The 121294-nt window shown below is 37.7% G+C and overlaps 2 protein-coding genes across 5 annotated transcripts; both read left to right on the top strand.

Moving 5' to 3' along the window:
* Positions 1 to 11153: 11153 nt before the first annotated feature.
* On the top strand, positions 11154 to 96629 carry IPO8 (importin 8). Of its 4 annotated transcripts, XM_045462498.1 has the most exons (25): positions 11154 to 11483; positions 17408 to 17489; positions 24155 to 24311; positions 27317 to 27475; positions 28475 to 28631; positions 32076 to 32165; positions 33701 to 33795; positions 34881 to 34965; positions 37256 to 37390; positions 39211 to 39310; positions 42320 to 42396; positions 42684 to 42800; positions 43232 to 43321; positions 44769 to 44934; positions 46592 to 46752; positions 47593 to 47718; positions 51151 to 51217; positions 54965 to 55090; positions 55765 to 55862; positions 58849 to 58944; positions 76845 to 77065; positions 81142 to 81347; positions 84207 to 84410; positions 84976 to 85092; positions 94673 to 96629. In XM_045462498.1, the coding sequence occupies exons 1-25, from the start codon at positions 11400 to 11402 to the stop codon at positions 94768 to 94770; spliced, it is 3114 nt and encodes a 1037-aa protein (XP_045318454.1). In that variant the 5' UTR covers positions 11154 to 11399; the 3' UTR covers positions 94771 to 96629. The 4 variants fall into 4 exon arrangements, with proteins under 4 accessions (XP_045318454.1, XP_045318457.1, XP_045318455.1 ...); XM_045462499.1 differs by lacking the exon at positions 27317 to 27475 and having other exon boundaries at positions 11173 to 11483; XM_045462501.1 differs by lacking the exons at positions 84207 to 84410; positions 84976 to 85092; positions 94673 to 96629 and adding an exon at positions 83859 to 83870 and having other exon boundaries at positions 11172 to 11483; positions 81142 to 81161.
* Positions 77077 to 81135, top strand: LOC123589906 (ribosome biogenesis protein BOP1-like). The gene has a single exon (XM_045462502.1). The coding sequence runs from the start codon at positions 79533 to 79535 to the stop codon at positions 79860 to 79862; it is 330 nt and encodes a 109-aa protein (XP_045318458.1). The 5' UTR covers positions 77077 to 79532; the 3' UTR covers positions 79863 to 81135.
* Positions 96630 to 121294: the final 24665 nt, after the last annotated feature.

Genomic DNA, 121294 nt, shown 5'->3' with positions numbered 1-121294 from the left:
TCAATTTGAGTAGGTAGAATGTTTAAAAGATTTCTGGTCAGGCAGTGCTGTGTTTGAGTCCTGATTTTGCCACTTAGTTACTGATCTTGGGCAAGTTATTTTACCTCTAAGATCCCCCCTACCTTCTCTTTCTTTCTATCTCTCTCTCTTTTTTTTAATAGACCATTTCCACGACCTCCTAGGGCAAATGTGAAGTTCAACTAAGAATATCTAAAAGACTTAACACAGTGCCTGGCACGTAAGCATTTAATAAATGTTAGGTGCTATGATTTTTTTTTCATTCCACATACTTACAGAATTGTGTGTGTGTGTGTGTGTGTGTGTGTGTGTGTGTGTGTGAGATGTAGTATTAGTATAGCAGGCATTGACAGAGTTTAGTAACCATTTTAGGCATATATTCTCACACTTCACAATTTAAGCTTATTTATGTTTGTCATGAATAAGAGCTTAATAATTTTATTAATTAAAGCATAGTGTTTTTTTAATTTTTTTTTTTTTTACATTTATTCATTTTTGAGAGAGATAGCACAAGCGGGGGAGGGGCAGAGAGCGGGAGACACAGAATCCCAAGCAGGCTCCAGGTTCCGAGCTGTCAGCACAGAGCCCAATGCGGGGCTTGAACTCATGATCTGTGAGATCATGACCTGAGCCAAAGTTGGACGCTCAACCGACTGAGCCACCTAGGCGCCCCTAAAGCATAGTTTTTAAAAGTAAGCATTTTTAGGGGCGCCTGGGTGGCTCAGTCGGTTAGGCTGCTGACTTCAGCCCAGGTTATGATCTTGTGGTCTGTGGGTTCGAGCCCTGCGTTGGGCTCTGTGCTGGCAGCTCAGAGCCTGGAGCCTGCTTCCGATTCTGTGTCTCCCTCTCTCTCTGCCCCTCCCCTGCTTGCTCTCTGTCTCTTTCTCAAATAATAAACATTAAAAAAAAATTAAAAAAAAATAAAAGTAAGCATTTTGTATTCTGGAATATAGGAAGGGTTGGAGAAGGGCATTGTTAACCTGCAACCAAGGCAAGTTACTAGCTAAGGCAGAAATTTCTTGTTTTGATCTTGTTTTGAAAGTTTTCTGTTAAACACCTCTCACTCTGAGGTGGTAAGTAATCTCATTCTGAGGTGGTAAGTAATCTCAAGGAGACGGTATAAGAGCATTAAATTATTATAGTCAATATATTAAAAATAATTTTTTATGTTTGTTTATTTTTGAGAGCGAAAGAGACAGAGCACAAGCGGGGGAGGGGCAGAGAGAGAGGGAGACACAGAATCCGAAGCAGGCTCCAGGCTCTGAGCTGTCAGCACAGAGCCCGATGTTGGGCTCAAACTAACGGACCACAAGATCATGACCTGAGCTGAAGTCAGCCACTTAACCGACTGAGCCACCCAGGCGCCCCTCTTATAGTCAATATATTTTATTTATTTGAGAGAGGGAGACAGTGTGAGTAAGGAAGGAGCAGAGAGAGAGGGAGAGAGAGAATCCCACCTAGGCTCCACATTATCAGTGTGGGGCTCAAAAATCATGAACCGTGAGATCATGACCTAAGCTGAAATCAAGAGTCAGACACTTAACTGACTGAGCCACCCAGGGGCCCCTGTAATCAGTATTTTTTATCTGGGCGTGGGTTCATCAATTAAACCCTTAGGCCACTTTTAACTCTCCATGTTAGTATAATGTTCTCAAGATGGAGAATGTAATGTCATTAACTATTTAACAGAATTTTTTAAACTCATGGTAGGTATTTTGTGGGTTAGGGATGTTAGTATTCCAGTTAAATAAATTAGTGGCTCTTATATACAGAATACAAACCAAGAAATATATGGAAAAACAAATATTATTAAATGACTAAGGGGAAAACGATGTGTTTTTGGTTTTTTTGGAAAACTTGATGTTTAAGAAGAGTTGTGGATCAAGTTCAACAAGGCCTTTCTCAGCTTTTTTTAGCCATTTTGTTTTCTACCACATTAGGATCTTTTTTTTTTTTTTTTTTCTCCAACATTTATTTTTGGGACAGAGAGAGACAGAGCATGAACGGGGGAGGGGCAGAGAGAGAGGGAGACACAGAATCGGAAACAGGCTCCAGGCTCCGAGCCATCAGCCCAGAGCCTGACGCGGGGCTCGAACTCACGGACCGCGAGATCGTGACCTGGCTGAAGTCGGACGCCCAACCGACTGCGCCACCCAGGCGCCCCTACCACATTAGGATCTTAAGCTTAGTCTTTTGTCCTGCACACAATCAGGACCATTTTTGTTTATTTAAAATATTGCGAGTAACTCCTTTTTTATATTTTTGAAAGTGACAAAGAGATTCATTAGGGTATCCCCTTATGATGATAGTCATGTTTTAGAGAGTATTCTAAATGGAATACTATTTTCCCCAAGTGTAAAGACAATGGATTAGAAATGGACAATTCTTAGACTTCTGAGAATGAATGGAAAAGATCTTTCATTCTGAAATAATATAACTTTCGGAAGATACCGTTCTTCTGGAAGGTTTTAGTAAAAGTCCAGATATCTTTATAGAAAGATATGTAAAGCCTATTTGTGGACCTCATGTAAAGAACTTATATTTTACTGGGAAACTCTTGTAGATACAACTGAAGAGGAAAAGCATTCCATATAGTTACCATGTAGTCCCTGAATATATATAGATTTTTAGCTCTCTTACTGTGGGAGAGAGAGTTTTTTTTTTTTTTTTTTTTTTTGATTTAATGTTTATTTATTGAGAGAGTGAGAGAGAATGTGAACAGGGGAGGGACAGAGAGAGAGGGAGACACAGAATCCAAAGCAGGTTCCAGGCTCTGAGCTGTCAGCACAGAGCCCAACACAGGGCTCGAACTCACAAACTGAGATCATGACCTGAGCCAGTCAGACACCCAACTGACTGAGCCACCCAGGGACTTTGAGAAAGTTTTTCTATGTACTGAATTCTCCCTGGAGTTTTCTTCTTTGACTTTAAATTTTTTAGTCTTTTGTGAATGAACTGTCCCCCAAGAATTGTGAGCTACTGTTATCTTCTCTATAATGGTTTAATGAATAAGTTCAGATATTTAAAGCAGGAAATGTTTTTTTGGCAGATTTGCATATTCGCTTCCTGTACCAATTATTTGTCAACCACCTGATTGTTTTAACTTTCTCAACTCCATAATCGCTATATTTTTACACTGCTTTGATATCACATACTGTGTTTTTATACTTTAATCTTTCCTGATTGCAAATTTTAATTCCATAGCTCTAATGGCTAATGTTCTATTGTGATTCTCGTGATAGGAAGAATGATAGTTTATGTATTTTATGAAGTGAAATAATTGCTGGCATATAGACATCAAAGTTTTTCCATGGGATTTCCACTCTGCTTCCCTGCCATACACTTCATTTTGATGAAAACCTTAGATTTGTCTCCCTAGGTCCTCTACTTGATAATTTATCTCAGGGTTATTCTTAATGACCACTTTAATGATTAGCCAATAGCTTTGTCCCCATTTTTCAGCTTTTGGGCAACTGTTGGCAACTGATAGGTATATCACAGTTGTGATCAGTGCAAGATGCTGAATGTCAGATTATAAACTGTTAACCCATTATCGATACCAGGAGGCCTTAGGCTCACTCATTCTAGATTTTCCAAACATTATTTCTTTATTCATTTTATTTCAGTGGCTTCTTTTTTTGAAATAAATGATTAATCTTTCAAGTATGTGGGTTATGTAATTTGTACCTGGCTCTGGGGCTACAAAGATGGATGACATTCTGATGTTCAGACACATCAGATATATCAATTTCATCCATTTCATTTGCTGAGAGCAAATCACTCTTTTGCATGATGCCGTGCTCATCACAAGTGTAGCTGCCATCTGCCACCATACGATGTTGTTAAAATACCATTGACTATTCCCTATGCTGTGCCTTTCATCTCATGACTTACTTATTTTGTAACTGGAAGCCGGTATCTCCCACTCTCTTTCACTCATTTCTTTGATCCTCTCACTCCCTCCCCTCAGGCAACCACCAGTTCTCTGTATTTATGGGTCTGTTTCTGTTTTCATTTTGTTTTTTAGATTCCACATATAATTGCAATCATATGGTATTTGTCTTTCTCTGACTTATGCCACTTAGCATAGTGCCTTCTAGGTTCATCCATGTTGTTGCAAATGGCAAGATTTCATCCTTTTTATGGCTGAGTAATATTCCATGGTATATATACACATCACTTATATGTCTATTACTCTATCAGTGGGTACTTAGATTGCTTCTGCATCTTGGCTATTATAAATATTGTCAAAGGAGAATCTCGAATTATTTCTTTGATTCTGTTACACTTTTTTTTTTTTTCCTGTTTTACATCTGGAACTCTTAACTATAGAAGCTAGACCTCCTTGGGGCACCTGGGTGGCTTAGTCAGTTGAGTGTCTGACTTCAGCTCAGATCATGATCTCGTGGTCTGTGAGTTCAAGCCACGCGTTGGGCTCTGTGCTGACAGCTCAGAACCTGGAGCTTGCTTTGGATTCTGTGTCTCCCTCTCTCTCTGCCCCTCCCCCGCTCATGCTCGCTCTCTCTCTCTCTCTCTCTTTCTCTGTCAAAAATATATAAACATTAAAAAAAAAAAAAAAACTAGACCTCCTTGGACCAGTTCTTTAATCTTCTCATCTTTTGTCTCTCAAGTTTCACTTTCTGGGAGATTTCCTTGATTTTATCTTCCTGTCCACAGAGTTTTAAATTTCTGCTACATTTAAAATTTATAAGTACACTTCTTTTATCTGGATGTTCCTTACATGTATGTATTCTGTTCTTGTTTCACGATTGCATTATTTTCTAACTCTAAGGATAAAGTTTTCTTCCCTGTGTAGTTTATTCCCTATGCTTTTTCTGTTGGTTCTAGTTTCTTATCTGTGTTGTTATATTTGCTTAGAACCTTGTGATAATTGGTTGACTGTTCATATTTAAGAGTGGGGCACCAAAAATTTAATTGGAAGCTTTGAATACAGTGGTGGGACTAGTTGACTTTGGGCTTCATGGTAGTGTGATTTGGAGCGGAGGATGGGGGCACTAATGTGGGAGAATGAAGAGCTTTCTAAATGGGACACAAAACCCAGAAGCCATAAGAGATGAACAAATTTCACACATAGAATTTATTCTCCAAAACTTCTGTTTGGTGGAAATAATGTCAAAAGACAAATGACCACCTGCAATCAGAGGAAATCAAGAAAAAGATGGCCCCCCAAAAAGGGCAACATGTGTGGAGAGGCAGTTTGTACAAACACACACAGAAAAATAAGCATACATAAAGCTTTGAAGGGCATATTTTGGCAAGCATTTGGGGAAATGGACGCTCACACTATAGATGGGAATAAAATTGGTATTTTGGGAGAGTAACTTGGCAATAGCTTTCAAGATAAGAAAGCATATACTTTTTGACCCAGAAATTCCACTGTTGGAATCTTACAGATAGTTTTGGAATTATGCCATGATACATGCCTATAGATATTCTGTATAGTATGAACGATTAAAGCAAAATCTGGAGAAACAACCTAGATGCCCGCCAGTAGGGAAGTTATGGAGTGCAATATTGTTCCTGTAAACATTTCCAAAAGAATGTATGTATGATTACTTGGATCAGTTTTTCTGGTAGTATGTACAAGAAATTTAATAATGTTGCCTCTAAGGAAAGGGGGTTGTAAGAGGGAAGAAGACTTTTACTTTTCATTCTGAACCTTGCTATAGAGTTTGAAATGTACATATCACTTGTTAAAAAATTTTTTTTAAAGTTTGAGAGAGTGTGAGTGGGAGAGGGGCAGAGAGAGACTAAGAAAGAGAATCCCAAGCAGGCTCCGCACTCTTAGCATGCAGAACCTGAAGTGGGGACTTTAACCCATGAGCCATGAAGTCATGACCTGAGCAGAAATTAAGAGTTGGATGCTTAACCGACTGAGCCATCCAGAAGCCCCTGTTAAAAAGTGGTAGGTTTCATGGTTCTTATACCACCTTGTCTTGGATAGAAGTTGAGGGTTTGTTTTTATATCATTAAGCCCGGGGCAGCACATGGAAGAGTTTTACTGTAAAAACCTAACTACCTTCACTTTCCACTAATATTTGCATTTACCTCATGTATGATATTATTGGATCCTCACAGTGGCCCTGGTGAGGTAGATACTGCTTTGGGATAAGAAGATTTGAGTCTTTTGGAGATTGACTTTCTAAGGCCACTAGCAGAAGTGCTGGGGCCAGACTTGGCTCTCTCAAGTCCAAATTCAGCCTAGCATTTTCTTTTTTCTTTTTTCAAAATGTTTATTTATTTTTGACTGTGAGAGAGAGAGAGAGAGAGAGAGAGAGAGAGGCAGAGTGCAAGCAGAAGAAGGGCAGAGAGAGAGGGAGACACAGAATCCAAAGCAGGCTCCAGGCTCTGAGCTGTCAGCACAGAGCCTGATGCAGGGCTCGAACTCACAGACTATGAGATCATGACCTGAGCTGAAGTTGGACACCTAGCTGGCTGAGCTACCCAGGCGCCCCAGCCTAGAATTTCTACAGTATTTTTTCCTCGTCTTCAGTTCTCAGGTGCTATTGCTTTTACCATATTTTACCCATCATTTTGAACTCACACGTTTTGGGTGCACTACTCAGTTTTGCTATAATTAATTAAACACTTTGTGAACCGGATAAACTGGACTCAGTTGAGACTGTCCTAAGTTGTAACTCCAGTAGGTTCTGAAGCTGAGACAGGATGACTCCTTTTCCAGTGTGAAATGTGGAAAGCCTGAGGAAATAAAGAAATGACATTTTGAGAAAAATGCCTGATTTGAAACTAAATATTTCTTCTTTAGTTCTAGTTAATACTACTACCTTTAGCCTTTATCCCTCCCCATACCACTACTGTTTCAGTCTCTTGGAGAAGGAAGTTTCTGGCTTCTTTCAGAAATTTCCTAATCCCTTATTGCTTTAGTTTATTTATCACTGATTTCTTATTTTTATTTTTAAAATTTATTTTTTATGTGTATTTATTTTGAGAGAGAGAAAGCAAGCGAGCAGGAGGAGGGGCAGAGAGAGAGAGAGAGAGAGAGAGAGAGAGAGAGAGAGAGAGAGAATCCTAAGCAGGCTCTCTGTGCTGTCAGTGCAAAGCCTGACAATGTGGGGCTTGATCTCACAAACTGTGAGATCATGACCTGAGCCGAAATCAAGAGTCAGATGCTTAACCGACTGAGCCAGGCTCCCCTGATTTTTTATTTTTAAAACTGAGAGGTCTGTCACATTCTTTTAGAAAAGTCCATTTAGGGCCTTTGGTTACATGTGACATTTTAAAGGAGACTCTCATTGACTTTTATTACCCAAATACTAAGGGTCTTATATCTAGAAAATGTGTGTATATACTCTTGCATATATTTCAGATGCTATGATGTAGAACCATGCCATTGTAGATACTTTTGGGGTAGAGGTATTCACTTACAGATTATCATGGTTTAAAAGATGTATTATTAAACTTACAGATCAGGATTTTTGTGTGTTGAGTTTTTACTCCCATTTTCTCTTTACAGTATGGACTAGATTCAAGCCTACTAACATAGACCAGCAGATGGGGAGGACAGCTGTGTGATATTCCATTTTGAGGACTAAACATATTAAATCTCAAAGGCTACAGTGGCAGTGCTTGGAGTAAAAACTACTTCCTGTAATTTGAGTTGTAATCATGCCAGTGATTCTCTATGCTGTATTTCTTGGGTAATGTCCATGTTTCTGTGCCAAGTAACCTATATAGACAGATGATTCCTAGTTCTCTAACAGCATCCCTGCATTCCTTCCTCTAATCCCTGCCATAGTTTCCTACCTCCTCACCCAGCTCTTTAGGGAGAGCTAGATGTGAATTTCCAGTTGTCACTGGAAACCTCTAGCTGTAGAACTCATAAGCGCTTCTAGTTCAACATGTTGAAAGGCAAACTGATCTTCTCTCCAAAACTTAATACTCCTGTTTTCCCTGGTTAATGACTTCCATAGGTCATCAAAGCTTGAAACTTCAGAATCACTCTTGACTTCCCATTGTTACTTTATATGTTGTGTAAGTCACAAATTCCTGTTGATTCAACCTGTGAAATGTCTCATATTTGTCTTACTTTCTTAATTTCTATTGTAGATATCCCATTTCAGAACCCTTACCTCTCTCACATGCATTTACTTATTCATTCAACCATTTATCGATTACTTTTTATGTACCATGCATAGTGTGAGACTAGGTTTCACTATGTCTCTTTCAACAAAGGTTGAACAAGGTCTCTCCTCTCTTTTAAATAGAATACAAAGATAGTTAATACTGAGCATGTACCATGGGCAACGTGCCTATTTCAACGTGCTTTCCAAGAGTCTTCACAACAGCTCTTGGAAGCAGATGAGGAAACAGAGGTACAAAGAGGAGAGGCATATGCAAACCATGATGGTACAAGACAATATAGCTGGCTCAAATTCTACCATAAATAATGTGAGTGTATCAAGAAATGAAGACATCCTCTCATGTAAAGTAATACAAAAAAGGGACTCATAAACAATGAGCCATATAGAATTTAAATATGAGTTATAGTTTAGGGAAAGCTATTTTAAAATACTTGCAAAGAAATCTGAGAGCAGAATCATATACTTATGTTTTTTTTTTTTTTCCTGTTGCCTTAGACACTGCTAATTTGACAACATTGTTTTTTAGTAATTTATCTTCACTGAGTGTTTCCAATGTCTGCAGAGGTTTAATGGGAGCATCAATTCTCTTTAATTATGTATTTTGTCAAATTTTTTATTTGAGATAATTGTAGATTCTCATGCAGTTATAAGAAATAATACAGATGGAGCCTGTGTACCCTTTAATTTCCTCCATGGTAACATCTTGCAAAACGATGATACAATATTACAACCAGGATATTGAGATTGGTACAGCGGAGATAAGAACATATCCATCACCAGAAGGATCCCTCATGTTGCCCTTTTATAATAATGCCCACTTCCCTTTTGTCCCCAGCCCCATTTAAGCCCTCACAACCACTGATCTGTTCTTTCTGTAATTTGTTATTTTAAGAATGTTATATTTAAAAAGTTATATAGATGGAATCAGATAGTATGTAACCTTTTGGAATTGGCTTTTTTCACTTCTCAGAAGGTCCATCCTGGTTGTTAAATGTATCATTCCTTTTTATTGCTCAGTAGTATTCCATGGCATAGGTGTGCCAGTTTGTTTGACCACTGTTTTCTGAGAGGTGGTATCCTTTTAAACACCCCCCCCCCAACAACATATGAGTGATCCAGTTTCTCTGCATCCTTGCCAGCATTTTTTAAAAGTCTTTTCTCTCTTCTTATGCTATTGAAATGACTGCATCAAGTCTCTCCCTACTCCAAACCATCTTCAGTGCTACCAGAGTTCAATTTTAGACATGTGCCTTAAAGGATTTGGGTATATCTGGGTAGAAACATGGTAGGTATTTGCAATATCTAGTTTAAGAAAAGAGATTTTGGTTAGGAGCAGTTTTGTGGATATAAGCATATAAGTGGATGAAATGACAAAAGCAGAATAGGTTGAAGACAAAGAGGGCTGAAGACAGAGTCCTGAGAAGCACCAGTGTTTAACAGTTGGGTGATCAAGTCAGTAATCAAAACATTACAAATATATTCTTTAAGAGAAAATAAGGAAACATATAAAAAAGAAGGGCACGTAATATAGTGCCAGATACCAAAGAAAGAGACGTTTTAGGAAAAGAACTGAAAATGTCTCTTGCATTTGGTATCTAAAGGATCAGTGTTGATTTTTGCTTGGCAGTTTCAGTGGGGGAAATGAGGTCAGAAGCCTGGGGATGGCTGATTGAAGCATAAGTGGAAAGTAAGGAAGTAGAGACAAGAAGTGAAGACCATTCTTTGGAATGAAAAGTGAAAAAGAATGAATAATAATTAGAGAGCATTACTGGAGAAAGATTGTCTTTTAACCTGGGGAGATATTTTTAGGCTGAGGTTGAATCCGTGGAGAGAAAGGCATTGAAAATATAGGAAAAAGTTTTACAAAATTGTCATGTGCAGGCATGTACTAATACTAAACGTTTATTTTAATGAAAAATCTATAGAAAAGAGAGAAACTTATGGAGCAAGTTCCCAGAAGAGATGGGAAAGGATTGGATTTGTATTGGAGGTAAGGATGTGAAGAGGGGTAAGCAGAGATTAATTTGTGTTTGAGTGAGTTGAGCCTGATGGCTTTGCTCATCTTTGCAGGGCTCTATGAGACAAGGTAGGGAATTTGAGAAGAGTCTTGAGGGTTGGAACAGTTGAAAGGCACTAGGTTTCCTAAGACCCTGGAGTGGTAAGGAGTTTGTATTTTATCTTGAAATTGATGGAAATCATCAAGGAAGGGACATGACAGTATTAATCTTTAAGAAATGCTCTGATGGCAGTGTGGAGAATGGATTAAAGAAGGGCAAAACTGGAAGCGGTTAGAGACATATCGCCACCCACTATGCCATTGAATTTATCAGGTCAAGTATGGCCACAGTGGGTGGAAATTGTATAACCCTTCTTGCCTTTTACTACTTTTCTGAGAAGGTAGGACATTTTTCAGAAACCCTCAGGCACATAGTTTCTCAGATCTCCTTATTTCCAATTACTTCAAATATTTGTATATCTGTCTCTTCTATCAGATTGTAATTTCCTTCATAATAACCTGCATCTCATTCATCTTGTTGTAATGTGGTACCTAAATATCTCAGTACTCTGGTTCAGAAACATCTGTTTCAGAAATGTTCAGTGAGTGAATGAATGAATGAATGAATGATGGTTTCTACAAACCAAGGGAACCCTGTCCTCGTGTGGGCTAGATGATCTTAAGGTCCCAACAAGTCTGCCCTGGAACAGGTTCAGTTGTGATGCCCAGTTTTCGTACTAAGAAAAAGTGCCATTCCATGTGTATATGCTTAATTACGAAGTAGCTGTAAAGAGACACCGAGCCCGCTGGTTTCCTCATCTGGGAAGCGGCAGACTGTTTTCCGTAAGGCAGCATGGCGGCCGCCTGCCGGAGCCAGTAAGTGCCGTTTCTCTCCCGGAGAGAAGCCACTACTGTTTTTTCGTACAGCAGCATGGAGGCCGCCTGTGGGAGCGGCCATAGAATCACGCCCTGGGGAAGAGGCCGCCGTAAAGGAAGAGCCGCTTCCTCTTCTCCTTTCTCCCGCCTCCCACCGGCTGTCGTAAAAGGGTGAATGGAGAGCGAGTTGTGGGGGGTAGAAAGGGAGGACAGGGGGCGCGGAGTCAGAGTGGCGCAGCAAGTGGCTGCAGGTGGCGACGGTGGCGGGGGGTGGGGAGTGAGGTAGTCCAGGGGTCGCGGAGGAGGAGGCTGAGTGGGTCAAAAGAAAAACTAAAGCTGCAGTCTGGCCTACTGGTCCGGGGGCCGCGGAGCCCCCACCCGGGGAGATGGACCTCAACCGAATCATCCAGGCGCTGAAGGGCACCATCGACCCGAAGCTGCGAATTGCAGCTGAGAATGAGCTCAACCAGGTGAGGAGCGGGCCTGCGGCGCCCCCCTGGCACCCCCCGCGGTCTCGCCCGGCTTTCCCTCCTCGGCGCCCCTGATCTCCACCCCAACGGGGGCTTCGGACCCTGGCGCTGGTCTCGGCCCGGCTCGCCCCCCGCCCCGGGGTCCAGTTTAGCGGCACTCCCTGGATCTTTTCTGAACAACTCGCGCACCTGTTGGCCACCTTTGCATCTTTTCGTGTCATTTTCCTTCCACGGTGCAGTTTGTTTAGCCCGTTTGGTCCGGAGAAAGAGGCTTTGGCAAGCTTTGCTAGAGTTTGCAGGGTGTGATTTCCCTAAGTTCGCTGATTTAGGGACACGGGTGGGAAAATTCACTCAAAATTCAAATCTGAGTTCGGCTTTACTCCAGACCAGCCCTTTTTAGGTGTTGCGGTGGGAAACCCTGCCCAGCGCCTGCTTCTGTGGGCTTGGTAGGACTGTTTTTGACACTGATTGGCAGAGTTTTGTTGGACTGCTGGGAAACGCTGCCGGGAGAGTGCTGGGGGAACAACAGGCAATTTTCATGGTGGTACTACTTTACAAAAGACACGTCGAGTAATTTGTGTTTGGAGGGATGTCTTATAAACGCTAAAATGTGTAAGACTTTCTTTTATCTTCTCTGTTCTTACTAGCTCTGATCTTGTTCCAGCGTTACCACTGACGTTTAGAAATTGTAATGATCCCAAAATCTACCTTATGTTTTCCCTCCTCACCTGTAAATAATGATAGACCTCTCACGAATTAAGAGTGACAGCTGGTTGATTTTGGGGGTACTCTTTAAAATGTAAAGGAATCAACATCACCTGGGAACTTGTTGGAAATGGAAGTTATGGGGCTTCACATTTAGATAATCAGAAACTCTGGGGTGGGGCCTAATTATGTTTTAATTAGCTGGCTAGGTGATTCTGTGCTTCCTGAAGTTTGAGAGCAACTTAAGTAAAAGTTTCTGTAGGAGTTCTCTCAAGTTTTCCCTGGTTGGAATTGACTTCAAAGTGTAGCTATGTGTTTTGAATCTTTGAAATCCAGTGGGAAATCTGAGTGGTGCTTGGAGTAAGTGTGAATTCAGGATTCTGAAGAGATAAAAGGGAGAGTGAAAACACTGGTTGAGTTAAACTGAAGCCTAAAAGAATGTGTTAGTACCTCAAAAAGAAAAGGACTCTTGCTCACTAGTGGAAAGTTAAAGTCAGTACCTGTCCCAGGCTTTGCAGAGTAGAGGTACTATATGTTGATTGGCCAGAAGAATAGCAATCCAGGGGTTGGTTAGAAGGAACAAAGCAAGAGCTGAACTTGCAGTCTACTAGTATGAACAGAGGAGTTGGCCTATTTGTGACCCCCTTCTCTTCACAATGAGGCCAGATGTTATTTTGATAGTGTCAGTAGGGATCGTATCTTTGATGTCATGTTATACCTTCCTGCCTCTGTTAGCCTATCCTTGCTTTGTTTCTGATTCATCAGTATTTAAGTGCAGACTGTATAGAAGGAGAAGGTTGGTGGGAAAGCCTGCAGAACTAGGAGAGACACTTGGGGCCCAGTTCTGCATTTTTCTTCATGGTATTTCAATCCAAAACCATTTCGTCCTGACTGTGCCCTGCCGCATATCCACCCATTTCATCACAGACCATAATTTCCTCTGCAACTTCTAAAACTAGCTTATTGCTGTGCCACTCGTTTAGTATTTATATTTTGTGTAATGCTTTGGATTGTAATATGCTCTGAGTTGTGTTTTGTTTTGAATTGTCTGTAAGTAGAAGACAAGTATAATGTTGCATAACCTTATAGTAAAATATGGTTATAATGTTGGGTTTTGTATGCTTATTCTTTATCGCCACTGTAACATCTTGCTTTGTTGGATAAATGGGTGGGTCATCTACCATAAGTGATTCGGGTCCAGTTCATTTATTTTAGTCTAGGTCCCCCCTCAGCAAATAGGCTGAGGAAATGGGAGCAGTGTATTGATGATTTGTCAATTATTAGGTAGAAGAGTAGGCAGTTTCAAAACAACAGCCTGTGTTCTGAAGGGTAAATTCTTGTTTGAAGCTATATTTTTCTGTAGCCAACATATATCTGTTACCAGTGACTGGTTTCTTGATTGCCGTGTATGATGTTGTATATATGGGAAAACGGATTTTCATTTTCTCTCATGATATTAAGAATGCATCCTGAATATATTCCTCCTTGTCTCTAGACCCAGAAGTCCCTTTAGCAGCAGCAAAGGAAAGTAGAAATGGGTAGATATCTTGCTCCAGTAACTCATATAGAAAAGTATCTTTTTCTAAAAAAGCATTCTCCACATGGCCTTACTAGGGAAATAAAGATAATTACTTTCATTGCCAAGCTTTGGAATCCCCGCTTTTCCGTGCATCTATCTATATCATTTCTGTTGCCCTTTAAGAGAGATTGCTTATATGAATAACATATTTATTGAGTTATAATGCAGGCACTAATACAAGGCTCTGCTTTCACGGAGGTTGCATTCTAGTGGGGTTTACAGACAAGTAAATAATATAATTTCAGGTCATTAGTGCTATAGATAATAAAGTCCTGGAGAGACAGTGTTGGGGTGTACAAATAGGGTGGTCATTCTCCTGAGTAGAGACCTAGATGTTGTGAAGGAGTGAAGCAACTGAAGGACTGGGAAGGCAATAGAGGGAAGAGCAAGTCCAGTAAAGGACTTCAACTTGGATGTTGGAGGACTAGAAAAGTTAATGTAGTGGGAACAGTGAGGCAGAGAATGGGAAACATCAGATCGTTGCTTTAAATGAGTTCTCATCAGATGCAGAATTTAGGTAAGTAAGCAAACTCTTATTTATTTATTTATTTATCTATCTATTTATATATCTATTTATTTAATTATTTAAATGCTTATTTATTTTTGAGAGAGAGAGCATGAACAGGGGAGGGGCGGGGGTGGGAGGGAGATAGAGGACCTGAAGCAGGCTCTGTGCTGACAGCAGAGAGCCGGATGCAGGGCTTGAACTCATGAACGATGAGATCATGACCTGACCTGAGATCAGGCTTAACTGACTGCACTACCCAGGTGCCCCAGTAAGCAAACTTTTGTTTTCAGAAAGCTTCACAGATACAAAGTAAATATCAAGAAATGTTTTTTTTTTTTTTTTCTTAGAAACTTGAAGCCCAAGGTGGAAAAAGAAATGGGAGAAATATTTGTGAGGAAAGTAGTATGAGACTCTATCTGAATTTACCCTTGAATGTTTTAGCTGGCCAGATTAACATAGGCTGAATCAGGGCTGAAATGAGAAGAGAAAAAGTTGTACAAATTCATTGAAATGGCAAGCATTTGCAAAAAGAGGAGTTCCAAAATGTGTATAAAGGCAATAGTGTTGAAATAAAAGCAATCTCCACAATAAGTCTTCTTAAATAGATACCATTAATCAAGTGTAAAGATTTTGTACTTTGTATATTAAGTATCTAACTGTATGGATTAGAACTATAGATGTTTGTTTTTTTGTATTCTTTTTATTCATTTTGAGAGAGAGACAGAGAGATGAGCGTACAAGTAGGGTAGGGGCAGAGAGAGAGGGTGAGAGAGAGAATCTCAAGCAGGCGCCACGTCGTCTGTGCAGAGCCCAGTGTGGAGCTCGCTCTCTTGAACTGTGAGATCACGACCTGAGCTGAAATTAAGAGTTGGCCACTTACACAACCAAGCCACCCAGGCATGTAAAACTGTAGAGTTTTTTTTTTTTTAATTTTTTATGTTTATTTTTGAAAGAGAGAGACAGAGTGTGAGTGGGGGAGGGGTAGAGAGAGAGGGAGACACAGAATCTGAAACAGGCTCTAGGCTGAGCTGTTAGCAACAGAGCATGATGCCAGGCTCAAACCCACAAACCGTGAGATCATGACCTGAGCTGAAGTCAGACACTTAACCAACTGAGCCACCCAGATGTCCCAAGTAGAGTTTTAATCTTGATTCACTAAAGGATCTTTCATTATCATAAACATGAGTTGTTTAATAAGAATGTAAACATAGGTTAGATTGGGTTAAATCTGTATTAATTTTGACTCCTGTAAACTGCTGTTAAAAGAAATCTGTTTTCTTTAAATTTTTTTTTTTTTAATGTTTATTTATTTTTGAGACAGAGAGAGACAGAGCATGAACGGGGGAGGGTCAGAGAGAGGGAGACACAGAATCCGAAACAGGCTCCAGGCACTGAGCTGTCAGCACAGAGCCTGACGCGGGGCTCGAACTCACGGACCGCAAGATCATGCCCTGAGCCGAAGTCGGCCGCTTAACCGACTGAGCCACCCAGGCGCCCCAAGAAATCTGTTTTCTTAAAAACTACTTTAAAATGGTGGTTTCAATGGTAAATGAAAGAGAATTTACTTTATATACAACAGATTGAAGATTCTGAGATTTATACAGGATAAAAAGGAGAACAATTATAAGATAATTCAAAATTTTATAGAAAGATTTGGAAAGCATAATGTTCTTGGATGGAAAGGATTGATATTTTAAAGATGCGGGTTTTCTCCAGATTTTTTTAGTCAAATGCTTATCTTAATAAATGCTATTATGAATAAATGAATAAGAAAGGTGATAAATTAATAAGTTGAGTGGCATACATAAACCTAACGGTATATTGAAAGGGATGCCACCATAGATCCAGGCTCCTGGGAGAAGGTAAACTGAACAGATTCTCTGCATCATTGTCAGCTTTAGTCTCACTGAGAATTTGAGTCCTTTCTGGGAATGTCTGTGGGCAAGGCCAGTTGTAAGCTCTGGGAATGTGGCACGGTGGTAACATGGTCCAGGTAGTAGACATCCGGAGGGAATATGGGCAGAAGGAATGGGCTGCTCTGTGCTTTTTAACTTTTTTTTAAAAAATTTTTTAATGCTTATTTATTTTTGAGAGAGAGAGCAAGCAGGGGAGGGGCAGGGAGAGAGGGAGACACAGAATCTGAAGCAGGCTCCATCCAGGCTCTGAGCTGTCAGCACAGAGCCCTATGTGGGGCTCACATTCATGAACTGTGAGATCATGACCTGAGATGAAGTTGGACGCTTAACCAATTGAGCCACCCAGGTGCCCCTGGGTGTCAAGTTTAAAAGATGCTCCACCAGCAGAGGGTAGATGGTGATGACACCTCTCAACACTGTCTTGTGAGGCACATTGTTCCAATCTGGACTGGTTCCTCTCCATAACCTCCATAATCTCCATCATCTCCATAACCTCCTCCTCTCCATAATTAACATTATCTTGTCTGTTTTTCTGCGTTGGAGCTCCTGTTTTCTGTAGCCCATGTTTTCCACGTTTCTGTTTGTCAAAAATAATACAAGCAAAATTGAAGCACAATTCTTCAAATGTGGGAAGAAACACTTGGAATGTATAGGTGCAATAAAAGGTTAAGATTTTAAATTCACAACTAGCTCTTAGGATTTTAAAAGAATAAAACAAATATTTTATTTAAAAAAGGATAAAGGGAATACTGAATTTGTAGAAGAAAACAAATAGCCAACCTTTTTGTTGATAAAATTTCAACCTAGCAGAAATGATATGAGAGTAAGGTTTTAAAGTTTTGAAAGAATGATAATGCTAATCCTTGTATTGGATAGATGGGGGTATTCTACTTTAGGGAGTGTAAATTGCTATATAGGTTCTAGAGAGCATTTTGACAATGTATGTTAAAAAAAAAACTCTGTAAATTGCTACATAGTTTCTAGAGAGCATTTTTGACAATGTATGTTAAAAAAACTGTAAAAAATTCTTACTCCTTTATTCATCAATTTGTTACAATTTTGATTTGAAGTATTTTGGTAATCTTAATTTTGCCGTGGAGAATTTCTCTCACTTTAAAAGTTTTCCTTTTATTTGCATAGTAATGTATTCAGTTACAGTGTTAACAGTTACTTGTTTGTATTGCCCTATTTTATAAATATTTCTTTGTAATTTCAGTCCTACAAGATTATCAATTTTGCCCCCAGTTTACTTCGGATTATAGTCTCTGACCATGTGGAATTCCCAGTACGCCAGGCAGGTGAGTAGGTTTTTTATCTTTTATAAAATTATTTATAGGTAAAAGTACAACTAGAGTTTTATTTTAATTCTCAGTATCTATGATTTCTTTAAAAAATGGAAGTACACACAAAGCATTTCTTTTTTTTTTATTAAAAAAATTTTTTTTTAATTTTCTGTATTTTTGAGAGGCAGAGAGAGACAGAGTATGTGTGGGGGAGGGGCAGAGAGAGAGAGGGAGGCATAGAATCGGAAGCAAGCTCCAGGCTCTGAGCTGTAAGCACAGAGCCAGATGTGGAGCCCAGACTCACAAACCTCGAGAACATGACCTGAGCCAAAGTCTGATGCTCAACCAACTGAGCCACCCAGGTGACCCACACATAAAGCATTTCTAATGGCTTAGAAACTCACTTTCTTTTTCCCTGGAAACTTAGAGGTAGATACTGAGCTCTTAACATCTCCCCTGCCTCTTCCTCTTCTTTCCTTTTTACCTGTGGATTCCTTGGTAACTTTGCCATTTTTTCCCTTGGCTTTCACAATTTTAATAGGTTAATGTCCATAATTTTTTTTTTTTTTTTTTTTTTTTTTTTTTATTTCTGGTGGCCCACTCTTTGGTCCCACAGTTTAAGACTATGAATTTATGCATGTGGGTTTGAGCTCCATTCATAAGTCAGATCATGGAGATAATATATGCACAGATGATCCTAAACACATGTTTGGGGAGCAGGACTTTTGTTTTAAACATGAAACTTAATTTGAAGTCCCTGGGACCTTATGGTAGTTCCATGATGCTGTGTATTCCTCTTTTTGCCTTTTTAATGAGCTGGTCATTAAAGCCCAGAAAGTAAAAACTGGTGAAAGCCTTGGAGTGTCATGAGTCCTGAAAAGATAGTAGTTTCAAGATAAAAGGAGTAAAATGACAAATGCTAAAAATCTGAAAAGACTTTTTTTATTATGTTATTGTTATATGCTCATTGTAAATAATTTGGGCAATACAGAAAAATACAAAGAGGAAAGTAAAAAAAAATTGCCCAGTATTTTCATTGCTCAGAAATGGCCATTGGTAATATTAGGTGAACATTAGTTTTTGCATATGTTCAGGTAGAAGTACAGATTAACAGTTTTATAGAGATGAGTTTATACTCCATATGCTGATGAAAGTATTTAATTTTCCTTGAACATAACAAAGAAAAAGGTAAAGAATCATTAGCTTTGGGAAAATACTTAACAGCAATATGTATTATTTCCTGTAGAGGGGAGCCTGGGTGGCTCAGTTCATTAAGTGTTTGACTTCAGCTCACGTCATGGTCCGTTTGTGGGTTTGAGCCCCACATCGGGCTCTGTGCTGACAGCTCAGAGCCTGGAGCCTGCTTCAGATTCTGTGTCTCCCTCTCTCTCTGCCCCTCCCCTGCTTGTGCTCTGTCTCTCTCTCTCTCAAAAAATAAATAAACATTAAAAAAAGAAAACAAAGGAAAACCTATAGAGAAACATACGTATTACAATTATTTGTTACTTTAATAAGGTTTATAAGACTTCTGTGTAGATTTTTTGAAACCATAACTCTCAGTTGTTTAATCTTTGTTTCATAAAATAGGGCTGTTCCGAAATAAAATTTTGCTAAATGGAACCTATTTTAATAACCTAAATAAGTATTTATTGGGCCATTGTGAAGTTCCTGGGAAGCTTTGTAGAAATCGTATTTTTAAAGCTCTTAAAGCATTTTGTTAATTTAATATGTCTTCTTTACATGATGTATAAACATTACAAAAACTCATTGGATTGCCCTTAATTCCACCCCCATTGATACCTATGATACCTAACTGTTGGTTTTTAAAAAAAATTTTTTTTTTTTTAAATGTTTATTTTTGAGAGAGACAGAGTGTGAGTAAGGGAGGGGCAGAGAGAGAGGGAGACACAGAATTGGAAGCAGGCTGCAGGCTCTGAGCTGTCAGCACAGAGCCCGACACGGGACTGGAACCCAGGAACTGTAAGATTATGACCTGAACTGAAGTCGGATGCTTAACTGACTGAGCCACCCAGGCACCCCACTACTATAGTTAATTTAAACAATTTGATATATATATATTTTTATGTTTATTCATATTTGAGAGAGAGTGTGAGCGGGGGAGTACTTCAGTTTAAATCTTTTTTTTTTTTTAATGTTTATTTTATTTTTTGAGAGAGAGACAGACAGAACATGAGGAGAGGAGGGACAGAGGGAGAGGGAGACACAGAATCTGAAGCAGGCTCCAGGCCCTGGGCTGACAGCAGCAAGCCCAGTGCTGTGCTCGAACTCACGAACCGTGAGATCATGACCTGAGCTGAAATCAAGAGTCAGATGTTCAACTGACTGAGCCACCCAGGCTCCTCAACATTTAGAATTTTGAATCTTCTCACCAAGTTGCTTTTGCTTACTTTTTGTATCAGTACTGCATTAAATGCTAGATTCCTCATATCCTCTATGCAACTTTGAATCTTAATAACTTAGGTAATTAAGTTTTGATATAAAATGTAAATGGCATTTGTAGGCAATTTTTCTTCATAATTTATGTAGATTTCAAATCTGTTAGTCACAGGACAGAGTTTATCTTGGTGGTTCATTTTTTAATTTATTAGGTAATTTTCTATCCTAGAGCATCCATTTTATCATAGAATCTGAAATACACAGTGTAAAATTCTACATTATAACTGTCCTAAATTTGAATGCCACTTATAAATTTTCTGTCCTATTTAATCTATGATTAAAATACAAGGATGCTCTAAGAACCTTATGGTGACACCCAGACAAGTAACTTGTTTTATCATGACATTTAAAAAAGAATGATGTGATCTTTGCTTTGAAAAAAAAAAAAAATAAGCCTGCATAAAACTGTAAAAAATTATGCTAGTGTTAACTGGAAAGACATAGTTCTGCAGAATATTCAGTTCTTGATTTTTTGGTTTGTGGGCAATACTAAAATATTCTTACTACCATCAATCAAGCTCATTAGTGAATGTCCCTTATATTACCTTACTGTGAAGAAATAGGAAAAAAAAAATGTAACATTTCGATATTGGTAAGCAAAATAAAATAAATTTGGATGTTGTCTTGTTTCCTTTTGAGGTATTGAGAGGCATAATAGCATTATTAATATTATCATGTAATATGCAGAGAAAGGAACCCATTTTAAATTTAGTACAGTTATGATTAAGAATCTCTCAAGTGACTTTGCTTCCAGTTTTTTACTCCTTGCCTGTGAGGAGACCCTCTAATATATGTAAACTTAGGTTAAGAAATGTCTTTTCTTTAGTACATTTTGGAGTTACTGTCAGCAGAAAAGTAGTTTGGATTTAAAATTTGTGACCCTTCATCTTGGGGTTGTGAATTCAAGCCCCATGTTTGGTGTGAAAATTAAAGTAAATAGATTAATCTTTATTAATAATCTTTATTAATAAGATTAAAAATAAAATCTTTAAAAAAAAGATTAAAAAAAAAAAAAGTGGTAGTTGAGGAGTGGGTGTTACATTAGACCCAAAGAAGCATTGTTAGTGCCTGGTGCGGGGACTGTCATTTAAAGAATAGCATGGTTTCTGTTTTCTGTCAGTTGCTTGCTTTTTGTTCTCCTGGCTTTTTGTATGTATTTCTAAAAGATGGATAGGGAGAGGATATAAAAATTCAGCTTATAGCTAAGCAATTCACAGGTGATTCTTTAAGTTTAACCTTAATGTTCTAAAATACAGAACCTATAAAAAACCAGGAATATGCCTCCGATCAGTCCAGAAGCATTACAAGAAACTCTTCCATTAAAATTCACGGGTCTTGTTTGTATGAAGTTCCTTGGTTCTTAGAATCTATTTGATTTTGTTTTGGATATAATTTACACACTTTATTTGATTTCTTAGCCATTAACAGATTCAACTGAGGGGGGGGGTGGCTACTAAATTACAATGAAAATAGAAAAGCTTAGAAACATCAACTCAAAAAGCACAGCATTTTGCTTCCATGAGTTCATAGTGGCATCCTTTCCCCTTTGACATTCTGGGACTGACTGACCTGTGTAGTTGTGGGTCTGGGTCCAGAGCATAGGGCGTAAGTGGTGATTCATTATGCTTGAGAAGGGAACTGTGTGTATGCTTTAGAAAGTTAATTTCAAACTTAAGATGCTTGGAATGGTAAGGAGATTTTGCAGAAAAATAAAGTTTAATAATTTCTTTATGACTGGATTAAGATGATATTTGTTTTGATTTTGTTTCTTAGGTCTGGCAGATGGTTAGATAACTTTAAATAATTAAAGGGAGGTTTTTAGGTTATTGATAGTTTGAATTATCTTTGGTACTTTTCCTTCATCATTCTTAGCCATCCATGATTATCCATAAGAGAAGTTAATATTCTTTTTTTTAAATTATTACATTAAGTTCAATTTTGTTTTAACTAATTGAAGATTTATGTTACGATTTTTAAAAATTTTTATTTGAGGGAGAGAGAGGGTGTGGGGAAGGGCAGAGAGAGAGAGAGAGAGAGAGAGAGAGAGAGAGAAAGAGAAACTTAAGCAGGCTCCATGCTCAGTGTGGTGCCCTGAGAAGGGGCTCAATCACATGAGCCTGGGATCATGACCTGACCCGAAATCGAGAGTTGGACAGTCAACCCACTGAGCCACCCAGGCGCCCCAAGATTTATTTTATTTATTTTATTTTATTTTTTTTTAATTTTTTTTTCAACGTTTATTTATTTTTGGGACAGAGATAGAGCATGAACGGGGGAGGGGCAGAGAGAGAGGGAGACACAGAATCGGAAACAGGCTCCAGGCTCTGAGCCATCAGCCCAGAGCCTGACGCAGGGCTCGAACTCACGGACCGCGAGATCGTGACCTGGCTGAAGTCGGACGCCCAACCGACTGCGCCACCCAGGCGCCCCCCCCAAGATTTATTTTAACATACATAAATTGGTGTGCCTTTTATGTAGGCCATCTTGTATGGAGCCCTATAATAAAAATATTTTTTTGTGGTAAAATTAATAGCACTAAAGACTAAATTATAGGTAAGTCCACTATTTAACTATGTCTGTATCTTTGCTGTCTGAAAGGTGCTATTTTCAAGGCTGGTTCTGTAGAGATTAAAATTTGGTCTTGTGTATAATATAGCTGATTTTTGGGGTGCCTGGGTGGCTAAGTGTCCGACTCTTGATTTTGGCTCAGGTCATGGTCTCATGGTTCATGGGTTTGAGCCCCATGTAGGGCTCTGTGCTGACAGTGCAGAGCCTGCTGGGGATTTTCTCTCTGTCTGTCTGCGCCCCTCCCCCTGCTTGCATTCTCTCTTTCTCTCTCTCTCAAAATAAGTAAATAAATGTTTAAAAATATATAGCTGATTTTCTTTTTGCAAAGATTAGTCTAATAAAATCATTCTGAACTACTGACAGGTTGGACCATATTCTTAGATCACTTACTCAGTTTTTCAACAGCCTATAAATTTTTATGGCTAATAATATAATAAATGACTGGGATAAAAGATGGTGCTTAGTCCAGAGCTTGTGTAACCTAATTAAAAACAAGTTAAGACAAAAACTCAAGGCATTACCCCCCCCCCCTTCTGTCTCTCTTTCTCAAGTAATTTTTGTTTTTATCAAAAAAAAAAAAAAAAAAAAAAAAGGAAATCCTAAGTGGAATTGTCTTTTTCAGACCTTTGTTGAATCAAAACTAATGAAAGAAGAGCTTATAGTATGTCAAGTTCATGGCTTCATTAAATTTCAATTGTATTATAGGCAGTGTAGAACATGTTGGTTTATTCTTTGTGTTATAATGCTTCTGTGAAACAATTTAGTTTTATGTTAAAACTGGGATGAAGCGAGGGTATGGTGGGGCAAAAAGGGAGAGGAGAAATTGAAGGGAAGAAAGTTGCACGTCTTTGTAGTTCGCATTTTTTTATTATATATTATGTATGTATAAGCATATGATATTATAAGTGAGTATTTACATTCAGTATTCAGCTGGGGTAATTAGAGAGCTTCACTTTCCCTATCAAAACCCTGTTGTAGTATGTCAACTTGTTTCTTTCAGAAGCGTTTTGCTAACTATTGAAGATGGCTGGAAAGAATAGGAACAAAATGATTAATTATGTATTTTGATAGAAATAAACAGCTGAGAAATTTCCTGAGGTTTTACAAAAATATTTGAAGGCTGATGTCCTTTTCCCTATTATTGTATTTATAAGTGGTAATTATTTTAGAAGGGTTAGACAAAAATTAGCAATATTTCAAATATGGTAGTATGTGCAGGATAGTAGCCAGTGAAAGAAAATAAACAGTAGAAGCAGTCTACCTGAAGGACAGTAGAATTTCACCTGTTGTAAACTCAGCATTAGGCATTATGAACTGTATGATTTTTATGATATTAAAGTACATTAAGATAGTTTCATTTAGACTACCTGGTATTTAGTCTAAGGATGCATACTTGATTCCTCGATCATTTTTCTGTCATATAAACTCGGAAGCTTGATTTAATGAAATGTTTTCTGCTTAAATTTGCTTTACGAGTTAAAGAAAAACTTACATTTCTTACACATTTTCCCTTCCCCAGTTTGCTATTTATAATTGTAAGATTTTCCATTTTTGCATGTTTAGCAGTGAAGGGCTTAGCCTTGCATGCTTTGTAAAGCTGAATTAAAGCCATCTTTTCAATACTGCTACATTAGCATTGTTTTCCTCTATCTTAGCTGCCATTTACTTGAAGAACATGGTGACACAGTACTGGCCTGACCGAGAACCTCCACCAGGGGAAGCGGTATTTCCATTCAACATTCATGAAAATGATCGCCAGCAAATACGTGATAACATTGTGGAAGGAATAATTCGGTCTCCAGATTTAGTGAGGTACATTATACTATATATGATTAGTAGCAGGCACAAAATACTTGGATGGGAGAGGTTGGATTTAATCATCAGCTTCAAGTTCGTATTTCTAAAGAGGTAAAGTAATGAAGGTGGGCACTCAAAAAATATTGTTTTACTTATTTGTCTTTGCATATGTAATTATTTGCCTCAGAATATTTTGGAAAAGATTTAGTTGCCATAATTAGCCACAAAGAGTTAAGGCAAAAATCATACTTAACTAAGATTATATAAATCCTTGCTATTTAAACAATCTGTGTTCTTAGTTATGGTTTCTTTACGTTTTACTATCTGTTTCTGCCACTTCCCCCACCCTGATACAGGGAAATTGACTTCTGGGAATTTTAACCTACCACTTTTCTTTATACTTTACCTATCTTTTTACTCATTTTTTATGAACTAAGTATCTTTTCCTTTGGAGAAGACAGGATAGAGTAGGTATAAGCTAGAAGATGGGCTCTGGTTTTTATTTTTTATTGTTTTTAAATTTATTTTATTTAAAAAATTTTTTTATTTGAGAGAGAACATGAGCAAGGGTGGGGCGGGGAGAGAGGAAGAATCCCAAGCAGGCTCCATGCTGTCAGTGCAGAGCCCGACGTGGGGCTCAAACTCATGAACCATGAGATCATGACCTGAGCTGAAATCAAGAGTCAGATGCTCAACTCACTGAGCCACCCAGGAGCCCCTGGTTTTTAAAATTCAGGTTAGAGGGGCAACTGGGTAGCTTAGTGGGTTGAGCGTCCAGCTCTTGATTTCTCAGCTCAGGTCATGACCTCGCAGTTTATGGGATTGAGCGCTTCATTGGGCTCCAGGTTGATGGCATGGAGCCTGCTTGGGATTCTCTCTCCCCCCCCCCCCCCCTGCCCCTCTGTGGTGTGTGCACTCTCTCTCTCAAAAGAATAAATAAACAAACAAACATAAAAAAAATAAAATTCAGATTGGATGCTATAGAGCAGCACTGTCCAAGAGACCTTTTTGTGATGATGGAAATCTATAGCCATGGCATGACTATTGAGTACTTGAAATGTGGCTACTGTAACTGAGGAATTGAATAGTGGCTTCCCCTATTGCACAGCAGAGCTCTTGAGTCATAAAAATTTTGCAATTTTAAAAAAGGAAAAATAGATTTTTTTCAATGTGAGCTTGTAATTAAGTTTCTGTTGAAAAGGGAGGAGGGAAATAGGTGAACCTGAGGTAGGGGAATGAAACTGTTTAATGTTAAGAGGTGAGATATACCTTTATCCCCGAGTGTCTCATGTACATTATGTCATAAGCAGTAGTAGGGGAAAAACGTGGGAGGAGAACAAAAGGAAGGAGAATTAACATTGAACTCCTCTTTGTGTAGTTATTTTGTTAGTTAAGAGGAGAAAGTAGGCATATTGATTAAAGACAATCACCATTATTCTCAGTGGGGTGCCCAAACGCCAGTCTGGCAGTGGTTCCCCTATGCTACTGTCATGTGTTTGTGTCTTGTCAGATCTTTACATTTCCTCTCTGAATTGTGTGATCCTTCCACACAGTAATGGAAGAAAGGATGGCTGCTCATTGCCATTCTTGGTGTGGTTGGAATAAGAAAGGGTTGACGGGGGAGGGTCACCTGAAGGTGAAATTTAGAAAAATGGAAAGTTTCAGTTTTATTGCACACAAATATGACCTATTTATTGTTTGGGAACAACTGCTGGTGGTGCAAGAGGAGACTTTTATCTTTGTTATGAGGCAGTTGCTTTATGTCCTTAAGGCTTAATTGTAATCACTTTTGAAGAACTGTTTTCAAAGTTTAAGAGTATTGCAAAGGAAATTTTTCAAATGGATTTTGTAACATAAAGTAAAGGTATTATTTTGTGGGTTTCATTTCAGAGAATCCTAGTTATTGGCTATTCAACTGAATACACGTTTTTTTTCCTAACCATTTGCAAATGACCACATAAGGACATATTGATTGTTTGTAGAAGAAAAATGTTTTCCTTATTTTTTTTTTCAATCTCAATACAGTAGGGATCCCATTGTAGAAATGATTACCGACTTAAACGTTATGAGGTCACATCTTTTATCACTTAACTTTGTGGTGTTATTAAAGAGAATTCTCTCGGGGCACGTGGGTGGCTCAGTGGGTTGAGCGTCCACCTTCGGCTCAGGTCATGATCTCACGGTTCGTGGGTTCAAACCCTGCATCAAGCTCTGTGTTGACAGCTCAGAGCCTGGATATTGCTTCAGATTCTGTGTCTCCCTCTCTCTGCCTCTCCTTCACTCACACTCTGTGTCTCTCTCTCTTAAAAATAAATAAAACATTAAAAAAAAATTAAAGAGAATTCTGTTTCATGACTTTCTTACTGCCTTTTTCTTCATTTCTTTGCAAATAACTCTTAGCTTTCATCTTCAAGAATTGCCTGCTAATAGTTTCTTATTCTTAAAGAAATTATTATCTCAGGAAGCTTTGATAGGAGCAGCATACTGTGTTGGCTATTAACTGATAATGGATGCTTCAAGGTTTTGGCTCACAGAGATGCTTCCCACGGTTATGACGGCCTCTGTTTTACCTACTTTGACTATGTTTAGACTTTTTCCAGTTGAAATTATACAATACTTTATTTGTTTTGTTTTGTTTTCCCCTTAGGATATAATAACCAAAAGCTGGAAAATTTTGCAGAGCTGAGGTGGATTTGTTGTCTGTTTTTTTTTTTGGCAAAAATTTAAATGAATTTTTATTTTTCATTTCTTGTTTTTCCCCAAAGCTGTATTTCGGATAATCCTGTTTGAAAGTTTTCATTCATTTTAGGAAATTACCTATTTTGTTTGTTTTTGTAAGTAAAGATACTGAGGAGGTTTTCCTTTATAGGACTGTTGTTTTTTTCCCCCTACCCCAGATATGTAACTATATAATATAGGTAAATAGGAGTTAGAGTATTGTTATGAAAATTATTAGAGGTGTTTGAAACCTGATATTTATAACTACTTAGATTTTGGACTTTTTTCCCCTCACCTTATAGAGTCCAGTTAACAATGTGTCTCCGTGCCATCATTAAATATGATTTCCCTGGTCACTGGCCAGCGGTAGTCGACAAGATAGACTATTACTTGCAATCACAGAGCAGTGGAAGCTGGCTTGGCAGTTTATTATGTCTGTATCAACTGGTGAAGACATATGAGTAAGTTGATTTCTGTTGGCTGAAGATACCCAGTCTTGTGTTACTTAGAAAGGATTAAATTGCATAGAGAGATCTGCTCTATGGGTGTTCTGCAGAATCAGGTTAGTTTGGGAAATGTTAGGTTAAGCACAAACATGTTTATTTACTACAGTTATTCAAAGAACCTTTAATCTGCTATTGTACATTGCTAATCTCTAAGGCAGTGATAAGATATGCAGTGTTTCTTGAATTTGTAAGTTTCAGAGGCCCATTTATTAACAGCTTTCCTTGGAAACTCTCATATAGAGGTACTTTAACATTTGTGTTCAGGTGAGTGCATTGTTAAGTAAACCAAACATTTAACTTTTTGGATGCAAGATGTTGAAGTTTCTTTGCTAGTAACCTTCTTTTCGATAAAAGTTGCTTGGGGAGATAGGAGACTAGTGTCACATTTAATAGCATTGCTTTCTGGTTTCTAAGAGGATTGCTTCCTTCTTAGGTATGCAGAGTCCTATAGTTAAAAACTAGTTAGTTCAGACTCTGTAGAGTCTTTAGAAGATATTTTAAATTGGGAGCAATTGAAATGATCTAAGAACACCTAAGTTTGCAAGCTATTTTAGCTTCTCAATTTAACGTATTATAAGAAGAAATGTTTTTTCCCCACATTATAATAGGATTGTCCATTTAAAAAGGCATATCAACTTGTATTTTATAGGAAGAGTTGTGGTATGATGAAAATTTAGTAGAAAAATTCATTTAGGAAATTTTCTAAATAGTCTAGAATGCTTTTAAATAAATTTAAATCTTTCTAGAAAGATTTTAGTTTCGCTGCCTAAAACAGGGATGTGCTCTTTCAAAGTTTCTTCCAAGTTTATTCTAACAGTCCAAACAAAATGTTAGCCAGTGTTTGGAATGTTTTGTTAGCTTTATCTAGTTTAAAAAATATTTTTTATTCATTATTTATAGCTCTTTTGTAGGGGGGGAAATGATTTTTTTGTCTTTTTGTCTTTGCTCATGTAGATATAAGAAAGCAGAGGAAAGAGAGCCTCTTATAGCAGCAATGCAAATATTTCTGCCTCGTATTCAGCAGCAAATCATGCAGCTCCTTCCTGATTCCTCACATTATTCTGTTTTACTACAGAAACAGATTCTGAAAATCTTTTATGCACTTGTTCAGGTAAGTTTCTACTGCAGAAGGAAAATACAGGGTCTTGTAAATATGACATATGGAAAGTGCTTAATAAGTGTCAGTTATTAAAAATTATTATATATTCTCACATGTATTTATTTATTTTTTAAAAATGTTTTGTTTATTGAGGTTGGGATGAGGGGAACAGAGAGGGGAGAGAGAGAATCCCAAGCAAGCTCTGCACTGTCAGCATGGAGCCTGACGCAGGGCTTGATCTCACAAAACTGGGATCATGACCTGATCCGAAATCAAGAGTTGGACCCTTAACTGACTGAGTCACCCTGGTGCCCCTCACATGTATTTCTTAAAAAAAAAACAAAAAACAAAAACAACCTCATGAGAGAATAGGCTCACAGAAATTAACTTAGTCATCCAAGGTTATCTTAGTGTCAGAGCTCAGAGTCACTGACTAGACCTTTCACTCCAGTGTCTGAAGTGCTGGGTAAGGAAGAACCAGGGTAATTAACTGCCCCTAAATTACTTGCTTAATCTGTCAGCATTCTGCCTACTGATAAATTAGGATTATGGGAGAAGAGGAAGGAAAAGAAGAGGGTCCCTCTTTTACTGGGAAATCATACTGGTGATAGTTTCTTTGCAATTTGACCCAATTTAAAGCTAACAAAAAAGATGTAGTACCTCATTTTTCTTCACTTAAACTACTTCCTTTTTCTTATCTGAAAGCTATAAAGAATATTAATATGAGAGTCTAAAACATAATTAGAAGGGGACAGAGATGGAATGTTTTAAATATAAAAATATTTTAAATTTAATCCTTGAAAGATTTAGATAAATTATTTAGATCTGGGTGGAGGAAGAATAATTGTCAGGCTCTAAAGTGTTTGAAGATGAATGAGTCATCTCTCTGTTAGCATGCCTTTTTTTTTTTTTTAAAGTTTATTTATTTTGAGAGAGTGAGCGTGGGGTGGAAAAGGGGCATAGAGAGAGAGAGAGAATCCTAAGCAGGCTCCACACTCAGCGTGGAGGCCAACACAGGGCTTGATCTCATGACTGAGATCATGACCTGAGCCAAAATCAAGAATCATATGCTTGACCAACTGAGCCACCTAGACTCCTCTAACATGACTTTTTAGTTAGTCATGGCAAGAGGGTAGTGTTGTTGAGCTAGAGAGCCAAGATAGTTGGTTTTGTTCTTGGCTCCATATGCCACTTAATTAAGTACTTTTGTAGTATTTCAGAATATTTCACTTTAATAACAATTTATATTTTTAGATGAATCTTTTAAACTTAAAAATTTTTTTTAATGTTTTTATTTATTTTTGAGAGACAGAGTGAGTGAGGGAGGGGCAGAGACAGAGAGGGAGACATAGAATCTGAAGCAGGCTCCAGGCTCTGAACTGTCAGCACAGAGCCCAACATGGGGCTTGAACTCACGAGCTGTGAGATCATGACCTGAGTCGCTTAACTGACTGAGCCACCCAGGCACTCCAGCATCTCTTAAACTTTTAATAGAGAATGATCTGATGTAGGGTTTTGGTTTTTGTTTTTGTTTTTTTTTCCAGCTTAGCCTTTTGTGGGGAGATGGAAGGGAGGAGGAAGTGTATCTGAAAAGAGAGAAGAAACTAGGATACTTGGAAACTATATTCTGCCCCCCCACCCCTGCCCTTTTTTAAAACTAATAGAGAAGGAAGATATATGGTACCTTTGGCTATTTATTAAAACACTGTTCAGAAATTTTCCTTGGGAGAAGCACTCTACTCTGAGGGAAATATTTTTTATTCTGTGAGATGTTCTGCTGTTAGATAGAGGAACATCCCATTTATACAGAGGCTGGACTTCCCTTTCCCATCTAAAGAAGCATAGTAGGAATCAGGAAGTAAGAGGCTGATGAAATGATTTTCCTAAAGCCTCCACCTCTGTTTGATTTGCTAAGAGGGCAAAGTCTAGAATGTTTTCTCTCAACATTTGCTGCTACAAACCTAAAAAAACCAATGCAAACCCTCAACATTTTTAATCACTTTGGTAATCTATTTTATGCTACTACAGTAATATGCTCCCTCTGGGAATCCTGGAAGCAAAAATTCAGGCAGCTTTAAGAGGTACCATACAAGGATAATGTATGGAGAAAGTTAATGTCTGATAATTTGGGAAGAGGCAGAAAAATTTATTTTAAGGAGTATGATACAATTAAGTTGACTTTGTCTAAGTAGCTTTTATTAAACATTGTGTACAGGGCATGTGGATATTCCATACATACTTCAGAATTCAGTTTGTCCAGAAGTGAACTCCTTGTCACTCTCCCACTAATGCTGAATCCGCTCCTCCTCTGCTCCCTATCTCAGGCCCAAACCATTCCCCATTGCACTTAAGCTGGGAACTTCCTAACATGGCTTATAAAACCCTTCTGGCTCCACCTTATCTTTTACCATTCTTACCTTTGTACTTTACACTCTAGCCATACCGAAATTCTTTCAGCTTCATGAGAACATCATGCCTTCAGCCTCTGAAATGCTGTACAAAAATACAGGAACACTCTTGTCCTTTATGCCCTGGGCAGTTTGTGCTCTTTCTCCAGGTCTCAGCTTGTGTATCACTTCTAGAAAGATGTCCCCGATCCCACCAGCCTGGATGAGGCGATCCTTCCATGTGTGCCTTTAACAATGTTGTACTGTTTTTTATCTGTATTATATATCATACCACATTGTAATTCCTTGTTTATATGTGTGTTTTCCCTAACTAGAGTGTAAGCATTGTGAGGACAGAGACTGCCTCTTACCTGTCACTGTGTTCTTAACGTGTAGAGGTTTCGAAAATGCGTGGATGCAGAGGCACTGTGCCTTGCCTCCTGTAACTCACAGTGTGGTTATAGAGTAGCTATGGTGTTATGCTGCAGCGTAGAGGAAAGTAATTGAACAAAGTGTGTCATGAGGGAAAGATTTTCATTTAAGTGGTTAAAATAAGTTCTCACCACAAAAAAGGTAATTGTGTGAGGTGATGGAGGTGTTAACCTTATTTTGGTAATCAATTGAAAAAAATATATATATGTGCATCAAATAATCACATTGTGTATCTTAAGCTTACACAATGGTATATGTCAATTATATCTCAATAAAGCTGGGGAAAAAAGTGGTTAAAAGGGAAAGCTTGATACACAAAGGGGCAAATGGTAAAAATCACTTATCTAGAATCTCATGCTGAATAAATGAGACCTTACTGTAATAAAGTTTTTTTTTTTCATTTAAAAAGGTTGCAGAGAAACAATTCATGGCATGTATACTTCTAGATTTTCAAAATTTTAGTTTATGTATATATGCTTATATCTAAGTTAAATTTACGTTGAACCATATGAAATTACCATTTTCATGGTCAAATGTTAACCATTGGATGTATTTCAGCCTTCCAATATAGGTGAAATTGTGGCTTTTTTCAGAAGGGAAGAATTATTGTTTGATGACATCGTTCTTTTGCTTTCAGTATGCATTGCCTCTTCAACTGGTGACTAACCAGACCATGACAGCGTGGATGGAGATCTTTCGAACTATTATTGACAGGACAGTTCCTCCTGTAAGGAAGGGCTTCTGTTCTTCAGAAAAATTGGGAAAACTTGGGTTTGGGATATTTGTGGTGGGCCAATTGATTATCTTAGCCTGCTATTTGTAAAAACAATTACTATTCTCATAAAAATAGTAATACTTATTTTTATAAAGTTCAGATAAGCAAAATTAATAAAATATATTTAATCCTACTAAAGATGATAAGAACCATTTTTTTTTTTAAATTTTTAAAATTAAGTTTATTTTGAAGGAGAGAAACCATTTTTAAAACTTGGTATTTATTTTTCTGGCCTTTTCTTCCCTCTGGATCTATATATGGCCACATTTTATTTATAAAAATGGCATAGGTAGGTACTGTTTTGAAATTCATTTTTCATTTAAAATCTCTTGTAAATATTTTTTATTATGAATGTTTTTATATTGTCATTTTTGTTGAATGCTTCATTTGCTGGACATTTAGGTGGCTTTAGGGTGTTGGTGTTTTAACTATAAGGATGTATGTAGTTAAATTTTTATGTACATACACTATTATTTTCTTTGGATGAACTCCTAGAAGTGTTGAAGACTTTGACAGATCTTACAAAATGCTCTCTAGAAACATTGTCCTGGATTATACTTTATTAAGTAGGGACTGAGAATGTCTGTCATGTTAAATTCTAAGGTTGCCAGTTTGGTAGATGAAAGATGGTGTCTCTTTTTTTTAAAATTTTTTTTAAACATTTATTTATTTATTTATTTATTTATTTTAACGTTTATTTATTTTTGAGACAGAGAGAGACAGAGCATGAATGGGGGAGGGTCAGAGAGAGGGAGACACAGAATCTGAAACAGGCTCCAGGCTCTGAGCTGTCAGCACAGAGCCCGATGCGGGGCTCGAACCCAGGAACTGTTGAGATCATGACCTGAGCTGAAGTCAGCTGCTTAACCAACTGAGCCACCCAGCCCCCACCCCCTTTTTTTCTTTATTTTAGTTCTTTTTTTTTTTTTTTTAACATTGACAGTGTATCATTTTTATCTGTAATAACAGTGATGCTGTATTTCACTAGTCAACCTAATAACTAGTCAAAATAACTAAATTAAATTGCACATTTTTAAACGTAAGCTTGTCTTCAAATATGCAATATTCTTTCTTTTATCCATATCTTGGGACAGATTATATTGAGGTTTAATTTATATACAAAATATACAAAATTTAGGTAACAGATCAGTGAATTTTGACAAACATTTACCTGCATCACTATTTCCCAGATCAAGATATAAAACCTGTCATCCCAGAGTTTCCTCAAGGGACATGATGTTGTGTATTTTGTTTTACATTTATTTGGGCCTTTTGAAGGTAGGAGATAAATGTGAACAATAGCATTAGTTAGTTGAAATTTGCTTTGCTTATTTAATTCCTACCTAGCAATCCGTAAGAATTTGCATTTGTATGGCAACCTTAACTCACTATAATATTAATTTATAATAAGATTTATTTTGCTTTTGTTATTTACATAAACCCCTTTACCATGCAGGAATTTAATCTGGGTGTTTTTGTCCCCTTAGGAGACTCTGCAGATTGATGAGGATGATAGACCAGAACTAGTCTGGTGGAAGTGTAAGAAATGGGCACTACATATTGTAGCTCGTCTCTTTGAACGGTAATTCTGTTTACTAGATTTGTGATCTTATGGTCAATACCTCAGTACTGAATATAATAAAGCTCGATAGGTCCCTTGATGCTTCACAGTATATCACTGTTAGCCTTGTTTTTTTTTTTTTTTAAATTTTTTTTTTTCAACGTTTATTTATTTTTGGGACAGAGAGAGACAGAGCATGAACGGGGGAGGGGCAGAGAGAGAGGGAGACACAGAATCGGAAACAGGCTCCAGGCTCTGAGCCATCAGCCCAGAGCCCGACGCGGGGCTCGAACTCACGGACTGCGAGATCGTGACCTGGCTGAAGTCGGACGCTTAACCGACTGCGCCACCCAGGCGTCCCGCCTTGTTTTTTATTTTTGAGAGAGCGGGAGAGCGAGCGAGTAGGGGGAGGGGCAAAGAGAGGGCAGGATACAGAATCTGAAGCAGGCTCCAGGCTCCAAGCTGTCAGCACAGAGCCCGACTCAGGGCTGAAACTCAAGAACCATGAGATCATGACCTGAGCCAAAGTCAGATGCTTAACCAACTGAGTCACCCAGGTGCCCCTCTCTGTTATTCCTTAAAGCCACAGTGGGCAAAAAGAAGTCACCCTTTGTTTGTTTTAAGGTAGGCCTAACTGTGATTATTGGCTTTGAGATTATAATGATGTGGACAGTCTTCTCTGGTCTTTCTGTTCTTCTGTAAAAAAAGAATGGGCATGACATTTTTTAGTTCATTGGAAATACCTAGGAATTGTACAAGAAGGTGCATGGCTACTTAGTTCCATAAGAAAGTTAGTGAAATTTAATTATTGATGCGTTTTTTGAAAAAGAAAAAAGAGTCATATGTAATATTTTTATTTGTAATATTTGCCCTTTAGGAACTCTTGGTTAAGTAGGTGGAAGCTTCTGTCTGAAATTTTAAGTATGGCCCAGAATCTAAGTACAAGCTTATTATGATTTCATCTTGGGGCTTGTGGAAAAGGGGCAAGTGTTAGTTTTCTGCCCACATAGCATAGATCTTTCAACAAGGGATGGTATTTATACCAGTGAGCATGCTCTTGTTTTAAAAATTTACAGCATTTAAACGTTTTCTCTTTGTGTTTTAAGATATGGAAGCCCAGGAAATGTCACAAAAGAATACTTTGAATTTTCTGAATTCTTTTTGAAAACCTATGCAGTGGGAATTCAGCAGGTAATAAACATATGCTTTTTAAATAGAAGGACAATTACTCCTGAAAATAGTTGTCATTTCTGTTCATTTAAAAGTAGATTATGAACATATTAATACATTATATATTTATAGGGGATAAAATGGCAGATCTGGGAATCTAATATAGTGCAATCAGTTTTAGAACCAAACGTCCTAGGGCAGCTTCCATGAGAAGTGTCCTTCCAAACTCCTAGATGCTAGATTCAAAGCTTTTAAGTTTATTGATACTGATGTCACAGTGACCAGTGCTTAGATTGGGTTCTTCTGTTAACTCTTGGACCTCTTATGGGGTTCTTATTCTCTGTTCGTTTGATCTCCCCTCTTTGTTCTAAACTTTTATATCAGAAGATTTATGTAATGAATTGATTTCATTTCAAGAGAGCTTGAGCTCAGAAATTAAGATCTTTGGTTGAGAACTTACACATTTTGTGGAAGTTGAGGAACCATTCTCTACAGTGCAAATTAGGAGTTCTTGAGAAATAATCCAAGTTGATATTAATATTTAAAACGTACACAGGACATTTGGGCATGAAGATTGGTTGATCTGTATTGCCATTTGAATCACATTTTTGTTTATATTTCAACAAGTAAAATTTAATAATATTCAAGCACTGGCTGTTTCAGGACTACAGTGAGGAAGCAAAGATTAATCAGACATAGTAAAAGGCTTTAATGATATAGAGGGTGTTTCTAGATTTTTATAAATCTATGCATATTAGTCTTCTTTATTGTCAGTGACATCAAGCTAACTGCCTCAAACCTGTCATCATAGATGGAATACTTCCTTTTATAGAAGATCGTTTTGTCTACTATCATTTTATAGATTATCATTTCTAAAAAGTACCTTGCAACAATTCAGGAAAGCTATGGCTGTAATTTTCTCACAAATTATTTTGTTGGCCCACAAGACAGTCTGTAGGGAATATTAGTGAATAATGAATAAAATTATCTGTTCAGCCGTTCAGTATGGAAACTAGGATAATCAGGAAGCCAGGCAGTTCTGTCTTCTATTATTTCCAATGCAGTTAAACTCATTAACCATCTTGAAGTTGATGCCTTCTTGAAGTGTGTTTGGCCGAGTTTTTCCAGTGTCATGTAAACGTGTGTATGTTTTGTATGTACATGCACATTCAGATTTGATGGCATTGCATCCATGTCATAAACTATTTGTACGTTGGTTATTTAAGATATATATTCCTAGTATTTAAAAATTATTTTCTTATTAAAAACTGTTGTCTCCTTTGCTGTTGTTTCTTTGGGTGAGCCAAACAATCTAGGAAGACCCATGTTCCATAGCATCCCCTTTTGGCCTGCATTGCAGAAAGGGCATCTAGGCGATGGTGGGACTTCTTACAATGCTTATAAACCTAATTTTACATAACTTGAGCTGAATTTATGTTCTGAGTTCATCAATTCTGTACATGTTTTGAAAGAACTCTATTTATTTAGCAGTTTAGGTTTAAGCTTGCTATCCTGAAGTGCTCTGGGACCAGGAATTGGAAGATTTGGATTTTGTCGTAGTGCTACCTCTGATGGGCAGGTCCTTGGGATAGTCATAAGCCACTTTGGGCATGGTTCCTTCCTTAGAAACAATTTAAAAAAAAAAACAAAAACTTTTCAGTTTTGTGTTATATTTACAAAGACTTTCTGTGTTGTGGGATTATAAAATAAAATTCTTCGGTATTTTCTTCTAGGCATTCTATGCTTTAGTTTTTGTTGTTGAAATAGTTCCCCATCTGGAATTAATTTTGGGATGGAGTGTAGTTAGGGAGCCAATTTATTTTTTTTTTCGTCGGGCTAATCAGTTGTCCTGATACTGTTTTCTGGATGACTTATTATTTTCTCTTCCAATTTGAAATGCAGCTTTATCAAATAATTAAAATCTGTTAATGGTATCTCTTGCTGTATACATGTTTTCAGTGTTCATTTTGTGAAGTCTGTTATTATTTCTCTTAACTGGAGTCTTAACTTATTTGAAGAGCTTAGTTACATGGAATAGAGCATAGACTTGTGACTTGTTCTGCGTTGTTCCACAGGTTAGAAGTAGGACAAAAGGCTGGAAATCCCAGTGAGATGTCCTTTAGTTCAGTATAACTTGGATCCATCTAATTAAAACTGCCCACAAGTTTTCTCACAAAATATTAGTTTCTCTAAAAATCAGTTTATTTTTATTTTTGTGGATTCTGGGTTTTATGTCATGCCTAAAATGCCCCTCCCTTTAACCTTAAAATTATTTATGTTCTCCTATACTTTCTTTCCCATTTACCTGTAGGTACTACTAAAAATTTTAGACCAATATAGACAGAAAGAGTATGTAGCCCCCCGTGTTCTTCAGCAAGCATTCAACTATCTCAATCAAGGGATTGTTCATTCTGTCACCTGGAAGCAGATGAAGCCACACATACAGGTCAGTGTCAGGGAATAGCTCTCCAAAATTATTCTCTGGTTAAGTTAGGTTTTCTAGACACTAATCCTGTATGTCATATTTAATATATTTTTATTTCTATTAATTTCAAATGTGTGCAGTCTTATATTTGATAGGAAGGGCTTGGAAATTTAAGTATTTGAGAAGAGTGAAGCTTTCAAGTTTAATAGAGTTGTAAGACCTGGATTCATTTGGTCTTTCTTGGAGTCTCATGTGGCCTCAGTTTCTCCTCTGTTCAGTTGGCTAGTGTTTTTCTATCCTTCTTATCTTCTTTTTTTGAATGTTTTTATTTATTTTTGAAAGAGAGACAGCATGAGTGGAGGAGGGGCAGAGAGAGAGAGAGGGAGACATAGAATCTGAAGCAGGCTCCAGGCTCTGAACTGTCAGCACAGAGCCCAACGCGGGGCTCGACCTCACGAACCATGAGATCGTGACCTGAGCCAAAGTCAGACACTCAACTGACTGAGCCACCCAGGCGCCCCTCTATCCCTCTCATCTAAAGGTCACTAGGATCAGATGTGGTATTGTATGCAATAGCATTTTGAAAAGAGTCACCAGGGCTGTACTAAGGTAGTATTATTTTGCAGTAGATGAAGCCTGAAGCATGATCATTTTCTTTTGTAGATAGTAGCTAATGAGGTTTTTATTTTTCTTTTTGGCTTAAGTTCTGTAGCAGAAGTTATAGTTTTCTGTTTTTATATCAATTGTTTACTTAAAGATAGAATTCAGCCTCATTATTTAAAGAACAAATGAGAATCAAAAATTATGAGCCATTAATGAATAAATTCTTATACGTATGTAGATAATTTTAGGTAATTCAGGGATGTTAGGAACTGAATTTTTTTTTTCTCTCAAACTGTGAATTCTTAAATTCTGTAATCTCTGTGATAGTTCCTAAAAAGGAAAACACATTTCTTTACTTTGCCTTTGGTGTCCAGGATGGAATTTGCTTAGTATTACCTTATTACTGGTTTTATAAATATAATATCTTTTGTTTTCTGTAGACCTCTTAATAATATTTGTCTAATCCTGTTGATCAAATAGTGATAATTTCTTTGCAGTTAATAATGGTACTGATTTCATTTTATATACTATGTTCTTATAAAGTAAGAGTGGATTTTTTTTCTTGATGCCTTTGGCCTTATTTTTACATAGCCATTGTATAGGAATAAGAAAAGTCCAGTCTCTTGGTTGAATTTTTTTCTCCCAGAATTTAATTTGGAATAAGTGAGAAGAGATGATCCTATTTCTACATATATAATTGTTAAATGGGTTTAGTAGAGCATTAGCAGCAGATATGATTTTTTTTCTGACTGAAACCTGCATTTCTAGAGTAGGAAATTAGGTTTTTGAAAGTGGAAGAGGAAAAGAAATTTTAATATTGCTGGCACATTGACATTTAGGACCAAAATGGAAATGTAAGAATGTTCACAATAAGAAATACAATAATAAATATAATCTTGGCTTGATAATTATCTCTCTTCCTTAAAGAATTAAGGTGTGTTTAATATTGATCTGTTAGTAAAACTTTATTATCCCTGCTTTTGCTTCCAAGAATAGCATTTCCATTCATCTCTTTATATTGTAATCAGTTGTTTAAAAACAATCTTAAGTTTAATTCTGTCTGCCCCACACCCCCAGGCTCTTGCTTTCCTGCTTTCCTCTCAGCCAATACAGGCTGAACACAAAGATTAACAGTTTGGAAAACGAACATCAGAAAGGCTATCAGTAAATACATTATTAATATTCCCCAAATTTGAATAGCCTATAGCCATTTGTTGTTTTGTTTTTTCTCTTCTTAGAATATCTCTGAAGATGTGATTTTTTCTGTGATGTGTTATAAAGATGAGGATGAAGAACTGTGGCAAGAAGATCCATATGAATATATAAGAATGAAATTTGGTAATCGAGATGATTTTATTCCTCATTAGTCCCTTGATATGTAGAGTAATGTAACTTAATTTATATTTTTAAGCAGATTTTATTGCTGTATTAAATTCCCAAAGTTCTGCTTTACATGATAAACTCTGAAGAGTTTAATGTTCTCTTGAGCCAGTGGACTTGAGGCCTTTGCATGTAGAAGATGGAAAGCTGTTTTGTTCACCCCTCTTAGGGGTGCTGAAGCAGTCATGGAGCCAGCTACAATGTTTTCTGTTTTGATGCTGATCTGGAGGGACCATCCCTATCTCTACCTTTGGGAATACCCATTTGTAGATTGGGTTGTTCTTAGTCTGGATCGTTTGGATTTCTGCATATTTTAGGAGCATTCCAATTTAGTATGCTTCTTTATCTTAGTGGCTAAGTATTCCAGAAGAGAGTGAGATTACCACTGTGTGGTCCCATTCTCTGGAGGTTCTTTTTGCTTGGATCTTTCTGGAAGTTATTCAGTTGTGTAGGTTGCCTGAGTTCATTCCCTTTTACCCTGGTTTAAATGAGTTGCTTCATGGAATACTGTCACTTAACATAGCAAAATGTTGTTTGAATACCTGTTTCTCCTGCAGCTTAGAGCCATTTGAGGGCAGGGACTTTATCTTGTTTATTTGCTTTATGTTGCATTCTCCATCCCTCCTACACCTCTCCATTCCTCTACTAGTATTTGGCTCTAGTCTACCTTCAGTAAATGTTGAAATAAATAATTGATAAAATTAGCCCTGCCCAAGTCATGATGAAGATAGTGACAACACGGTGCTTTTCCCTTGTTCGGCCAGGTGTCTCTGGCTACTTGAGTTCAGTCTGCTGGTATAGATGCTAAATTATTGGGTTATATTGTTTTTACAGTGCTTTGTACTTAGTATTGTTTGGTCTATTGAGTGAGGGAGTGCCTCTTGTCTTGGAGACAAAGTACGGGAAAAGCAAATGAATGAGAAACAGTATTTACCATCTGCTTTATCCCTCCATTCTACCATTTCCTTTTGAAAGTCATTTCACATATGCATGATTTATTTCTCCTTCCTAACGCTTTTGTTTTCTGGAACAGAGTGATTAGCCTTTCTTCTGTCTTCTTCAAGATATTCTTTTAGTGTTTAGTTTTTCTTTAATACCTGTGTGTTTTTCTAATGTGCAGAGTATTTGTTTAGTGTTCAGGAAGCTATCATTATTTCACTTTTCATGTTGAATGAGATAGTATCTCAGTTTTTAGAAATATAATACTTAAGAGCTGTGAGTGTTGATTGATAGAATTTACATTTTATTGATTAAAATAATATGGACAATTCAAGACTAACTGAAGTATTTTTTGAAAAATAATTTCTTTTTGTGTACTAGAACATAGTGCCTACTATTTTTTTACTTTTGGATATATTGGATGCATATATTTTGGATACATATATTTTACTTTTGGATAGCTATAGGAAAGAATAATTACAGAATCATGTAATTTTCTTTTTACATTTTTGTCATTTATAGTTATTTACATGAACAAATTATTCTTATCTAAATGCATTGACTGATACTAATAATGTTTTTAGATTTGGTAAAAACTATGAGAGCTCACAGGTTCTTGATGTTATGACAGTATGGGTGTGACGCTGGCTTGGTCACTTATTTCTAAATTTTATTAAAAATTTTTTTTAATGTTTATTTATTTTTGAGAGAAGGAGACAGAGGATGAGCAGGGGAGGGGCAGAGAGAGAGGGAGACACAGAATCTGAAGCATGCTCCAGGCTCTGAGCTGTCAGCACAGAGCCGGATGCCGGGCTGGAACTCATGAGCTGTGAGATCATGACCTGAGCCAAAGTCAGACGCTTAACCGACTGAGCCACCCAGGTGCCCCACTTGGCCACTTACTGTGTGACTGTGGGCAAGTTACTTACCCTCTCTGAGATGCAGTGTTTTTAGCTATAAAATCAGCAATGCTAATAGTGTTGGGAAGATTAAGCAGGATAATAGTTTATTAACTTATTTAACTGCTTAGAGTAGAATATTAGATGGTTGTAAAATCTTAGCATAGTGCCTGCCAAAGAAGTAAGTGCCTGGTACAGTAGGTAATCTCATTAGTATAGTGCCTGGCATTCAATAAGTGATAGTTATTAGTATTATTACATTTGTTTTTTTGTATTTTGGCAAAGACTTAGATTTTTTTTTTTTTATATATTGAAATATGGGCATATAAGATACTTTTCAAGTTTTCAGATTTTTATCTATAACTACCTATTCTGAAATTTGTGAAATTTTTCTTGACATTAAACTGTGTTTTAAATAGGTGTGTATTCAATAAATGCCCATTGAATACCTGCTAAATCTACCTGTTGACAGAGCTGAGCGCTGGCCTAGCAGTCCATCAAGGCTTTTACACTTGTGGTTCTTTGGCTTGGAGAGCTTTCTCTTTAGAATTCCATGTAGAGTTTTCTCCCTCATTCATTCAATTTCTGCTTAAATGTTGCCCTAACAGAATTAAAGATGGTTTCCCTGACACCCCATTTCCCTCACTCTCCATACTCCATCACTCTCTTTCTCCTTATCCTGTTGTAAATTTGTTCTGAGCCTGACTTATTATGTGTGTATGTGTGTATATGTGTATAATTGTTTTCTTTTTTTTTCCACCATGTGAGCTCTGTGAGGGCCTGTTTGTTTGATCTTTGTGTCCCCAGAGCCTAGAACAGTGCTGGCACATAGTAAGCACTAAATAAATTGTTGTTGTTTTTTGATAGAAAGCACTTTTCCTGTGAAACAGATATGCCAGCCATGTATTATCCTCTTTAATATGCTTGTTTAAAAGGACAGCCTACAGAGTTTGATAAATAATTGTTGTGCATGGGAGCACCGATACACCTTTAACTTTTTTATGCTATAAACCAGTGTCATATGTGGACTGTTTTATTTTTTTGTTTTGGAATAGTGGTCAGTCAGGTTTAAAATCTATAATAAGTAATTGTATTTTTACTAACGTGGTTTAACCTTTTAAAATCTTAGATATTTTTGAAGATTATGCTTCTCCCACCACAGCAGCCCAGACTCTCTTATATACTGCTGCAAAGAAAAGAAAAGAGGTATGCAGTAATTCTTTTTAAATCCAAGATGGAGAGGTGCACTGTGTGGGTTTGACACCCTGTTAGACCCCTAGTATTTGACAAATTATATTATTCATTATAACCTATCACTTTAGGAATATTTTTCTGTCCTAGTAAGGGAAAAGGGTTGTTTTCTTAATTATAATTGCTTGATAAAACACAGTAAAATGGCTTTAGTTTTGAAAATTTGTACATCCTATTTAATACTGTAGCAGTTGGGCAGTGAAAGCTCACGTAGACTAAAACAGATTCTTCTGTTTCTGTAGGTGTTACCAAAAATGATGGCATTCTGTTATCAAATCCTGACAGACCCGAACTTTGACCCTAGGAAGAAAGATGGAGCCCTGCATGTGATTGGTTCCCTTGCTGATATTTTATTGAAGGTTCAACTACTCAAAATATAATTTACTTGAGCATAGGCAAATGAGAGGATATGACAGTTATGAATAATTTAAAACTTGTGACTGCTTCTGCATAATTGATTTGACTGTAAACATCCTTTTCTCTGTCACCTGTTTCTTTGATTAAAACAAAAATTTTACTTTGTCAGTTTTTCAGCATGAAACTGTTGCTAAATTAAAAAAGGATGCAATATGACTTTAGTGTTATTGCTGCAAAAGTCAATCAGTATCAGATTATTTTGTAAGGTACTATTTCTTGTTTTAAAACATACAATATGTAGGTCAAATAATTTTATAAGATTACACATAGAAGTATACTAAGCATAAGTCATAATAAACACTTTATTTGGTTGTGATTTTTATATATGAAAAAGGCATTGATAAGTTAAAACTTCATATCTATCTCCTAACAGAAGAGTTTATTCAAGGACCAAATGGAGTTGTTGCTACAGAATCATGTATTTCCACTATTATTGTCTAACCTGGGATATCTTCGAGCTAGAGTAAGTTTTCCATATTTCCATTGTGTTTCTTAAAATGTTCATTTGTGGGGCACCTGGCTGGCTTAGTTAGAGGAGCATATGATTCTTGATCTTGGGGTTGTGAGATCGAGCTTCACGATGGGTATAGGGATTATTAAGAAAAATAAACTTTTCTTTTTTTTTTTTTTTAAGAAAAATAAACTTTAAAAAATGTTCATTTGTAAGATATTTTTTGAACTAAATGTTTTTGGATAAATTGACCTTTTACCATGTATTGGAACAAAATGAAGTCAGTCAGACTGTCCCTTATGGTCACATAAGCTGAATAAAGAACAAACTAATAAATAAAGGATTTATGGATTTTAATTCCAGCTGCTTTAAATTTTCACTCTAGCCCCACTTGCTGCATTCATAAAACATGGAGTGAGAGGGATAATGTTATAGCAATAGTACAATGTAAATTTGTAAACTGATTAATTTTCAGTGTCCAAAACAGCCTGAAATTCTAGTTTGGCTAAAACCTTAATTAGTACAGATAGTATATTAGGTCGATATGCCTTAGAAAAATGGGGAAGATAATAATTCACATAAACTTATTTGTGTTCTAAGTGTATGTGACTTCTAGAATCAATATCTTTTATGGAGAAATAAAAATAGAACTTTAATTCGAGAGCCTAGTGTTTATCTTTATCTTTATTACATCAACACAAAAAATGTCTTGCTATAAAGAACATATGTTAACAATGTCTTACACACTAAAGCCTTTTTATAAACAGATGGCAACATTCACTGGAGAAGTATTTGGGCACATGTAGATTAGAGGTATGGAGGGCATACAAGTGTTTTTATAGGTAGGCTGTAACCTTTGACAGGCTGTGTGAATTGTAATTCTCTTGCTAAAAGTCTTTTAGCAGTAAAACAAATTACCGTTAATTGTGTTTTATGTACATGGAGAATTAAAGTAATAATATGATTCTGTGGTCTAATAGTTTAAAGTTTGGTAATCTATATAAGATTTAAAATTCTTCATACCTTATATGAGCAAAAAAGTTTGCTAAGTCCTTACATGAGTAAGGGAAAATAATATTTCATTTGTTTGCTGGGAAGCCCAGCAAATGAAAGTTAAACATTGGTTTGTAGTAGCTCTTACATATAAATAACACATTAGTTATGACTCATAATATTTATTAAGCATAAACAGGATTTCTTTTTTCAGAGACGCTTCAGTTAGGCCCATTTTCTTTTCCCTGTGAAAAATTGCGTGTAGATAATTTAGAAGTAACAACTGCCTTTTTAAATAAAAAGAGTGGGAAGTCCAGAAGTTAAAAACTATGGGTAATATGCTACCCTCCAAAAACAAACAGTACTTGGTAGAGTTAATGATATTTTACTAAGAAGTTCTTATGTGCATGACTTTATTATAGAATGCCACAATCCTAACAGTTTCCTACTTAATTTCTTCTTATAGTCCTGTTGGGTACTTCATGCGTTTAGTTCTTTGAAGTTTCATAATGAGCTCAATCTGAGAAATGCAGTCGAACTGGCAAAGAAGAGCCTGATTGAAGATAAGGAGATGCCTGTCAAAGTTGAAGCTGCCCTTGCTCTTCAGTCATTAATTTCTAACCAGACACAAGGTAAAGCCAAAAATACCTTTTAAAGGGTTTATGTTATTTTATTTTTTGAAATCCTTTCTTCTTATCCTTAAGGATGATTTCTCTGAGTCTTCAGGTGCAAGGTTTAGATTTCTGAGCTTTTGTTCCCTCAGAATTTTATAGCAGTTTATCCTTGCCCTTTTCAGGAGTTCCTATTGACTGGTCTCCAGAAAAATTTTGGATTAGGAAATAAGTTGATAGTTATTGGCCGCTGGGCTAGGCTGGGAATCAGGAGACCTGGTGTCTAATTTTGATTGTGCTACTAGGTTGCTGTGTAAGCCTGTGTAGAGGCATACCATCTGTCAAGGGTTAGCTTTCCATATATTTAAATTCAGGGGATTGAACTAAATGGCCTCAAGAGACCTTTCAGCTCTAGGACTCTGATTCTACTAGTTCTGAAAGTGGCAAGTGGAATTTCTGGTGAGTGATAACACAGATAACTCGTTTGTTTGTTCAGAAGAATATTCTGTTCAAAGTTCAAGTAAACCTTGGGAAGTAAATTCAGTTTTATGAAGTACATGAATCTAATTTACTTCTGTTCAACAGTGTTTCAGTGGGAAGACTGAATATTGTACAAGGACGTATGGGAGGAGGTATTCAGCATAGTTTTTATGTACATGATTTTTTATACTTATATCTTGATATATACATGTTCTGTAAGTCATCCTGATGATAGAACATTTGTATAATTAGAATTTCTGAATGAAGGGTCTTGGCATTTTGGGCAGGACAGTTCTTTCCTCTGTAGGATTGATTACCTCTAATTAAGGGGAAGTGGATGTGTTAGTGAAGATTATTTTGGTATAGCTTTTAAAAAATTTTTTTTTGGGGCGCCTGGGTGGCGCAGTCGGTTAAGCGTCCGACTTCAGCCAGGTCACGATCTCCCGGTCCGGGAGTTCGAGCCCCGCGTCAGGCTCTGGGCTGATGGCTCAGAGCCTGGAGCCTGTTTCCGATTCTGTGTCTCCCTCTCTCTCTGCCCCTCCCCCGTTCATGCTTTGTCTCTCTCTGTCCCAAAAATAAATAAACGTTGAAAAAAAAAAAAAATTAAAATTTTTTTTTTTTATTTTGGGGCGCCTGGGTGGCGCAGTCGGTTAAGCGTCCGACTTCAGCCAGGTCACGATCTCGCGGTCCGTGAGTTCGAGCCCCGCGTCAGGCTCTGGGCTGATGGCTCAGAGCCTGGAGCCTGTTTCCGATTCTGTGTCTCCCTCTCTCTCTGACCCTCCCCCGTTCATGCTCTGTCTCTCTCTGTCCCCAAAAAAATAAATAAACGTTGAAAAAAAAAAAATTAAAAAAAAAAATTTTTTTTATTTTGAGAGAAACAGAGAATGTGCTGTGGGGAGGGACAGAGAGAGAGGGAGACAAAGAATCCCAAGCAGGCTCTGTACTTCAGTGCAGAGCCTGATGCGGGACTTGAACTCACAAACTGTGAGATCATGACCTGAGCCGAAACCAAGAGTCAGACGCTTAACTGACTGAACCACCCAGGTGCCCTGGTACAGCTTTGGATCTTATACCATAAAGCAAGTATCTGTCAAGAGCCTATTACCCTGTGTCACTTAACCTTGTGACCAAGTTAATTCCTATCGCCAATTTTGAATACCTAATTTTTTTACTCATTTTGTTTGTTTTATTGCATTAGCTAAGGAATATATGAAGCCACACGTAAGGCCTATCATGCAGGAGCTGTTGCACATTGTTAGAGAGACAGAAAATGATGATGTTACTAATGTTATCCAGAAGATGATATGTGAATATAGTCAAGAAGTAGCTTCAATTGCTGTTGATATGACCCAACATTTGGTAAGAATGGGCAAAGTTTTATGTTAGTTTGAAAGTAAATTCAGCCTCGAATAATAAAAATAAAAGCCTTGACTGATCTAAGTAAATTGAATTCCAAAATTTGGAGTTCAGTTTTATATGTAATTGAAATGTTAATATAAAAATGTTTGCTCTAATAATTCTGACAGTTGTTAATTTCTATATTTAATTAGACTTAAATCTAATAACATTGGGATCATTTCATCTGTAATATTCTGAGATTTTACAATGATGTACTTTGTGAGCTTTTTAAATTTTCATTTTGTGGGTTTTGAATCTGGAAACTCATTTCCTTCAGTTTTGGGCAATTTTTGCATTACTTATTTGATTAATTTCTCCCTACCATTTTTTTTTTTTTTTTTTTTATTCTATAGTTCTGATAAGGAATATTGGATCAGGACCGAGTCTTTAATTTTCTTACCTTTTTTTCTCTTGTCTTCCATGTCTATCTGTCTTTTTTGTTTCATTTTCTAGGTGATTTCTTAACTTTGTCTTCTACCTTCTATCAAATTTTTCACTTGACTATTGCTAGATTTCAGTTTTCTTAGACTTTGGGTTTATTTGTTTAATGACAACCAGAAGTTAAATAATAGCTAATTGTTATAACTAATGTATATTCTACTCTAGTGACTAGATAAGGAAAAATTGGCTGTACTTAAAACATGATAGTCTATCATTGATTTACTTGGTAAAGTGTGTAACTTATGTTTGAGCAATGCTGACGTCTAGATGAGTGCCACTGCCCTTTTATTAACTTACAACAACAACGAGGGGTAGGTATAACATTACTAATTGTTGAATATGTTTACGTTATGTTCATAGGCTGAGATATTTGGCAAAGTCCTTCAAAGTGATGAATATGAAGAAATCGAAGACAAAACAGTAATGGCGATGGGAATTTTACATACTATTGATACTATCTTGACAGTTGTAGAAGATCATAAAGAGGTGGAATTTGTGTTTTATTATGTCATTATAGTACCATTAACTGAAATTTATATGATCAATGGGCATGACTTTAAAGTTGCTATTTAGGGGCGTCTGGGTGGCTCAGTTGATTAAGTGTCTGACTCTTGGTTTTGGCTCAGGTCATGATCCATGGTTCATGAGTTCGAGCCCCATGTCAGCTGTGCTGACAGCTGCAGAGCCTGCTTGGGATTCTCTGTCTCCCTCCCTCTCTCTCTCTCTCTCTCTCTCTCAAAATAAATAAACGTTAAAATTGCTATTATATATGTTGTTAGATTTTAAAAATTACCTTCAAATTTTCAAAGGCCATATTAAAATGATTGAGGGGGGAAATATTACATGTTGTTGTAAGGTATATAGGACATCTCTGTATTATTAAACTGAGTTTAGTTCATCACATCTGTGTTCCAGGCTAGATTTTGGGGGAATATCAAATTGAATAAGACATGAACTCTGCCTTTTGGAACCCACAGTCTAGTCTTCTTGTAGAGAGTGATAGCCATTCAATCACAGTGGCAGATATTAAGTAGTGGAACAAAATTCAAATGTAACAAACATCTTGAGAATGGAAGGGAAGAAGAACTTAAAACATCATCTTTCTTAAACTGAATTCCAGAACAATATTGGGAGAAGAATTTGTGCAGATAGTTATTAGGTGCTTTCCCCTCTGTTCACTGATAGGATTTTACTAGTGTCACCATGAGATCACTAGAGCTGGTAAATGGTAGTGTCCTTTTGCAGAAGTGGAAAACAAGTTTATGTAGTATCAGGAGTCTTGCTCATGGCCATAGAGTTTTGGGTTTGCAGTCAGATTATTCTGATAATATATCCATTTATCTCCACCTGAAACCTGCCACCCTCCTCCCCAAGTATTACATCGCCTCTCAGATTTGAGTTGGTTCCTTCTGTGAGCTTAGGCTGACTTGCTCAGCAATGGCGGCAGCTCCTGTTTCATACAGTGGGACTTAGGAAGCAGGTGGTGGTTCTTTAAATAGCATTGTTAAACCCCGTGGCTGTTGATTTATCCTGTGTTTATCACACACCAGTGGAAAATTACTGGATTCTTAAAAACAGTTCGATATTCTTCTCCTGGGCAGGCCTCCTTCACCTAAAAAGGCTTAATGTGAATTTTTATTCCCATATTCATTATTTTATTTTTGTATTCTTGTTAAAACTGTATGGGCCATTCAGGAACAGTGAGATGTTCCAAATTACAACAAGCATACTTAAGGATAATTCTTTTGCCTTATATGCAGAACTTGTATTTTTAAATTTGGAGACCTTAGAAATCTCCAAATCCAGTTTTCTAAAATATGTGTGTGTCGAAGATGGGCACTAGTAAAATGAGCAGCAGGATTAGTTTGAAAACAAAACAGTACTTTACCTTTTTGTTTTAATATTTTTACTCTTGATATTAATTTTGCATTTCAGATAAAGTTAAAGGAGCATGTGAACTTACTGTGATTATCAAAGGAGGCATGGTTTAAAATTGAGAAGCATTAATCCAATCCAGCTTCCTTACCTATGAAAAAAATGTAAAGCCTTCAGTGAGTGGCTTTACGAAGGTCATAGATAATTAGAGGCAAAACAAGGAGTAGAATCTTGGTCTCCTGACTGCCTGTCTTGGGATTTTGAACTTTGGCTTATTAAAAGCAAACTTTGAGAAAAGTCTTTCCTTAAAAGGAAAAATCACATATGTATGAATACATGCACACTGAATATATACACAACAAAATTAGAAATCTAAACCAGATGTTTACGTATATGCAGTTTTCTTTAATGATTTAAATATATTGACAAATTTTCAAACTGGAGATTTTGGATCATTTGAACTTTAACACAGTACTTTAAAGCTGAATATTCAAACAATATGCTCAAAAGTTGAAATAGGATACTTAGATGGACAATGTAACCCATGATGGGGTTTAATTTTTGCTTATTTAAAAAATATTTAGTACAACCTGTGTTGAAAAATTCAAAAGACATGAAAAGGTATTCAGTGAAATTTCACCTTCTCACTCAGCTCCCCAGATGTCATTCTCCTCTGTGGAGGAGGTAGTTCCTCTCCTAGGTTTTTGTACCCTTCCAGAGATATTTTCTCTTATAACGTCTAAGTAAAAAAAAATGAGCGTGTATTTTTTTCTTTTATGAAAATGATAGTATACAGTTTTTATCTGCCATTTTTGAATTATGTCTTGGTGATCCTTCCATAATTATTAGCCACTAAAGTTAGTATTTTTAGTAGTTGCATAATCTTTCTTTATGTGTCAGTTTATTCAACCAGTCCCTCATTAATGAATATCATTTAACTGTCCCTTCCTAAACGGACCTTTGGTTATTACTAATCACAAACATTGCTGCAGTGAATGGCCTGTTACATGTCATTTGCACAGGTAATAATATGTCTGGAGGACAGATTCCTTGAAGTGGACTTGCTCGGTCAAAGGATCTTGAGAGATAATTGCTAACTTGGCCATATTACACTCCTCAAATCAATGTATAGCAGTGCCTCTCTTCCCAGCTAATACTTTTTGATCATTGCCAGTTTGATAGGTGAAAAATGGTAATCTTGGGCTTAGAATTTGTACCCTTCTCATGTATGAGAGTTAATATCTTGTTATAAGCCTAAAGTCTGTTTGTATTTCTTTTTCATGACCTTTGCCTTTTTTTCCTCTTGACTTGATTTCACGGGAGCCAGTTTGATATTTGTCTGTGATACCATTTGAAAATAATTCCCTCAATTTTTCATTCATCTTTGACTTTACCCTACACTATGCAGATATTTTTAATTTTTGAAATCAAATGGCTCAATATATTTGTTTCTGATTTTTGGGCTTTGAGCCATTTTCCATCTTCAGGATTATACACAACTTCTTTTCATTTCTTCTCGTATTTCTGTGGCCCAAGTTTTCACGTTGAAATCTTTCATTCACTAGGAACTTACTTTGTTGTAAAATATGAGGTTAGGAACTAATTTAATTTATAATTTTATTATGGATTTAACTCTCACTTCCATCATTCGTCTACTTTTCAGAATTTCTTGGTTATTTTTTTCACTTGAAATTTAGAATTGTCAACTTATCCCTCCAAAAAAGTTTTGTTGATGTTTTTACTGGGTTAGTATTTATAGAGTAAGAGTTATCATGGTGGATTTTATTTTATCTTTTATTTTATTTTTATTTATTTTAATGTTTATTTATTTTGGAGAGAGCACAAGTTGGGGAGGGACAAAGACAGGGGGCAGAGGATCCTAAGCGGGCTGTGTGCCGACAGCAGCGAGCTTGATGTGGGGCTCGAACTCAAAAACTGTGAGATCATGACCTGACCGGAAGTCAGATGGTCAACCAGCTGAGCCACCCAGGCACCCCAGTTATCACGATGGATTTTAAACTAAATGTTTAAATTTGTCTTTAGGTTACTCAGCAGTTAGAGAACATCTGTCTGCGGATCATTGATCTCGTTTTACAGAAACATGTAATTGGTAAGTTCAAAGGTAGAGTAAAAAAGTTAATTGATATTTTTTAACTTGGTAAACTTAAAGTGCATTTTTAGCCCTTCAGATTCAACAGTATGGACAATTTTGAGGGAGAGAAGCTTTCATTTTCTTCTGTTTTTTGGATATACTTTCGAGTATTATATATCTGTATTTTCATTTAGAGAAAAATTTAATACATCCAATTAAGAATTCCTAGTCTTGGAATTGAAAAATGTGAAATGATAGATCTATGTCTTTTCAGAAGTATGAAATAATTATTGTTCCATTATCTATTATAGAGCCCAACTTCTGAATAGAACCGGTAACTAATAGAATCAGGATGTTACAATAGATGGGAATTTGTAGAAGAGGCTGTTTTTCCAGTATCCAAGCACTTTGCAGGTGGCAGCCCCCAGTCCTGTGCCCTGGAGAGTGTTGCAGCCTATATAGTGTGCAGACAGCTGAAAGAAAAGCGTGTTACTGCTTAAGAGCAGTTGTCTCTAAAATTTTTCTCACTCACACCATTGATAGAAAATTGAGCATGCATTTCTAATATATGTGAATGATATTTGAATACAAGTTATAGGCAATATATATGTTACAAAACCACATTTACATATATAAAAACGGAAATGTAGAAGGATGGGATTAAATGTCTATATAAAGTGTTCTAATACACATTATATACATATATACACACACATTTTTATACTATGTATATATTATATACATATATCTATGTATTATTTCCCATTTCAGTACACTGCCTAGGGTACATACCCCTTACTTTTGAAATCATTGCTATAAAGCTGTAGTTCTCAAATTTTGGTATGCATAAGAATCACCAAGGAGCTAGTTCAAATGAAGATTTCTGGACCATAACCCTAGAGATTCTGATAAGCAAAAAAAGAACATATTCATTTATGTCTTTATTCATGGAAGAGATTGTAACCCAAAATTCTCCATTTAAAGTAAAGCGATCTGGAGGAGTGACACTGTGAAGTAAGATAAAGAGAAATAGTTTATACTAACTTTTTCATCTGTCTATACCAGCTATTTGATTTGAGCAATTGAAATGTCAGGATGTTAAGGAAAGGGGCCTATTTTTGGGTGTAGTGAACAGATGAGAAAGCCATGGCTCCAGTTGCCTGTCTAGTATCTCATTCCTAGCTTTAAGGTGACAGGTGGTCTTTTCTTGTGTTTTTAGTTGTGATGTAATGTTAATGACCCTTTTTGAACCAATATTCGGCCATGCAGGATCTTAGATTAAAAAAAAAAAAAGTTCTGTAAGATGTCATGGGCCGAATCTGTTTTTCTGGGACCCCCACCACAGCAGCCTGACTTTGTTTGTGTCCGTGGTCCAGTCTCTTTCCATTGTCCTACTTTCCTTTTCTCCATTGCCTGTTTTCATTGCTAATTTACTTATAAGATTTCATTTATTATTAGAACCTAGGTTTAGCTATTACTGCTTTATCTGCTTTATCTTATGCAGGAAGTGAAAGTTAGTATAATCATCCCACCCTAAGAGTCTTCTTGATTGAGAATGATTGAAATAACTTTTGGCGAATTCAAGCATAAATGGAATGTAGTGGAAGGATGTTTGGTAGCTCACTGAATCCGTGGGAAGGCTGGAATTGGCTGGAGCCAGCATGATTGTGCCATAGAAGTGGTCTGCTGAGAAAGTCAGTACTGTCTTTGTCCACACTGGGTCCTAGATTGCTGCCCACCACAGTTCAGCCTCCAGCACAGCTGCAAAAAGTAATCTGCAACAGCTTTGTGCCTTCTAGTTTCTCTGTCAAGTTTCAGAGTCCTGGTCTTCAGCATCTGAGTATCGGGTTGTGCACACGTGCTGAGCGTGTGCAAGGAAATATTGGGCTCCTTTTCTGTCTTGAGCCTTTATAAAGTTAGGAAGAGGCGTTTGCTCTCCTTTTCTCCAAGGTGTGGGGTAATGATGAACAGAACTTTCAGATGTTTCATATTCAGATAATGCTGTTTTTCAAGTGATTGTCTTATGTAACAAGTTCTATCCCAATATCTGTAATTTACATTTTATTTTGTTCTTGGTAAGGCAACTATCTGTCTTATCAGCTTTTGAATATATTGTTTGTTTGTTTGTTTGTTTTTTTCATTTTTTTTTTTCAACGTTTATTTATTTTTGGGACAGAGAGAGACAGAGCATGAACGGGGGAGGGGCAGAGAGAGAGGGAGACACAGAATCGGAAACAGGCTCCAGGCCCTGAGCCATCAGCCCAGAGCCCGACGCGGGGCTCGAACTCACGGACCGCGAGATCGTGACCTGGCTGAAGTCGGACGCTTAACCGACTGCACCACCCAGGCGCCCCTATATTGTTTGTTTTTAATATTTATTTTTTGAGAGAGAGAGAACGAGAATGAGTGGGGGAGGGGCAGAGAAAGATAGAGGATCTGAAGCAGGTGAGGAGAGCCCAAGGCAGGGCTTGAACTCACAAACCTTGAAATCATGACCTGAGCTGAAGTTGGACTCTTAACTGAGCCACCCAGGCTCCCCATATATATTGTTTTAAATAATGCTACAGGGTCACCTGGCTGGCTCAGTTGGTTGAATGTCCTACTTCTGCTTAGGTTATGATCTCAGTGTTAGGTTCGTGGTTTCGGGCCCCATGTTGGGTTCGCTGCTGTCAGCATGGAGCCTGCTTTGGATCCTCTGTCCCCATCTCTCTCTCTCTCTCTCTCTCTCTCTCTCTCTCTCAAAAATAAACATTAAAAAAATTATATTACAGAAAAACCTCCAAGCTTCCAGAATGAATATTAGTTCCTTTTAAATAGGAGGGACGCCTGTGTGGCTCAGTGGGTTGAGCATCCTACTTTGGCTCAGGTCATAATCTCACAGCTCCTGAATTCAAGCCCCACGTCAGGCTCTGTGCTGACAGCTCAGAGCCTGGAGCCTGCTTTGGATCTGTGTCTCCCTCTCTCTCTGCTCATGCTGTGCCTCTCTTTCTCAAAAATAAATAAACATTGAAAATTAAAATAAATAAGAGGGAAAAAATCTTTGAACTTAAAAGACTTTTGCTCAGTGATGAACATAGTGGGAATTATTTGAAAAATTTTCTATTGAGATTTGTATTTTCTGATTGTATGTTTAGATATGATGTACTTTTGACTGAGAGCAATAAGAAATATATACGCAAATACATATATATACATATATATGCAAATATATTTGCAATATATATGCAAATACAATATTCTCTTTGGACTCTTCTACTTTATAGTGGGTATCACTGACTTGAGATAAATTTTAAAATACTGCACAAGTATTACATGATTTGTAAATTGACAAAATACGGTCCAGAACATAGTTTGTAAAAATATGTGAGACCAGAAGATATTGTAGCCTAGCTTAATTAAGCTTTCCAAAGAACATAAATTATTTGTAAGTTAACAGTACTGTGCACAAGAGATATACAATTCCTTCTTGTACCCATTTCTAATATAGCTTTAGAAGTATAACTATATTTTAGTACACAGTATCAAGAAAATATGTATTTCCAGTATTCTAGGGAAATTTAGTAAAAACAAATCTTTGCCCTGTCCTGTTGTGTAGGGGGCAGATGGAAGGTGGCAAATATGGGAATGCTGAGAAAGGGGTGCTCAAGTATGTTAGGTGCTGAGGAATATATGCAGGTAGATAGTCTCAATCCTCCCGTCTGTGGTCTTCGTGTTTTAATTTTTGCTGTTTTCTAGCATTCTAACTAGAGATTTTCTTCCTTCTAGAATTCTATGAAGAAATTCTTTCACTGGCCTACAGTTTAACCTGCCATGGCATTTCCCCTCAAATGTGGCAGCTGCTAGGTATATTATATGAGGTGTTTCAGCAGGATTGTTTTGAATACTTTACAGGTATGTCTTTGGCCATGTAACATTTTTGCTTTTCTGTGTCTGGACATTATTTCCTTTGACACATGACATAAAGACACATACGATTCTGGTACTAATCAGAAAACAGTTGTTATTTCTCTGTGGAGTAAAGGGTGGTGCTGTTAGAGCAGTGTTTTCCAGAGTTAGGGATACAGGCAGTAGGAAGGAGCCTGTTTCCTGTTGTATCTCAAATTAGTTTGCAGTCAGGACAAATGTCCATACTTTAATTCAGTTAGTATTTTCTGAATACTATCTATATTTCAAGCACTGTTCTAAGTATAGCGGTATAGCAGTGAACAAAATAGACAGCATTGCTCTTTTGACGCTTCCATTCTGGTTGGGGGGAACCAGAGGGAAGGTGGGGAACACACAGATAAGCAAGAAAATACATACTTTGTGAAGTGGTGATGAGTCCTGTAGAGTAAAGGACAAACATTCAGAACAATCACTATAATAAATGGTGAGCATTTTAATCTTCCTGATCCACATTTTCCTCATCTATAAATAGGGCAGATCTGTCACTTTCCTTACTAGCATTTGTGGCTGTGAAGGAAGATAGTAATATGTGGGTGCTTAGAAATATAGCTTCCGTGGGAATCATTTATTTCTACTCCTGTTACTCAAGTCTCATTGGGATTTTGAATTTTTTTTTCCAGATATGATGCCTCTCCTGCATAATTATGTGACAATAGATACAAATACTTTATTATCTAATCCAAAGCATTTAGAAATACTTTTTACAATGTGTAGAAAGGTAAGCGTGTCCTAATCAGTTGTTGTAGTGGTTCTTAGTAATGTTTGAGTGTTTTACTGCTGGTCACTCTCAATTTGTTTCTTACACCATTAGTTCTGTATTGCCTTCATCAACATATATTTGCCATTTTGTATTTTCTAATAGAGCTTGGAATTATTATTTGAAAATTTTATATTTGTGTTGTGCTTAAGAATGCTTGTCACTTTTATAGCTGTGTACTTTATAATGGTCAGGGTAAATAATTTTGTTTGTTTTTCCTTCAAAAATGCAAACTTACTACTTGATGAAAGAAAAGTGCTAAGAAAATAAGCACACAGTTTGTCAGTCTTGATTTTTTTAAATTGAATGTGTATATTGGAAACAACTAGATGTATATATTTTGATTATAAATAAGACAAAAAAATTGGAATAGTTGGAAAAACAGCATCACTTAGCTCAATACAGGTTGATTTATCAGCCATATACTGGCTACTGTTAGATTCACATGCAAACATGTCTACTGTGTTGTCTTTGTCACAGGTTAGATTTTGCCCTCTATTGGTTGTATCTAGGAATCATTGATGAGTATAAATAATGTTTTCCTTTCTCCTTTAGGTGAATATTTATATACACATAAATATAAAACTGTATGTTGCATAAAGCTGCCAAATATCTAAGTTTGGCCTTGGAGTTGGGACTAAAGTATCTAGTCTACAACCTGTCTTTCTCACTAAAAGAGATGTGTACCAAGATATGTTAAGAGCTCTGAGCTGACAATCAGCACATCTGATTAAAGTCTCAGTTCAGTTGTAAAGAGCCTGGGAGATTTTGGGAGGTCACTAAGTTTCATCACATATAAATGAAGGGAGTAGAATCATGATTTTTGAAGACTCCTTTAGCTCTGTAATAACCTAGCTTATTAAATCAAAATCACTTGGCAGTGCTTAGTATTTTCTCCTAAGTTGTGTAGACAAGTGCTATTGAGGAAAAGGGAAAGAGAAAGCAGCAAGCAGAAAACATAACAGTCCTACACCCATTAGTACAGCTGCTCTGTATTATATCTGCTGGGATAAAAGTGATGCTCACAGTAATGTCCTTAGACTTACCAAGTAGTTAAAATATATGTCCTATTCTTGGTTTTTAGTAATAACTAATACTTACTGGACTCTTCCTGTATACCAGGTATTTCCTCAGCATTTTATACATATTAACTTATTTTATCTTTACAATATTATGAGGAAGGTATCACCTTTTGGTCAAAGAGGAGACCAAGGTATAATTTTTTGCATCGTGCCTGAGGTTTAGTACATTGTCCTAAGTCACAGAGCTAGTCTTTGTTGGAGCCATATTTGAACCCAGGTGGTCTGGCTCCAGAGCCCATTTTTTAAATTACTAAACATATTTTGTTTCTTCTCCTTTTGGAGGTGGGGACCAAAACCAACCAACCAACCAACCAGCCAACCAACAAACAAAAAACCAAGCAAATACAATTTGGGGAAAAAGGAGTGATTTATTTATTCTTTCTGTATTGTACGCCACCATGATGGGAAGAGTAAGACACAGAGGTTAATAAGTTTGTTTGAAAACACAGATAATAAGTGGCAGTGCTGGAATTTGAACCAAGCATTCTGGTTCCAGAGCCCATTTACATTTAGAATCTAGATCTAAATACATTGCCCTAGAGGTAAATTTTAAATTTTATGTAAATAGTGTTGGTTCTTGGTGTTGCCAGCTACCTGCTTAGGATTCAGCTCACTGATCCATCTGTTTTCCAGCTTCCAAAATTTTATAGCTATCTACTTTTTCCTTTTCTCTGTCTTTGTGGATTTATGCCTCTAAAATCTCTTTACTGTCATTTTAATAGTCTTTTGGGAAGTAATAAAATTAAATGGGAATGTTCAATCTGTCTTCTTTACCTGGAATTTCTTTTTAATTCAGTTTTCTTAAATTGTATTTGCCTAGGAAATTATCCAATTAACCTGAGTTTTCAAATATATAAGGAATATAGTGTTCTCCATAATATTTACTTATTTTTAATCTCTCCTTTATCTGTATTTGTGTCTTTCTTGTCTTTTGTTTAAACAAATAGCTTAAGTATTTTGTTTGCAACTATCATTTCTAATATTTTTAAAATTTTGTTCTTTTTAAGAATAATTTTGACAAAAGCTGTCTGCTTTGTTGTCTTTATTCATTAAATCTGTTTTTTGTTTCTGTTATTTATATTGTTTGTATTTTTAATTTCTGTCTCCTCTTTGTTCTTTGGGCTAAGTCTGTTCTTATAGCTTGTGGTTTAACATTTATTAATTTTTTTATATTTCTTAATTTCCAACATAAGCTTGCCTCTACTCTGCGAATCTCTCTTCTGGGAACCTTATTATAAGGCAATTATATTCCAAATTTTATGTATGAACACGTGCATTGTAGAATTGTTTATAATAGTGAAAATACAGCATTGACAATAGAGGAATATCTAGTAAACTGTTATATTTATCTACTGTAATACTTACAGTCCTAAGTGGTTATAACATCGATGGAAAATGTTTGTAGTTTAAAGTCCAAATGGAGAAATTAAAAGGTGTGTGATATCAAATTATGGTTATTATTTTGAAAAAAGTGAGTATATATGGACAAGAACTCAAAAGAAACAGAAACTACAGGGTTTGTTTCATTGTTTAAAAGTAAGGTTTTAAAATTTCTTTCATTTCATTTTATTGGTTTGTTGTTTTGTTGCCTTTAAGGGAAGCTTCGTTTATCTGAAGTTAATTCCTATAGCTTAACTTTATTAATCCAAAGTTAAATAGGTGAATTCTTTCTTCTTAAAAGGAATTAGAGTAGATAAAGAAGATAGATGTACTTTATTTTGACCTTCCTTCTTTTGGGTGGGCAAACTTAGAAAGCAAAGCTGCGATTCTAACGTGTGAATTTTTATGAGCTATTTGCTTCATGTACACTTGATTAAATTCTCTGCAGTGCCATTCACTGCTAAGCTAAATTGTGATTACTGTAGGTACTATGTGGAGATGCAGGAGAAGATGCGGAATGTCACGCAGCCAAACTCCTTGAAGTCATCATTCTTCAGTGCAAAGGAAAGGGAATTGATCAGGTAATACATGTATGGAAAGTTTGTACTTGATGTTTATACTGAAATTTTACCTGATTGACATTTTGTTTATATTATATGATGGAAAATTAAAAAGATAGCCTGAAGTTTGTGCTATCTTTGTGGTACAAATCCTATTTAAATGGCAAGGAAAAATACCCATGCAATTTGAAAATTGCACCTTGCATTCTAGCAGAGAAAGAAATAAACAGAAAAGTATGTAATAATTTAAGAGGCTATCAAGCGAATCATGAAGGAGATGAATATGTAAATTCTACTTAATTGGTTTCCCAGAGATTTGCATTTTCCCTTTGTTTTTGTAGATTCTATTGAAATATTCTCAGATTTGTTCTTTTAACCAGAAATGAAGATACTGTACAAAAAAGAAAAAGTTTCTTTTACTGATTTAAAAAGTATTATAGGGGCGCCCGGTGGCTCAGGGTCCCACTCTTGATTTCAGCTTGGTTTGTGAGTTTGAGCCCCACATTGGGCTCTGCGCTGACAGCACTGAGCCTGCTTGGGATTCTCCTCTCTCCCTCTCTCTCTCTCTCTCTCTCTCTCTCTCTCTCTCTCTCTCTCTCCCTCCCCTGCTCTCTCTCTCTCTCCCTCAAAATAAAATTTTTAAAAAAGTATTATAAATTTTCAACAAAGATTAATTTGATATTTGGTGTAATCATGGTATGATAGATACTGAGAAAAAAAGCCTTCATGTAAAATTGTGGAGTTGTCTTTTTTTCTTTCAGTTCTGTAATGTTTGCTCCATGTATTTTTTGGTAACAGCTTTATTTAGCTATAATTCACATACCATATAATTCACTCATTTACAGTGGATTCAGTGTATTTTAATGTATTCACAGAATCATGCAACTATTCATATAGTCAGTTTTATTTTTTAATTAATTAATTTTAAAATTTAAATCCAAGTTAGTTAATATAAATGGTGTAATAATGATTTCAAGAATAGAATTTAGTGATTCATCACTTACTTATAACACCCAGTGCTCATCCCAGCAACTGTCCTCCTTAATGCCCCTTGCCCATTTAGCCCATCCCCACACCCAATACCCCTCCAGCAACCCTCAGTTTGTTCTCTTATGGTTTGTCCCCCTCTCTGTTTTTATATTATTTTACATCCCTTCCCTTATGTTCATCTGTTTTGTATCTTAAGTTCCACATATGAGTGAAATCATATGCTATGTCTTTCTCTGACTTATTTTGCTTAACATAATACACTGTAGTTCCATCCACACTGTTGCAAATGGCAAGATTTCATTCTTTTTTTGACTGCCGAGTAATATTACACTGTGTATATACATACCACATCTTCTTTATCTTTTCATCTGTTTATGGACATTTGAGCTCTTTCCATACTTTGGCTGTTGTCAGTAGTGCTGCTATAAACGTTGGTGTATGTGCCCCTTTGAAACAGCATACCTGTATCCCTTGGATAAATATCTAGTAATGTAATTGCTGGATTGATTGCAGGGTAGTTCTATTTTTATTATTCTGAGGAACCTCTATAATGTTTTCTAGAGTGGCTGCACCAGTTTGCATTCCCACCAGCGGTGCAAAAGGGTTCCTCTTTGTCTGCATCCTTGCCAATATCTGTTGTTGCCTGAGCTGTTAATGTTAGCTATTCTGACAGGTGTGAGGTGGTATCTCATTGTGGTTTTGATTTGTATTTCCCTGATGATGAGTGATGTTGAGCATTTTTTCATGTGTGTGTCAGCCATCTGGATGTCTTTTTTGGAAAGGTGTCTATTCATGTCTTTTGCCCATTTTTTCACTGGATTATTTGTTTTTGGGGTGTTTGATAAGTTCTTTATAGGTTTTGGATCTAACCTTTTATCTGATATGTCATTTGCAAATATCTTCTCTTGTTCCATTGGTTGCCTTTTAGTTTTGCTGATTATTTCCTTCGCCGTGCAGAAGCTTTTTATCTTGATGAGGTCCCAATAGTTTATTTTTGCTTTTCTTTCCCTTGCCTCCAGAGACATGTCAAGTAAAAAATTGCTGTGGCCAAGGCCAAAGAGGTTGTTGCCTGATTTCTCTTCTAGGATTTTCCTGTCTTACATTTAGTTCTTTCATCCATTTTGAGTTTATTTTTGTGTATGGTGTAAGAAAGTGGTCCAGGTTCATTTTTCTGCGTGTCGCTGTCCAGTTTTCCGAGCACCACTTACTGAAGAGACTGTCTTTATTCCATTGGATATTCTTTCCTGCTTTGTCAAAGATTAGTTGACCATATGTTTGTGGTTGCATTTCTGGGTTCTCTATTCTGTTCCATTGATCTGAGTGTCTGTTCTTGTGCCAGTACCATACTGTCTTGATGATTACAGCTTTGCAATACAGCTTGAAGTCTGGAATTGTGATGCCTCCAGCTTTGGTTTTCTTTTTCAGGATTGCTTTGGCTATTTGGGGTCTTTTCTGGTTCCATACAAATTTAAGAATTGTTTATTCTAGCTCTTTGAAGAGTGCTGGTGTTGTTTTGATATGTATTGCATTGAATATGTAGATTGCTTTGGGTAGTATTGACATTTTAACAATATTTGCTCTTCCTATCCAGGAGCGTGGAATGTTTTTCCATTTTTTTGTGTCTTCTTCAAGGGCTTTCGTAAGCTTTCTATACTTTTCAGTGTATAGATTTTTCACCTCTTTGGTTAGGTTTATTCCTAGGTATTTTATGGTTACTTTGGTCAGTTTTAGAGCATTCCATCACTATCTCCCAAAGAACTCCTCATTTCCCCTTAACACCTACCCCCCCCCCCCACCCCAGCCTAGGCAACCATTTTTCCGCTTTCTTATTTTAGAGATTTGTCTATTCTAGACATTTCATATAAACAGAATCATGTGGTCCTTTGTGAATGACTTTTCTCACTTAGCATAATGGTTTAAAGGTTCATCCATGTGGTAGCATGCATACTAGTACTTCATTTCTTTTTATTGCCAAATATTCCATTGTGTGGATATATCACATTTATTTTAGCCATTCATTAGTTGGTGGATTCTTGGATTATATCCACTTTTTTTTTTTTTTTTTTTTTTAAGTCAGCTCCATCCCCAATGAGGGGCTTGAAGTCATGACTCTGAGATCAGAAGTCACATGCCCTATTGACTGAGCCAGCCAGGCGCCCCTGATTATTCCCACTTTTTGTCTACTGTGAATAATGGTATGCACATTTCTATGCAGATTTTTGTGTGGACATGCTTTCATTTCTCTTGGAATATATCTAGGAGTGGCGGTTCTTTGTTTAATTGTTTAAAGAACTGCCAAACTTTTTCCAAAGCAGCTGCACCATTTCCCATTCCTACCAGCAGTGAATGAGGAGGATTCCAATTTGTCTGTATCCTCATCAATTCTTGCTTTGTTGCTCTTGTTTTCTTGATCAGTTTTTTTTTTTTCTTATAGCCATCCTTGTAGGTGTGAAGTAGCATATCACAGTTTTGATTTGCATTTGCTTGATGGCTAATGATGTTGAGTATCTTTTCCTATGGCCATTTGTATATCTTTTTTTTTTTTTTTTTTTTGAGAAATGTCTATTCAGATTCTTGGCCCATTTTAATTAGGTTATTTGTTTATTATTGACTTGTGGGGGTTATTTAAATATTCTAAATTCAAGTCCATTGTCAGTTGTACAGTTTGCAAAAATTTTCTCCCAATTGGTGGATTGTGTTACCACTGTCTTAAATCTTTTTTTTTTTTTTTTAAGTTTGATTGATTTTGAGATAGAGAGCATGCAAGTGGGGGAGGGTCAGAGAGAGAGGGAGAAAGAGAGAATCCCACACAGGCACCACACTGTCAGCGCAGAGGGGCTTGAACTCACGAACTGTGAGATCCTGACCTGAGCTGAAGTTGGAAGCTCAACCAACTGAGCCCCCCAGGTGCCCCAGTTGTGTTACCACTTTCTTGATGGTGTCCTTTGAAGCAGTTTTTAATTTTGATGATGCCCAGTTTATCTAATTTTTCTTTTGTTGCTTGTGGTTGGTGGTATATTTAAGAACCTGTTGCTAAATATAAGTTCTCTGCTTAAGGTTCTTAAATATAAGAACCTCTGCTAAATATAAACAGAGATTTCCTTGTGTTCTCTTCGAAAAGTTTTATGGTTTTAGCTGCAACATTTAGCTCTTTAATTCGTTTTGAGTTAAATTTTCTGTGTGGTATGAGAAAGGAGTTAATTCATTATTCTGCATGTGGATAGCAAGTTGTCTCAGTACTATTTGTTGAAAAAACTATTCTTTCCCTATTGAATTGTCTTAGCACCCTTGTCAAATGAATTGACTATAAAGGTGAGGGTTCATTTCTGTATTCTCATTCTATTTGATTGATTTTTTTTTTTTTATCTTTAAGCCAGGACTACACTATCTTTATTAAATTTTGAAATTAGGAAGTTCTAGTCTTCCAGTTTTGTTCTTTTGCAAGACTGTTGTGACTATTCTGGGTTCCTTGAGTTTCCATGTGAAATTTAGGGCAGCTTGTCAATTTCAGCAAAGAAGTCAGCTGGTATTGTGAGAGGCATTGTGCTGAATCTGTAGAATCATTGTAGATCTGGGAAATATTGCCATTTTAAGAATACTTAGTCTTTTATCCCCTGAACATGGGATCTCTTTCCTTATGTTTAGGTCAAATTTCTTTTAAAAATGTTGTTTAGTTTTCACAGTATAAGTTTTGCAGTTCTTTTGTTAAAATATTCATAGTTTAGTCTTTTTAGTGCTATTGTAAATGGAATTATTTTCTTAATTTCATTTTCAAGTTTAATTGCCCATGTTTAGAAATACATTTTAAAAATATGTATTTATTGTGTATCCTGCAACCTTGCCAAACTTGTTTATTAGATTAATGTTTCAGTAAACTTTTTAGGATTACCAGTCTGGGTGCTTTTTATTTTTCTCGCCTAATTGCCTTGGCTAGAACCTCTAGTGCAATGTTGAACAGATGTGGTGAAAGGAGAGGTGTTGTTCCTAATCTTAGGGGGAAACATTCCTTTCACCATTAAGTCTGATGTTAGCTGTGGGTTTTTCATAGACACTTTTTATCAGGTTGAGGGAGTTCCTGTTTGTTTGTACTTTGTTGACTATTTTTATCATGAAGCATGTTGAATTTTGTCAAATGGCTTTTTCTACACCTTTATTATAATTGTATTCATATTTCTATTTTTGAGTTAATTTCAGTAGTTTGCATCTTTCTAGGAATTTGTTGGTGTAATTTATGTTAACTAATTTGTTGGCATGAAGTTCATATTTTTTTAATTTCCGTAGGTTGGTAGTATGTTCCCAGTCTTGGTAATTAGTGTCTTCTCTCTCTCTTTTTTATCTTTTGGTCAGTTGAGCTAAATAAAGGTTTTCCAATTTTGTCAATCTTTTCAGAGAACCAATTTATGGTTTTGTTCACTATTGTTTTTCTGTTTTCTATTTCATTAGTTTCTGGTCTAATCTTTGCCATTTATTCTCTTCCATTTGCTTTGAGTTTAGTTGCTCTTTTATTTCCAGTATCTTATTTTTTTAAGTTTATTTATTTATTTTGAGAGAGAGAGAACACATGTGTGTGCACAAGTGGGGGAGGGACAGAGAGAGGGAGAGACAGAATCCTAAGCAGGTTCTGCACTTGGGACTCAAACTCACAAACTGTGAGATCATGACCTGAGCCAAGATCAAGAGTTGGACCTTTAACCAACTGAGCCGGTCAGGTATCCCTATTTCCAGTATCTTAAGGTGGAAGGTTATGTTATGATTTGAATTATTTTTTAAATACATCTGCAACTATAAATTTTCCTCTAAGTGCTGTTTTAGCTGTATTCATTTAACTCAAAATATGTTCTCATTTTTTTGGTGGTTTATTCTGGACCCATTGGTTATTTAGGAGTGTGTTAATTTGCAAGTATTTGTGAATTTCCCAAATTCTGTTATTGATTTTTTTCTAATGTTTATTTTTGAGAGAGAGAGCACGTGTGCACACGCTCACAAGCTGGTGGGGAGCAGAGAGAGAGGGGGACAGGGGATCTGAAGGGGGCTCTGTGCTGACAGCAGAGAGTCCAGTGTGGGATTTGAACTCATGAACTGTGAGATCACAACCTGAGCTAAAGTTGGATGTTTGACCAGTCGACTGAGCCACCCAAGTACCCCTCTGTTATTATTTCTAATTTTACTCCATTGTGATTAGAGAACATACTTTCTATAATTTCATTCTTTTTAAATGTATTGGGACTTGTTTTATGGCCCCAAATATAGTTTGTCCTGATACTGTTCCATTGCATTTAAGAATAATATGTATTCTGCTTTTGTTGGGTGGAATGTTGTATAGATTTTTGTAGATCTAGTTGATTTATAATGTTGCTTAAGTTTCTTATCTACTTGCTGATCTTCTACTTATCCATTATTTTAAAAAGAATATTTTTATTTTATTTTAGAGAGGGTGAGGGAGAGGGGGGAGAGAGAGAGAGAGAGGGAGAATGAATAAATGAATGAATGAATGAATGAATCTTAAGTAGGTTCCATGCTAAGTATGGAGCCTGATGTGGTTCTCAGTCCCACAATCCTGAGATCATACCTGAGCCGGAATCAAGAGTTGGTTTCTCAACCGACTGTGCCACTTGGGCACGCCTACTCATCCATCATTGTTCTTTATTTAAAAAAAATTTTTTTCATGTTTATTTTGAGAGAGAGCGAGAGCGAGCGAGAGCACAAGTGGGGGAGGGGCAGAGAGAGAATCCCAAGCAGACTCTGCACTGTTGGTAGAGCCTAAATGAGGGCTTGAATTCATGAACTGTGAGATCATGACCTGAGCTGAAACCAAGAGTCAGATGCCTAATGGACTGAGCCACCCAGGCATCCCTCATCCATTATTGTTCTATCCATCATTGAAAGTTAAGTCTCCAACTGTTGTTGAATTTGTCTATTTCTCCCTTTTTTTCTGTCAGTTTTTGCTTCAGATATTTTAGAGCTCTGTTTTTAGGTACATGTATGTTTATAAATGCTATATCTTCCTGAGTTCACCCCTTTTTCAATAAAAATGTTTCTCTTTGTCTCTAGTAACTTTTTTTTTTTGTTTTAATGTCTATATTGTCTAATAGTAGTATAGCCACTCCGACTTTCTTATGGTTGCTGTTTGCATATCTTTTTTCATCTTTTTACTTTTAAGCTATTTATATTTTTGAATCTAAAGTGGTTTCCTGTAGATAGCATATAGATGAATCTTGTTTTTTTAAATCCAATTTGACATTCTCTTTTGATTGTTTAATCTATTAATATTTAATGTTATTGTTATACATGGATTTAGTCTGTCATTTTTTATTTTATATATCTCATTTTTCCCGTGTTCTTTTTTTACTGCTTTCTTTTGAAATAGTTAAATATTTTCTTAAAAAAAATTTTTTTTTTTAAATTTATTTTTGAGAGACAGAGCATGAGTGGAGGGACAGAGAGAGGGAGACACAGAATCTGAAGCCAGCTCCAGGGTCTGAGCTGTCAGCACAGAGCCTGATGTGGGGCTTGAACTCACGAACCTTGAGATCATGAGCTGAGCTGAAGGCAGATGCTTAACTGACTGAGCCACTTAGGTACCCTAAGTAAATATTTTCTAATGTCACATTTTAATTTCTTTAATTTTTTTTTCACTATTTAAAAAATTTTCCCGGTGCTTGGGAAGCTTAGTCGGTTAAGCATCCAACTCTTGATTTTAGCTCAGGTCATGATCTCCTGGTTGTGAGATCAGCCAGCATCAGGCTTCTTGTTGGGCGTGTAGCTTGCTTAAGATTCTCTCTCTCCCTCTCCCCCTGGCTCTCCACAGCTTGTGTGCACATGTGCTCTCTCTCTCAAAAAAATTTTTTTTCTTAGTGGTTGCTCTAGGGCTTACTGTATACATCTTATTAGAATCTACTTCAGATTTAGGTTAACATAATTTTAGTGAGAAATAGGTGCATTACTCCTATATAGCTCTATCTCTTCTTCCTCCTTTTTATACTATTACTGTTATATACGTTACATTTATATGTTATAAACCTAGAAATAGTTATTTTTTGTAATTTTATGTTAAAGAAGCTAAGAAAGGCAAGCCAAGTATATGTTTATAGAGTTTGTCATATTAACTCTCTTATTTACCATTTCTCAATTCTTTTCATTTGTTCCTTTGGATTGGAGTTACCATCTGGTGTCATTTGCTTTCTCCAGTAAGATGTTTCTCCTATTTCCTTTGTATTGTTAATATTGAATATATTACATTTCTATATTTTATAGTCCCAGCAATACAATTTTAAAATGTTATTTTATGCAATTGCTTTTTCTTTTCTATTTTTCTTTTTTTTTTTTAATTGCATTTCATTTTTAAAACATTTAAGAGGAGAAAGTCAAAGAAATAGTGTTTTTCTATTTTTGAAAATTACATAATTACATTTACGGGAGCTTGTGTGTGTGTGTGCGTGCATGTGTGTCTTTGAATAACCCTCTGGGTCACTTGCTTTCAGCTTGAACTTCCTTTAGTAAGTTCAGGGTAAGGTCTGATAGCAGTGAATTCTCTGTTGTTGTTTTCTGAGAGTATTTTATTTTACTTTCAGTTTTGATAGACAGTTTTACTGAATTCTTGGTTTTTTCTTTCAGCAATTTGGATATACCATCACCCTGCCTTCTGGTCTCCATTGTTTCTGATAAGAAACATTGATTAACATTGATTAATCTTGTACTTGGTTGCTATGTATGTTTTTTCTCAAGCTGCTATAAATGTTATCTCTTTGTCTTTTACCATTTTTACTATGAAATGTCTTTGTATTTATCTTACTTGGATTTGTTGACTTTCTTGGATATATAGATTTTTATCAGACTGGGAATGTTTCCAGCCATTATTTCTTCAAGTATTTTTTCTTCTTTTTCTCTCTTCTCTCCTTCTGATTCTCCCTCTACATATACATTGGTGTGCTTAATGATGTTCCACATTTCTTTGAGGCTCTGATAAGTTTTCTTTATTCTCTCTTTTCTCTGGTGTTTGGATTACATACTCTTTTTCAATCTATCTTCAGGTTTGCTTATTCTCTCTTCTGCTAGTTTAGATCTATTGTTGAGCCCTTCTAATGAATTTTTCATTTTTTTTTTCATTTTTTTTTAAGTGAGCTCCATGCTTAACGTGGGGCTTGAACTTAGAACCCCATGATCAAGAGCTACATACTCTACTGTCTGAGTCAAGTGCCCCTATAGCATTTTTTAACTCTAGAATTTCCATTTGATTCTTTTTTGCAATTTGCATGTCCTAATAGATATTTTCTGTTTGATGAGACATGGTCATCATAGCTTCCTATATTTTAAAAATGTTTTCTTTTAGGAGTGTCTGGGTGACTCAGTTTAGCATCTGACTTCAGCTCAGGTCATGATCTTGTGGTCTGTGGGTTTAAGCCTGAAACCTGCTTTGGATTCTGTGTCTCCCATTCCCTCTACCCTTCCCCTGCTCATGCTCTCTTTCTCAAAAATAAATAAACATTAAGAAAATGTTTTATTTTTTAAACATTTATAATGGCTGTTTTGAGGTTTTCAAAGCCCATGTTTGAGTTAGTTCTGACCCCAGGAGGATTCTTCTTGACTGTCTCTTTCCTGTTTTTCTCATGTGAACTTCTAGCTTACGGTTTATCTTTTTATTTTAATTAGGAGGAACCACCAGCCTCCTCTTATTTGCTGCTTACCACCAAGTTCTGCATTATTTTTGAGAAGAGTGACCCTCCAGCCTCCTTTCCGGGTTGATAAAGTTTTACATGTATTTTTGAAGGCTCATTTTCTCCTTCAACGAGTACTGTTTTAGGTGATATAGGTGAGGTAGAAAGACATTGTGATGTCAACAGAACAAGGAGATAGTAAAGAATGGAACTTGAGTGAAAGTAGAGAAGGGTTCAGTTCTGTTGACTGGCTTTTGGAAAGTCCTCAGCAGTAGAATCTAATCATGCCTGGAAGGTGTGGAATATACCCATACCAAAGACTTCAGAATCTCTCCACTAAGCCAGAAGTAGGCAAGCTATGGCCTGTGGGCCAAATCCAGCCTGTGACCTGTATGTAGGGCCTAGGAATGAAGAGTGGTTTTTACATTTTTGAAGGGATGTTTAAAGAAAAAAAAAGTGTGCAACAGAGGCTGTATATAGCCTGCAAAGTTGAAAGTATTATTAAATATCTACTGTAAGTTTACCAACCCTTGCTGTAAGCAATTGAACAGAGAATCCATTGAGCAGAGAAATGACATGATCAAAGTTAGGGACTTAGAATAATGAGTTTGCTAGCAGTAGCCTTAATCTAAACTGGTCTTCTGCATACAATGGCTGTGAAGAGGAGCAAGGAGGCTATTGCTAGTTGCAGTCTGAGGGTACTGCTTCTGTTCTAGGTGAGAAGCATTGGAAAGAGAAACCTAGAGTAAGATTTATAGTGGGTGCCATTGCAAATATTGCATAGAAAACACCTGAAAAAACAAGGTGTTAGATGAGGAGGCCAGGGAAAAGCTTGAGAGCACAGGTTTTCCTTGGAAAGTTATAAAGATGACTTTTCCCACAGTTACAGATTGTATGGATACCAGTAGATGGGAATAGAGTGATGATATTACTCAAACTGTGACCATTTAATGGTATTAGTAGGTGTTCATTACAAAAAAGTATTCAATGGTCAGATAAGTCTAGGAAATACTAGATAAAACAATATTCAACAGATTTCATTATTGCTTGACTTCTTGTGCCTTTATCTGAAAATGTGTCTAAGAGTGTGTTAGTGTCTGTGTAGTCCAAATTCATTTAACTCTGGAATGTTTTTGTTTTCCAAACCCAAGGAACATCTAATGGTGTGAAAGTGCTGTTTGAATAATGCTCGAGAGATGTCTTGAGGTAGAAAGAAGGGGTGTGGAAGCTTAAATCCAATAGCTTTATCTTTTCAGTAAAGTAGGAGAGGTTGTGGAAAGTGGAACAAGTTGAAATTTCATTTGGAGGAGTCTGATAGGTAATAAAAAGTTGAATTAAAGAATTGATTTTATTGAAAATAGAACTACCCTACGGTCCAGCAATTGCTCTACTAGGTATTTACACAAAGGATCCAAAAATACTAATTGGAAGCAAGGATACATGCACCCGGGTGTTTATAGTAGCATTATCAACAGTAGCCCAATGGAAAGAGACCAAATGCCCATCGACTCCAAATTCCCCTCGACTGATGAATGGATAAAGAAGATGTGGTGTGTGTGTGTGTGTGTGTGTGTGTGTGTGTGTGTGTGTGTGTGTGTGTATGATGGAATATTAGCCATTAAAAGAAGAGTGAAATCTTGCCATTTGCAATGACATGGATGGGGCTAGAGAGTGTTATGCTAAGCGAAATAAGTCAGTAAGAGAAGGACAAATAGCATATGATTTTACTCATGTTTGGAATTTAAGAAACAAAACAAATAAACATGGGAAAAAAAGAGAAGCAAACCAAGAAACAGATTCCTGAATATAGAGAACAAACTGGTGGTTACCAGAGGGGAGGTGGGTAGGGAGATGAGTTAAATGGATGATGGGGAATAAGGAGGGTACTTGTGATGAACACTGGATGTTGTATGTGTTAAATCACTAAATTCTATACCTGAAGCTGGAAAAAAAAATGCTTTTAGCTGGATAGATCCATCTGAAGTTAGCAAATAAAAATTTCTAGTATATAATACAGTGGGTTTTTGCTCCTAAAACTGGGTTCCACAGGGATTGGAAAGTTGGTATTTCTATGTCAGAAAGTTAGGGTCACTAGGGAATCTTGAATGTTAGGGAAGCTACAGTTCTGGGGCACTTAAGTAGAGCTGCACGGCTGTATTGCCTTGAAATTACATTCCTCTTATTTCCTGTAACTTGGTAGTTAGATCTAGAGATTTGGTTAGATGCATTTGTGATACTTTTGGCAAGAATGCTTCATAGATGGTGGTTTCTATTTCTACCAGGAGGCACAGAATGTCTGGTTGTCTCTCATCTTATGATGTTACTGCTGTTGGTGGTGATTATTCTGTCATTTCTTTTTCATTTATTAGCTGAAATATTTCTATGAAATGTTTTTTCGTCAAATTATTGGGGTTACTCTGAGGAACAGTTTGAGTATTTCCTTTTATTTTCTATGATTCAAGATAATAAGTTTGTTTCCTAACATTCTCCAAAGATGACCAGTGAGGTGTTTTGCTTTTTTTTTTTTTTTTTTTTTTGCTTTTTAAATATTATTATGAACTTACAGGTTCAAATTTGTTTGATGTATTTCCGTGTATTTCAGGTATACAAAGTTGCTTAAACTTGGGCCAGTTGGGAGCATACATGCCCACCTTAAGTGACTCCGGTAGTGTTTAGTAGGTTTCTTGCTGTCTGGTATGACTAGATGTTCCAGGTTCATCTTGTACATGTCCTGCCCTACCTTGGGAAATGGTATTCAAGACTATAAACACAAGGGATATTTATTGTTAATGAGTTGGTCATTATTTCCAAAGAGATCCAAGAAATACATATTGTATCATTTTAAGATTTACTTATCATTAGCACACAGACATTTCCAGTTCACATTCAGGACTGCATTATTTTTACTTAACCTAATTGATCTGAATCTGTATCTGCCATACCCGAAATCCTGGTTCTCATCATAATTATTCACTTTCTTTATCCCACTAATATGGTACAGTCTCAGAGTAATTATACCAACATTATCTCTAACATATGATGATTATTAACAGTTAAAAATTTTTTACTGGCTGTTTTTATCTCCAGGGTATGTCCATATGCTAGGAATATATATAGCCAAAATATAGTCAGATCATAAATTTTAAAGTCATTTAAAATAATCGCTGTTTGATTCATTTATTTCATTTTATTTTAACTTTTAGGAATTGCTTTAATTTTTTTTCTAACTATATAAAACATGTACATAATTCTAAAGTCTAATTTATGAAACAAGGTGTATTCAGAGAAGTCTGGCTTCCATCCCTCTCCCCTCTCCCCTTATTCTCTCTCCCTGTCTGCCCACCCCCAGTGTCTAGTTATCCTTTCATTTTAAAAAGTAAGCAGGGGCGCCTGGGTGGCTCACTCTGTTAAGTGTCTGACTTTGTTTGGCTCAGGTCATGATCTCACGGTTTGTGGGTTCGAGCCCTGTGTCGGGCTCTGTGCTGACAGCTTGGAGTTTAGAGCCTGAAGCCTACTTTGCATTCTGGGTCTCCCTCTCTGCCCCTTCCATGCTTGTGCTCTCTCTCTCTCAAAAATAAACATTTAAGATAAAATAAAAGGTAAGCAAAGAGGTGTATTCATTCTTCCTTCCTCACCTTTTTCTTTCCTCACCTTTTTAAACAGCCGCATACTGTACATATTTTTTTCCTATCTTACCTTCTTCACATAATGATATATCCATCCTGTAGATCACTCCATAGTAGTATATAGAAGTATTCTGCATAATCAGTCCCCACAATTGATGGTGTATTAGTGTAAAAGGATAATTTTAGTTTTATTAGTTTAAAACTTCAGAGTTTCTTTGTATTCTTAATGGCTTTGCAAGTAATAGTAAACATTTGTTAAAATGAAACTTTATTATTAAAGTATCTCAAGAAGAGCTTTTCAAGTTTAGTTTACATTTTCTTATGGCTTCATTGATTTACTATAATTATTTTACCATAATAATTAAAAAATTTTTTAATTTAAAATTTTTCACAGTGTAATGTTAGTTTCAGGTGTACAATATAGTGATTCAGCACTTCCATACAACACTCCGTGCTCATCACAAGTGCCCTCCTTACCCTCTTGCACTGTTGGTGGGAATGCAAACTGGTACAGCCACTCTGGAAAACAGTGTGGAGGTTCCTCAAAAAATTAAGAATAGACCTACCCTATGACCCAGCAATAGCACTGCTAGGAATTTACCCTAGGGATACAGGAGTCCTGATGCATAGGGGCACTTGTATCCCAATGTTTATAGCAGCACTCTCAACAATAGCCAAATTATGGAAAGAGCCTAAATGTCCATCAACTGATGAGTGGATAAAGAAATTGTGGTTTATATACACAATGAAGTACTACGTGGCAATGAGAAAGAATGAAATATGGCCCTTTGTAGCAACGTGGATAGAACTGGAGAGTGTGATGCTAAGTGAAATAAGCCGTACAGACAAAGACAGATACCATATGGTTTCACTCTTATGTGGATCCTGAGAAACTTAACAGAAACCCATGGGGGAGGGGAAGGAAAAAAAAAAAAAAGGTTAGAGTGGGAGAGAGCCAAAGCATAAGAGACTCTTAAAATCTTAGGGGCGCCTGGGTGGCGCAGTCGGTTAAGCGTCCGACTTCAGCCAGGTCACGATCTCGCGGTCCGTGAGTTCGAGCCCCGCGTCGGGCTCTGGGCTGATGGCTTGGAGCCTGGAGCTTGTTTCCGATTCTGTGTCTCCCTCTCTCTCTGCCCTTCCCCCGTTCATGCTGTGTCTCTCTCTGTCCCAAAAATAAATAAACGTTGAAAAAAAAATTAAAAAAAAAAATCTGAGAACAAACTGAGGGTTGATGGGGGGTGGGAGGGAGGGGAGTTTGGGTGATGGGTATTGAGGAGGGCACCTTTTGGGATGAGCACTGGGTGTTGTATGGAAACCAATTTGACAATAAATTTCATATATTGAAAAAAAAATAGTTATTGGACAAAAAAAAAAGTGCCCTCCTTAATTCCCATCACCTGTTTAACCCATCCCCCCACTCACCTCCCCTCTGGTAACCATCAGTTTGTTCTCTATATTTGAGTCTGTTCTTGGTTTGCCTCTCTCCCTTTTTCCTTTGCTTATTTGTTTTGTTTCTTAAATTCCACATATGAGTGAAATCATGTGGTATTTGTCTTTCTCTTACTGACTTATTTTGCTGAGCATTATACTCTCTAGTTCCATCTATGTCATTACAAGTGGCAAGATTTCATTCTTTTTTATGGCTGAATATTCTATTTGTGTGTGTGTGTGTGTGTGTGTGTGTGTGTGTGTGTGTGTGTGTATGTATACATGTATATACACACACCACATCTTCTTTATCCATTCATCAATTGATAGACACTTGGGCTGCTTCCATAATTTGGCTATTGTAAATAATGGTGGATGCATGTATCCCTTTGAATTAGTGTTTTTGTTTTTTGGGTAAATACCCAGTAGTGTGATTACTAGGTCATAGGATAATTGTATTTTGGGGAACCTTCATACTGTTTTCCACAAGTGGCTGCAACAGTTTTCATTCCCACCAACACTGTAAGAGGGTTCCCCTTTCTCCCATAGTAATAATTTTTAACGTAGCCTACATCCTACATGTGTTGTGCTATCTGAATGCTCCGTATTGGAATTTGAGAAGAAACCAGTAGGGTTAATCAAACATCAAACTAGTCATCTCTTTATAAAATCTCAATTTTTTTTTAACGTTTATTTATTTTGAGAGAGAGAGAATGAGAATGAGCAGGGGAGGGGCAGATAGAGAGAGAGAATCCCAAGCAGGCTCCACAATCAGTGGGGAGCCAAACATGGGGCTTGATGTCACGACTGTGGGATCATGACCTGAACCGAAATCGGGAGTTGGACACTTAACCTAGACTGAGCCACCCAGGCGTCCCTAAAATCTCAATCTTAAAACTAAAACACATAACTATACATGGTACTTTTATGTATCCTCCTAAATAAGGCTAGTTAGTATTCTGCTGCTCCTAATATATTTATAACTTGGACCACAAAAAAATATTAAATTTAACTCGTAAATTTCTACGTGAAACTTTGTTGTTTAATAGAGTATTATTTAGAGCAGTTACAGGTTCACAGCAAAATTGAGCAGATGGAACAGAGATATCCCATATACCCCTTACCCACACATGCATAGTGTCCTCCATTATCAACATATACACGAGGGTGGTACATTGGTTATGGTCAATGTGTCTACGTTGATAATGCATCGTTATCACCCAGAGCCCACGCTGGATACTAGGCTTCATTCTTGGTGTTGTATATTTCATGGGTTTGGACAGATGTATAATGACATGTAACCGCCATTCTAGTAACATACAGAGTGTCTTCACTGCCCTCAACCACCTCTTGTGCTCTGCCTAGTCCTCTAGTCCTCCCTGAGGATTAAAGTTTAATTTTTTTTATTTTTTATTTTTTTATTTTTTTCTGCTCAAGTTTAATTTTAAAATGAGCTTATATTAACACCTCAGGATTTTATTTTACACAAATCATTTCAGCCCATCCCTTTTAGTGAAAATAACTATTAGGAACTAGTTCTTTAAAAAATTTTTTTTTGTTTATTTTTTTTGAGAGACAGTGAGCGAGAGAGAGTGTGTGAGTGGTGGAGGGGTAGAGAGAGAGAGAGAGAGGACAGAGGGTCTGAAGTGGGCTCTGTGCTGACAGCTTGGAGCCCGAAACCTGCTTCAGATTCTGTGTTTCCCTCTCTGCCCCTCCACCACTCACACTCTTTCCCTCTCTCTCTCTCAAGAATAAATAAAAACATTAGAAGTATTTCCTTTTTTAAAAATTTTTTTAATGAAAGTGGTTCATCAATGGTAGAATTGCAGTCAGATGCCTTCATTTTCTTTTTTTTTTTTTTTTTAATTTTTTTTTTTTCAACGTTTATTTATTTTTGGGACAGAGAGAGACAGAGCATGAACGGGGGAGGGTCAGAGAGAGAGGGAGACACAGAATCGGAAACAGGCTCCAGGCTCTGAGCCATCAGCCCAGAGCCTGACGCGGGGCTTGAACTCACGGACCGTGAGATCGTGACCTGGCTAAAGTCGGACGCTTAACCGACTGTGCCACCCAGGCGCCCCCAGATGCCTTCATTTTCAAATGCGAAGTCTACCATTTTTTCTTCAGTCTTCTATTAGTAGGAATTTTCTTATTTTTATTTTATTGAGATAATATAACATAATGATTTGATATTTATATATGTTGGAAAATGATCACAATAAGTCTAGTTATATCCAGCACCATACAGTTACAAATTGTTTTTCTTTGTGATAAGATCTTTTAATATCTACTCTTAGCTACTTTCAAATATGTAATACAGCATTACTATTGTTTTTTGAGAGAGAGAGCGAGCAAGTGAGGGAGGGGCAGAGGGGAGGAGGAGGAGAGAGAGAATCCCACAAGGGGCAGAGAGAGAGAGAGAGAGAGAGAGAGAGAGAGAAGCAGGGCTCAACCAAAGCAGGGCTCAAACTCATGAACTGTGAGATCATGACCTGAGCTGAAGTCAGATGCTTAACTGACTGAGCCACCCAGGTGGCTGTAATACAGCATTATGAAATGTAGTCACCATGCTGTACTTTACATTCTGTGACTTAGGAATTTTCTTTCTCAAGAGAAATTCTGGTCATGTCATGCTTATTTATTTTCTAAGTCCCATTTAATCTGATTTCACAAAAATTCCAACCTAGTCATTTTACCTTAAATGTGGAAGTGGCTGGGTCTATATTTGGATTGTTGCCATCGTTTGAGTGTGGATTCTTGTGGGATAGTCTTCACTGTAATCTGCACTCAAAAAGGAAGGAGACTTGTTGGGGCATCTGGGTGGCCCAGTTGATTAAGTGTCTGACTCGGTTTAGGCTCAGGTCATGATCATAGTTTGTGAGATCGAGCCCCATATCAGGCTCTGCGCTGACAGCACAGAGACTGCTTGTGATTTTCCCTTTCCCTCTGCCCTTCCCTCACTCTGTCTTTCAAAATAAGTAAATAAACATTAAGAAAGAGAAGGGAAGGAGACTTCCTCTCACTGCTCTAGGACCTCTTTTTGGCCATTTAATCTCTGGGCTTTATGAGAATATAAATTTAATACCATAAGAACAAGGTAAGCAAAGGTTTAATTGTCCTTAAGGGTATCTTATTTGAGAATACTCTCTACCAACATACTGCTTTCTATAAAAGTTACCTGGTTTCTCTGTGTATGGCTGACTCTCTTTATTGTTTTCTCTAGTGCATTCCTCTCTTTGTTCAACTTGTTTTGGAGAGACTAACCCGAGGAGTGAAAACTAGTGAGCTCCGCACCATGTGTCTTCAGGTTGCCATTGCTGCCTTGTACTACAACCCTGATTTGCTGCTACATACTTTAGAACAAATTCAGTTGCCTCACAATCCTGGACCGTTAACTGTACAGTTTATAAATCAGTGGATGAATGATACGGATTGTTTTCTTGGGTATGTGTCTTTTGGATTTTACTCTACATTTCTGTTTCTGGAACATTGATTTTAAAAATGTAAAATAGCATATAAAGAGGTAATTTTCATTTTTAAGGATTATTTTTAGTGCATTGTAAACATAAATTTTAATTTTTAGAGAATTAAACTGTGTTTCAGTAGTATAATCTAGTGGAAAGAATGCAGGCTCTGAAAATTAGGTATAGTCTGTCCCTAGTTGTTTTTTACTTGCATGATAGCATTAGATCTTTAGGCAAGGAGAACTAAGTGTCCATCAGGTTCCATGACTATTAAGTGTGTATAGGGAAAAACATTCTAAACGGGGTCAGGTTTCTAAGGAAAATGCCAGTCTGCTAAAGATGTACTGGCCCAGGTTATTGGATATTGGAACTGTGCAGATCTCAAGGGAGCTTGTTCTCAAATGTGAGGTCAGAAAGAAGGATTGTTCGTTGTAGCTTGGGTGCTTCCCTGGTGCGAGAGTTTGTCTTCATGTGAAGCACTCTCCTACTTCTCAAACATAAGAAAAATGAGATGCCGAGTAGTAGGTACATGCTCACCTCAAGTGACCCCACACCTATTAGTGATTGTTATGCTAGAATTTGAGCTAGATTGTAATTAATTTGTTTAAAACATTAGATACAACTAGTGCTTTGTTTTTTAAGTTTTGTAAGAGAACATTTAGAAATGATATCATTTAGAAATGCTGAGGAAGGAGAATTCCAGTAGGAGTAGTCAGGACACTGCCAAGTGATAGAGGTGTGAATTAGCATGGCAGAACAGGTGTGGGGGAAGATACTAACAAGCTGCTGCGTGTATTCTAGTTTTTCTACTTGTAGGATACTGGAATTTGTCATTGATTTAGATTTTTTATTAAAGACTTGAAGGGAAGAACATACTTTAAAAAATTGTGCTTGAAGTTTTCTCTGACAAAGATTTAGGGAGCAGAGGCTTTGTCACTCACAGTTATGCAGTTGGAATGCTTCTCTTTATTAGCATCTAGAAGCAGTTTTCCAAAGATAGAAAGGCCATTTCTACTGTTGCACAGACTGGACAGGCTTGGCTTATGCTTCCTTGGTTTCCTTACAGTCCTACTTGATAATTATCTTTCCTGCTGTGATCCTCTTGACACCTAATGTGCACCCCTATTGGGGGGCATCCTCAGGTCCAGTGCAGTTCCTGTTATAATATACTCCTTTGGCTTTAGTAACTTGAATCAGGCAATGCAGTGGGCTGGGACTGGCTGGGTAGTGTGGCAGGCGTGTGGTGGTGACACAGGCACGGCCTGGGAAGCGGCCACTGGAGCCAGAGCTGGAGTTGGAGCTGGTGGAGTTCTCTTTGATCTGTGCTCCTCCTCCTAGCCTCCAGGATGGCAGAGATTGTCGCTTCTCTGACAGAGAGCACGTTCTCAGGCTTGGAAGATTCTAGCAGTGACAGGAGTGAAGATGACTCGGCAGAGGGAGAAGATAGGATCAGCAGTGATGGAGAAGACCACTGGGCCACAGGTGCAGGCCAGGACCTCTTCCCCAAGGACAGAGGACATCTGGAACATGGTGGGCATGGGCATTGGGCACGGATGGCAGACACGGCTACAAGCCCCTGCGTACTCGTGACAAGCTGGACCAGGTTCTGGACAAAGTGGATGATCCTGACTACTGGTGCATGATGCAGGACTGGATGACAGGGCACGACTTATGGCTGACTGATGAGCAGGTGGCCCTGGCATGGTGGCTGCAGAGGGGCCAGTTGGGGGACATGAGCTTCGATCTGTATGAGCTGGCTATGGACTTCTTCACTGGGGACCTGGTGCTCCACTCAGTAACCAGCTGACCTGCTGACAAGCACAGCATCATCCCATCCCTGGTGGAGAAGGAGAGGGTCTCTCACTTGGGGCATATGCCATTAAGATGGGCCAGATGCAGCTTCACGGGCCCCAGAACCCCACCCCTAGCTTCAGTAATCTGTGGGTGTGGAAGACCCCGATGTTGGGCCGGATGGGCACAAGATACACATACCCACTCCCAAGCTGGTCCTCGGCATCACACTGAGTTCTACGGCTCACCTCCTGCGTATCTGCCCAGCGAAGAGGTGTGGGAGCAATGGGAGCCAGGTGAGAGGAAGCCCACCTTCCCGCCACGCAAGTTTCTGAACCTGCGGGGTGTGCCTGTGTATAGCTGTTTCCTCCAGGAATGCTTCACATGCTGCCTTGACCTCTACTGTGTCCACGGCAGTGCAAGGTGAGGGTGAATGTGAACCCTGAAGACCTCGTCCCCAAACTGTCCCAGCTGCAGGACCCACAGCCTTTCCTCGCATGTCAGGTCCTCGTCTCTAGAGGCCCCAGCAACCTTGTCCACCACCTTAGTGTCATCCTGGAGAGGGCCAGTGGCTGGCTTCAGGCTCCGACGATGGCTTACTATGACTCTGGGAGGTGGCTGCCACCCGCTGCACGAGGACCGTGCCCGTTGTGGGTATGCTGAGGAGTATTGGCCGGAACACTCACCCCACCATCTGCCTGGTGGCTGTGGCTGTAGAGGACGTGGTGCTGCTACTGATCCTGGCCTTGGGGGCCCAGCTGGTGGTGGGCAGCGAGGACCAGCTGCTGTGTGCCTTCATCCCACCTGAGATGCCGGCCGTTCAGCCTGCCTACTGGCTGGAGGCCCCAGAGGAGAAACGCCAGGGGGACCTGTGGCTGCACATCCGCCATGGGAAGCCTGTGACTCTGTTGACCTGGCATGGGTGTGGGGACTTCTTGGCTGTGGTCCTGGCCCCTGCAGGCCACACACAGGTGCTGATCCACTAGCTGAGCTGACGCTGCAGGCAGACCCCCTTCTGCAACCATGGCCAGGTGACGTGAGTGGCCTTCTACTCTGTCCCATCCTTTGTGTTAGTGACTTTCCAGTGCAGCATCTGCCTTTACTATCTCCTGTGCCAGGAGCTCACCCAGAAGCTGAGACCGAACTGTAAGTGGGTGTCCAGCCTGGCAGTGCACCCTGCAGGGGACAAGGTCATCTGTGGGAGCTATGACAGCAAGCTGGTGTGGTTTGATCTGGACCTTTCTGGTGAGCCGTACAGGGTGGTGAGGCACCACAGGAGGACCCAAGGGCTGTGGCCTTCCACACCTGGTACCAGGTCTTCACATCTAGCTCTGACCACGGGAGTGTCATTGTCTGCCAGTGACCTGCTGCAGAACCAACTGCTGGTGCCTGTGAAGGTGCTGTGGGGACACGTGCTGAGCCAAGACCTGGGTGTACTGGATGTGGCTTTCCGCCCTGGCCCCAGCTGTGGGTTTTCTCAGGGGCCAATGGCACCGTCTGCCTCTTCACCTAAGCCACCCTGTTTCCTGAGGGGCCAGGCCATGTGTTTGCTCAGGATCTTAATAGAGGTGTTCACCCAGCTTGGGGGGGAAAAAAAAAGAGCAATGCGAATAACAGTAGCTTATAATATATTCATCATTTCATCTGCTTCGGATTCAGCCTCCCTCTCTCCCTCTGCCCCTCCCCTGCTCGTGCTTTGTCTCTCCCTCTCTCTCAAAAATAAACATTAAAAAAATTTTTTTCCCTTCAGAATCAAATTTTCCTTATGCTATGTTATAGCAGAGTATATTTAATTGATTTACTTATAGTCATTAAGTTTAGCTTGCTTATTATATGCTGAGTTTCTGAATAGCTTTTGGCACTGGGGGTACAGTGTGTGTGCTGAGAAACCTTGTAGACCAATCTAATGAAGACACAGTCTGAATTTTTCCTTTTTTCCATTGGATAGGAATTTTATGCTGTCAAATACAGGTATTCCTGCTTTAATAGAACTTGTTATGCCAAGGCACAGATAAAGCATTTAAATCAGTTATAAATTGATACTATAGTAAGATTCACCATATTGATTACAGACTTTTATAGCTCTTTGATGATAAGTGGTTTACAAAATTTGGTTTATATAGGATTTCACGTAGTACAAGATGGGGGATCCCTCTGTATAATTCCATTGAGTGAACCTTAAAAATCACCTTGGCCATTTTTTCTTGTAGAATCTTCAGTTGTCCTCATTTCTCATGAGTACATTTTTTTCTTTGTGATTTGTAGGCATCATGACCGGAAGATGTGTATAATAGGACTGAGTATCCTTTTGGAATTGCAAAACCGACCTCCTGCAGTAGATGCTGTGGTGGGACAGATTGTACCCTCAATTCTTTTCCTTTTCCTTGGCCTAAAGCAGGTTTGTGCTACCAGACAACTGGTAAACCAGGAAGATCGCTCAAAAGCAGAGAAGGCTGATATGGAAGAAAACGGTAAAGTCTTCTAATTGTAATGAATGCTAGAATTGATTTTGATTTGAGCATGCATTTTCTCTGAATTTTAGTCTATTTGGAATCATTCAGTTACATTCTTTGGCTTGTTGCACATTTAACAAATATTTTGGGTTTGGTTGACATATTCTGCAATGTAAATTTAAATCTGTTAATTTTTTGACATTTAAATAATTATTGAGCTTAATGAATGTTGTTAAACTCTGAGAAATTCAGATACATTTATAACAGAATCAGATAGTTTTGACAATGAGTTAGGAACCAGTATTTCATTTTCTTGTTTGTGCCAATAGTCTCTGTGAAGTCGGCAGCATGAATTCAATGAACCATTAGTTAAGGGAAGTATCAGTATAACAGATTAATAGAATGCCTGATGTTTTTTTTTAATGGTTGTTAAAAATTGTAATTGGGAGAAATTTATGGTTTACGTATTATTAAATTTGGAGTAAAGTACATAAATGAAGGTTATTTGCTTAATTGACAGAATAAGATTGTTAGAGTCAAGGATATTAGATCTTTATTTGATGGTAATTGCAAAACTACTTGCTTGGGTGCAGGAAGTAACCTAATCCAACTCCAAATGGAGTTTTTTCCCTCTTCCAGTTAAAAGCAGAATTTCTTCCCCTTCCCTTCCCCTCCCTTCCTTCATATAATTTACTGTCAAATTAGCTAGCATACAGTGTGCTCTTGGCTTCAGGAGTAGATTCCCTTGATTCATCTCTTACATACAACACCCTGTGCTCATCCCAACAAGTGCCCTCTTCAGTGCCCATCACCCATTTTCCCCATCCCCCTGCTTCCATCAACCTTCAGTTTGTGCTCTGTATTTAAGAGTCTCTTATGTTTGTCTCCCTCTCCATTTGTAACTATTTTTTGTTTCCTTCCCTTCCCCCATGGTCTTCTGTTACGTTTTCACTCATATGTGGAATTTGAGAAACTTACGATATCTGTTAAAAACAGAATTTCTTTAAATGAGAAAAATCAGAATGTTTCATGTAAAACATACAAGTGTAGATTTAAACATTTTGCATATAATTCGCATCATCCTAGTTTGGGTACGAGAAATGGTACTCTTCTCTAACTCCTAACATAGAGCACAACTTCTGATCTAATTTGCTTTCCTGAATTCTATGTAGGACTTCTTTACTAGAAGGGTTTTTATTCTTCTTAAAAAATTTTTTTTTTCAACGTTTATTTATTTTTGGGACAGAGAGAGACAGAGCATGAACGGGGGGAGGGGCAGAGAGAGAGGGAGATACAGAATCGGAAACAGGCTCCAGGCTCTGAGCCATCAGCCCAGAGCCTGACGCGGGGCTCGAACTCCCGGACCGCGAGATCGTGACCTGGCTGAAGTAGGACGCTTAACCGACTGCGCCACCCAGGCGCCCCGAAGGGTTTTTATTCTTTTGCTAAGTATAGGCCAACAATTATAGAATTCTTTTTTTCAGTTCTAATTTTTTGTTTTATAAACTGTTGGCTGATAACTAATATGACGTGAGAAAAAATTTCTGGTAATTTTCCAGACTTTCCTGTTCAATTTGTGCTTAAGTATAGAATGACTAATTAGGAAAGGTATTTCTTGCTATTTTTGTAGTATATATGTGTCATATATACATATATATACATATATATATGTATATATATGTGTGTGTGTGTATGTATGATCAAAACTTCTGTTTCTTGCCTTATCCCTAACACTACTTTGCCATTTAATTCAGGTGCTTTAGTGTGGTATGTTTTATAGAAATAGTTTTGGAATAATACTGCCTGGTTTGGGTTTTACTCTAGGTTTTTCTGTCTTGGGTTGATTTTGTTCTGCATTTACTATCTTCCAGTTATTTATAATATTGGGCTAACTGCTTAGAACAGATCAGCCCTGAAAATAGAAACAGAATCCATGGTGATATGCAATTCAGCTTTCCACTTTTCAACACACATGTAGCTATTTTTTCTTTATTTCTGTATTTTTATGTTTCTATTAGCAGAAATGACCTCATTTGAACACTTCTGAGTAGTTTGTAATCAACTGAATTAACTGTTGAGAGACCCAAATTCTCAATGGGAACTCATTGTTACTTAAAACACATGCGCTGGGGCGCCGGGGGCCCAGTCAGTTAAGTGTCCGACTTCGGCTCAGGTCATGATCTTGCAGTTCGTGAGTTGGAGCCCTGTATCAGGCTGTGTGCTGACAGCTTAGAGCCTGGAGCCTGCTTTGGATTCTGTATCTCCCTCTCTGTCTGCCTCTCCCCTGCTTGCACTCTCTCTCTCTCAAAAGTAAACATTAAAAAAAATGTACTGACTGCACAATTTTTTTTTTTTTTTTGACAAAAAACTTGGGACTCTGATTAATTAGCATTTTTATATAAATGAATATGAGACAGCCATAGCAAAACAGTAATGTCCAGTGGACTATAGATTTAGGGTTACTTGGAAATTGTTTTCAGTGAGGAGTATAAAGTCATTTTTTTTTTAATGTTTATTTAGTTTTGAGAGAGAGAAAGAGTGCGAGCAGGGAGGGGCAGAGAGAGGAGGAGACAAAGAATCTGAAGCAGGCTCCAGGCTCTGAGCTGTCAGCACAGAGCCTGATGCGGGGCTAGAACTCACGAACTATGAGATCATGACCTGAGTTGAAGTTGGATGCTTAACTGACTGAGCCACCCAGGTGCCTCTAAAGTCATTTTCAATTTAACAAACTATAAAGTTTTATTTTTAGAATTTCATGTAAAAATAGGAGGTAGTTTTTCCATTTCCAGAATGTCATTTTATAATTTTTGTTCTGTGGAATTTTATGTTTTGTCCTTTTGTGTTCTGATTCTTTTTAAATAATTAATGGATTGCCAGAGGAGATTTCAAGTGATGAAGAGGAGACGAATGTAACTGCTCAAGCAATGCAGTCGAATAACGGAAGAGGTGAAGAGGAGGAGGAGGAGGAGGATGATTGGGATGAAGAAGTGTTGGAAGAAACTGCCCTCGAGGGATTCAGCACTCCACTTGACCTTGACAATAGTGTGGATGAATATCAAATTTTTACACAAGCTCTGCTAAGTATGTCTTTACTCCCTAAATTTTTAGATATTTTCTCTAAATTCTTTCTTTATTTCCTTCGGTTTAAAAATTGTTTTGGGAATTGTCCAAAATCAGTTTAGATGTTAAGTTTGGTTTTAGTTGTGGTGAGATGTCCAAATGGAAAAATCTGGGAGGCTTAGAGCATGGTTTTGCCTCAAGCACTAACTTGAGTTCTTGGTGTGGGAGTGAAGCCGAAACTGCAGGTACGGGGAAAATTTGGCGGAACATGGTAGCGTGTGAATAGAGGTGTTTGCAAAGATCTGGATTTTAGGGAGCATAGTAAAACCCCAGGAGGAAGAGATGGTGAAGGAGGTCGAGAATTGGGCAACACAGAGATTTGCAATGTCCCAACCTTCCTCTGATAGCCCCACATGGTTAGATATGGAGTGGGTACTCAGAAATAATCCTTTGCTGGAATAAGTTTGTCTCTTACTTTCTGCAATCATTTCATCGTAATTTGATCATGTGCTTTTGTTCTCTGTAATGATAATTTTCACTAGACTCTTATCTTTTTCTTCTTCTACACACTCCCCAAATGCAACAGCTGTGCAGAATCGGGATGCTGCCTGGTACCAGCTGCTGATGGCACCGCTCAGTGAGGACCAGAGGAGGGCGCTGCAGGAGGTGTATACCCTGGCAGAGCACCGGAGGACAGTAGCAGGTCAGCCAGCTGCATTCCCAGATTGGAGGGCATCAGCGTACCAGTAGTCAGTCTTATTAATGAGCAACCTTCTTACCTTCTTAATGAGCCTTGTGGCACATAAAGACTGTTTTAAAAATTGTTAGAGGCCAGCCTTTCAAGATAATTATTATTGTATGATTTTTTTTTTTTTTTTAAATCACTGATCATGATATCTTAGCTCTGCAAAACCCTGTGCATTAATGAGTGTCTTTTAGTGGTGGTGGTATTCATGTACTTACCCTCTGTTTTGGAGTCAGTTCACTTCATGAATTCTTATAAGGAGCTTGTCTTCCTGGAAAAGAAACACTCTTCATTTCTTTTGCTGGGATTTACATGTTAGTGATTCTTGTTGATTTTCAGTTTTTGACTTGGAGAAATTGTTCTATGCAGACATTATTATGGTCACTCCTAGAAAATCAGTGGAAAAAAATTTGTAATTACAAAAATACTTTAGTGGAAAACATGGAATAGGTACCTGGAATTTAGAACCTAAGTTCTTCTGCATAGATTTCTCTTGTCAGCCCTGCACAGAGTCGGTATCAGGAGAATTCTGGGTACACTTTCAGCAGTAGCCTATAGAACTATTAAAAAAAGCACTTTGCACCTTTTCATTTTGTCATTTTTCCTGGAAGTTGGGGGAGGTAAAGTTTTTCCATTTTGTTCATTTTTAGCAGTTTTTCTGTAATAGTAAACATAACTACTTACTGACATAGCCCTATTAAAAGCTGATACTCAGGGACTTCCAGGGAAGGTGGTGGAATGGGTGGATCCTGAGCTCACGTCACCCCACAGATACAACTAGGTAACGCTCACATCAGGGTAAATAACCCAGAAAATGACCCAGAGACGGCAGAACAAACTCTACAACTAAATGTAGAGAAGAGTCCACATCAGAGAGGATAGAAGAGTGGAGATGCAGTGGGGAGCTAAATGGACTACGGGTCTGTCCACTGGAGGGAGGGATCCGCAGGTGTGGAGAAGAGAGGGAACAGACCATCACGGTGCGAGCTTGCATGGGAAGATGAATCCCTATAACGTTTGGCTTTGGAAACCAGAGGGGCCAAATTTCATGAGTTCTGACAGTCAGCAGGTTCAGTTCTGGGAGAGTCTGGAGGGTGATAGGAAACTGAGTCCTCATCCCTTTAAAGACACAGCACAGCCAACAGCCTGCAGAAACACAGCATAGAAGCAGTACTTTGAAAAATGCCCGGGGCATACAAGAGGGAAATTATTTACTAATCTGTGTGTCCCAGAGAGACTGAGATTGCTGGAAGACTCCTCCAGGAACAAGGAGCTGGTGGGTGCCATTTCCCTTCCTTGCCCTCCGGCATAAACACTCAGACACCTGCAGGAACCAGCCTGGAGCCGGCATTCACTACCTAACTTGTTTATACTATGCCCCACCCTTTTTAGCTGGGCCTGCCTCAGTTCTGGTGCTGTGGGCCCCCTTCCCTAGAAGACCATTGCAAACTGCCAACACCATGCCTCTCTACTGTGCGCATTGTGGGGGTCTCAGTCCCAGCAGTGGCAGCTGGTCACCTGTGGAGGACGCAAGAACCTTATTAAAACTGTGCACCCTGCACCAAAAACTATAAAATACCTAGGGATCTAACCAAAGAGGTGAAAAATCTATACACTGAAAACTATAGAAAGCTTATGAAAGAAATTGAAGAAGACACAAAAAAATGGAAAAAGATTCCATGCTTCTGGATAGGAAGAACAAATATTGTTAAAACGTTAATACTACCCAAAGTAATCTACATATTCATTGCAATACCTATCAAAATAACACCAGCATTCTTCACAGAGCCAGAACAAACAATCCTAAAATTTGTATGGAACCAGAAAAGACCCTGAATAGCCAAAGCAATCTTGATAAAAGAAAACCAAAGCAGGAGGCATCACAATCCCGGACTTTAAGGTGTATTATAAAGCTGTAATCATCAAGATAACACGAACAGATCTGGCACAAAAGCAGACACTCAGATCAATGGAACAGAATAGAAAACCCAGAAATGGACCCACAAATATATGGCTAACTAATCTTTGACAAAGCAGGAAAGAATATCCAATGGAAAAAAAGACTGTCACTTCAGCAAATGTTGCTGGGGAAACTGGACAGCAACATGCTGTTAAGTGAACCTGGACCACTTTTTTACACCGTACACAAAAATAAACTCTAAGGGGATAAAAGACCTAAATGTAAGACAGGAAAATCCTAGAGGAGAAAGCAGGCAAAAACCTCTTTGATCTTGGCCACAGCAACTTCTTACTCAACACGTCTCCAGAGCAAAGGAAAACAAAAGCAAAAATGAACTATTGGAACCTCATCAAAATAAAAAGCTTCTGCAGAGCGAAGGAAACAATCATCAAAACTAAAAGGCAACCAATGGAATGGGAGAAGATATTTGCAAATGACATATCAGACAAAGGGTTAGCATCCAAAATCTATAATTTTTTTAATATTTATTTATTTTTGAGAGACAGAGTATGAGCAGGGGAGGGGCAGAGAGAGAGGGAGACACAGAATTCGAAGCAGGCTGCAGGCTCTGAGCTGTCAGCCCGGTGCAGGATTCGAACCCACGAACCGTGAAACCATGACCAGAGCCGAAGTCAGACGCTTAACTGACTGAGCCACCCAGACGCCCCAGTGTCCAAAATCTGTAAAGAACTTATCAAACTCAACACCCCAAAAACAATCCAGTGAAGAAATGGGCAAAAGGCATGAATAGACACTTCTCCAGAGACATCCAGATGGCCAACTGACACATGAAAAAATGCTCAACATCACTCATCATCCGGGAAATACGGATCAAAACCACCATGAGATACCACCTCACACCTGTCAGAATGGCTAACATTAACAACTCAGGCAACATCAGATATTGGCAAGGATGCAAAGAAAGAGGATTTCTTTTGCACTGCTGGTGGGAATGCAAACTGGTGCAGCCACCCTGGAAAACAGGATGGAGGTTCCTCAAAAATCCAAAAATAGAACTACCCTACAACCCAGCAATTGCATTGCTAGGTATTTATCCAAGGGATACAGGTGTGCTGTTTCGAAGGGACGCATGCACCCCAGTGTTTATAGCAGCACTATTGACAATAACCAAAGTATGGAAAGAGCCCAAATGTCCATCGATGGATAAATGGATAAAGAAGATGTACACACACACACACTCACAATGGAGTATTACTCAGCAATCAAGAAGAATGAAATCTTGCCAATTGCAACTACGTGGATGGAACTATAGAGTATTATGCTAGGCGAAATTAGAGAAAGACAAATATCATATGACTTCATTCTTATGAGGACTTTAAGATGCAAAACAGATGAACACAAGGGAAGAGAAGCAAAAATAATATAAAAACAGGGAGGGGGACAAAACATAAGAGACTCTTAAATATGGAGAACAAACAGGGTTACTGGAAGGGTTGTGGGAGGGGGGATGGGCTAAATGGGTAAGGGACATTAAGGAATCTACTCCTGAAATCGTTGTGCTATATGCTAACTTGGTTTTTTTTTAATTTACATCTAACACACACACACTGTGCACCCTGCCTCTGCATGCTTTGCAGATCGGTCTGGCCAGCCATGGTCTCCGGGGCAGAGACACATCCCCTCTGGCAGAGGACCAGCACCACCTTGTTAAAACTGCATGCCATGCTCTACCCACTACTTTCAAGAGCAAGAGATGTAGCTGAATTTCCTAACACAGAAACACAGAAAGTTACACAAAATGAGACAGAGAAATATGTCCCAAATGAAAGAAAAGGGAAAAACAATAGCAAGACACCTAAGCCAAACAGAGATAAGTAATATGCTTGATAGAGAAATTAAAGTAAGGGTCATAAAGATACTTGCTGGACTTGAGGTAACAGTGGAGGATTTTTAACAAAGAGAAAACATTGAAAAAGAACCAGTCAGAGATGAAGAACATGATAATTGAAATTAAAATTACAGTAAGTGGAATAAATAGTAGACTAGAGGAAACAGAATGGATCGGTGACCTGGAGGACAGAATAATGGAAATTAAGGTGAGCGGGTGAGAGGAAGACAAATTATGCAAAATGAGAATAGACTTAGGGAACTCAGTGACTCCATCAGGTTTGATAACATTCACATTATAGGGATGCCAGAAGAAGAGAGAAAAGGGGGCAGAAAGTTCATTTGAAGAAATAATAGCTGAAAGCTTCCCCAGTCTGGGGAAGAAAACAAATCCAGATCCAGGAGGTACAGAGATTTCCCAACAAAAACAACCAAAGGAGGTCCATTCCAAGATACATAGTAATTAAGATGGCAAAAAGTAGTGACAAAGAGAATTTTAAAAGCAACAGAGAAGGAGAAAGTTATGTACAAGGCTATCAGTGGATTTTTCAGCAGAAATTTTGCAGGCCAGATGCGAGCGACAAGATATATTTAGAGTGCTGGAAGGAAAAAAATCTGCCACCAATAATATTCTATCCAGCAAGGCTATCATGCAGAATAGAAGGAGAGATAAAGAGGTTCCCAGACAAACAAAAGAAATTCATGACCACTAAACCAGCACTACAAGAAATGTTAAAGGGGACTCTTTTAGTGGAAAACAAAAACCATGAGTAATAAAAGTAGGAAGCACACAAAAGAAAAATAACTGTATCTGTAAATACCAGTAAAAGACTCACAAAAGGATATAAAGTATGACACCATATACCTAATATATGCGGGTGGGGGGGGGGAAGGACAGGACTAAAGAATGGTTTCAAACTTAAGTGACCATCAACCTAACATAGACTGCTATATATAGCAGATGTTATATACAAACCTAATGGTAACCACAAATCAAAACCAGTAATATGCAAAAAATAAAGAGAAAGGAATCCAAGTATATCACTAAAGAAAGCCAGCTATGGGGAGGGAAGAGAGCAAGGGAAGAAAGGAATGGAGAAGAACTACAAAAATAACCACAAAACAAGTCACAAAATGGCAATAAATACATACCTATAAATAATTACTTCAAATGGACTAGGGGCACCTGGGTGGCTCAGTTGGTTAAGTGTCCGACTTCGGCTCAGGTCATGATCTCGTGGTTTGTGAGTTTGAGCCTTGCATCGGGCTCTGTGCTGAGAGCTCAGGGCCTGGAGCCTGCTTCGGATTCTGTGTCTTGCTCTCTCTCTGCCCCTCCCCTGCTCATGCTCTGTCTCTCTTTGTCTCAAAAATAAAACATTAAAAAAAACCCTAAAAAATAAATGGAATAAATTCTCTAGTCAAAGACTGAGAGTGATGGAACAGATGAAAAAACAAGACCCATCTATATACTGCCTTCAAGAGACTCATTTCAGACCCAAAGGCATGTGCAGACTGAAGGAAAAACAGTTATCATGCAAATGGAAGCAAAAAGAAAGCCAGGGTAGCAATATTTATATTGGGCAAAATAGATGTTAAAACAAAGACTTAACAAGAGACAAAGAAAGGACCCTACATAATTGTAAAGGGAACAATAAGAAGATAAAACAGTTGTAAATATTTATGCACCCAACATGGGAATATACAAATACATGAAACAATTCCTTTATTTGTTATTAACTGATAGTAATACAGTAATAGGAAGGGACTCCAAGACCCCCCCCCCCCCCATATCAAAGAAGAGATATCCAAACAGGAAATCAAGATGGAAATAATGGCTTTGAAGGACATACTGGATCAGATGGATTTAACAGATATATTCAGAACATTCTGTCCTAAAACGGCAGAATACACATTTTTTCAACTGCACATGAAACATTCTCCACAGTAGATCACGTATCAGGCCACAAAACAAGTTTTGACAAATTCAAAAAGATTGAAGTCATATGCATCTTTTCTGAGCAGAATGCTATGAAAGTAGAAATGAACCACAAGAAAAAACCTGGAAAGAACACAAGTACATGGAGATTAAATAACATGCTACTAAACAATGAATGAGTCAACCAAGAAATCAAAGAAGAAATAAAAAGATACATGGAGACAAATGAGAATGAAAACACAGTGGTCAAAGATTGTTGGGAGCAACAAAAGTCATTCTCAACAGAGAAGATAATAATGATACCAGTCTACTTCAAGAAACAAGAAAAATCTTAACCTTACACCCGAGGAAACAAGAAAAAAAGAACAAATCCCCAAACTAGCAGAAGGAAGGAAATAATGATTAGAGCAGAAATAAATGATATAGAAACTGAAAAACAATAGATCAATAAAACCAGGAGCTGGTTCTATGAAAAGATCAACAAAAATTAACAAACCTTTAGCTGTACCCATCAGAGAGAGAAAGGACTCAAAATCAGAAATGAAAGAGGAGAAGTAACACCACAGAAATACAAAGGATTGTAAGAGAATATTGTGAAAAATTATATGCCAATGAATTGGACAACCTATAAGAAATGGATAACTTCTTAGAAACATTGCCAGTACTGAACCAGTTCTCCCAAAACTGAACCAGGAAGAGATAGACTATTTGAACAGATCAGTTACTGGCAATGAAATTGAATCAGTAATCAAAAGACTCCCAACAAACAAAAGTCCAGGACCACATGACTTCACAGGTGAATTCTACCAGACATTTAAAGAAGAGTTAATACCTATTCTTCTTAAACTTTTCAAAGAAATAGAAGAGGAGGCAAAACTTCCAAATTCATTCCATGAGGCCAGCATTACTCTGATACCAAAACCAGATAAAGATACCACAAAAAGAACTACCAGGCCAATATCTCTGGTGAAGACAGATTCAACAATCCTCAACAAAATATTAGCACACTAAATCCAACACTATGTTAAAAAAAATCATTCATCACAATCAAGTGAGATTCATTCCCAGGATGCAAGAGTGGTTCGATACTTGCAAATCAACCAATGTGATATATCACATTAATAAGAGAAAGTATAAAAACCATATGATCATTTCAGTAGATGCAGAAAAAACATTTGACAAAGTACCACATCCATGCATGATAATAACATTCAACAAAGTGGTAGATGGAACATAGCTCAATATAATAAAGACTACATGTGAAAAACCCACAGCTAACATCAGACTGAATGGTGGAAAACAGTTTTTCTTCTAAGATCAGGAACAAGACAAGGATGTCCACTCTCACCACTTTTATTCAACATAGTACTGGAAGTTCTAGCCACAGCTTGAGACAAAAAGGGATAAAGGCATCCAAATTCATAAGGAGGAAGTAAAACTTTCACTATTTGCAGATAACATGGGATTGTATACATAGAAAACTTAAAGACTCCATTGAAGAACTACTAGAACTGATAAATGAGTTCATTAAGGTTGTGGGATACAAAATCAACATGCAGAAAACTGGTGCATTTGTATACACTAATCATGAAATGTCAGAGAAATTAAGAAAACCCATTTACAATCACACCAAAAAGAGTAAAATACCTAGGAATAAACTTAACCAAGAAGGTAAAAGACCTATAGTTTGAAAAGTATAAAACATTGGAAGAATGTTGTTAAAAAGTCCATACTACTCAAAGCAATCTACAGATTTAAGGCAATCCCTATCAAAGTACCAACAGTAGTTTTCACAGAACTAGAACAATCTTTTTAATTATTTTTAATGTTATATTTATTGGGAGGTGCAGAAAGAGAGGGAGACGCAGAATCTGAAGCAGGCTCCAGGCTCTGAGTTGTCAGCATAGAGCCCGATGCAGGGCTCAAACTTGTGAACTGTGAGATCATGACTGGAGCTGAAGTCGGACGCTTACCAAATGAGCCACCCATGTGGCCCTAGAACAAACAGTCTTAAAATTTGTGTGGAACCACAGAAGACCCCAAATAAAGCAGTCTTGAAAAAGAAAAAACTGGAGGTATCACAATCCCAGATTCCAAGGTATATTACAAAGCTGTAGTAATCAAGACAGTATGGTACTGGCACAAAAATAGACACACAGATCAAGATGAAGGACGGAAAGCTCATAAATAAATGCATAATTATATGGCCAGTAAATCTGTGACAAAGGAGGCAAGAATATGCAATAGAACAGAGTCTCTTCAATGGTTTTGGGAAAAGTGGACCACTTTCTTACACCATATACAAAAATAAACTCAAAATATATTAAGGACATAAATGTGAGACCTGGAACCATAAACTTACAGAAGAGAGCACAGGCAGTAATTTTTCTGACATCAGCTATAACAACGTCTCTCTAGATCAGTTTCCCGAGGTAAGGGAAACAAAAGCAAAAATTAACTGTTGGGATTACATCATGATAAAAACTTCTGCACAGCAAAGGAAACAACCAACAAAACTAAAACTACTGAATGGGAAAGAGATTTGCAAATGACAGTCCAGTAAATGGTTAGTGTAAGTTATTCATACAACATAACACCCAGAAAACAATCCATTTAAAAAATGGTCAGAACACTTGAACAGACATTTGTCCAAAGAAGATATCCAGATGGCCAACAGACAATGTAAAAAGATGCTCAACATCACTCATCATCAGAGAAATGCAAATCAAAAGCATGATGAGAGATCACCTTACACCTATCAGACTGGCTAGAATAAAAAACACAAGAAACAACAAGTGTTGTCAAGGATGTAGAGAAAAAGGAAACCCTATGCACTGTTGATGGGAATGCAAATTGGTGCAGCCACTGTGGGAGACAGTATGGAGGTTCCTCAAAAAGTGAAAAATAGAACTACCATATGATCCAGTAATTGTACTACTGGGTATTTAGCTATAAGGAATACAAAAACACTAATCAAAGATATGTATATGTATATGTACATGTATGTGTACATGTATGTGTGTATATATATGTATGAGTGTATATATATGTATGTATATATGTATGTGTGTATATATGTATACATATATATATGTATGTATATATATACACACACACACACACACCCCTGTGTTTATTGCTATTATTATTTACAATAGCCAATTGATAGAAGCAGCCCAGAGGTGAATGGATAAAGAAATTGTGTATATATATGTACAATGGAATATTATTCAGCTATAAATAAGAATGAAATCCTGTCATTTGCAACAATACGGATGGATCTAGACAGTATAATGCCAAGCAAGATAAGCCAGTCAGAGAAGGATAAGTGCCATATGATTTCACTCATATGCGAAATTTAAGAAACACATGGACAAAGGGGAAAAAAAGAGAGACAAACCAAAAAACCCACTCGTAACTAAAGAGAACAAACAGATGGTTACCAGAGGGGAGGTTCCGGGGGGGGGGGGGGGGGAGGGGGGGGAGGGGTGGGGAGCCGGCAAAATAGGTGAAAGAGTTCAGGAATATACTTACCTTGATGAGCAGTGAGTGTTGTGTGGAAGTGTTAAATCACTATATTATACACCTGAAACTAATATAACACTGTATATTAACTACACCAGAATTAAAACCAAAAAAGGCTAATGCTTGGTTGGGCAGGATAACTAATATCCTAAGTCACAGTCCTTCACAATGCTAAATATAAATAAATCTAGCTCATTTTAGGTTATTTCCAACTTTGTCACCTTAAATACTCTAATTTTGTCCCCTCCCTTTCTCTTGACAAATACTAGAGGCCAAGAAGAAGATTGAACAACAGGGAGGCTTCACGTTTGAAAACAAAGGAGTCCTCTCCGCATTTAACTTTGGGACTGTGCCCAGCAACAACTGAAAGAAGGAACATCAGCCTACCGAATGTCATCACTATATTTTCCTTCACCGGGGAAATGTGAAGGTCAAGGGGAGGACGACAGTGGGCTGCTTTTCAGCACCCTGCTGCTGTGCCGGATAACTGACATTGGGCAGCACATTTATCCACTCCCTCTTCCCCTTTGACCTTTCTCACCCTGAAATATATATTCTAAGCAGCTACTGTAATGTATGAAATTAAAGAAGAACAAAATCAGTGGACTGAAAAGGACAAATCCTATTCTCCAAAGGATGAATGACCAAGGTGGATTTAAAGGATTGAATTGCACGTCTCAGGTTTTTGCCATGCAGGATCAATGGATTTATGCGGATAACAGTGCCTTCTGTTGTACATGAATTATCTGAAAAATTTTTTTGGAGTGCATTGCAATTTTTTTTAAAGCATAAAACATATTTCTAGATATAATGTAAACCTTGGCTATTTGTTGACTTATTCTGCATTTTACTGTGTGATTTTACTGTTAGGCAGTTAGTTACAAGTCACTCTGGTTTCAAAAACATCACTGCTCCCCTTGCTCACCCTGCTGCTGGGGGCTGTCTTCAGGGGTTGTAACATGCACTGGCTCTGGTTTTTCATTGTATGTTTTGAGGCTTTCTTACTAAGTGTCTTATTCCCTCTTCCATCATATATTTGAGCCTTGAAAGGGGTGGTGTTTCTATTGGGGTCAGAAAATAGGAGTATAAATTCCATTTATAACCTAGTAAGTGAAGGACTCAAAAATTTCTTGGCAGCAAGTGGCAGGAACTCTTTAGTCATTGGAATTAACAATAAGTCCAAGTATATTCTGAATCATGTACTTCATTATGTAATGAATTGGTAATAATACAAAAGCACATTGAACTTCTGGGAGAAGGGTGCTACATTAAGCACGTGGTTTCTGGATGGGGGCTTGCATTTTCAACAACTTATCATTCCAGCTATGTTGGACCTGGGTCCAAAACATTTTCTAACCTTTTATATCTAGAAAAAATGACCCAAATGAATTTAACTTCTACTTCTCACACATCTGAATTTTCTCCTACCTAATTCATTCTAGCCTTTATTATAGCTCAGTTTGGCTTGTTATATTCTTCAAGGGTTGGGATATTGGTCACTCTTCAATGGTAATGATGCCTACAGAAAATATTGCAGATGGAGGCTGTGGCTCTTCTTATGAACAGATTCAAGACTAGAACATGGATCATAGTCTTTTCGTACAGTAAAGTGAAAGTGTATTTTCAAAACTTAATGTATTACTGGATGTGATACAGTTTTCCATTTTTGTGAAATGTCTGCAGCTTCTATTTCCCCTCAGTTACTGGAGGAATTTTCTCCAGGTGCTTCCTATATTACCATCCCTTGTTAATATTAACTCTTTTTAGCATTTTAGGTTATTTAAGTAGTTTTTACAGAAGTAGCCTAAGAAGCCATGAGTTTCAGAGCTAAATGGTCCCTTGCTTTCCTCTGTCCCTCTCTTCCCAAGGCATTGATATTGAATGTGCCAGCTGACAGAAGAGACAGATGGCACTGGGGGGACATTTTAGATATCTTAAGCTTTGAAACTCTTCTTCTCCACATGTCTAAAATGGTTTCTTTTAACATAAATATGCCTTCACACTGGATTGTAAAAGGCATGTGATTTTATTTTTGTGAGGTATTGTCTTCTACAGTATTAAAGGGAAACAGATATTAATGTGTATCATCCTATCTTGTTTTTGAAGCCAGGGTAGTTGTATAATTTTGTTACCAGCAGTGCTAACCTGAATGTGATCTGGTTACCTTGGAAATGCAGGAACTTATATGAATGTACTGTAAAATAAAACATGGACTGATTCCCAGGATTCTGAACCCCTCTGTGTGAAATCTCCTGAAATGTGGAGGTGCTTTAAGCAGGTGATAAAAATCCTTATTTGGGGGCAGGTGGAGCAAGGTAACTGTTGGCCTGGAAGGGTAACAAGGGCTCATCAGGAGTGGGGAGCGGTTGGGAGCTAGAGCCCATCTCATAAATTGTGGTATCCCGATGAGAAAGATACAAACTCTGAAAAAGCTAAGGCCATTAAGCCACAGCAGGACTTTGAAGGAAAATAAAAAGGGTGCTGGAAAGAGAGCCATTTTCTGATAGACTGTCATCAGATTAGGAGAGGTCAAAGTTGAGTGGAACGGGGACTTCCAGGGAAGATGGCAGAGTAGAAAGATCCTTACCTCACTTACTACCATGAATACACTTAGATAAAATCCACATCAGTGTAAACAACCCAGAAAATGACCCAAAGACTCGCAGAACAGACTTTCACTGCTTAATGTAGAGAAGAGGCCACTTCAGAGTGTAGGAAGGGCAGCAATGCAGTTAGAAACCAAACCGCCTCTCAAAACTGAGGAGGGGAGGGAGGCACACCTCAGGCATGGATAGAAGAGACTAGCAGGCTCTACATCCAGCACCCCAGGCATGGGGGATCCACCATGGGAAGATGAATCCCCATAATTTTTGCCTTTGAAAGCCGGAAGACTTAACTTTGTGAGTTTTTACGATCAATGGGGCTCAACGCTGGGAACTTTAAAAATCATCGGGCTTTGCTCAGAGCAAGAGGGCAAGAGGACACTGAGTCCTCACCCTTAAAGAGACAGCATAGCAAACAACCCTATTGAGATATGGCATAGAAGCAGCAGTTTTAAAAATGCCTGGGATATACAGGAAGATATATTTACTAATCTCAGAATGTGTGCTGGAGGGGCAGGGATCTTCCATTTCTCCAAGAACAAAAGAGCTAGCAAGCACCATTTCTCTCCTCTGCCCCCTAGCCTAGATACCTGCAGCAACCAGCGTAGCATGGACACTCTCCATCTAGCTTTGCTAACAAGTGTACCCATCTCCCCCCCAAACCACACTCAGAAGTCCATCCGAAGCAGTGCCACAAGCTTGATAGTATGAAAGCAGCCCTGGCCAGCACCACTCCGAAATGACTCCTGCCCTGAGGAAGGGTGAGGAAAACCATACATACCAGTCCAAATGTGCCAGCAGTGACTGTGTGAAGATATGTGGTCTGACTGCAGGCCCTACCCAGCAGTGAACATCTCAGGGTTCAACATAGGGAGAGTGCCCTGCAATTGGGTGCTACTTTAGCTCTGGCAAACACCTGGTCTGGCTCAACTCAAGCCCAAGGTATTCCCCGTACTGGCCCATTGACACAGGGACCAAACCCTACCCACAATAGTCAGTGACAGCCATTGCGGACAACTAGACTGAAAGCAAATGCAGCTTAGCCACAATAGGGTGCATGCAACGCATATAGGAGACGCCCCTGAAGCACCTGTTTCTGTAAGTGGGGTCTCTGCACTGCAGGGCACCACAGGGCCTCTTTTTCTTAAGGGCAATACTTTCAGGAGTAGGAGACATAGCTCATTTTTCTAACACCCAGAAACAGTCCCAGAGAGTTAGACAAAATGAGACAGATGATTTGTTCCAGATGAAAGAATAGGACAAAATCACAGCAAGAAAGCTAAACAAACAGAAATAATATGCCTGATAGAGATTTTAAAGTAGTGGCCATAAAGATTCTCATCAGATCTGAGAAAAGAGTGGAGGACCTCAGTGACACCCTCAATGAAGAGACAGAAAACATAAAAGAGAACCAAACAGAGATGAAAATCTCAATAACTGAAATGAAAAATTGGAATAAGACCAGAGAAAGCAGAACGGATCAGTGACCTGGAGAACAGAATAATGGATGGACAGCAATCATGATGAACAGGAGAAAGAAAAAAGAAAAAATGGGACTAGATTAAGGGGACTCAATGACACTATCTAGCATAACATTTACATTATAGGGATCCCAGAAGAAGAGAGGGAAAGGGGCAGAAAATTTATTTGAAGAACTAAGAGCTAAAAACTTCCTCAATCTGGGGAGGGAAACAGAAATTCAGATCCAGGAGGCACAGAGAGCACCCAACAAAATCAACCCAAGGAGGTCCACACCATGACACATAGTAATTAAAATGGCAAAAAGTAGTGATAAAGAGAATTTTAAAAGCAGCAGGAGAAAACAGTTACAGGAAAGAAAACCCCTTAAGGACTATCAGGTGGTTTTTCAGCAGAAACTTTGCTGACCAGATGGGAGTGGCATGATTTATTCGAAGTGTTGAAAGAAAATAACCTACAACCAAGAATACCTTATCTGGCAAGGCTATAATTCAGAATGGAAGGAGAGATAAAGAGTTTTCTACAAAAACAAAAGTTAAAGGAATTCACCGCCAGTAAACCTTAGAGGAAATCTGAAAGGGGATTCTTTGAGTGGAAAGGGAAGACCATAGGCAGGAGTAGGAAAAATAGAAAGCACAAGTCCAATCAGTAAAATCAAGTATATCTATAAAAATCAGTCAAGGATTCATAAAATAAAAGGATTTAAAGTATGACATGATGTGCCTAAAACATGAGAGAGAGAGAGAGAGAAAGAGAGAGAGAGAGAGAGAGAGAGAGGAGTAAAACTTTATGTACTTTTAGAATGAGTTCAAACTTAAGTGACCATCAGCTTAGCATAGACACCTATAAGTAAGATATTATATATAAACCTAATGGAAACCAGAAATCAAAAACCAGTAATAGATATGCAAAAAATAAAGAGAAAGGAATCCAAGTATACCACTAAAGAATGCCAGCAAACCACAAGGGAAGAGGGCAAGAGAAGAAAAGAACTACAAAAACAACTTAAAGTAACAAAATGGTAATAAGTACATGCCTCTCAATAATTACTTTGAATGTAAATGGACCAAATAAATGCTCATATCAAAAGACAAAGGGTGACTGAGTGGATAAAAAAGCAAGACCCATATATATGCTGCCTACAAGAGACTCATTTCAGACCTAAACATACACGCAGACTGAAAGTGAAGAGATGGAAAACCAGTTCTCATGCAAATGGAAGTGAAAAGAAAGCAAGGGTAGCAATACTTATATTGGAGAAAATAGACCTTTTACAAGAGACAAAGAAGAACCAAGAACCCTACATAATCATAAAGGGACTAATCCAACAAGAGGATATAACAATTTCAAATATTTATGCACCCGACATGAAAGCTCCCAAATATATAAAGCAGCTATTAACAAACAAAGTAAGTAATAGTAGGGGACTTTAACACTCCACTTACAACAATGGACAGATCATCCAAACAGAAAATCAACAAGGAAACAATGCCTTTAAATGACACACTGGACCAGATGGGTTTAACATATATTCAGAACATTCCATCCTAAACAACAGAATACACATTCTTTTCAAGTGCACATGAAACATTCTCCACAATAGATCACGTATTAGGCCACAAAGCAAGTCTCAACAAATTTTAAAAGATAGAAGTTATACCATGCATCTCTTCTGAACACAATGCTATGAAACTAGAAATTGACCAAACAAAAAATCTGGAAAGAACACAAATACCTGGAGGTTAAATATCATGCTATTAAACAATAAATGGGTCAACCAAAAAAAATCAAAGAGGAAATAAAAAAATACATGGAAACAAATGAAAATGAAAACACAATGGTCCACATTCATTCATACAGGATGCAGTAAAAGCTTTTCTAAGAGAGATTATAACAATATCTCAAGAAAGAAGAAAAATCTTAAATAAACAACCTAATCTTACACCTGAGGGAACAAGAAAAAGAGCAAACAAGTCCCCAAACAAGCAGAAGGAAGGAAATAATAGATTGGGCAGAAATAAATGAAATAGAAACAACAACAACATCAACAACAACAACACCCAATAGAACTAATCAACGGAGCCAGGAGCTGGTTCTTTGAAAGGATCAACAAAATTGAAAAAACTTCAGCCAAACTCATCCAAAAAAAAGAGAGCGAGAGAGAGAACTAAAATAAACAAAATCAGAAATTAAAGAGGAGAAATATCACCTAACACTACAGAAATACAAAGAATTCTAAGAGACTATTATGAAAAATGGCAACAAACTGGACAACTTACAAGAAATGGATAAATTCCTAGAAACATACAACCTCCCAAACAACCTTCCTCAAACAGGAAGAAATAGAATATGTGAACAGACTGATTACCAGAATGAAATTGAGTTAGTAATAAGAAAATTCCCAACAAGCAACAGTCCAGGACCAGATGGCTTCACAGATTAATTCTACTGAACATCTAAAAAAGAGTTAATACCTTTTCTTCTCAAACTATTTCAAAAAATATAAGAGGAAGGGCAGCTTCCAAATTCATTCTATGAGGCCAGCATTACTCTGATACCAAAACCAACTAAAGACACTATTAAGAAAAAGAGAACTATAGGCCAATATCTCTGATCAACATTGATGCAAACATCCTCAACAAAATATTAGCATACTAAATCCAATAATACACTAAATCATTCACTATGATCAAGTGGGATTTATTTCTGAGATACAAGTGTAATTCAATATTTGCAAATCTATCAACATGATACATCATCAATAAGAGATGATAAAAACCATATGATCATTTCAATAGATGCTGAAACAGCAGTTGACAAAGTACAACATCCATTTAAGATAGAAGTCCTCAACAAAGTAGGTTTAGAGGGAAAGTAGCTCAACATAATAAAGACTACATATGAAAAACCCATGGCTAACATCATACTCAATGGTGAAAAATTGAGAGCTTTTCCCCTAAGATCAGGAACAAGACAAGAATGTCCATTCTCACTATTTTTATTCAGGAGAGTGCTGGAGGTTCTAGCCACAGCATTCATACAAGAAAAAGGAATAAAATGTATTGAAACTGGTGAGGAAGAAGTAAAACTTTCACTATTTGCAGATAACAGGAGACTATATATAGAAAACCCTAAGGACTCCATCAAAAAACTACTAGAACTGATAAATGAATTAAGTAAGGTTGCAGAATCCAAAAATCAATATACAGAAATTCATTGCATTTGTGTACACTAATAATGAAGTAGCAGAAGAAGAAATTAAGAAAATCATCCCATTTATAATTGCACTAAAAAGAGTAAAATACCTAAGACTAAGGAAGTGAAAGACATGTACTCTGAAAAGTATAAAACATTAATGAAAGAGATTGAAGATGACACAAATGGAAAGATATTCCATGCTTATGGATTGGGAAAACAAGTATTAAAATATTGTTAATACTCAAAGTAATCTACAGAAATTTAATGCAATCTCTATGAAAATACCAATAAAATTTTTCACAATAGTAGAACAAAGAATCCTAAAATTTATATGGAAACACAAAAGACCACTAATAGCTAAATCAAAACTAGAGGCATCACAATTCTAGTTTCCAAGACATACTAGAAAGCTATAGTAATCAAAATGGTGTGGCATCACCACAAAAAATAGACACATAAATCACTAGAACAGAATAGAGAGTCCAGAAATAAACCCATGATTATATGGTCAATTGATCTACTACAAAGAAGGCAAGAATATGCAATGGGAAATGGTGTTGGGAAAACTGGACAGCTAAATGCAGAAGAATGAAACGGGACCATTTTCTTTTTTTTTTCAAGTTTATTTATTTTTGTGGGGGAAGAGGGGCAGAGAGACAGGGAAAGAAAGAATCCCAAGCAGGCTCCATGAGATCATGACCTGAGCTGAAATCAAGAGTTGGAAGCTTAACTGACTGAGCCACCCAGGCACCCTGGACCATTTTCTTGTATCACACACAAAGATAACCTCAACGTGGATTAAAGACCTAAATGTGAGACTTGAAACCATAAAACTCCTCAAAGAGAGCACAGACAGTAATTTCTCTGACATTGGCTGTAACGATATTTTTCTAGACATGTGTCCTGTGGCAAGGAAAATGAAAGCAAAAATAAACTATTAAGAGTTCATCAAAATAAAAAGTTTCTGTACAGCAAAGGAAACAACCAACAAAACTAAAAGACAACCTACTGAATGGACGAAGAGATTTGTAAATGATATATCTGACAAGGGTTTAGTGTAAAAAATATATAAAAAAAAGTCTACAACTCAACACCTCAAAACCAAACAACTCAATTAAAAAATGGGCAGAAGACATAACAGACATTTATCCAAAGAAGACATCCAAATAGCCAATAGACACATGAAAACATGCTCAATATCACTCATCATCAGAGAAATGCAAATAAAAACCACAATGAGATATCACCTCATATCTATCAGAATGGCTAAAGCAAAACAGAACAAAACAAAACAAAACAAAACAAAACACAGAAGAAACAACTAGTGCTGGTAAGGATGAGTAGAAAAAGGTACCCTCATGCACTGTTGGTAGGAATGCAAACTGGGGCAGTCACTGTAGAAAGCAGTATGGAGGTTCCTCAAAAAATTGAAAATAAAATAACCATATGGCCCAGTAATTTCACGACTGGGTATTGACCCAGTTAATATGAAAACAATAATCTGAAAAGATACATGGACTCCTGTGTTTATTGCACCATTATTTACAAGAGCTAAATACATGAAAGCAATTCATGTGTCCAGTGTCCATCACTAGATGAAGGGATTCCATACACTGGAATATTACTGAACCATAAAAAGAATGAAATCTTGCCATTTGCAACAACACGGATGGAGCTGGAGAGTATAATGCTCAGTGAAATAAGTCCATTAGAGAAAGACAAATATGATTTCACTCATGTGTAGAATTTAAGTAACAAAACAAATGAACCAAGAAAAAAAGACAACCCAAAACTCTTAAGTAGACTGAACAAACGGGTATTTACTAGAGCGGAGGTGGGTGAGGGGATGAGTAAAATAGGTGAAGGACTAAGAGTATACTTATCTTGATACATATTCAGTGTTCACAGGATTGTTGAATCACTATATTGTACACCAGAAACTAATATAACACTGTACGTTAATTATACTGGAATTCAAAAATAATGAAAAGATAATAAAAAAATGGAATAACAATACAATAAAGCTGAGTGCAATGGTAAATGCTGGCCCTTTGATTCTCATGTACTTACCTATCATGACAGCAAGTTCCTTTCCCCATCTCTTATGTTAAGACCACACTGAAACCAGTAAATAGTTGATCAGTGAAAATTCCTAAGATAGAAAACAATTATTTTAAATTATGTCATTTAAGCAATATAGTGAATTACAGTCCACTTTTCTCTTCAGTAAGGGAGAGTGAAAACTAAAAAATCCATGGAGAAAATCAAGGGGAAACTTGGTCATGTGACCAGAGACCACTACACATACACATATGTTTCATCTGTTAAAAAAAAAAAATCCAGATGGGTCTGAAATGGCTCCCGTCCCCATTGCATTCTCTCCATTAAGATCAGTGTGTAAGTGCTGACTCTGGATGGGTTGGAATCTTCTTGGGCAGTCTGCTAGGGAGTGAGGTCACAAAAATCAGTGAACAAAGGGTTGGACGCAGCTCAGACACCAGGGCAGCTGTGGCTGATCCCATAGCCAGAAGAGAGGTGTGTGTGCAACAGAGAGTCAGTGACTGGGCAGTGGGAGAGTCTGGGGCAGGCAGCAGTGGCATCAGAGGGAGGAGAGGGCTGTGTTGAAGGGAGGAGGGAGTGAGAGGCTCTGCTGTGGATGGAGGAGGTGAGAGAGTGCCTGTGCTCCCTGCAGGTCAGGTGAGAGGATATTCACCCTGGAGATCTGTGTGAAAAAGATTTCACAAGTAGATGGATGCCCCTCAAGAGCTAGAAATTGGAGGATTTCCAAAGGGTTTGGAATATGCAGGGAGCTAAGAGCAACTGAGGCAAGAGTGGCCTTTTCCCAAAAGATATCCTTGAGGATGAAGGGAAGAACTGGGGCAGATGAGAACTAAGCAGTAAGGCCTTATGGGCACCTTTCAGCTGTGGCCCAGTGTCCCCAACTCAGCTCTCTTAGTTTATAGTGACTCCCATTCGTACAGTCTAGTGAGTGAGGACAGTACCGTCATTTCTCTTGCTTGGCAGTCATTCATTCTGGAAACTTCTGCAGCTCTATCTTGACTGCTGATTTCCAGACCATCTGACTCCAACTGGTCTCTCCTCGTGCACGTTAGCAAATTAGAATTCCTTCACAGTGGGTAATCGCTGGCCTTGCTGTTAGGTCCTTCCTCTTCTTTTTCACAGCACTTGTATTTTTTCTGATCTGCCTTGAATTGCTCATGCCATTGATTGTAAGTTTGAGGGAAGAGACTATGTTTTATATAGTATTTTGTACACGTTTTTCCTTCTTTATATACCCTGTATCTGGAGACCAAGCATGATTAATATGAACAAATGAATAAATGGGTATTTGAGGTTCTGCCAATGAGCTTGGAACTTTGAGCTTCTCAGAGGCTAAATACGATCTCAGAGACAGGTAGTTTTCTGTGCAGGCACCTGGCCTTTAGGAGGAGAAAACAGCTCCACAGCAGCAGCCACCCCCACAGTTGGATGGTGAAGTAGATGATTTGCTGCTGGAGGGAAGGTGTTGTCTGTGGAATACTCTCATCTCTACCGTTAGAAGGTAGGGGAGGGACAGGAAGCTGTTCCTCAAACTGAGAAGACACTGTGAGACCGGAAATGAAGCAGGTAACTCCATACAATTTGCACAGTTTTATCAGGGTAACTTACTGACAGCGGAAGTGGAAGATGATCCAGGCTCTGTATATAGTTATTCTCTGCAAAGTTCGGGCTTTACTGTGCAGAAGTTTTAGAGTGAGGGGATGCACAGCAAAGCACTGTAGTGAGATCAAAGGGTTCACATGCACCTAATCGGCAGCTAACCTTTAATTAGACCTTGTGTCACCATCTGTGTTTCAGGAAGGGGAAAGACTATGTTATCTCTAAGAGATTAATGGGAGGCGAAAACAAGCATCCTGTTCCAGCCTTAGTGGGCATTTCTGAAGCAGAAGCCCGGTTTCTGGTTTTTCAGGATTACAAAAGACATTCCTGGTTACCTTCAGTGACAAGGGTCTCTTTCACAAGGATTCAGGAACATGTTAGGTCTAACAGGTTATCATCTCCCTCTTAGCTACTCACTCACCTTTGCTCCCAAAGATAGCTACACAGCAGGGCTCACGGAGCACCAGCACATACGTTGGTAAATGTTAGGACAGAACTTCCATTTCTGCATAGTTCTTTGAATCTGTGTCTATTATAAAGAAAGAATGAAATTGGTCAGTTTGTCACTACCTTCTGTGGAATTCCTCTATAGAGCATGGTTTTGCCCCAAACCCCCAAAAGGCATTTGGCCTCCCTGATTTTCTTTAGAGGTGAGATATGGGTGTGGCGGGCAATGAGTGGGTGTACCTGTTACTTCAAGGCAAATGATACAAGTAACCCTGCTATTGTGATGTATTCCTTGAAATAATAAGTATGGTATTGACTTTTGGGTTTTTTTTTGTTTTTGGGTGGTATTTTTTTTTTTTTGGCACAATGTAAACATGCTATCTCATGTGTTCTTACATTTTTGTTTTACATTCTTTCAGCCATCACAAGACTTCAGAGCACTTATTTTTAATTTCCCCTACCTACCCCCTGGTTCTCCACTACGTTCTCTCAGCTTTGCCACTCATAGTATATTGATCCAGAATTTAGCTAGTAAAGGAAGAGAAACATCCATGCTATTATTTCTTTAAGTTTATTTATTTATTTTGAGAGAGAAAGAGAACGAGAACAAGAAAGCAGGAGAGGGGCAGGGAGGGAGAGAGAGAGAGAGAGAAAATCCCAAGTAAGCTCTGTGCTGTCAGTTTGGAGCCTGACACGGGCCTTGAACTCACGAACTGTCAGATTATGACATGAGCCAAAATCAAGAGTCAGATGCTTAACTGAGCCACCCAGGTGCCCCAAGATATTATTTTTTAAATGACTCTGAGTCCAATTCAAAAGGAGCACTCATATGTAGGTGTCACTTTTCATTAAGACATTATGAAATCCCCTTAAATAATTATTTAAAAAATTATCAGTGGAGTAATATTATTTACTGTATTTTAAAGTTTCATGAAAAAGTCTGGAAACAATCTGGTCTGTAACTCAAGGTTTGAGTGTTTTCAAAATAAAAAAAAATATGTGATTTTAAAACATTTTAATACAGTGCAGACAAATGGAGAGTCATGTCTGTTGTATTCAAACAACTACTATCTTTCTGTTCTATAACACTGTTATAAAGAAAAGTTAGCAGCTCAACAGCTGCAGTGTAAGTATAGCAATTGTCGTTGTTGCTGGAATTCAGCTATCTGTGAACTACTCCGCACACTTAACTGAATCAAAGCCTATGCAGAGCCTTAAATCAATATAAGATTAAGAAAGAATTGTTCACATTACATCACTTAAAGGATAGACCTTAATCCCTGTATTAAAGTCAACCACTGCAATGTTTGCAAAAGAATAGTAAGATCATAGGACTGACCTTTTCATCTAAGATGAAAGAATCCATCTGGAGAGATCACATTACCACACCAGCCCTTCTTTGCCCTCTCTCCCGTCTTGGCATTCTGTGTTAGGCCTTCCCCTCTTGTCTGGGTGAGTTTCTCAGGGGCTATGAGCATTATACTCAGGGACCAAGAATTATTATTATTATTTTTTAAATCTTTATTTATTTTTGAGAGAGACAGAGACAGAGCACAAGTGGGGAAGGGGCAGAGAGAGGGAGAAGGAGACACAGAATCCGAATCAGGCTCCAGGCTCTAAGCTGTCAGCACAGAGCACAACATGGGGCCTGAACTCGTGAACTGAGAGATCATGACCCAAGCCGAAGTCAAATGCTTAACTGACTGAGCCACCCAGGTGCCCTAGGGACCAAGAATTGTTAGGCAACCACCTATACTGTGATTCAGAGGATTATGAAAAGGATCCCTGTATCTCCACTACCTTCTATAAGGGTATCTAAAATCCAGGTCTTGAAGGAATTTGCTACTTCCTGACATTTTTGTTGCTAAAGAAGCTGGTTGTTTCTTTCTCCAAAGCACAAGACTTTCAGATCTGACCTTGTCATCTAGTCAAAGGTGATGCATTGAGTTTGGAATGGATAACTGAGACATGATGAGGTTTCTAATCTGGTCATTTATGCCTTTTCTGTTAAAATGAGTACTAGCTAATGCAGAATATAGCATATACAGGAAGATTTAAGAGAATTACACGCTACGTATTTAACTTAAAGCTTATCCATTGAAATGACCTACTCTTGGCTTTAAGTTCAAAATGAAAATTTTCTGAGATATCACAAGGCTATAAAACTTTGTTTTACATCAAAAACCCATCTGTCTGGAAAAGATGGTGGAGTAGGAAGATCCCAAGTTCACCTGGTTGCATGGATACACCTAGATAACACCCACACCATTGTCAAGAACCTAGAAAACGACTAGTGGACTCTCCCCTGCTAATCATAGAGAAGAGGCCACACTGAAAAATGGTAGGAAGGGTGGACATGTGATCAGGAATCAAATTGGTGGGTAGAGACATCATTAGGAACAAAACTGACCTATGAGACTGGCCGTGGGAGGGAGGGACACCAGAGACACAGAGAACGGAGAGGAGCAGATCCCACCCCAGGCACCCCAGACACAAAGACTCACAATGGGGAGACAAATCCCCATAACATTTGACTCTAAAAACCAGAGGGGCTTAATTAAAGAGTTCTTACAATCAGTGGGGCTCAACACTAGGAACTTTAAAAACCAGTGGCTCAACTTGGGGAGAAAGAGAGGGCAATAGAAAAATGAGTCTCTGCCCTTAAAGGGACAGCATAACAAATAGCCCTGTAGAGATACAGCATAGAAGCAGTAGTTTGAAAAAACACCTGGGGTATATGGGAAGGAGATTTATTTAGTAACCTCAGAATGTATGCTGGAGGGGCAGGTGTCTTTAGGAGACTTCTCTGAGAACTAAAGAGGCAGTGGGTACCATTTCCCTCCCTGCCCACCAGCCGAGATACATGACTCGGGAATTGTGGGAATGCGTGCAGTGCCAACACTCTACACCTAGCTTGTTAACAGCAGCTCACCTCATGCTCTTCTTTGGATCCACCCTTACAACCAACCTTCAGCTCTTCTCCAAGGTAGCAACACATTCCCTCCCATAGCAGACCTGTGCACACAATGCTAACACCCTGTTATGTCCCACCCCCACATTCTCCAGTGAAACTGCCCCCTTTAACTTCACCTCCCCAGGAGTTCCCCAAAGCAGCTCCAGTACTCTTCCCACAGTAGAAAGTGTAAACCTTGCTAACATTGTGAACCCCACCCCCATGTTCTCCTGCAAAGACACCCCTTCCAACCTGCCCTCAGCAGGGGATCATCCAAAGTGATGCCATAAGCCTGGTAATGCACAAGCAGCCCTTACACTGGTCAGCACCACCCCAAATTGGCTTTTGCCATGGGAAGAGGGGAAGATATCACACAGACAATTTCCACTGCAGCCCTAGAAGTGAGCTGGGGGTAGAGACCTGGTCTGACTGCAGGCCCTGCCCACCAGTGAAAGCCTCTCACAGGGCAACACAGGGAAAGTGTTCTGCAGTTTGATGTGACCACAGTTCTGGCAAATGCCTCCTCTGACTCAACTCAAACCCAAGGCAGCCCCAGACTGGCCTATCATCAATACGGGGCCAAACCCTCCCCACAACAGGCAAAGACAGCCATTGAAGATAACTGGACAGAAAGCAAATGTGGCTTAGTACAACAGTAAGGTGCATGCAACACACAGAGGAGACACCCCTGAAGTGCCAGTTTCTGATGAACAGGGTATTTTGCATTGCAGGACACCACAGACCTTTTCTTCATAAGACCACTACTTTCAAGAATAGGAGACATAACTGACTTTCTTAATGCACAGAAACAGACACAGAGAGTTAGACAAAAATAGGAGATAGAGGAATATGTCTCAAATTAAAGAACAGGACACAATCAGAGCAAGAGAGTTAAGCAAAACAGAGATAAGTTATATGCCTGATAGAGAATTTGAAGTAATGGCCATAAAGATACTCATTGGATTTGAGAAAAGAGTGGAGAACCTCAGTGAAACCCTCAACAAAGAGACAGAAAACATAAAAGAGAACCAATTAGAGATGAAGAATTTAATAATTAAAATGAAAAATATACCAGATGGAATAAATACTAGACTAGAAAGTACAAATGAACAGATTAGTGATCTGGAGACACAGAAATGGAAAGCAATCAAGCTAACCAGGAGAAATAAAAAAGAGTAAGAAAAGAGAATAGATTAAGGGAACTCAGTGACACCATCAATGGTAACATCATTCGTATTATAGGGATCACAGAAAGAGAAGAAGGGACAAAGGTGCAGAAAATGTATTTGAAGAAATAATAGCTAAAAACTTCCCTAATCTAAGGACTGCTATATGTATAAATGTATATATAAACCTAACAGTGACCACAAATCAAAACCAGTAATAGATATGCAACTAAAGACAAATGAACAGAGAAGAACTACAAAAACAACAGTAAGTCAAGTAACAAAATGGCAATAAATACATACCAATCAATAATTACTTTGAATGTAAATGGACTAACTGTTCATTATCCAAAGACAAAGGGTGACAGAATGGATAAAAAAGCAAGGCCCTCTATATGCTGCCCAAAAGAGACTCATTTCAGACCTGCACACACATGCAGACTGAAAGTGAAGGGATGAAGTATTTATCATATAAATGGAGGTGAAAAGAAAGCCAGGGTAGCAATATTATTTTGGACAAAATATACCTTAAAACAAAGACTATTACAAGGGACAAAGAAGGATGCTACAAAATCATAAAAGGAATAATCCAACAAGAAGATATAACAATTGTAAATATTTATGCACCCAACATGAAAGCTCCCAAATATATAAACAGCTATTAACAAGCATAAAGGAACAAATCGATAGGAATACAATAATAGTAGGGGACTTTAACACCCCACTTACATCAGTGGATAGATCACCCAAACAGGAAATCAACAAGGAAACAATGGCTTTGAGGACACATTGGATTAGATGGATCTAATAGATGTATTTAGAACATTCCATCCTAAACAGAAATACATTCTCTTCAAGTTGCACATGGAACATTGTCCACAATATTAGGCCATAAAACAAGCCTCAACCAATTCAAAAAGATACTGTGCATCCTTTCCAACCACAACGCTATGAAACTAGAAATCAACCATAACAAAAACACCTGGAAAGAACACAAATACACGGAACTTAAATAACATGGTACTAAACAATGAATGGGTTAACCAAGAAATCAAAGAAGAAATAAAAATACATGGAGACAAAGGAAAATAGAAATTAATGATCCAAAATATTTAAGATGCAACCAAAGCTGTTCTAAAAAGGAACTTTATAGCAATACAGGTCTACCTCAGGAAGCAAGAAAAATCTCAAATATACAGCCTAACCTTAAACCTGAATGAGCAAGAAAAAGAAGAAAAAACTAAATCCAAAAACCAGTAGAAATGTTGCCAGGTTAACTGGGGAGACTCTAGGCGCTGACGCCTCAACACAGCCCATCCCAAAGATGTTGCTGATGGTTCTTGGTCTCATGACAAGGAAGAATTCAAGGACAGATGCAACACAGTGGGTAAGAGACACAAGCAGAAAAGTTTGTTAAAGCAAAAGTACACTCTCAAGATGTGAGAGTGGGAGAGGGAGAAAGGCAGAGAGACATCCCGTGCCCTGGGATTTGAGTTTCTTCTACCTTTTATCAACAGTTGTTAGCAACGGGGAGGAATATTTGTTACTTGAGGCAGGGAATTCTTGGAAACAGTGTTTCAAGCTTTTTCTTTCTTATTTGTTCAGGGATTTCTGGTCTATTTTGTCAGCCATCTTGGCCTGTCTGGTTTGATCCAGCGTTATAAGTTTTGTTTTGGAGTGCTGCCAGGACAGGCCTCTGGCTTTCCCAATAGCTGGCCATGACTTCTTCTTTGCTGGCCTCTAGGCATCCTGTTAGAATCTAACTAACTAACTCCTCTAACAGAAGGAAAGAAATAATGAAGATCAGAGCAGAAATAAATGAAAAAGAAACTAAAAAAACAATAGAACAGATCAATGAAACCAGGAGCTGGTTCTGTGAAAAGATGAACAAATTTGATAAACTTTTTGTCAGACTCATAGAGAGAGAGAGAGAGAGAGAGAGAGAGAGAGAGAAACATAGAAAGACAGAGAGGATTCAAACAAAATCAGAAATGAAAGGTGAGAAATAAACAACACCACAGAAATATAAACAGTTGTAAGAGAATATTATGAAATATGATATGCCAGCAAATTGGACAGCCTAGAAGAAACAGATAAATTTCTAGAATCATATAACCTTTCAAAACTGAACCAGGAAGAAATAGGATATTTGAAGAGTGTCATTGGCAATGAAATTAAATCAGTAATAAAAGAACTCCCAAGAAACAAAAGCCCAGGACTAGATGGCTTCAGAGGTGAATTCTACTGAGTATTTAAAGATGAGTTAATGCCTATCTTCTGAAACTATTCCAAAAATTAGAAGAGGAAGGAAAGCTTCCAAATTCATTCTATGAGGCCAGCATTACCCTGATACCAAAACCAGATAAAGACACCACAAAAAATCCTCACCAAAATAGTAGCAAACTGAATCCAACAATTAAAAAAAAAATCACTCAACACCATCAAGTGGGATTTATTTCTGGGATGCAAGAGTGGTTCAATATTCACAAATCAATCAATGTATACATCATATCAGCAAGAGAAATGATAAAAACCATATGATTGTTTCAATAGATGTAAAAAAAGCATTTGAGAAAGTACAATATCCATTTATCTCCAACAAAGTAGGTTAAGAGGGAACATACCTCAACATAATAAAGACCACAGTGAAAAACCTACAACTAACATCATGCTCAATGGTGAAAAATTGAGAGATTTCCCCTAAGGTCAGGAAGAAGACAAGAATGCCCACACTCACCACTTTTATTTAACATAGTACTGGAAGTTGTAGCTATAGCAATCATACAAAAAAGAGAAATAAAAGGAATCCAAGTTGGTAAGGAAGAAGTGAAATTGCCTCTATTTGGAGATGACATAAGACTATATAGAAAACCCTAAAGACTCCATCCAAAAACTACTAGAACTGAAAAATGAATTCAATAAGGTTGCAGGATTCAAAATCAATATAAAGAAATTTATTGCATTTCTATACACTACTAATAAAGTGGCAGAAAGAGAAATTAAGAAAGCCATCCCACTTACAATTGCACCAAAAAGAATAAAATACCTAGGAATAAAGTTAACCAAGGAGGTGAAAGGCCTGTACTCTGAAAACTGTAAAACACTGATGAAAGAAATTGAAGATGATACAAACATATGGACAGGTAGCCTATACTCATGGATTGAGGGAACAAATATTGTTAATATGTTAGTATGTTTATACTACCTAAAGCACTCTATACTTCTAATGCAATCCCTATATCAAAGTTCCAATAGCATTTTTCATATAGCAAGAACAAGTAATACTAAAATTTTATAGAACCACAAAAGAGCCCAAACAGCCAAAGCAATCTTGAAAAAGAACAAAACAAAACAAAATCTCAGAATCCAAGATTTCAGGTTATACTACAAAGTTGTAGTAATCAAAACAATATGGTCCTAGCACAAAAAACAGACATATAGAGAAATGGAATAGAATAGAGAGCCCAGAAATAAACCCATCGTCAATTGATCTACTACAATGGGGGAAAGAACAGGAAATTGAAAAGAGACAGTCTCTTCAACAGACGATGTTGGAAAAACTGGACAGCTAAATGCCAAAGAATGAAACTAGACCACTTTCTCACACCATACACAAATATAAACTCAACTTAAATTAAGACCAAAATGTGGGACCTGAAGCCATAAAACTCCTAGAAGAGAGCACAGGCAATAATTTTCCTGACATCTACAGTAGCAATATTTTTCTACCTATGTCTCCTGAGGCAAGGGAAACAAAAGCAAAAATAAATTATTGGGACTATTTAAAAATTAAAAGCTTTTGCACAGCAAAGGAAACAATCAAGAGAACAAAAAGATAACCTACTGAATGGAAGAAGAGATTTGCAAATGGCATATCTGATATGGGGTTAATATCCAAAAACATATAAAGAGCTTACACTACCCAACAGCAAAAGTCCCAAATAATCCAATTAAAAAAAGGGCAGATGGATGGCTCAGTTGGTTAAGCATCTGATTCTTGATCTCAGCTCAAGTCTTGATCTCAGGGTTGTGATTTCAAGCCCTGTGTTGAGCTCCATGCTGGGCATGAAGACTACTTTAAAAAAATGGGCAGAAGACACGACTAGACATTTCCCCAAAGAAGACATGCAGATGGCCAACAGACACGTGAAAAGATGCTCAACATCACTAATCATGGAAATGCAAATCAAAACCACAATGAGATATTACTTCACACCTGTCAGAATGTCTAAAATCAACAACCTAAGAAACAACAGATACTGGCAAGGATGTGGAGAAAAAAGGAACCTTTATGCACTGTTGATGGGAATGCAAACTGGTGCAAAACAGTATGGAGATTCCTCAAAAAATTAAAAATAGAGTCACCATATGATCCAGTAATTTCACTATTGGATATTTACTCAAACAATAGAAAAACACTCATTCAGAAAGATGTATGTGCCCCTATATTTACTGCAGCCTTATTTAGTATAGTAAATATATGGAAGCAATCCAAGTGTTCATGAAGAGATAAATGGATGGGGTGACTGGGTGGCTCAGTGTGTTAAGCACCCAACTCTTCGTTTCAGCTCAGGTCATGATCTCATGGGTTTTGAGATCCAGCCCCATGTCCAGCTCAGCTGACAGCATGGAGCCTCCTTGGGATATTCTTTCTCCCTCTTTTTCTCAAATTAAATAAAAATAAAAATTATATACAAAAAAGAGATGAATGGATAAAGATGTGGTATATATATACAATGGAATATTACTTAGCCATAAAAAAAGAAATCTTGCCATATGCAACAACATGGATGAAACTAGAGGATATAATGCTAAGTGAAATAAGTCAGAGAAAGAGAAGTACTATATGATTTCATTCATATGTGGAATTTAAGAAACATAACTAATGAGCAAGGAAAAAAAGAGGCAAACTTAAAAGCAAGCTCTTAAATACAGAGAACAAACTGGTGGTTACCAGGGGAGAGGTGGGTGGGAGGATGGGTGAAATAAGTGAAGAGGATTAAGAGTACACTTATCATGACCAGCACTGAGTAATGTATAGAACTGTTGAATCGCTATGTTGTACATACGAACCTAGTATAACACTGTATGTTAATTATACTGAAATTAAAATAAATAAACAAACATATAATTTGGTTGGAGGGGTAGAAAGGAAGAACTTTAGAAGGTTTTTATTTATTTATTTTTTAAGAATTGTTTTTTTTATTTAAAAAAATTTTTTTAATGTTTATTTATTTTTGACAGAGAGAGAGAGAGAGAGAGCACGCGCGCGCGAGCGAGCATGAGTGGGGGAGGGGCAGAGAGGGAGACACAGAATCCAAAGCAGGCTCCAGGCTCTGAGCTGTCAGCACAAAGCCAGAAGTGGGGCTCAAACTCACGGCCTGTGAGATCATGACCTGAGCTGAAGTTGATGCTTAACCGGCTAAGCCACCAGGCACCCCTGATAATTTTTTTAATAGTGGCCACCCTAATAGGAATAAGGTAGCATCTCATTGTGGTTTTGATTTGCATTTTTCTAATTAGTGATGTTAACCATTTTTTCATGGTTGTTGTCCATTTGTATAACTTTTTTGGAGAAATGTCTGTTCAAGTCTTTTGTCCTTTATTCATTCATTTATTCCAGTATAATTATAATACAATGTTATATTAGTTTAAGGTGTACAATATAGTGATTCACCAATTCTATACATTATCAATACTTACCACGACAAGTGTACTCTTAATCCTCTTCAGCTATTTTATCCACCGCCCCCCCCCCCCCCCCCCCCCCCGCCTGCACCACTCACTTCCCATCTGGCAACTACTAGTTTGTTCTCTATGTTAAAGAGTATTTTTTGTTGGTCTTTTTTCCCCATTTGTTTGTTTTGTTTCTTAAATTCCACATGTGAATGAATCATATGGTATTTGTCTTTCTCTGACTTATTTAACTTAGCATTATACCCTCTAGACCCATCCATGTTATTATAAATGGCACTATTTCATTCTTTTTAAGGCTGAGTAATATTCCATTGTGCATATATACCACATCTTCTTTACCCATTCATCTATTGATGAAAACTTGTGTTGCTTCATATCTTAGCTATTCTAATGTTGCAAAAAACATAGGGATGCATGTATCTTTTTGAACTAGTGTTTTCACAGTCTTTGGGTAAATTCCTAGTAGAGGAATGAATGGATCATATGGTAATTCCATTTTTCATTTTTTGAAGACTCTCCATACTGTTTTCCACAGTGACTGCACCAGTTTGCATTCCCACCAACAGTGCACAAAGGTTCCTTTTTCTCCACATCCTCACCAACGCTTGCTTCTTATGTTTTAGATTCTAGCCATTCTGATATCTCATTGTGGTTTTGACTTGCTTTTCCCTGATTAGTGATGATGATCATCTTTTCGTGTGTCTGTTGACTATCTGTATATTTTCATTGGAGAAATGTCTGTTCATGTCTTTGGCCCAATTATTAATTGGATTATTTGGGAGTTTTTTTGGTGTTGAGAAGAACCCAAAGAAGTTCTTTATGGATTATTGGATATTAACTCCTTATTGGACTTATCATTCGCAAATATCTTCTCCCACTCAGTAGGTTGTTTTTTAGTTTTGTTGATGATGTCCTTTGCTGTGTACAAGCTTTTAATTTTGATGTAGTTCCAATAGTTTATTTTTGTGTTTATTTCCCTTGCTTTAGGAGACGTATCTAGAAAAATGTTGCTAAGGTCAAAGTCAGAGAAATTATCTCCTGTGTTCTCTTTTAGGATTTTTATGATTTTACGTCTCACATTTAGATCTTGAATCCATTTTGAGTTTATCTTTGTGTATAGTGTAAGAAAGTGGGGTCCAGGGGAGGCCTGGAAAGAGGGTGGGGCAGGAGGACCCTGAACGCATCCTCTCTCGTATTTTCAACTAGATATTATCCACATCTAAGTCAACAAACCCGAGAGCGATCCAAAGACTGGCAGAAAAAAACTCTATAACTAAATATAGAGAAGAAGCTGCATCTGAAAATTCAGGAAAGTCAGAAAGGTAGAGGGATCTGCATGTGTGTGGAGAGGGCAGAGAAATGGGCCCTCATACCAGGGAGCTCACACAGGGAAGACTAATCCCCAGAATGTTTGGCTTTAAAAACCAGAGAGGCTGAATTCCATGATTTTGTAAAACCAGTGGTACTTTGAGCCTGGAGCTTTAAAGGTCTGAATCAGCACTGGGTGGGCCAAGAGAGTGACAGCTCTATCAGTGCCCTTAAAGAGACAGCAGCCTGCATGGAAAGGCAATATAAAGATGGCAGTTCACAGGATGCAAGGGGCAAACAGGTAACAGATCTGATTTTGGAGCATGTTGGGAGACTTCCCTGAAAACGAGGGAGCTGGCAGATGGCATTTTCCTCTCCTGTCCCCCAGCATAAACACAGAGCCACCCATGAGAGGCAGGGCTGCACAGAAACTTACTACCTAACCCACTAGCAGTACACCAAGCCCATGAGTTCTCCTGAGGATTAGCCAACTCCAAGCCTCCTACCCCCAGCTCTATCTGACAAGGCTATCATTTAGAAAAAGAAAGATAAAGAGTTTCCTAGACAAATAAAAACTAAAGGAGTTTTTGACCACTAAACCAGTTCTGCAAGATATGTTAAAAGGGACTCTCTGAGTGGAAAGAAGAGACCAAGTAACAGTAAAGAGGTAGGAAACACAAAAGCAGTAAAAATGAATATTTCTGTAAAAAAAAATCAGTGGAAAACTCACAAAAAAGGATACAAAAGATAATAACATATACCTAAAACATGAGGAGGAGAGGAGAAGAGAATGGGTTCAAACTTGAGTGACTATCAACATAAGTTATAATGCTATACACAGAAGAAGTTATATACAAACCTAATGGTAACCATGTATAAAAATCACTAATAAATATGTGGAAGATCAAGGGAAATAAATCACTAAAGATAATCAGCAAAACATGAAAGAAAGAGAAGAAAGGATCAGAGATAGTCTTCAGAAACAACCACAAAACAAATAATAAAATGGCAATAAATACATATCAATAATTACTTTGTATGCAAATGGACTAAAACTCCAATCAAAAGACATAGGGTATCAAAATAGATTGGAAAAAAAAAAAACAAAAACAAAAACCAAGACCAATGCTGCCAACAAGAGACTCATTTTAGACTGAAGACACCTGAAGATTGAAAGTGAGAGGATAAACATCTATCATGCAAATGAATGTTAAAAGACAGCCAGAGTAGCAATACTTATATCAGACAAAGTAGACTTTGAAACAGACTGTACAAGAGACAAAGAAGGGTGCTATATAATAACTAAGAGAACAATCCAATAAGAAGATATAACAATTGTAAATATTTATGCACACAACATAGGAGGACCCAAATACATGAAACAGTTAATAACAAACATAAAGAACTAATAAATAATAATACAATAATAGTAGGGGACTTCAACACCCCACTTACACCAATGTATTATCCTAAGAAAATCAACAAGGAAACAATGGCTTTAAATGACACATTGGTACAGACAGATCTAACAGATACATTCACAACATTCCATCCTAAAACAGCAGAATATACATTCTTTTCAAGTGCACATGGAACATTCTCCAGAATACATCACATATTATCCCACAACAAATTCAAGAAGATTAAAATCATATAGTTCATCTTTTCTGACCATAAGGCTATGAAACTAGAAATAAACCACAGGAAAAAATCTGCAAAGACCACAAGCACATGGAGGTTAAATAACATGCTACTAAACAATGAATGGGTCAACCAATAAATAGAATAAATTAAGGGATGCCTGGGTGGCTCAGTTAAGTGCCCAGCTTTTGGTTTCAGATTGGGTCATGATCTCGTGGTCTGTGAGTTCAAGCCCCACATTCAGCTCCATACTGGCAGCGTGGAGCCTGCTTGGGATCCTCTTGCCCTCACCCTCACCCTCTCAAAATAAATAAATAAACTTAAAAAAAAAAGAATTAAAAAGTACATGGAAACAAATGAAACTGAAAACAAAATGGTTCAAAACCTCTGGGAGGCAGCAAAAGCCATTCTAAGAGGGAAGTTTCTAACAATACAGGCATACAAGAAGCAAGACAAATCTCAAATAAACACCTAACCTTGCATCTAAAGGAGCTAGAAAAAAAAAACCAAAAACTAAAACCAGCAGATGGAAGGAAAAAATAAAGATTAAAACAGAAATAAAAACATAATAGGAACTAAGAAAACAGACAAAAAACTTTTTTTAAAAAAATCCACAATAGACCATAACAAAACCAGGAGCTAGTTCTTTGAAAAAATTAATTGATAAACTTCCTACCAGACTTACCAAGAAATAAATAGGAAGGACTCAAATAAATGAAATCACAAGTGAGGGAGGAGAAATCACAACCAACACCACAAATACAATCATAAGAGACTATTATGAACAACTATATGCCAACATATTGGACAACTTAGAAGAAAGAGATAAATTCCTAGGAACATCTAACTTCCAAAATTGAATCAGAAAGAAATAGAAACTGAATAGATTGATAACAGCAAAGAAATTAAATCAGTAATTAAAAAACTCCCAACAAACAAAAGTCCAGGACCACATGCTTTACAGGCAAATTCTACCAAACATTTAAGGAAAAATTAATACCCATTTTCTTAAACTATTTCAAAAAATAGAAAAGGAAGTAAGACTTCCAAGTTCATTTCATGAGGCCAGCATTACCCTATACCCAAACAAGAAAAAGATGCTACAAAAAAAAAAAAAAAAAAAACGAGAGAGAGAAAAAACTATAGGCCAATATCCTGGATGAACATGGATGCAAAAATTCTCAACAAAATACTAGCAAATCAAATTCAACAATGTTAAAAAAAAAAGTCATTCAACACAATCAAGTGCGATCTATTTCTGGGTTGCAAGTGTAGTTCAATATTCACAAATCAATCAATGTGATACATCACCTCAGGAGAAAGGATAAGAACCCTATCATTTCAACAGACACAGAAAAAGCATTTGACAAAGTACAACATCCATTTATGATAAAAAGTCTCAACAAAATAGGTTTAAAGGGAACACACCTCAACAAAATAAAGGTCCAACATGACAGGTGTCTGGGTGGCTCAGTTGGTTAAGCATCTGACTTCAGCTCAGGTCATGATCTCATGGTCTGTGAGTTTGAGCCCCCTGTTGGGCTCTGTGCTGACAGCTCAGAGCCTGGAGCCTGCCTCAGATTCTGTGTCTCCCTCTCTCTGCCCCTCCCCTACTTATGCTCTGTCTCTTTCTCTCAAAGGTAAATAAATGTTAAATAAATAAATAAATAAATAAATGTCCTACATGAAAAACTCACAGTTAGCACCATTGTTAATGGGGAAAACAGAGCTTTCCCCCTAAAGTGAGGAATAAGACAACAATGTCTACTCTCACCACTTTCAATTAACATAGTACTGGAAGTCCTAGCCATAGCAATCAGATAAGGAAAAGGAATAAAGTGCATCCAAATCATTAAGGAAGAAACAAAACTGTCACTATTTGCAGATAACATGATACTGTATATAGAAAACCTGACAGATTCTACCAAAAAAACTGCTAGAACTGATACACGAATTCAGGAAAGTTGCGGGTTACAAAATTAATGTACAGAAATCTGTCGCATTTCTTTTTTTTTTTTTTTAATTTTTTTTTCAACATTTATTTATTTTTGAGACAGAGAAAGATAGAGCATGAACGGGGGAGGGGCAGAGAGAGAGGGAGACACAGAATAGGAAACAGGCTCCAGGCTCTGAGCCATCAGCCCAGAGCCTGACGCGGGGCTCGAACTCACTGACTGCGAGATCGTGACCTGGCTGAAGTCGGACGCTTAACCGACTGCGCCACCCAGGCGCCCCTGTCGCATTTCTTTACACCAATAATGAAGCAGCAGAAAGAGAAATTGAGACAATAGTCTCATATACAATTGCACCAAAAATGATAAAATACTTAGGAATAAATTTAATCAAAGAGGGGATAGACCTGTACTCTGAAAGCTATAAAACACTGATGAAAGAAATTGAAGATGACACAAAGAAATGGAAAGACATCATGTTCACGGATTGGAAGCACTACTATTTTTAAAATGTCTATACATTTTAAAAGCAATCTATGAATTCAATGCAATTGTTATCAAAATGCCACCAGCATTTTTTCACAGAGCTAGAACAAAGAATCCTAAAATGTGTATGAAACCATAAAAGACCCCAAATAGCTAAAGGTGTCCTGAAAAGGAAAACCAAAGCTGGAAGCATCACAATTCTGGGCTTAAATCTATATTACAAAACTGTAGTAATCAAAACAGTATGGTACTGGCACAAAAATAGTCACACACATCAGTGGAACTGAATAGAAAGCCCAGA

The sequence above is a fragment of the Leopardus geoffroyi genome, chromosome B4, assembly GCF_018350155.1.
Source record: "Leopardus geoffroyi isolate Oge1 chromosome B4, O.geoffroyi_Oge1_pat1.0, whole genome shotgun sequence".
In the NCBI taxonomy this organism is placed as follows: Eukaryota; Metazoa; Chordata; class Mammalia; order Carnivora; family Felidae; genus Leopardus; species Leopardus geoffroyi.
The sequence above is the reverse complement of the archived record's forward strand: the minus strand, read 5'-3'. Positions and strand labels throughout refer to the sequence as shown.

Coding starts and splice junctions, on each gene's coding strand:
- IPO8 (XM_045462498.1), top strand. CDS start 11,400: ATGGACCTCAACCGAATCATCCAGGCGCTGAAGGGCACCATCGACCCG. Junction 37,391..39,210: donor AGATGAAGCCACACATACAG/GTCAGTGTCAGG, acceptor TTCTCTTCTTAG/AATATCTCTGAAGATGTGAT. Junction 85,093..94,672: donor GCACCGGAGGACAGTAGCAG/GTCAGCCAGCTG, acceptor GACAAATACTAG/AGGCCAAGAAGAAGATTGAA.
- LOC123589906 (XM_045462502.1), top strand. CDS start 79,533: ATGCTGAGGAGTATTGGCCGGAACACTCACCCCACCATCTGCCTGGTG.